This window comes from Triticum aestivum, chromosome 5B, assembly GCF_018294505.1.
Source record: "Triticum aestivum cultivar Chinese Spring chromosome 5B, IWGSC CS RefSeq v2.1, whole genome shotgun sequence".
Taxonomy (NCBI): domain Eukaryota; kingdom Viridiplantae; phylum Streptophyta; class Magnoliopsida; order Poales; family Poaceae; genus Triticum; species Triticum aestivum.
In genome coordinates this window covers 383,723,853-383,868,031 of record NC_057807.1, presented here as the reverse complement: position 1 = coordinate 383,868,031, position 144,179 = coordinate 383,723,853, and the positions used below count along the sequence as shown (strand labels likewise).

The 144,179-nt window shown below is 43.7% G+C and overlaps 1 protein-coding gene across 1 annotated transcript; it reads left to right on the top strand.

The window, feature by feature from the left end:
• Positions 1-35,229: 35,229 nt before the first annotated feature.
• LOC123111972 (uncharacterized) lies at positions 35,230-39,564 on the top strand. The gene is made up of 10 exons (XM_044532854.1): positions 35,230-35,822; positions 35,950-36,041; positions 36,180-36,282; positions 36,376-36,638; positions 36,959-37,090; positions 37,198-37,314; positions 38,024-38,167; positions 38,549-38,766; positions 38,839-38,992; positions 39,106-39,564. Exons 1-10 carry the CDS (start codon positions 35,621-35,623, stop codon positions 39,325-39,327), a joined length of 1,647 nt encoding a protein of 548 aa, XP_044388789.1. The 5' UTR covers positions 35,230-35,620; the 3' UTR covers positions 39,328-39,564.
• Positions 39,565-144,179: the final 104,615 nt, after the last annotated feature.

The window sequence follows — 144,179 nt, the reverse complement described above, 5'->3', positions numbered from 1 at the left end:
CTATTCAGCCAATCTCATCAATAAGGAGCTCAAAGAGGAAGGTTGAACCTACACATAATGTGAAGAAGAAAAAGAAAAGAAGGAGAAACAAAGGTAGAAAGGTATCCCTCCCAAATGATGTTGCTCCTACTACTCATTGTGATGATGATAATTGCTATACTATTGGTGCTATCCATATTTTTAATGATGAGAGTGATTATGCTTATGATATGAAAGGGCCCAAGCTTGGGGAAGCTATGTTTGATGAGTATGAAATATTTGAGAATATATTTTCTGAAATTAATGTTTGTCCCAAGCTTGGGGATGCTATGTTTAATGAAGATGATATTTTTAGCATGCCAAGTTTTGATATGCAAAGTTGTTATGATGATAGCATGCCTCCTACCTATGATGATTATATTGATGAAAGTGGGTTCGGAAGAGTGTCAACTTTAGGAAGTAGTGATCCCACTATTTTGGAGGATGTTGAATCTATTTGTGATGAATATGAAAGTGGATTTGGAAGCGTGTCAACTTTATTTAGTGATTCCACTATCTTGGGAGAGGTTTCAATCGATTATGATGAGAACGAAGTTGCTACTTATGATGATTATTGTGATAAAAATTATGCTATAAAAAGTAGTGATGATTATATCTATAAAACTTGTCATGATTATGATTACCCTTTCTCTGAACATTACTCTTTTAATGTGGAAACAATTTTTAGTGTTCAAGTCTCTTATGATACTCCCACCATTCCGAATGAGAAGAATTTTGCTTATGTGGAGAGTAGTAAATTTTCCATGCTTGTAGGTCATGAAAAGAATGCTTTAGGTGATGGTTATATTGTTGAATTAATTCATGATTCTACAGAAAATTATTATGAGGGAGGAACATATGCTTGTAGGAATTGCAATAATATCAAGTTTCCTCCCTATGTGCTTAAATTCTTAAAGCTATGCTGTGTTACCTTCCTATGCTAGTTGATTATTGTTATCATAAGTTGTTTGCTCACAAAATCCCTATGCATAGGAAGTGGGTTAGACTTAAATGTGCTAGTCATATTCTTCATGATGCTCCCGTTATGTTTCAATTCTTATCTTTTATGTGAGCATCATTGTCATCATCATGCCGAGCTAGAAAGGCATTAAAGAAAAGCGCTTGTTGGGAGACAACCCAATATTTACCCTTACTGTTTTTGTGTGTCCACATGATTATGCTACTGTAGTAATCATGTTTTATAGCTTTTGTTTCAATAAAGTGCCAAGTAGAACCTCTGGGAAGACTTGGGTGAAGTTTATGTGATCTTGCTGTGAAAAACAGAAACTTTAGCGCTCACGAGATCAGCTGCCATTTTTTACTGGAGAGTGCTTTTAGGTTGATTCTTTTTGCAGATGATAAACAGACAAATTTATCAGGTCCAGAAATTTATTTAATAATTTTTGGGGTTCCATAAGTATACTTCTGATACAGATTACTACAGACTGTTCTGTTTTTGACAGATTCTGTTTTCATTGTGTTGTTTGCTTATTTTGATGCATCTATGGCTAGTATTAAGTGGTATGAACCATAAATATGTTAGAATACAGTAAATATTACACCAATATGAATTAAGAATGAGTTCATTACAGTACCTAAGTGGTGGTTTTATTTTCTTATACTAACAGAGCTTACGAGTTTTGTGTTGAGTTTTGTGTGGTTGAAGTTTTAAAGTTTTGGGTAAAGATTCGATGGACTATGGAATAAGGAGTGGAAAGAGCCTAAGCTTGGGGATTCCCAAGGCACCCCAAGGTAATATCCAACGACAACCAAGAGCCTAAGCTTGGGGATGCCCCGGAAGGCATCCCCTCTTTCGTCTTTGTTCATCGGTAACTTTACTTGGAGCTATATTTTCATTCACCACGTGATATGTGTTTTGCTTGGAGCGTCATTTTATTTTGTTAGTGTTTTCTTGCTGTTAGTTAGAATAATGTTTTGCATCTTTAGTTTAAATAAAAAAGTCAAGGATAGCCTTTGCCATGCTTATTTTGCTAGTATACATGTTTCTGTTTGAAAACAGAAAGTTTACCGCTGTTGCAAAAATTCCCCAGAAAAGTTAGAGAATGGTATAACGTTGAATCTTTTTGCATATGAAGCTCTGATAAATTTATTACAGTGGGAATTTTAGTTCATAATTTTTGGAGTCAGGTAAGTATTGTTACTCTTGCATTCTTTACAGACTGTACTGTTTTGGCAGATTGCTGTTATGGTTGCATTATTTGCATATGTTTGCTTGTTTAATGATTCTATTTGAGTATAGGAGTATTAAATATACAGAGAAATTTAGTATTTAATGTTGAATAATAATGTTAGTGATTTGTTACAGTAGAATATGATAAGGTTTTGCATTGGTTTATACTAACCTATCTCACGAGTTCTTGTTGAGTTTGTTGTGAATGAAGCTTTTGATAAGAAATAAAGAAACCATGATATGAGAGGAATTAAGGAGACACAAAAGATCAATCTTGGGGATGCCCCGGTAGGCATCCCACCTTTCTTCTTCAACAACTATCGGTTAGTATCGGTTGAGCCTAAGTTTTTGCTTCTTCACATGAGTTGTGCTATCCTTGCATTGTCATTTTGTTTTGCTTTGCTTGCTGTTTGAATAAAGTATCAAGATCTGAAATTCTTTTATGAGAGAGAGTCTTCACATAGTTACATAATTATTTAGCTACTCATTGATCTTCACTTATATCTTTCGGAGTAGTTTGTCATTTGCTCTAGTACTTCACTTATATCTTTTAGAGCACGTTGGTGGATTTGTTTTATAGAAACTATTGATCTCTCATGCTTCACTTAGATTATTTTGAGAGTCTTAAATAGCATGGTAATTTGCTTAATATTAATATGCTTGGTATTCAAGATATGTGAAACTTTCTTTTGAGTGCGTCGAATACTAAGATAAGTTTGACGCTTGATAATTGTTTTGAGATATGGAGGTGATAATATCAAAGTGATGCTAGTTGGGTGATTATGAATTTAAAGAATGCTTGTGTTGAAGTTTGTGATTCCCGTAGCATGCACGTATGGTGAACCGCTTTGTGATGAAGTCAGAGCACAATTTTATTTATTGATTGTCTTCCTTATGAGTGGCAGTCGGGGACGAGCGATGGTCTTTTCCTACCAATCTATCCCCCTAGGAGTATGCGCGTAGTGCTTTGGTTTTTGATGACTTCTAAATTTTTGCAACAAGTGCATGAGTTCTTATGACTAATGTTGAGTCCATGGAGTATACGCACTCTCATCCTTCCACCATTGCTAGCCTTTCTAATACCGCGCACTTTTCGCCGGTATCATACACCCACCATATACCTTCCTCAAAACAGCCACCATACCTACCTATCATGGCATTTCCATAGCCATTCCGAGATATATTGCCATGCAACTTTCCACCATTTTGTTCATATGACACACATTACTTTTTTCATATTGCTTTTTGCATGAACATGTAGTTGACATTGTATTTGTGGCAAGGCCACCTTCATAATTTTCATACATGTCGCTCTTGATTCATTGCATATCCTGGTACACCGCTAGAGGCATTCATATAGAGTCATATTTTGTTCTAAGTATCGAGTTGTAATTGTTGAGTTGTAAGAAAAATAAAAGTGTGATGATCATCATTATTAGAGCATTGTCCCAGTGAGGAAAGGATGATGGAGACTGTGATTCCCCCATAAGTCGGGATGAGACTCCGGACGAAATATAAAAAAATGGAGTGGCCATAAAAACAAGAGAAAAGGCCCAAATAAAAAAAATATGAGAGAAAAAGAGAGAAGGGACAATGCTACTATCCTTTTACCACACTTGTGCTTCAAAGTAGCACCATGATCTTCATGATAGAGATTCTCATATGTTGTCACTTTCATATACTAGTGGGAATTTTTCATTATAGAACTTAGCTTGTATATTCCAATGATGGGCTTCCTCAAAAGTGCCCTAGGTCTTCGTGAGCAAGCAAGTTGGATGCACACCCACTTAGTTTCTTTTGTTGAGCTTTCATATACTTATAGCTCTAGTGCATCCGTTGCATGGCAATCCCTACTCACTCACATTGATATCTATTAATGGGCATCTCCATAGCCCGTTGATAAGCCTAGTCGATGTGAGACTATCTTCTCCTTTTTTGTCTTCTCCACAACCACCTTTTTATTCCACCTATAGTGCTATGTCCATGGCTCACGCTCATGTATTGCGTGAAAGTTGAAAAAGTTTGAGATTACTAAAGTATGGAACAATTGCTTGGCTCGTCATCGGGGTTGTGCATGATTAAATACTTTGTGTGATGAAGATAGAGCATAGCCAGACTATATGATTTTGTAGGGATAACTTTCTTTGGCCATGCTATTTTGAGAAGACATGATTGCTTTGATTAGTATGCTTGAAGTATTATTACTTTTATGTCAATATGAACTTTTGTCTTGAATCTTTCGGATCTGAATATTCATACCACAATTAAGAAGATTTACATTGAAATTATGCCAAAGTATCACTCCGCATCAAAAATTCTTTTTTATCATTTACCTACTCGAGGACGAGCAGGAATTAAGCTCGGGGATGCTTGATACGTCTCCAACGTATCTATAATTTTTGATTGCTCCATGCTACTTTATCTACTGTTTTAGGCAATATTGGGCTTTACTATCCACTTTTATATTATTTTTGGGACTAACCTATTAACCGGAGGTCTAGCCTAGATTTGCTGTTTTATGCCTATTTCAGTGTTTCGAGGAAAAGGAATATCAGACGGAGTCAAAACGGAACGAAATCAACTGGAGAAGTTAATTTTGGAAGGAAACCCACCTGATGGACTTGGAGTGCACGTCAGGGGAGTCCCGGGCTGCCCACGAGGGTGGGGGGCGCCCCCCTGGGCATGCCCCCCTGCCTCGTGAGCACCCCGGAGGTCCATCGACGTACCCCTTGCACCCATATATACCTACGTACCCTAAAACTTCCAAAACAGAAGATAGATCAGGAGTTCCGCCACCGAAAGCCTCCAGAGCCACGAAAAACCAATCGGGACCCTATTCCGGCACCCTGCCGGAGGGGGATCCCATCACCGGAGGCCATCTTCATCATCCCGGCACTATCCATGACGAGGAGGGAGTAGTTCACCCTCGGGGCTGAGGGTATGTACCAGTAGCTATGTGTTTGATCTCTCTCCCTCGTGTTCTTTCTCGTGTTCCCTCTATGGCACGATCTTGATGTATCCCGAGCTTTGCTATTGTAGTTGGATCTTATGATGTTTCTCCCCCTCTACTCTCTTGTGATGAATTGAGTTCTCCTTTGAAGTTATCTTATCGGATTGAGTCTTTTATGAGAACACTTGACGTATGTCTTGGTGATCAACTTGCGGGTTTCGTGACATTGGGAACCTATGCATAGGGGTTGGCACACGTTCTTGACTCTCCGGTAGTAGCTTTGGGGCACTCTTTGAAGTACTTTTATGTTGGTTGGATGAATCTGAGATTGTGTGACACATATCGTATAATCATGCCCACGGATACTTGAGGTGACAATGGAGTATCTAGGTGACATTAGGGTTTTGGTTGATTTGTGTCTTAAGGTGTTATTCTAGTATGAACTCTTTTATAGATTGATCCGAAAGAATAACTTTGAGGTGGTTTCGTACCCTACCATAATCTCTACGTTTGTTCTCCGCTATTAGTAGCTTTGGAGTGACTCTTTGTTGCATGTTGAGGGCTTGTTATATGATCTATCTATGTTATTATTGTTGAGAGAACTTGCACTAGTGAAAGTATGAACCCTAGGCCTTGTTTCCTACCATTGCAATACCGTTTACGCTCACTTTTATCGCTTGCTACCTTGCTGTTTTTATAATTTCAGATTACAAATACCTTTATCTACTATCTATTTTGCACTTGTATCACCATCTCTTCGCCGAACTAGTGCACCTATACAATTTACCATTGTGTTGGGTGTGTTGGGGACACAAGAGACTCTTTGTTATTTGGTTGCAGGGTTGTTTGAGAGAGACCATCTTCATCCTACGCCTCCTACGGATTGATAAACCTTAGGTCATCCACTTGAGGGAAATTTGCTACTGTCCTACAAACCTGTGCACTTGCAGGCCCAACAACGCCTACAAGAAGAAGGTTGTGTAGTAGACATCAGTCCTCCTTGACCCCGAGCACCGCGGCGGCCACAACCACGTCCTGCCGCTCCGCCCTGTGCGCTGGACTCTGCCCTCACATCTCCAGCGGGAGCAGGGAGGCGGTGCCTGGAGGAGATCCTCATCACCACTGCTGGAGGATGCAAGAAGAAGGAGAAGAAGGAGATGTGTGTGAGTGAGTGCCTCGCCCACGCTTCCCTTTTATAGGCGGACGTGGCCGGGGGCTAGCTCCTTGCCCAGGAGGCAACCACCCCACTCCGCAATCCAACTCCTCCGCGTCACTGGCGATTTACGAAATCAAGACCGCCCTCTCGCGCCTATCCACGGTGCCTAGCTTCTGCCATGGCACTCATTCTCGTGCCCTACGTATGTGTCCGCCACCAACCCTGCACAATGCATGCACCATACATGGCGGAAATGGTAGGGATCGTGGGGCAAGTAAAATGGTAGTTACCTCCCCGTGAACGTGGGCAACCCATGATCCACGAGGTGGGCTACCACTCGGCGTCCCGCATGACTTGCGGGGAAATCGGAAACCAATCCAACCTCAAGGTATGGTCTGGCATACTTCTGCGACCTACGCGACATGCTTGCCTGTGTATTCTTGGGGCCTACCCCAACGATGCCCAGCGGCACGTATGGGCAGGCCCAGGGGGCTCCTGTTGGTGCAACAAACACTAACGTTCGCCGACCGGACTTATACACAAGCATGCTAATAATCATGTGCCGAACACAAGTACAAAGCAAGACCAAAACCAGAGAAGCCGCTCTTCGGGAGATCAAGAAGCGAATCAAGAAGACCAAGCCAACATATAGACAGAAGAAATGCCACCCTGGGAGGCCTCCCTTGCCAGGCAGAAGAGCCTGGCAGGGTTGAGGCCACCCTAGGGGCAAGTTCAAGATCTCCCTAGAAGGCTTGTCGGGGCCACCAAGGCGCCACCGCTCCACCGCACAGCGATGCATCACTTATCGATTGGGTGTCGAGCCCCCAAATGATTAAGTGGTTTCCACTAAGCACGTGGCAACCCGTTGGAAGAAAATTTTTACCCAAGTGACACCCGTCCAGAGGCATGTCAAGATGATAAGCAAAAGGTGATTAAGCGGCACGACAGGCTTGCCGGGCTTCACCCTCAGCATGACACCTAGCAGTGCATTTAATGGACTTTTTCCTAACTGACAGAGTTAAGTATGATAGCATTGTTAGCCATCTAATCAATAGATAAAGACTGCTTTGCCATTGTGGTTACGCCTTGAACAATAAAAGGAGGTCTAAGGCAACCTAACAAAGGATTCAGACCCCCGCACACTTGTACGCGCGTAGCTTCTCTCCCCAAGGCGACCTTGCCGAGCTTGAGCGTTGCGTGCTGCTACTTCTTGAGCTTGCGTTAGTTTTTCCCTTGAAGAGAGAAGGGTGATGCAGCAAAGTAGAGATAAGTATTGCCCTCAGTTAAGAACAAAGTTATAAATCCAATAGAAGATACAAGCAAGTCTCCAATATGTGCATCTACACAAACAATCAAACACTTGCACCCAATGTGATAAAGGGGTTGTCAATCCCTTCACGGTCACTTGCAAAGGTGAGATCTAATAGAGATAGATATAAAAGACTTCTAAAATGTACAACAAAATAAAATAAATAAAAATCAGCGAGGTATTTTTTGGTTTTTTTATAGATCTAAAAATATATGATGGAAAATAGACTCAGGGGCCATAGGTTTCATTAGAGGCTTCTCTCTTGAAAGAAAATAATACGGTGGGTGAACAAATTACCATTGAGCAATTGATAGAAAAGCGCAAAGTTATGATGATATCAATGTGAGTGAGTAGGGATTGCCATGTAACGGATACACTAGAGCTATAAGTGTATGAAAGCTCAAAAGAAAACTAGTGGGTGTGCATCAACTTGCTTGCTCATGAAGACCTAGGGTATTTGAGGAAGCCCATCATTGGAATATACAAGCCAAGTTCTATAACGAAAAATTCCCACTAGTAGTATATGAAAGTGACAAAATAGGAGACTCTGTATCACGAAGAACATGGTGCTACTTTGAAGCACAAGTGTGGAAAAGGATAGTAACATTGTCCCTTCTCTCTTTTTCTCTCTTTTTTTATTTTGGGCTCTTTGGCCTCTCTTTTTTATTTTTCGTTTTTTTATTTTGGGCTCTTTGGCCTCTTTTATTTGGGCTCTTTGGCCTCTTTTATTTATAACCTCACATGGGACAATGTTCTAATAATGATGATCATCACACTTTTATTTACTTACAACTCAATACTAGAACAAAGATATGACTCTATATGAATGCCTCCGGTGGTGTACTGGGATGTGCAATGATCAAGAGTGACATGTATAAAAAATATGAACGGTGGCCAAGCCACAAATACTATGCCAACTACATGATCATGCAAAACAATATGACAATGATGGTATGTGTCATAATAAACGGAGCGGTGGAAGTTGCATGGCAATATATCTCGGAACAGGTATGAAAATGCCATAATAGGTAGGTATGGTGGCTGTTTTGAGGAAGGGTATAAGGTGGGTTTAATGCACCGGCGAAAGCTGCATGGTACTAGAGTGGCTAGCAAAGGTGGAAGGGTGAGAGTGCGTATAATCCATGGACTCAACGTTAGTCATAAAGAACTCGCATATACTTATTGCAAAAAATCTATTAGCCCTCGAAGCAAAGTTCTACTATGCTGCTCCTAGGGAAGAAGTTTGTAGGAGTTAACCATCGCGCGCTCCCGACTTTCACACAAAGTAAGACAATCAAGAATAAATTGCGCTCCAACTTCATCACATAACTAGAAGACCATACGTGCATGCTACGGGAATCACAAACCTTAACGCAATGATTTCTTTGACTCCACGATTTACTACTAGCATGACTCTAATATCACCATCTTCATATGTTAAAACAAACGCAAGGAATCAAACTTTTCATATATTCAATGTTCTTTATGAAAGATTTTATTATATCTCCTTTGGATGCCTATCATATTAGGACTAAATTCACAACCTAAGCAAATTATCATGCTGTTTAAGAGACTCTCAAAATAATATAAGTGAAGCATGAGAGTTCATCAATTTCTATAAAATAAAGCCACCGCCGTGCTCTAAAAAGATATAAGTGAATCATTAGAGCAAAAACTGCCCAACTCAAAAGATATAAGTGAAGCACATAGAGTATTCTAATAAATTCGCGATTCACGCGTGTCCCTCTGAAAAGGTGTGTACAGAAAGGATGATTGTCGCAAACTAAAATGCAAAGACTCATATCATAGAAGACGCTCCAAGCAAAACACATATCATGTGGTGAATAAAAATATAGCCTCAAGTAAATTTACCGATGGATTGAATCCAAAAGAGGGGATGTCATCTGGGGCATCCCCAAGCTTAGATTCTTGGTTGTACTTTAATATTACCTTGGGGTGCCTTGGGCATACCCAAGATTAGGCTCTCTCCACTCTTTATTCCATAGTCCATCAAATCTTTACCCAAAACTTGAAAACTTCACAACAGAAAACTGAACAGAAAACTCATGAGATCCGTTAGTATAAGAAAATAAATCACCACTTTTTGGTACAATTGTGAACTCATTCTTTATTTATATTAGTGTAATATCTAATGTATTCTAACTTCTCCATGCTTCATACCCCCCGATACTACCCATAGATTCATCAAAGTAAGCAAACAACACAATGAAAACAGAATCTGTCTAAAACTGAACAGACTGTAGTAATCAGGAAACTTCGTATACTTCTGTAACTCCAAAAATTCTAAAATATTAGGAAAACCTGGGTAATTTGTATATAAATCTTTTAAAAAAATCAGATCAAAAGCACGCTTTTTTGATTTTTGGAAATTTTTCTACTGGGTGCAAAAGTTTCTGTTTTTCAACAAGATCAAATCAATTATCACCACAGGTCATCCCAAAGGTCTTACTTGGCTTAAACACTAACTAAAAAATGAAAACACATCTAACCAGAGGCTAGATGATATATTTATTCAAAAACAGGAACAAAAAAGCAACAACAAAAATAAAATTGGGTTGCCTCCCAACAAGCGCTATCGTTTAATGCCCCTAGCTAGGCATAAAGCATAGATCTAGGTATTGTCATCTTTGGTATGCAATCCATAAGTAGCTCTCATAATAGATTCATATGGCAACTTAATTTTCTTTCTAGTAAAGTGTTACATGCCCTTCCTTAACGGAAATTGAAATCTTATGTTTGCTTCTTTCATATCAATAATTGCACCAATCATTCTAAGGAAAGGTCTACCAACAATAATAGGACATGTAGGATTGCAATCTATATCAAGCACAATAAAATCTATGGCAAATAATTCGTATTTTCAACAATAAGAACATCATTAATCCTTCACATAGGTTTTTTAATAGTGGAATCCACAAAATGCAAATTTAAAGAACAATCATCAAATTCACGGAAACCTTGCACATCACATAAAGTTTTTGGAATCGTGGAAACTCTAGCACCCAAATCACAAACCATGACACTCATAATATTTAATTTTTATCTTAATTGTAGGTTCCCACTCATCATAAAGCTTTCTAGGGATAGAAACTTCCAACTCAACTTTTTCTTCAAAAGATTTCATCATAGCATCAACGATATGTTTAGTAAAAGCTTTATTTTTATTATAAGCACTATGATAGATTGTATTTCCTTGTTGCAATCCATGTTGAATTCTCCTCATGTTTATAATCAAAACAAAGCTTTTACTAAACATATTGTTGATGCTATGATGCAATCTTTTGAAGAAAAGCTTGAATTGGAAGTTTCTATCCTTACAAAACTTTGTGATGAGTGGGAACCTACTATTAAGATTAAGATTAAAGATTATGAGTGCCATGCTTTGTGCGATTTGGGTGCTAGCGTTTCCACGTTTCCAAAACTCTTCTATTATGTGATGTGTCGGGTTTCCGTGAATTTGATGATTGTTCTTTAAATTTTCATCTGCAGATTCCACTATTAAGAAACCTATGGGAAGGATTAATGATGTTCTTATTGTTGCAAATAGGAATTATGTGCCGTAGATTTCATTGTTCTTTATATAGATTGTAATCCTACATGTCCTATTCTTCTTGGTAGACCTTTCCTTAGAACGATTAGTGCAATTGTTGATATGAAAGAAGGAAATATTATATTTCAATTTCCGTTAATGAAGGGCATCGAGCACTTTTCTAGAAATAAAATTAAGTTGCCATATGAATCTATTATGAAAGCTACTTATAGATTGCAAACCAAAGATGACAATACCTAGATCTATTCGTGTTTTTATGCCTAGCTAAGGGCATTAAACAATAGCGCTTGTTGGGAGGCAACCCAATTTTATTTTTGTTCTTTGCTTTTTGTTCCTGTTTTGCTTTGAATAATTCATCTAGCCTCTGGTTATATATTGTTTTGTGTTTTATTTAGTGTTTGTGCCAAGTAAGACCTTTGGATGGCCTATAGTGATAGTTGTTTTGATCTTGCTGAAAACAGAAACTTTTGCGCCCAGGATAATAATTTTCATAATTCACAGGAGCGTCTTTTTGATTTGATTCTTTTTGCACAAGATAGGTACACAAATTGCCCAGGCTGTCCTAATTTTTCCGAATTTTTGGAGTTACAGAAGTATTCGAAGTTTCCAGATTGCTATAGACTGTTCTCTTTTTGACAGATTCTGTTTTCTTTGTATTGTTTGCTTATTTTGATGAATCTATGGGTAGTATCGGGGGGTACGAACCATGGAAAAGTTGGAATGCAATAGATATTACACCAATATTAATAAAGAATGAGTTCACAACAGTACCATAAAGTGGTGATTTATTTTCTTATACTAACGGAGCTTATGAGATTTTCTGTTGAGTTTTGTGTTGTGAAGTTTTCAAGTTTTGGGTAAGGATTTGATGGACTATGGAATAAGGAGTGGCAAGAGCCTAAGCTTTGCAATGCCCAAGGCACCCCAAGGTAATATTCAAGGACAACCAAGATGCTAAGCTTGGGGATGCCCCGGAAGGCATCCCCTCTTTCCTCTTCGTCTATCGGTAAATTTACTTGAGGCTATATTTTTATTCACCACATCATATGTGTTTTGCTTGGAGCGTCTTGTATGATATAAGTCTATGCTTTTTAGTTTGCCACAATCATCCTTACTGTACAAAAATTTTGATAGGAACACGCATGAATCGGGATTTATTAGAATACTCTATGTGCTTCACTTATATATTTTGAGATAGGCAATTTTGCTCTAGTGCTTCACTTATATCTTTTTAGAGCACGGCGGTGGTTTTATTGAACTCTCATGCTTCACTTATATTATTTTGAGAGTCTTTTTAGACAACATGGTAATTTGCTCTGGTTATAAATTTAGTCTGAATATGATAGGCATCCAAGAGGGATATAATAAAAACTTCCATATGAAGTGCATTGGATACTATGAGAAATTTGATTCCTTATGATTGTTTTGAATATGAAGATGGTGATATTATAGTCATGCTAGTAAGTAATTGTGAATTTGAGAAATACTTGTGTTGAGGTTTGTGATTCTCGTAGCATGCATGTATGGTGAACCGTTATGTAACAAAGTTGGAGCATGAGGTATTTATTGATTGTCTTCCTTATGAGTGGCGGTCGGGGATGAGCGATGGTCTTTCCTACGAATCTATCCCCCTAGGAGCATGCGCGTAGTACTTTGTTTTGATGACTAATAGATTTTTGCAATAAGTATATGAGTTCTTTATGACTAATGTCGAGTCCATGGATTATACACTCTCTCACCCTTCCACCATTGCTAGCCTCTCTTTTGCCGTGCAACTTTCATAGGTACCATACACCCACCATATACCTTCCTCAAAACAGCCACCATACCTACCTATTATGGCATTTCCATAGCCATTCGAGATATATTGCCATGCAAGTTTCCACCGTTGCGTTTATTATGACACACTTCATTATTGTCATATTGCTTTGCATGATCATGTAGTTGACATTGTATTTGTGGCAAAGACACCATTCATAATTCTTTCATACATGACACTCTTGAGCCATTGCTCATCCCGGTACACCGTTGGAGTAATTCATATAGAGTCATATTTTTGTTCTAAGTATCGAGTTGTAATTTTATGAGTTGTAAGTAAATAGAAGTGTGATGGATGATCATCATTATTAGAGCATTGTCCCATGTGAGGAAAAAGAGAGGCCAAAGAAGCCAAACAAAAAAGGGGAAAATGAGAGAAAAAGAGAGAAGGGGCAATGTTACTATCCGTTTTCCACACTTGTGCTTGAAAGTAGCACCATGGCCTTCATGATAGAGAGTCTCCTATTTTGTCAATTTCTATACTAGTGGGACTTTTTCATTATAGAACTTGGCTTGTATATTCCAACAATGGACTTCCTCAAATCGCCCTAGGTCTTCATGAGCAAGGAAGTTGGATGCACACCCACTTAGTTTTTCTTTTTAAGCTTTCGTAAACTTATAGCTCTAGTGCATTATTGCATGGCAATCCCTACTCACTCACATTGATATCTATTGATGGGCATCTCCATAGCCCATTGATATGCCTAGTTGATGTGAGACTATCTCCCTCTTTTTGTCTTCTCCACAACCACCATATTCTATTCCACCTATAGTGCTATGTCCATGGCTCACGCTCATGTATTGCGTGAAAGTTGAAAAGGTTTGAGAAACGCCAAAAGTATGAAACAATTGCTTGGCTTGTCATCGGGGTTGTGCATGATTTGAGTATTTTGTGTGATGAAGATGGAGCATAGCCAGACTATATGATTTTGTAGGGATAACTTTCTTTGGCCATGTTATTTTGATAAGACATAATTGCCTTGTTAGTATGCTTGAAGTATTATTGTTTTTATGTCAATATTAAACTTTTGTTTTGAATCTTATGGATCTGAACATTCATGCTACAATAAAGAAAAATTACATGGATAAATATGTTAGGTAGCATTCCACATCAAAAAATCTGTTTTTATCATTTAACTACTCGAGGACGAGCAAGAATTAAGCTTGGGGATGCTTGATACGTCTCCAACGTATCTATAATTTTTTATTGTTCCATTCTATTATATTATTTGTTTTGGATGTTTTATATGCATTAATATGCTATTTTATATTATTTTTGGGACTAACCTTTAACCTAGAGCCCAGTGCTAGTTTCTGTTTTTCCTTGTTTTTGAGCTTGGCAGAAAAGGAACACCAAATGGAGTCCAAACGGAATAAACCTTCGCGATGATTTTTCTTGGACCAGAAGACACCCAGGAGACTTGGATATCAAGTCGGAAGAGCCACAAGGCAGCGACAAGGGGGGAGGGCGCGCCTAGGGGGTAGGGTGTGCCCCTGCCTTGTGGGCCCCTCGTGACTTCCTTGACCTAATTCTTCGTCCTATATATTCCCAAATATACCCAGAAGCATCCACGAAAACACTTTTTCGGCACTGCAACCTTCCGTATCCGTGAGATCACATCTAGGGGCCTTTTCTGACATCCTGCCGGAGGGGGATTCGATCACGGAGGGCTTCTACATCAACTCAATTGCCCTTCCGATGAAGCGTGAGTAGTTTACCTCAGACCTACGAGTCCATATGTAGTAGCTAGATGGCTTCTTCTCTCTCTGTACTTCCCAATAACATGTTCTCCTCGATGTTCTTGGAGATCTATCCGATGTAATCTTCTTTTGCAGTGTGTTTGTCGAGATCCGATGAATTTTGGATTTTTGATCAGCTTATTGCTACCTCTTGAGCTTGCGTTGGTTTTCCCTTGAAGAGGAAAGGGTGATGCATCACAGTAGCGTAAGTATTTCCCTCGGTTTTGAGAACCAAGGTATCAATCCAATAGGAGACAACGCACAAGTCATCGAATACCTGCACAAACAATCAACAACTTGCACCCAACGCGATAAAGGGGTTGTCAATCCCTTTACGGTCACTTGCAAAAGTGAGATCTAATAGAGATAGATAAATGGTAAAGTAAATATTTTTTTGGTATTTTCGGTTTATAGATTGGAAAGTAAAGATTGCAAAATAGTAGATCGTAAACTAGCAAGATGTAAACGAGATTCAATATAATGGAAAAGAGACCCGGGGGCCATAGGTTTCACTAGTGGCTTCTCTCAAGATAGCAAATATTATGTTGGGTGAACAAATTACTATCGAGCAATTGATAGAAAAGTGCATAGTTATGACGACATCTAAGGCAATGATCATGAATATAGGCATCACGTCCGCGTCAAGTAGACCGACTCCTGCCTACATCTACTACTATTACTCCACACATCGACTGTTATCCAGCATGCATCTAGAGTATTAAGTTCATAAAGAACAAAGTAAAGCATTAAGCAAGATGACATGATGTAGAGGAATTAACTCAAGCAATATGATGAAAACCCCATCTTTTTATCCTCGATGGCAACAATACAATACGTGGCTTGCTGCCCCTACTATCACTAGGAAAGGACACCGCAAGATTGAACCCAAAGCTAAGCACTTCTCCCATTGCAAGAAAGATCAATCTAGTAGGCCAAACTAAACCGATAATTCGAAGAGACTTGCAAAGATATCAAATCATGCATATAAGAATTCATAGAAGAACCAGATAATATTCATAGATAATATTGATCATAAATCCACAATTCATCAGATCTCGGAAAACACACCGCAAAAGAATATTACATCGAATAGATCTCCAAGAACATCGAGGAGAAAATGACATTGAGAATAAAAGAGAGAGAAGAAGCCATCTAGCTAATAACTATGGACCCTAAGGTCTGTAGTAAACTACTCATGCTTCATCGGAGAGGGAATGGTGTTGATGTAGAATCCCTCCATGGTCGAATCCCCCTCCGGCTGGACGCCGGAAAAGGTCCCTAGATGGGATCTCACGGGTACAGAAGGTTGGGCCGGTGTAAAAGTGGTTTCATGGCTCTCTTGGATGTTTTCAGGGTATAAGAGTATATATAGGCGAAGGAACTAGGTCAGGGGAGCCACAAGAGGCCCACGAGGGTTGGGGGTGCACCCTACCCCCCTGGGCGAGCCCTACTGCCTCGTGCCTTCCTCGTTGCGTCTACGACTTCATCTCCAAGTCTTCTGGTTTGCTTTCGGTCGAAGAAAGATCATCGCGAAGGTTTCATTCCGTTTGGACTCCATTTGGTATTCCTTTTCCGCGGAACACTAAAATAGGTAAAAAAACAGAATTTTTGATGTGGAATGCTACCTAACATATTTATCCATGTAATTTTCTTTATTGTGGCATGAATGTTTAGATCTGAAAGATTCAAAACAAAAGTTTAATATTGATATAGAAAATAATAATACTTCATGCATACTAACAAGGCAATTATGTCTTCTCAAAATAACATGGCCAAAGAAAGTTTATCCCTACAAAATCATAAAGTTTGGCTATGCTCCATCTCCATCACACAAAATACTCAAATTATGCACAACCCCGATGACAAGCCAAGCAATTGTTTCATACTTTGATGTTCTCAAACCTTTTAAAATTTCACACAATACATGAGCGTGAGCCATGGATATAGCACTATGGGTGGAATAGAATGGTGGTTGTGGAGTAGACAAAAAGAGGGAGATGGTCTCACATCAACTAGGCGTATCAATGGGCTTTGGAGATGCCCATCAATAGATATCAATGTGAGTGAGTAGGGATTGCCATGCAACAGATGCACCAGAGCTATAAGTGTATGAATGCTCAAAAGGAAACTAAGTGGGTGTGCATCCAACTTGCTTGCTCATGAATACCTAGGGCATTTGAGGAAGCCCATCATTGGAATATAGAAGCCAAGTTCTATAATGAAAAATTCCCACTAGTATATGAAAGTGAAAAAATAAGAGACTCTCTAACATGAAGATCATGGTGCTACTTCAAAGCACAAGTGTGGAAAAAGGATAGTAACATTGCCCCTTCTCTCTTTTTCTCTCTTTTTTTTTGAATGGCTTCTTTGGACTCTTTTTCTTATTTCCTCACATGGGACAATGCTCTAATAATAATGATCATCACACTTCTATTTACTTATAACTCGGAAAATTACAACTCAATGCTTAGAACAAAATATGACTCTATGTTAATGCCTCCGGTGGTGTACCGGGATGTGTAATGAATCAGGAGTGACATGTATGAAAGAATTATGAGAGGTGGCTTTGCCACAAATATGATGTCAACTACATGATCATGCAAAGCAATATGACAATGATGGAGCGTGTCATAATAAACGGAATGGTGGAAAGTTGCATGGCAATATATCTTGGAATGGCTATGTAAATGCCATAATAGGTAAGTATGGTGGCTGTTTTGAGGAAGGTAATGGTGGGTGTATGGTACCGGCGAAAGTGGCGCGGTACAACAGAGGCTAGCAATGGTGGAAGGGTGAGAATGCGTATAATCCATGGACTCAACATTAGTCAAAAAGAACTCACATACTTATTGCAAAAATCTATTAGTCATTGAACAAAGTACTACACGCATGCTCCTAGGGGGATAGATTGGTAGGAAAAGACCATCGCTCGTCCCCGACGGCCACTCATAAGGAAGACAGTCAATGAATACCTCATGCTCCAAATTTGTTACACAACAGTTACCATACGTGCATGCTACGGGACTAACAAACCTCAACACAAGTATTTCTTAAATTCACAATTACTCTACTAGCATGACTCTAATATCACTATCTTCATTCTCAAAACAATCATTAAGAATCAAATTTCTCGTAGTATTCAATGCACTTCATATGAAAGTTTTTATTATATCACTCTTGGATGCCTATCATATTAAGACAAGTTTTATAACCCAAGAAAATTACCATGCTGTTCTAAAAGACTCTCAAAATAATATAAGTGAAGCATGAGAGTTCAAAATTTTCTATAAAATAAAGCCACCGCCGTGCTCTAAAAAGGTATAAGTGAAGCACTAGAGCAATATTGCCTAGCTCAAAAGATATAAGTGAAGCACATAGAGTATTCTTATAAATCATGATTCATGCGTGTCTCCCGCAAAAGGTGCGTACAACAAGGATGATTGTGGTAAACTAAAAATCAAAGACTCAAATTGTACAAGACGCTCCAAGCAAAACACATATCATGTGGTGAATAAAAATATAGCCTCAAGTAAAGTTACCGATAGACGAAGACGAAAGAGGGGATGCCTTCCAGGACATCCCCAAGCTTAGGCTTTTGGTTGTCCTTGAATTTTACCTTGGGGTGCCTTGGGCATCCCAAAAGCTTAGGCTCTTGCCACTGCTTACTCCAAAGTCCATCAAATCCTTACCCAAAACTTGAAAACTTCACAACACAAAACTCGACAGGAAATCTCATGAGCTCCGGTAGTATAAAAAAATAAATCACCACTTTAGAGTACTATTGCAAACTTATTCTTTATTTATATTGGTGTAATATCTACTGTATTCCAACTTCTCCATGGTTCATACCCCCCGATACTATCCATAGATTCATCAAAATAAGCAAACAACACGGGAAAAACAGAACAGTTTGTCGTAATCTGTAACTCCCGAACACTTCTCTAACTCTAAAAATCATACCAAATTAGGAAAACCTGAGAAATATTGTGTAAAAATCCAGAGCATAAAGCATCAGATCAAAATCACGTTTCTGTGAATTTTCAAATCAAAACTAATTTACTAAGCGCAAAAGTTTCTGATTTTCAGCAGGATCAACACAATTATCACCGTAAGCTATCCTAATGGTTTAACTTGGAAAAAACACTAATTAAAACTTAAAACCACATCTAACTAGATAATATATGAATTATTTATTACTAAACAGGAACAAAAAGCAAAGAACAAAAATAAAATTGGGTTGCCTCCCAACAAGCGCTATCGTTTAACGCCCTTAGCTAGGCATTGATAATTTTGATGATGCTCACATGAAAGAGAAGAGTTGTAGCACAAAGAGAGCATCACAAAACATGTGAATAAAACATCTAAGTCTAACATACTTCCTATGCATAGGCATTTTCATAAGCAAACAAATTATCAAGACAAGCAAAAACTAGCATATGCAAGGAAGAAGAAAGAGACGGTAGCAATCTCAACATGAAGAGAGGTAATTTAGTGACAAGAAAATTTCTACGACCATATTTTACTATCTCATAATAATTACATGTAGGATCATAAGCAAATTCAACAAAATAGCTATCACATAACATATTCTCAACATGATCCACATGCATGCGAAGTTGACACTCTTCCAAAATAGTGGGATTAATATTAACTAAAGTCATGACCTCTCCAAACCCACTTTTATCAAAAATTTCATAAGATTGAACATTCTCCAAATATGTGGGATCTAAAGTTGACACTCTTCCAAACCCACTTTCAATAATATTGCAAACACTATTATCAGTCTCATATCCATCATGGGGCTTAAATAAATTTTCAAGATCATAAGAAGAATCACCCCAATCATGATCATTGCAACAAGTAGTAAATATAGCAAAATTAGCATCCCCAAGCTTAGGGTTTTTCATATTATTGGCACAATGGACATCAATAGAATTTATAGCAAAATCATTGCAATCATGCTTTTTATTCAAAGATCTATCGTGAATCACTTCATAAAGTACTTCATCACACTTTTCAAATTCACAAATTTCAAGCAAAACCTCATAAAGATTATCTAGTGCACTCAACTCACTAACAATAGGTTCATCATAATTGGATCTCTTAAAAAGATTAGCAAGTGGATGAGGATCCATAAACTTTTAGCAAGCAAAGATGCAAGCAAAAAGAAGGAACATGGTAACACAAGCGAACAAAAGATCAAACGGAAGAACGGCGAAGAAAAGGAGAAGGTTTTCGAAAATTGTTTTAGAAGTGGGGGAGAGGAAAATGAGAGGCGAATGGCGAATAATGTAATGCAAGGGAGAAGAGTTTATGATGGGTCCTTGGTATGGCTTGACTTGACGTATATCTCCCCGGCAACGGCACCAGAAATCCTTCTTGCTAACTCTTGAGCTTGTGTTGGTTTTCCCTTGAAGAGGAAAGGGTGATGCAGCATAGTAGCGTAAGTATTTCCCTCAGTTTTGAGAACCAAGGTATCAATCCAGTAGGAGACAATTCACAAGTCACTGAATACCTTCACAAACAATCAACAACTTTCACCCAACGCGATAAAGGGTTTGGCAATCCCTTCACGGTCACTTGCAAAAGTGAGATCTGATAGAGATAGATAAACGGTAAAGTAAATATTTTTGGTATTTTTGGTTTATAGATTGAAAAGTAAATATTGCAAAATAGTAGATCAGAAACTAGCAAGATGCAAACGAGATTCAATATAATGGAAAAGAGACCCGTGAGCCATAGGTTTCACTAGTGGCTTCTCTCAAGATAGAAAATATTACAGTGGGTGAACAAATTACTGCTGAGCAATTGATAGAAAAGCGCATAGTTATGATGATATCTAAGACAATGATCATGAAATAGGTGATGTCTGCTAGAGGTACGTCGGTATTTCCCCAAAGAGGAAGGGATGATGTAGTATAGCGATGGTAGGTATTTCCCTCAGTGATGAGACCAAGGTTATCGAGCCAGTAGGAGAACCTCCTCACACCTCGTAAACAACACCTGCACACAAATAACAAATACTCGCAACCCGACGTGTTAAAGGGGTTGTCAATCCCTTCCAGGTACGGCGCCTCGAGATAGGCAAATAACGTGAGGTAAAAGTGGTAGATAGGATAAATAGATCACGGAACAAATAAATTGCAGCAAGGTATTTTGTATTTTTGGTTTAATAGATCTGAAAATAAATGCAAGAGAAAATATATCGCAAAGGCAAATATGATGAAAAGAGACCCGGGGGGCATAGGTTTCACTAGTGTCTTCTCTCGAGAAAATAGCAAACGGTGGGAAAACAATTACTGTTGGGCAATTGATAGAACTTCAAATAATCATGAAGATATCCATGCAATGATCATTATATAGGCATCATGTCCAAGATTAGTAGATCGACTCCTGCCTGCATCTACTACTATTACTCCACAAATCGACCACTATCCAGCATGCATCTAGTGTATTAAGTTCATGAGAAAATGGAGTAATGCAATAAGAATGATGACATGATGTAGACGAGATCCGTTTATCTATTGCGACAGATATAGATCTCATCTTGTTATCCTTAGTAGCAACGATACATACGTGTCGGTTCCCTTTCTATCACTGGGATCAAGCACCGTAAGATCAAACCCACTACAAAGCACCTCTTCCCATTGCAAGATAAATAGATCAAGTTTGCCAAAAAAACAAATATCGGCGAAGAAATACGAGGCTATAAGCAATCATGCATATAAGATATCAAAGAAGACTCAAATAACTTTCATGGATAAAAATATATATCTAATCATAAATTCAAAGTTCATCGGATCCCAACAAACACATCGCCAAAAGACTTACATCATATGGATCTCCAAGAGACCATTGTATTGATAATCAAGAGAGAGAGAGAGAGAGGAAGCCATCTAGCTACTAACTACAGACCCGTAGGTCTACAAAGAACTACTCACGCATCATAGGAGAGGCACCAATGGAAGTGGTGAACCCCTCCATGATGGTGTCTAGATTGGATCTGGTGGTTCTGGACTCTGCGGCGACTGGATCAATATTTCATTGACTCCCCTAGGGTTTCTAGAATATTTGGGTATTCATAGAGCAAAGAGGCGGTTCGAGGGGCACCCGAGGTGGGCACAACCATCCAGGGCGCGCCTGGGCCTCCTGGCACGCCTTGGTGGGTGCTGCTCACCTCGAGCAGCCCCTCGGGTGCTTCATTGGCCCATTGGCTTTCTTCTGGCCCAAAAATTCCTCCAGGAGTTGCATTGTGTTTGGACTCCGTTTGATATTGATTTCTTGCGATGTTAAAAACATGCAGAAAACAACAACTGGCACTGGGCACTATGTCAATAGGTTAGTACCAAAAATGATATAAAATGATTGTAAAATATCCAAGAATGATAATATAACAGCAGGGAACAATCAAAAATTATAGATACTTTGGAGACGTATCAATAGGCATCACGTCCGTGTCAAGTAGACCGACTCCTGCCTGCATCTACTACTATTACTCCACACATCGACTGCTATCCAGCATGCTCTAGAGTATTAAGTTCATAAAGAATGGAGTAATGCATTAAGCAACATGACGTGATGTAGAGGAATTAACTCAAGCATCATATTGCTTGAGTTTATTCCTCTACATCATGTCATCTTACTTAATGCGTTACTCTGTTCTTCATGAACTTAATACTCTAGATGCATATAGGAGTCGGTCGATGTGTGGAGTAATAGTAGTAGAAGCAGGCAGGAGTCGGTCTACTTGACACGGACGTGATGCCTATGGTTCATAATCATTGCCTTAGATATCGTCATAACTTTGCGCTTTTCTATCAATCGCTCGACAGTAATTTGTTCACCCATCGTATTATTTGCTATCTTGAGAGAAGCCACTAGTGAAGCCTATGGCCCCCGAGTCTATTTTCCATGATATAAGTTTCTGATCTACTATTTTGCAATCTTTTACTTTCAGATCTATAAACCAAAACACCCAAAAATATTTTACTTTTTGTTTATCTATCTCTATCAGATCTCACTTTTGCAAGTAACCGTGAAGGGAGGCAACCCCTTTATCACGCTGGGTGCAAGTTGTTTGATTGTTTGTGCAGGTCATGGTGATTTGTGTGTTGTCGCCTACTAGATTGATACCTTGGTTCTCTAACCGAGGGAAATACTTATCTCTACTTTGCTGCATCACCCTTTCCTCTTCAGGGAAAAAACCAATGCAAGCTCAAGAAGTAGCATGCAACATGTTCACGATCAAGTTGCTTAAAATTCATTATATCGTTCCTAAGGGAGATGATCTTAGTGGGAGGAAAATACTTAGAAACAAAAGCAACTTGACACTTATTCCATGAATCAATACTATTTTTAGGCAAAGATGAAAACCAAGTTTTAGCACAATCTCGTTGTGAGAACATAAATTGCTTCAATTTAACAATATCATTATCCACATCTTTCTTATTTTGCATATCACACTACTCAACGAAAGTATTTAGATGGGATGCGACATATTCACCAGGAAGGCCAGAAAATGGTTCTTTCATAACAAGATTCAACAAAGCGGGATTAATTTCATAAGATTCCACACTAGTGGCGGGAGCAATCGAAGTACTAATAAAATCATTATTATTAGTATTGGAAAAATCACACAACTTGGTGCTACCTCTTGAGCTTGCGTTGGTTTTTCCCTTGAAGAGGAAAGGGTGATGCAGCAAAGTAGCGTAAGTATTTCCCTCAGTTTTGAGAACCACGGTATCAATCCAGTAGGATACGACACACTAGTCACCTAGTCCATGCACAAACAATCAAGAACCTTGCAACCAACGCGATAAAGGGGTTGTCAATCCGTTCACGGTCACTCGCAAAAGTGAGATCTGATAGAGATAGTAAAGTAAATATTTTTGGTATTTTTGTTATATAGATTGAAAAGTAAAGATTGCAAAATAGTAAACGAGATGTGATATAATGGAAAAGAAATGTAATATAATAGAAAAGAGACCTGGGGGCATAGGTTTCACTAGTGGCTTCTCTCGAGAAAGAATGTATTACGGTGGGTGAACAAATTACTGTTGAGCAATTGATAGAAAAGCGCATAATTATGAAGACATCTAAGGCAATGATCATGAATATAGGCATCACATCCGTGTCAAGTATACCGAAACGATTCTACATCTACTACTATTACTCCACACATCGACCGCTATCCAGCATGCATCTAGAGTATTAAGTTCATAAGAACGGAGTAACGCATTAAGCAAGATGACATGATGTAGAGGGATAAATTCAAGCAATATGATATAAACCCCATCTTTCTATCCTCGATCGCAACAATACAATACGTGCCTTGATGCCCCTACTGTCACTGGGAAAGGACACCGCAAGATTGAACCCAAAGCTAAGCACTTATCCCATTGCAAGAAAGATCAATCTAGTAGGCCAAACTAAACCGATAATTCTAAGAGACTTGCAAAGATATCAAATCATGCATATAAGAATTCAGAGCAGAACCAAATAATATTCATTGATAATCTTGTTAATAAATCCACAATTCATCGGATCTCGGCAAACACACCGCAAAGAATATTACATCGAATAGATCTCCAAAAACATCGAGGAGAACTTTGTATTGAGAATCAAAGAGAGAGAAGAAGCCATCTACAAATAACTATGGACCCGATCATCTGTGGTAAACTACTCACGCTTCATCGGAGAGGCAATGGTGTTGATGTGGAAGCCCTCCATGATCGATTCCCCCTCCGGCAGATCACCGGAAAAGGCCCCAAGATGGGATCTCACGGGTACAGAAGGTTGCGGCGGTGGAAAAGTGGTTTTGTGGCTCTCCATAATGTTTCTAGTGTATAAGAGTATATATAGGCAAAAGAAGTACGTCGGTGGAGCTACAAGGGGCCCAGAGGGTGGGGGCGAACTACCCCGCTAGGCGTGCCCTCCTACCTCGTGGATGCCTCTTGGCATTTCTGACTTTAACTCCAAGTCTTCTGGTTTGCTTTCGGTCCAAGAAAGATCATCACGAAGGTTTCATTCTGTTTGGACTCCGTTTGGTATTCCTTTTCTGCAAAACTCTAAAATAGGAAAAAAAACAGAAACTGGCACTGGGCCTTCGGTTAATAGGTTAGTCCCAAAAATAATATAAAAGAGCATATTAAAGCCCATTAAACATCCAAAACAGATAATATAATAGCATGGAACAATCAAAAACTATAGATAGGTTGGAGATGTATCAAGCATCCCCAAGCTTAATTCCTGCTCGTCCTCGAGTAGATAAATGATAAAAACGGAATTTTTGATATGGAATGCTACCTAGCATATTTATCAATGTAATTTTCTTTATTGTGGCATGAATGTTCAGATACGAATGGTTCAAGACAAAAGTTTAATCTTGACATAAAAATAATAATACTTCAAGTATACTAACAAAGCAATTATGTCCTCTCAAAATAACATGGCCAAAGAAAGCTATCCCTACAAAATCATATAGTCTGGTTATGCTCTATCTTCATCACACGAAGTATTTAATCATGCACAACCCCGATGAAAAGACAAGCAATTGTTTCATACTTTTGATGTTCTCAAACTTTTTCAATCTTCACGCAATACATGAGCGTGAGCCATGGACATAACACTATAGGTGGAATAGAACGGTGGTTGTGGAGAAGACAAAAAGAAAAGATAGTCTCACATCAACTAGGTGTATCAATGGGCTATGGAGATGCCCATCAATAGATATCAATGTGAATGAGTAGGGATTGCCATGCAATGGATGCACAAGAGCTACAAGTGTATGAAAGCTCAACAAAAGAAACTAAGTGGGTGTGCATCCAACTGCTTGCTCACGAAGACCTAGGGAACTTTTGAGGAAGCCCATCATTGGAATATACAAGCCAAGTTTTATAATGAAAAATTCCCACTAGTATATAAAAGTGGCAACATAGGAGACTCTCTATCATGAAGATCATGGTGCTACTTTGAAGCACAAGTGTGGAAAAAGGATAGTAGCATTGCCCCTTCTCTCTTTTTCTCTCATTTTTTTATTTGGGCCTTTTCTCTTTTTTTATGGCCTCTATTTTTTTTAGTCCGGAGTCTCATCCCGACTTGTGGGGGAGTCATTGTCTCCATCATCCTTTCCTCACTGGGACAATGCTCTAATAATGAAGATCATACACTTTTATTTACTTACAACTCAATACTTAGAACAAAATATGACTCTATGTGAATGCCTCCAATGGTGTACCGGGATGTGCGATGATTCAAGAATGACATGTATGAAAAAAATATGAACGGTGGCTTTGCCACAAATACGATGTCAACTACACGATCATGCAAGGTAATATGATAATGATGGAGCGTTTCATAATAAATGGAACAGTGAAAAGTTGCATGGCAATATATCTCGGAATGGCTATGGAAATGCCATAATAGGTAGGTATGGTGGTTGTTTGAGGAAGGTATATGCTGGGTGTATGGTACCGGCAAAAGTTGCGTGGTACTAGAGAGGCTAGCAATGGTGGAAGGGTGAGAGTGCGTATAATCCATGGACTTAACATTAGTCATAAAGAACTCACATACTTATTGCAAAAATTTATTAGTTATCGAAATGAAGTACTACGCGCATGCTCCTAGGGGGATAGATTGGTAAGAAAATACCATCGCTCATCCCCGACCGCCATTCATAAGGAAGACAATCAATAAATAAATCATGCTCCAACTTCATCACATAACAGTTCACCATACATGCATGCTACGGTAATCACAAACTTTAACACAAGTATTTCTCAAATTCACAACTACTCTACTAGCATGACTCTAATATCACCATCTTCATATCTCAAAACAATCATAAAGAATCAAACATCTCATATTATTTAATGCACTTTATATGAAAGTTTTTATTATACCCATCTTGGATGCCCATCATATTAGGACTAATTTTGTAACCAAAGCAAATTACCATGCTGTTCTAAAAGACTCTCAAAATAATATAAGTGAAGTATGAGAGATCAATAATTTCTATAAAATAAAACCACCACCGTGCTCTAAAAAGATATAAGTGAAGCACTAGAGCAATATTGTCTAGCTCAAAAGATATAACTGAAGCACATAGAGTATTCTAATAAATTCTGATTCATGCGTATCTCTCCCAAAAGGTGTGTACAGCAAGGATGATTGTGGTAAACTAAAAAGCAAAGAATCAAATCATACAAGATGCTCCGAGCAAAACACATATCATGTGGTGAATAAAAATATAGTCTCAAGTAAAGTTACCGACAGACGAAGACGAAAGAGGGGATGCCTTCCGGGGCATCCCTAAACTTAGGCTTTTGGTTGTACTTTAATTTTACCTTGGAGTGACTTGGGAATCCCCAATCTTAGGCTCTTGCCACTCCTTATTCCAAAATCCATCGAATCTTTACCCAAAAACTTGAAAACTTCACAACACAAAACTTCAACAGAAAATCTCATGAGCTCCGTTAGTATACGAAAATAAACCACCAGTTTAAGGTACTGTAATGAACTCATTATTTATTTATATTGGTGTTAAACCTACTGTATTCCAACTTCTCTATGGTTCATACCCCCCGATACTACTCACAGATTCATCAAAATAAGCAAACAACACACGAAAAACAGAATCTGTCAAAAACAGAACAGTCTGTAGCAATCTGTAACTTTCGAATATTTATGTAATTCTAAAAATTATGAAAGAAATTGGTGGACGTGGGTAATTTGTCTATTAATAATCTTCAAAAAGAATCAACCTAAAATGCCTCTTCTGTAAGAAATGACAGCTATTCTCGTGAGCGCAAAAGTTTCTGTTTTTTACAGCAAGACCGCAAAGACTTCACCCAAGTCTTCCCAAAGGTTCTACTTGGAATAAACACTAATTCAAACATAAAATCACATCTAAACATAATCTAGATGAATTATTTATTACTAAACAGGAGTAAAAAGCAAAGAACAAAAATAAAATTGGGTTGCCTCTCAACAAGCGCTATCGTTTAACGCCCCTAGCTAGGCATAAAAACACGAACAGTTCTAGGTATTGCCATCTTTGGTATGCAATCCATAAGTGGCTCTCATAATAGATTCATAAGGCAATTTAATTTTCTTCCTAGGAAAGTGTTCCATGCCCTTCCTTAACGGAAATTGTAATTTAATATTTCCTTTTTTCATATCAATAATTGCACCAATCGTTCTAAGGAAAGGTCTACCAAGAATAATAGGACATGTAGGATTGCAATCTATATGAAGAACAATAAAATCTACGGGCACATAGCTGGCTCGGATCCTTAATAGCCTATCTCAAGCATCTTTCAAAGATTCATCAAGCAAATAACGAAAAATTCCAGGGTCATCTTCATCAAAATTATTCAAACTCTCATCGATAACCCTGGTAGGTCTTTCCATAGCAACATTATTTATGACCTTAGAGAGGACAGAGGGACTATCAATAGTATTAAAACCCGGGAGAAAACTCTTAGCCCCTTTTGGTTCGGCCATGGCGACAGAAAGTCAAACTTCAGCAAACAAGAGAACAACGAGAGAAGGCAAATGTTTTCGAAAATCATTTTAGAAGTGGGGGAGAGGAAAACGAGAGGCGAATGGCAAATAATGTAATGCGAGCGAGAAGAGTTTATGATGGGTACTTGGTATGGCTTGACTTAGCGTAGATCTCCCCGGCAACGGCGCCAGAAATCCTTCTTGCTACCTCTTGAGCTTGCGTTGTTTTTTCCCTTGAAGAGGAAAGGATGATGCAGCAAAGTAGCATAAGTATTTCCCTCAGTTTTGAGAACCAAGGTATCAATCCAGTAGGAGACAACACACAAGTCACCTAGTACCTGCACAAACAATCAAGAACCTTGCAACGAACGCGATAAAGGGGTTGTCAATCCCTTCACGGCACTCGCAAAAGTGAGATCTGATAGAGATAGTAAAGTAAATATTTTTGGTATTTTTGTTGTATAGATTGAAAAGTAAAGATTGCAAACTAGTAAACGAGATGTGATATAATGGAAAAGAGATGTAATATAATAGAAAAGAGACCAGGGGCCATAGGTTTCACTAGTGGCTTCTCTCGAGATCGCATGTATTATGGTGGGTGAACAAATTACTGCCGAGCAATCGATCAAAAAGCGCATAATTATGAAGATAGCTAAGGCAATGATCATGAATATAGGCATCACGTCCGTGTCAAGTAGACCGAAACGATTCTGCATCTACTACTATTACTCCACACATCGACTGCTATCCAGCATGCATCTAGAGTATTAAGTTCATAAGAACGGAGTAACGCATTAAGCAAGATGACATGATGTAGAGGGATAAGCTCAAGCAATATGATATAAACCCCATCTTTTTATCCTCGATGGCAACAATACAATATGTGCCTTGCTGCCCCTACTGTCACTGGGAAAGGACACCGCAAGATTGAACCCAAAGCTAAGCACTTCTCCCATTGCAAGAAAGATCAATCTAGTAGGCCAAACTAAACCGATAATTCGAAGAGACTTGCAAAGATATCAAATCATGCATATAAGAATTCAGAGAAGAACCAAATAATATTCATAGATAATCTTGTTCATAAATCCACAATTCATTGGATGTCGGCACACACACCGCAAAAGAATATTACATCGAATAGATCTCCAAGAACATCGAGGAGAACTTTGTGTTGAGAATCAAAGAGAGAGAAGAAGCCATCGAGCTAATAACTATGGACCCGAAGGTCTGTGGTAAACTACTCACGCTTCATCGGAGAGGCAATGGTGTTGATGTAGAAGCCCTCCGTGATCGATTCCCCCTCCGGCAGATCGCCGGAAAAGGCCCCAAGATGAGATCTCACGGGTACAGAAGGTTGCAGTGGTGGAAAAGTGTTTTCGTGGCTCTCCCTGATGTTTCTAGGGTATAAGAGTATATATAGGCGAAAGAAGTACATCGGTGGAGCTACGAGGGGCCCACGAGGGTGGGGGCAAACCTACCCCCCTGGCCGTGCCCTCCTGCCTCGTGGATGCCTCTTGGCATTTCTGACTTTAACTCCAAGTCTTCTGGTTTGTTTTCGGTCCAAGAAAGATCATCACGAAGGTTTCATTCCGTTTGGACTCCGTTTGGTATTCCTGTTCTGCAAAACTCTAAAATAGGCAAAAAAACAGAAACTGGCACTGGGCCTCCGGTTAATAGGTTAGTCCCAAAAATAATATAAAAGAGCATATTAAAGCCCATTAAACATCCAAAACAGATAATATAATAGCATAGAACAATCAAAACTTATAGATACCTTGGCGACGTATCACTTGGTATTCTCTCGAGTCATCGTGACAAAGCAAGCAATCTAGCACACGAGCAACAAAAAAGCGAACGAAAAGATGAACGGAAGAAGGGCGAATAAAAAGGGAAAATCTTTTTGTAATTTTCTGAAAACGTTTTAGAAGTGGGGGATAGGAAAATGAGAGGCAAACGGCAAATAATGTAATCCAGGGGATGAGAGTTTATAGTGGGTACTTGGTAGGCTTGATGTAGATCTCCCCGGCAACGGCTCTAGAAATTCTTCCTGCTACTTCTTGAACTTGCATTGGTTTTTCTCTTGAAGAGGAAAGGGTGATGCAGCAAAGTAGATATAAGTATTTCCCTCAGTTAAGAACCAAGGTATCAATCCAGTAGGAGATAGAAGCAAGTTTCCAATCTATGCACCTGCACAAACAATCAAACACTTGCACCCAACGCGATAAAGGGGTTGTCAATCCCTTCACGGTCACTTGCAAAGGTGAGATCTGATAGAGATAGATATAAAAGATTTCTAAAATGTAAAACAAAAAAAGTAAATAAAACTCAGCGAGGTATTTTTGGGGTTTTTGTTTAGAGATCTGAAAATATATGAGGAAAATATACCCGGGGGCCATAGGTTTCACTAGAGGCTTCTCTCTAGAAAGAAAATAATACGGTGGGTGAACAAATTACTGTCAAGCATTTGATAGAAAAGCGCAAAGTTATGATGATATCCAAGGGCAATGATTATGAATATAGGCATCACATCCGTGTCAAGTAGGCCGACTCCTACCTGCATCTACTACTATTACTCCGCACATCGACTGACTCCTGTCTGCATCTAGAGTATTAAGTTCAGGAGAATAGAGTAACGCTTTAAGTAAGATGACATGATGTGGAGGGATAGACTCAAGCAATATGATGAAAACCCCATCTTTTTACCCTTGATGGCAACAATACAATACATGCCTCGCTACCCCTACTGTCACTAGGTGAGGACACCTCAAGATTGAACCCAAAACTAAGAACCTCTCCCATTGCAATAAATACCAATCTAGTTGGCCAAACCAAACCAATAAATCGAAGGGAAATACAAAGATATCAAATCATGCATATAAGAATTCAGAGAAAATTCAAATAATATCCATAGATAATCTAATCATAAATCCATAATTCATCGGATCTCGACAAACACACCGCAAAAGAATATTACATGGGATAGAACTCCAAGAACATCGAGGAGAACATTGTATTGAAGATCAAAGAGGAAGAAGAAGCCATCTAGCTACTAGCTATGGACCCATAGGTATGTGGTAAACTATTCACGCTTCATCAGAAAGGCAATAGGGTTGATGTAGAAGCCCTCCGTGATCGGATCCCCCTCCGGTAGAGTACCGGAAAAGGCCTCCAGATGGGATCTCACGAGGTCAGAGACCTGCGGCGGCGGAAAAGTACTTTGGTGGATGCTTCTGATCATTTGGGAATATTTCTGAATTTATAGGCCAAGAATTATGGTTGGAGGAGCTTCGAGGGACCCACAAGCCCTCAGGGCGCCTCCCCTAGGGCTTGCCCCTGAGGCTTGTGGCCGCCTCGGGGCTCCTCTGACTTCATTTCCAAGTCCTCCGTGTGTCTTCTGGTCCAAGAAAAATCATTGTAAAGTTTTCTTTTGTTTGGACTCCATTTGATATTCCTTTTCTGTAAAACTCAAAAACAAGGGAAAACAGAAACTGGCACTGGGCTCTGCGTTAATTAGTTAGTCCGAAAAATAATATAAAATAGCATATTAATGCATATAAAACGTCCAAAATAGATAATATAATAGCGTAGAACAGTCAAAAATTATAGATACATTGGAGACGTATCACGTGCTCGTCGTGTTCCCCCATCCAATCCACTAAAGCAGGAGTAGGGTTTTACTCTTCTCAGTGGCCCGAACCTGGGAAAAAACCACCAGTGTCAACACCGTCGTGTTGTTCCATGACCTCTGCCCTTTGTGCAATGTGATCTTCCCCCTTGTCGAACTACAAGGGGCCGATGGCTCCATAGGTGATCGTGTTCCACCATCACACTTGCGCATATGACGCTCTTTATACACTTTGGTTGGATAGGGGTCGGCCGTGCGTACCCACAATTCAGCATAACCAGCTGCAACGACATATCGCGAAGCTCTGTTTTTGTTGACACCTTGGGCATGTTTGCACCAAGATTTCCAAGGGATCAACACATGCGGAGAAAGCCATGGCGTGATTGAAGGACCTGCAAGTGGCGAAGACGATGTCTTAGATGCGACAAAGACTTGGCTTCACAGGCAGTTGTTCAAACTTGGCTTGCGGGATATGTTCCCTTCCAGATGGGACACGAGTTTCTATGAGTCTGGTGGTATGTGCCTTGCAGTAGTAGCCTCCGCAAGTGGGGGCGACAACATTGTATGACTTCTTTGTTGGTGGTGCTCCTCTGAGTACCTAGTCATGATTTCAAGGGTGAAAATCTGGCCTTTATTGGTTGTGCTTGGCAGTGGCCTTGTTGAAGGCATTGTTTTGCGGACGCGGTCTCTCTCCAGGGTGAAAACCTAAGATCTTTGATCGGGCAACGACAATGCTTGTGCTTTGTTTCCTTCTTGGATGCGTTTCTTTTAGAGAACCTCATTTGTAGTCCGGGTGTTATCTTTGGTGGTGGTTAGAGTGCTGCTACGACGGGTGATTGATCACCGTGGCGAGTCCTTTTTCTCTTTCTTTTTTTGGATGTGTGCATTCTGGATGTTTTTAGACATCTTGTTGTTGCAGAGGCTGGGTGTAATTGGCATATGCTTGATATTAATATATACCCCTTTTCAAAAAATATAATTACAAGTAATAATATCTTCTAGAGAAGGTAACACTTTTCTTATGTGAAAAAGATTCAGACCTTCTTTGGTTCATAGGATAGAAATAGTATAGCAATAAAAATCAAAGGAAGTGAGTTGACATGCATATGAATTTCTATATGGAAAGGGATGTCATTTGATGCATATGATAGGAGTTTCTTCATTGAGTCTAGACTAATATTTTGTTTCTTTGAAATGTAAATGATTGATTCCTATTCTACATAGGAATAGGAATCCCTTCCAACAAACCAAAGGTTTCCAAAGAAACTTTTCCTTCAAAGTTTCTATCCTTTAGAATTCCTATGAACAAAAGGAGGCCTCCGATATTAATATAAAAGTTCATCAGAAATAAAAAGCACCTCAAACATAATAAAAATTACATTCAGAAAGTATTCTCGTGCGTGCCCCAAAGGATTCTCGTCGCTCTCCTACAAGAGCCGGTTTGACCTAGTCGACGACAACCAGAAAGTATTCTCGTGCGTGCCCCAAAGGATCAGTGCCCTGGAACCGCAATCGTCATCATTGAACCCTTGAATAAATCTGAAGCAACTGACACCAAATCTCGCCATCGCGCATACATGACGAGAAACCCTAACCTCGCCGCCCAAGGAGATGGCATGAATCTACGACGGAGCTTCGTTGACTATGTCCAGATGGACAAACTCGAGTACAATTAGAGGGAAAGACAAACTCAAAGAAGATGCGTCGCCATCCGCCTGAGCAGCACACGTGCGAGGACTAAAAAAACCTAACCTAACTGACTAGCCGGAGCGAACGCACTAGGAATTCCCTCCCCGCCACCGGACGTTGGAGCGACAGGCAGAGGGGAGGCAAATCAACGGGCTCACTCGTGAAACCTAAATGGGTGAGTTTGCAACCTCCTGGCCCCCGCATCCCTCTCACAGGCGACACGAAGAAAACCCTAGCTGCTAGTCATCATAGACCCTTCCCCTCCTCACCCCTCGCTTTTGGCAGGGAGGCAACCGAGCTAGGCCCCTGCCATGGATGACGGCAGGAGGGGGGGAGGGAGCTATTGTTGTTCGCGGTGAGGCATTGGATCCAGTCGTCCCTGCTGCCAGTGAAGCGCCTTCATGCCCGGGTGCATGCAGGATGGCGCCACGGTCGTCATTTTCCCTCCTGGCGGCGACCTCGACGGATGTCCTCGCAGCGAGGCATAGGATAGTGTCGCTCTTGATCTGGATTCCTAGGTCTGATGGTTGTGTTCTCCTGGGCCAGCGTGCCTGGTGCGCGGAGGACGTGGGTGGTGGTTTATGCAGGCTAGCCGGCCATGGGTCTGGGAGGCAAAGCTGCCGATGAAAGCTGGGCTAGGATGTGTTCTAGTCCGATGACAACGATGCTTGCATGCACCATTACCTTGATGAAGGTGTCGTCAATGCAGTTCTGGTCACGTTGCCCTTGTTGCTCCGGTGGAAATCACATGTCCGGGTTGTCTCGGATCGGGCAATGGCGGCACTTCTGTCACGGTTTCCTCTTGAGACATCCCTTTGAAGCTAGTCCCGACTAGAGGGGGCCTGGTGGGTGGTGGTGGTCGTCAGCAATTGGTGTGGCAATGGCGATGTGAATGCGTGACGGCCTGGTTGTAGTAGTCGACTCCTCGACGTGTTCACCTGTTCATCGTGGGATGTTTTCTACGATGAAGTCGAAGTTGCGGCGAGGATCGTGCGACAAGATGACATGCGGCGGCGGGCATGCCAGCTTGATGATTCTTCGCGGGGCCAACCCTGCATAGTTCTTTGTCGTGATTTTTTCTCGGCCCCGGAGCTGTCCTGTTATGGCGTATGGCTGATCTTTCACGGCTTTGGTCTTCATGTGGCTCCTCTCGGCCTTTGCGGCGTGGGCTTTGTCGGTGGTTGATTGCGGTGAAGTCGGTGTCGCTTGTCGAGGAGCTAGGATGGCGATGACGCCAATGCACCGTGTCAACAGGGCTCTCTCCTCGTAGCGGTGTGAGGGTAGTGTCTTGTTTGTGTGTGTGATCAGCGGGTTGTGACGGATTTTCCCGCTAATTAACCGGACAACTCTTTCTTCATCTTAATCAACGAAAATCACAACTCTTTTGCCTTATTAACTTGCAAAATCTCATGAACACTGTCAGCCTCCTTGTATTCAATAACGCAACAAACACGGTCACATACCCACCCAAAAGTCCAAACGCATGGACGGTGACACCATTAGGGCACAACATTGTTCACAATCACAGCATGAATACATGATGCAGACAGGCTGTCCACCGAATCCGCACATAAACATTCGGCTCTACCACCGGGTCGTCTCTGCCACTGTTGCCACTGAACTTCCATTAAAAGGGACAGAAAGAAGGGGAACTCGAACCCTCCCCCCAACGGTCACTTCGTCGTCGTCTCATCCCCGCCCGGATCGCCTCCCCTCCGACCAACCCACCCGGCCGCCCCTCATCTCCCTTCCCCTCCCCTCCCCTCCCACACGAGCGGCGACGAACCAAGGAGCAGCGAGGCCGAGGAGGAGGAGTCATCGCCATCAGCATTAACTCCTCGTCTCCCTGCCCTCCCTCGAAAGCGCCACCACACCACCGGATCCAATCCAACCACCTCCCTTGGCGCCCGACTCGAGGCCCTCCCTCTCCTCTCCCCATAGGTTCGATTTCTCCGATCCTCACCGAATCCGCCACGCCCTCTTCCCACCCGCGCCTCGTCCCGCCCCGCTGGGCCATGCCCCTGCCGCCGCCGCCGCAGCAGCAGCCGCGATGGCGCGTTGCGGCGTGGAGTTGATCGCCAGCAGGGGCTGCTCCAGGCTGCTCCTCCCCGGGATGCAGCCCTCCTCCGCCTCCGCCGCCTCCTCCTCCGTCTCGGCCTCCCGCTCCGCCGCGGCCGCTGCCCCTGCCGCCCGGCGTCCGCCCGACGGCCCCTTCGCAGGCCTGGTCGTCTGCGTCACGGGGCTGTCCAAAGGTGAATAGAGTTTGCTTCTCGATTTTGGCCTGGGATTGGGATAGCTTGAAAGGTGGTTTGCTTGCTTCTCGATTTCAGGGGTTTTGATGTGGTTTGGGGAATTTTTGTGTTTGTATGTGTTCTGCAGAGGCGAGGAGTCAGGTGAAGGAGGCTGCCGAGAGGCTCGGAGGCGACTACAGCGGCAGCTTGCACCCCAAATGCACTCACCTTGTGGTGCAGATATCCTTGCCATCGTCTGTTTTTCTTTCCTTTTCAAAATCATTCCACTGTTATGCTTGTTTCTCAAAATTCAGGTTACCAGTTTATCGAAAAAAAATATTCAGGCTGCCATGCTTGTGCTTCCTTAACACGCAGCACAGCTTCGCCGGCCGCAAGTTTGAGCACGCTCTCAAGCATGGTCCCAGGAATGGCCTTTTTGTTGTCACGCTGGGCTGGTTTGTCGATTGTGTTCGAAGGAACAGTAAGACAGGCTCCATCAATACTTCTTCCTGTTCTGTTTCTGCCAAGTTACCAGTGCGTCATCTGACTCTGATTTATGGTGTTTCTACTACAGTGAGGCTGGATGAATCCTTGTACAGTATCAAGAACATTGGGGAGAACGGTCTGCCGCTTGGGGAATCCAACCGGCTTGTTGGACTTCCTGTTAATGAGAAGTCATGCCTTCCACCAATGATTTTTCAAGACAAAGCATGCTCAGACACAACACTTAAGCGCCAGCTTCAGGCTCATAGAGAAGAACCTGAACATGATGTGTTCGTTTTTACGAATGACACAATCTACATTGACCCTGGGATATCTGGTGAGATGAAGAAGAAGGTATGTCCATTTCAGTTGCTGCTTCATTCCATAATGGTTGACGCTCCACCACCCACATGCTTCAGAAAGAAAATTATTATTTTCTGGTTGCTCCTGTTGATAGAGTATAATATTAAATCACCAAATGGATAAGAGAATTACTTAAAGATAGATAGATAGATAGAGAGAGCAATCGGCCAAATGATGCAATGCCTTTTCTCTAAAAAAATCAGTTTACAAGCATCACGAAATTTCCACTCTTTCACTGGAGTCATCTTCACGCGACATCCTTTGTTAAATTGCGCGAATGATTGTTTTACATAAAATGCATTTTGCTGCAGATATCGGATGCTGCTACGAGTGAAGATGCAAAATTATTGGACCACTGGTTTATTGGTTGTCATGCCACATATGTTGTGTGTGAGGATGCTTCTGTCAAGAGATATGTTGGTCACTCAGATAACATTGTAACAGTAAGTAATACTGAACTACTGCAATAATAACCTCTTGTGTTCCGACACTCCTAATTTACTTTAGGACCATTGTGTACTATTTAACACTTTCTGCTTGAATGTTTCAGCCGTTTTGGATCTTGAAAACAGTGAAGGAAAAGAACTTGCAGCGCCTGGTCCATTTGTCTTCAGACCTAGCTAGACATGTCGCAGTGGTTCTAGAAAATTTCCACACATCTCAAGAGGTATTTTATGCCATGTACTCTTGTGGACAAACCTGAATCTAGTCTTTTGTTATCCAAAGTTTTCCTTTCAACAAACTGGGGAAAGACGTCTTTAGTTTTGGTTTCTACAAAGGTAGGGTTAAGATTTTTCACATCAACCTTTTTTACGTGTTTCACCGCGTCTTTTTTTTGGTGTTGAAAAGAAACAGGAAAAGACAAATTGGTATCTGGCATTTTACATTTGCAACTCCTACCTGTCTTTATAAAAGAGAACAACCTTCTAGAAATAAAATAGATTTTTCATTGCGGTTTCTACAAAGCTTGGAGTAAGTTTTGTTATCTTTGTTAGGTGTCTTTTTCCCCCCTGTGTGTTCAAAGGGAAAAGGAAAAACGAAACTAGAATTGTATATGGACGACTACCTAGTCCCTACGTGTCTCCAAAAAATGGAGTACAGCTCGGAATCAGTAACAAACAGCTGAGCTTTGCTACATCTACGGGCTGTCTTATACGGATTGCAATCTACAGGCTGAGCCGCTGAGGTGGCATGAGCTAACTGGCAACTGGGGGCCCCGAAGTTAAAAATCAGAAGGGAGGGGGGGATAGAACAGTTTATGTTTTTTTTCTTATTCCTTAATTTTTTATTTATAATAGGTTTTTTTCTTTAAAAAAAGGTTTATTTTCTATATTTGGACTCTTCATTGGTTAACGTTGGATCTTCTGTTCTTTTAGAATACGAAACTTGGGAGTGTTCCTACTCTTAACTCCAGCGAACTGCCAACCCGAGGGGAGATAGATGAGACTCGTCAGGAAAGGCAAAAATTTGTCGAGGCAGCGAAAAAGGATATTCGAGACCGCCGTGTTCGCCGTATGCAGGTAAGGAATGTTTCACCTATCGCAATATGATCTCCCTTTTCATTGTTAAAATATAAAGAGCCAGAAAATTATTTGTTATGTTTTCTTCCAGCATCAGACTGGTTGTTAAAATATAGAAAAGCTCATCTCCTATGCATCTGGCAGTCACAGTTACCCAATTTCTTGTGAATTCCGACTAGTGTGACAATTATGGGATGTTGGTATACCCTTGCTTGTTAAGAAAAATAAATGCCTGCATGAGAATATGTTTTAGAAAAATAGTTGGAAACAAAGAATTTGCTGATGCCAAAGCTATGTGTTGAATTAGCTACCTTTTTATTCATATTTGTCTCTTCTATATGAAACATTTTGATGAATGTCTACATTATGATTTTAAGCCAGTCATGTGAAGTACCAATCCATCCTCTCACACCTGTCACACTTCTGGATTCAATCTGCTGGACAATATCTGAGCCGGTTTCATCTGCAAGTATTTATATGGATTCTTCATGGTCTGAAGATGCCGATGAGCAGCAAAGCACTACCTATTTTGATGCAGATGGGGATGGAAAGGATCGAGACCAGTCAGCTGATAATTTGTCTCGCCCGCTAAGAGAAAGGTAATAATAACTTCTTGAATCAACCAAAACTCTGTAACCTTTTTCCCTAATAGCTCTGTTTTTTTGTTTCAGTGAGAGAAGCGAGGTGATTTTTAAGAACCATTTCTTTACCATACTCTTCCCTCTCGATCGTTTTGGTGAGCTTGGACCTTTTTCGAGGACATTCTTCAGCAATGGTGGCTTCACACGCGAACAAGTGTTGGATCACATCTATAATTTCTACCAGGTATTTATTGTTTTTTGGTCATAGACCAGAAGCATCCCACAACACACTTCTGGTGTAACCGTGGTTCAGATTTGGTGTGCGAGTTTGTGGTAAAAGATCACCTCTTTGCGCAGGAGAACATGTCAACCGACGAGATAAATGTAGCCCTGCACACAGATTCACGGCATGCCGATCGACTTCGTTCCCTGTATGCAAGCGCTGAATGCGCAGAACGAGGCTTTGTAGTAGCATTCAAAAGAATAGATTTTTTGGGAAGCCGGAGAAGTTTCGAGGCACTAAAGCGCCTTAGCAGAGAGAACAATAGCAATGTATATGAGCTTGTGATTAGGGCATGAACGGCACCCGCACTCAGTGCCATTTAGTAAAATTTGTTTGTTGCTTACAGGATGTACTGTGCCATGTCCATGGTATGCAGAATAAAATTGTAGAGAATAATACACGGCTGAATGAAAAGGGTTATGTTGTAGGATTTTGTGCTTTCTATCCTTGGAAGCTCAAGATCATGTTCGAAGAGATTTCGGAGTGAACATGTATGGCTTCAGAAATTTTCGACCGGCAGTAAAAAACAGTAATCTTGAATGCATTTTAGTCATGTAAGTAGAAATAGGCACCTAGTTGGTGGGACTGTACATCCACTACCCCTACTTATGAGCTAGGCTCACTTCTTATTTCTGCTAAGATCTGGTAACTACTACTCCCTCCGTTCGGAATTACTTGTCGCGAAAATGGATGTATCTAGATGTATTTTAGTTCTAGATACATCCATTTCCAAGACAAGTAATTCCGAACGGAGGGAGTACATACATTTTTCAAACTCCTTTTGTATGTCAGCTATGTACTGTGGCAGCTGACCTCACAATACTGTTGAGAACTTGAGGGGAATCCTTACATATCCATCCTCACCAAAGTGTTCAGCACCTCTCTCATGGAAGGCCTCGACTGGCAAGCCGCCTGCGTGCAGGAAATGGCTAGATCAAGCAAGTCCAGTGCCTTGGCCTGCTCATCTTCAGGCCAGTAGACAATCTCCTCATCCAAGCAGTTCATGGCGGCGGGGCGATGATCTGCCTGCTTCATGCTCGACCTCATCCATGTCACGATGTCAACGCCGTCTCCAAACACGGAGTCCACAGCCATCTTCCTGCACAGGAGCTCGAGCAGCACCACCCCGTAGCTGTACACGTCGCTCTTCTCGGTTAACCTCGTGGAGTATCCATGCTCTGAAAATCAATGGTGGTGACACATGTGCTAAATAAATCCTGAATTTTCAGACACTGTGATCTTACAGAATACAGAGCTAGACATATGATGAGAAGGAAATGGTGGTACCTGGCGCGATGTAGCCGAGGGTGCCAACGATGACGGAAACCGTGGCGTCCGCGTCCTCGTCGCCGACGATCTTCCCCATGCCGAAGTCGGCGAGCTTGGGCACCATGTCGGCGTCCATCAGCACGTTGCTCGACTTGACGTCCCTGTGGACGATCATGGGCACGCAGTCCTGTTGCAGGTAGGAGAGGCCCTGGGCCAGACCAAGGGCGATCTGGTGCCGGGCAGTCCAGTCGAGGGCCACCTGAGGCTTCCTCCCGTGCAGCAGCTCGAAGAGCGTCCCCTCGGGCATGTACTCGTAGAGGATCAGCCCGGCGCCGCCGCGGATGTGGTACCCGGCCATCCTGACGACGTTCCGGTGCCTCACCGTGTTGAGGATCTTCATCTCCACCGGGAACTTGCCGTGGGACAGGTCCACCGTCTTCACCGCCCACTCCCTCCCGAGCTTGCTCTGCGTGCGGTACACCGTGCCGTGCCGGCCTCGCCCGATCACGTACCTCTCGCTCCAGTTGTCGGTCGCCCGGAGGATGTCCTCGTAGGTCAGGTCCTCCGGCAGCTCCTCCGTCGAGTCCATGCTGCGGATCGAGGCGCGCCGGGCCGACCGGCGCCGCGACGACCTCTTGGCGACGTGGTGGAGGAGGAACATGCTGGCGGCCATGATGGCGAGAGTTGGAAGTAGCAATGCAACGATGATCCGTGCATTTCTGGTTCTGTTTTTCAGGGACTGGTTCTTGTTGGAGCAAGGTGCACTGTCAGACTGAATGCACAGCTGAGGGTTCCCTGAGAAGCCTTCAGGCGACTGTGCTGCCAGCTTAGCCCAGCCGGCAGGGAGCTGGCCGGACAGCTCGTTGAGCGACACGTTCACGGCCAGAAGGGAGATCATGTTGCTCAGCTGCGGCGGGATCGGGCCGGACAACGAGTTCTTGGACAGGTCCAGCACTTCCAGGCCCTGAAGGTTGCCGAGGCTGCTTGGGATCTGGCCGCTCAGTCTGTTGCTGCTCATGTTCAGGGTTTTAGAGATGTACTGAAGATTGCCCAAGCTGTGTGGGATGGCTCCTTCAAAATGATTGTCACCAAGCTGCAGCTCAAGGAGGGCCTGCGTCGCGGCGAAGGAATCCGGTACTGCCCCGGTGAGCTTGTTGCCGCCGAGTAGGAGGCTTTGCAGGCTGCCAAGAGCTGTGATCTCCGCCGGCAAACTTCCATTCAGAAGGTTGTTTCCAAGGTCTAAGCAAACAAGCCGTTTGCAGTTTCCTAGTTCATGTGGTATCGATCCTGTCAGCGTGTTCGACGACACTCGCAGGGTCACAAGATTGCTCAGAGCGCCGAGCTCGTGGGGTATTGGACCAGAGAAGGTGTTGCGCGAGAGGTCGATCATGGTGAGGTTGCTCCATGAGCCGATCACGCCTGGTATCCTTCCTTCAAGAAGGTTGTTACTCATGTCGATGTACGACAGCCCTCTGTTCGTGGCCAGGTCTGCAGGTAAGCTCCCACTGATCCTGTTGTTGTTCAGGTTGATCCCATACAGAGACTGGCATTTGGCAATCTCACTGGGAAATCTTCCATGGAATCGGTTGTATCCAAGATCAAGGACGGCGAGCTGGCTTCCTGTGCACAGGCCAGGAGGGACCGCGCCGTGGAAGCGGTTGCCGGTGAGGTCGACGCGGAGGATTCCCGGCGTGGTGTTGAGCCCCAGGGCTTGCGGCAGCTCGCCGGTGAAGTTGTTGCTGTACAAGGTGATCTCTCTCAGGTTCCTCATGCGAGTGATGCCTGGATGTATCTGGCCACCTAGGCTGTTGTTGTTGAGGTACAGCTCCACCATGCCAGCCAGTTGCCACAGTGCTGGAGGAACCGGGCCGTGGAGCATGTCGTTGAACAGATACAGCTTTTGCAGCAGGCTGAGCTCGGCGATCTCCGGCGGTATCGTGCCGGAGAGGCTGTTGTTCTGGAGCTCAAGCTCCACCAGTCCACGGCAGCTCCTGATTTCCGGCGGAATTCTCCCGGTGAGGCTGTTGTCCGCGACAGAAAACTTGTGCAGTAGGCTCAGGTTGCCGATACATGGTGGGATTGAGCCGGTGAAGCAGTTGCCGTTCAAGTAGAGCAGTGTCAAGGACTGGCACTGCCCGATTGTATAGGGGACGGAGCCGGTGAACCAGTTACTCGACACCACCAATTCTTCCAGGTTCAAAAGCTCGCCGATGCTTGCCGGCAATGCGCCGGTGAACGCGTTGTTGCCAAGGTACAGTTTCTGCAAGTTCGGCGTGGAGGCGAAGAAATCGGGCACCTCGCCGCTGATGTTGTTGTTGGGTAGATACAGGACGGTGAGGTTGCAGCAGTTGGCGAGGCTGCGGGGGAGCTCACCGGCGAGCTGGTTCGAGAAGAGGCTGAGGTAGAGCAGCCCGCACGGAGCTGAGAACTCCGGCACTGGGCCGGACAGGTTGTTGCTGCTCAGGTCCAGGTAGGTGAGCTCCGGGAGCGCGGCGAGCTCCGGAGGGATGACGCCGGAGAGTGAGTTGGCGCTGAGGTCGAGGTACACGAGGAGCGAGGAGCCGGAGGGAGCGGCGGGGATCTCCCCGGTGAGCGCGTTGGTGTTGAGGTCGATCGTCCGGAGACGGTGCGAGGAGAGGAGCTCCGCGGGGACGGCGCCCGCGAGGAAGTTGAAGGCGAGGACGAGCGTGGTGACGGCGGAGCACGCGGCGAGCGCGGCGGGAACGGCGCCCGTGAGGTTGTTCCGGCTGAGGTCAAGCGCGGCGAGCGCCGGGAGCGCGCAGAGGCGCGGCGCGGACGCGCCGAGAGCGCCGGAGAGCCCCGTGCTGGAGAGGTTGATCGCGATCACGGCGCCGGCGGCGGAGCACGTGACGCCAAGAAACGCGCAGTGACGGTGGTGGTGGCGCCGGTAGATGGCGAAGGGGGAGGACGAGTTGCCGCCGGTCCGGTGGCGCCGCAGCCATGTCGGACGGAGGACGCGCTGGGCGGCCGGGGGAAGCGCGGCGACGAAGGAGAGTAGAACCGCCGTGGTGGAGCCGGCGCCGGGGGAGGTGTTCGGCGGAAGGGGCTGCGCAATGGAGGCAACCAGGGGGACGAGGAGGAGCAGGAGGAAGGGGCGGCGCGACATGCGAGGGAGGTGCAGCAGCTTCGTGGTCTTTTGGGCGTTCGAGGAGGAGCAGGGTAGCCGCGGGAAGTCAGGGTAGAGACGGTGATACTCTGAAGAGACGATGGAACATTGTCATGGTGGTGGCGGCATCGCCAGTGGGGCCTGGCTGGATGCCGAGATCGGCTGCGGCGGCCGGCGGGGGGCAGAACCATCGTGCTGCGTCCAATGGTTTGAAATAAACCCGGGCATGGGCAGCCCGGCCCGACGACCCGGCCCGAAAAACCCGGGCCGGGCCGGGCCGGGCTTGACGTTCGGGCCGGGCTCGGGCTTAGTTTTGCAGCCCGGAAGATAGTTCGGGCCGGGCTCGGGCTTCATTTTTTATGTATTTCGGGCCGGGCTTTCGGGCTTCGGGCCGGGCTTGCACGTGCATACACTAAAAAACAGCGTTCGGGCCGGGCTTTCGGGCTTCGGGCTTGACTTCGGGCCGGGCTCGGACTTGAAAACAGGGAGTATTTCGGGCTTCGGGCCGGGCTCGGGCTTGGGAAATGAAGGTCGGGCTTTTATAAGCCCGGCTCGAAACCCGGCCCGGCCCGACGTTTGCCCGGGTTTAGTTTGAAAGTATCAGGTACTCCCATCTTGGGTTACTTCCGGTGCTCCAAGTTTAAAAACAAATCTTAAATGTTCCAAAAAAATTCAAGAAAAATGTGAATGTTCGCAAGGTATGTGACTACAACCCCTGAACATTTCAGGCCCAAACTCGAAATGCATATTGATAAAAAAAATCTAGATGTGAATAGCGTCAATGTTGCTTTTGTTTTTTTAACACTATTCATGCTAGATTTTACATTTGTGTTTCTTAATGTTCGTTTTGAGTTTGGAGGTGAAATTTTTAGGGGTTGTAGTCACATTCCTTGTGAACATTCACATTTTTATCCGGAATTTTATGACACATTTATGAATGTCTTTTTTGAACTTGAAGCACCGGGAGTACCTCAAGGATGGGAGTACATGATACTTTCCCCATCCGCTGGAGAGGCAAAAGAGGGTCCAATACAGTCACAAGTTTTTATTTGCGGGAGACCAAAAGGACAACTTACTCTTTAGTTTTTCTATATATGATTTTAATTTGAGTAAAAAAAAGTTTCGATATAAACTCTAGTTTTTGTCATAACCGCCAAGCTAATTTCTTCTTTTAAAAAATTTGCCAATAGAAAGATTCCTAAATTCTGTGCCAGGAATATACTACATGCCAACAGAACAATGACTTGAAATAAGAGCCAACGCGCCAGACATACCTTTATTGTCGTATTAGCAGCAACCACCAAAATGAACTAACTATACCAGCATATCCCTATCTCATCATATTAACAACAATCACTAAGATGAACTGACTATATCAGCATACCTCTGTCCCATCATATTAACAACATCGCCACATAGACTAACTGGTACGTCACATATTTCTTTGCACGAGAACTCATAAACTACACCATATAACTTGACAATTGACACCCGACAATTGAAATAGGCACCACCTCCTATTTACTAGACTTTGTCTACAATGCAGTATCATATTACCTGTTTCAACTCTAAATCTAAGAGGAATAATTAGTACAAGCCAAAGGTGTTGCATTACAGACAATGTATTGTGATATATAATATTGCGGAGAAGGAATGACTAAGTGTAACATTTAATAAGCTGATAATGCTTTGGCAGTCAATAAGGGTATAATGGGCACCGAAGCTCACAGGCCACTAGAGCATGGTGTTCATGGGAAGAGCATTACCCACTGCAGCTTGTTGTCACAGAAGATGTATCCATGCAAGCGGAAGCACGCCATGCTAGTGACCGTTGGATCAAGGAGCACGAGGGTAGTCAATGTCACAGACAGAATGGTCATGTCCCCTTGCTTACCCGAGAGAAATTTGGGAACTAGGAGAAAATAAAATAGTTTTTATACCAAACTTTTATACATATTTTTTTAACTTTTTTATCATACTACAATATTAAGGAGTATACATTTTACTATTTAGCCGGTATAGTTAACCCATAATTTAGTCGGTATAGTTAATCAATGTTCTTTGGCATGGTTGTAATGTATAACGCTGGTCACTTTGTTTATGCTAACCTTAAATTAAGTATGTAACATGAATCATCTTTGAATTATTTTTGTGACAATTCCACAAATTATATAGTGGGCTAGAACATATTTGTATGTATATGCATATGGTCATTTATAATTTACATTCATTAAATATCATGTTAGAGATTTCTAGTGTATTATTAGGTGTGCATATTTATAGAACTTTGTAGAGTCTAAATTTTACCGTTTACAAATATGTCACAAGTTAGAATCAATAATAAGTTTGACATATGCATGTTGCTAAAATATCACCGATGAACATAAACATACCGCCAATTCAGTTATGCATGCACGCATTACATTTCCATGATTATACCAAATCTTAAAATAAGGTTTGGAACTTCAAAGAGAGGAGTTATTTTTACAGAAATGCGTGGCCTCACCTGGCTGATAAGTGGATGCTGTTGGAAATATGCCCTAGAGGTAATAATAAAATGATTATTATTATATTTCCTTGTTCATGATAATTGTCTATTGTTCATGCTATAATTGTATTAACCGGAAACCGTAATACATGTGTGAATACATAGACCACAACATGTCCCTAGTGAGCCTCTAGTTGACTAGCTCGTTGATCAATAGATGGTTATGGTTTCCTGACCATGGACATTGGATGTCATTGATAACGGGATCACATCATTAGGAGAATGATGTGATGGACAAGACCCAATCCTAAGCATAGCACAAGATCGTGTAGTTCGTTTGATAAAGCTTTTCTAATGTCAAGTATCATTTCCTTAGACCATGAGATTGTGTAACTCCCCGATACCGTAGGAGTGCTTTGGGTGTACCAAACTTCACAACGTAATTGGGTGACTATAAAGGTGCACTACAGGTATCTCCGAAAGTGTTTGTTGGGTTGGCACGAATCGAGACTGGGATTTGTCACTCCATATGACGGAGAGGTATCTCTGGGCCCACTCGGTAATGCATCATCATAATGAGCTCAATGTGACCAAGTAGTTAGTCACGGGATCATGCATTACAGAACGAGTAAAGTGACTTGCCGGTAACAAGATTGAACGAGGTATTGAGATACCGAGGATCGAATCTCGGGCAAGTAACATAACGATTGACAAAGGGAATTGCATACGGGATTGCTTGAATCCTTGAGATCGTGGTTCATCGGATGAGATCATCATGGAACATGTGGGAGCCAACATGGGTATCCAGATCCCGCTATTGGTTATTGACCGGAGAACGTCTCGGTCATGTCTGCATGGTTCCCGAACCCGTAGGGTCTACACACTTAAGGTTCAGTGACGCTAGAGTTGTTATGGGAAATAGTATGTGGTTACCGAAGGTTGTTCGGAGTCCCGGATGAGATCTCGGACATGACGAGGAGCTTCGGAATGGTCCGGAGGTGAAGATCGGTATATTGGACGAAGGGTATTGGAGTCCGGAATTGTTCCAAGGGTACCAGGTGATGACCAGCGTGTCCGAAAGGGGTTTCGGAGGCCCCGGCAAGCGTTGGGGGGCCTTATGGGCCAAGGGGAGAGGGCACATCAGCCCACTAAGGGGCTGAGCGCCCCTCCCACCCCATCTCACGTAACCAGGAGAGGTGGGGGCACCACCCCTAGGGCAGCCGCCCCTCCCGGCTTAGGGGGCAAGTTTCCTAGGGGGTGGGGGTGCCCAAACCCATCTAGGGTTTCCCCTGTGGCCGCCGCCCCCCTAGGGAACCCTTGGGCGCCTCCCCCTCCTCCCTTCCCCCTATATATAGTGAGGGAGAGAGATGGCAGCCGCACCCTTCCCCTGGCACAGCCCTCTCCCTCCTCCAACACCTCCTCCTCCTCCGTAGTGCTCGGCGAAGCCCTGCCGGAGAACCACGAGCTCCATCACCACCATGCCGCCGTGTTATCGGAGTTCTCCCTCAACTTCTCCTCTCCCCTTGCTGGATCAAGAAGGAGGAGACGCCCCCGGGCTGTACGTGTGTTGAACGCGGAGGCACCGTTGTTCGGTGCTTAGATCGGATTCGGTCGCGATCTGAATCGCTTCGTGAACGACTCCACCGACCGCGTTCTTGTAACGCTTCCGCTTAGCGATCTTCAAGGGTATGAAGATGCACTCCCTATCTCTCTCGTTGCTAGTCTCTCCATAGATTGATCTTGGTGATGCATAGAAAATTTTGAATTTCTGCTACGTTCCCCAACAGTGGCATCATGAGCTAGGTCTATGAGTAGTTTCTATGCACGAGTAGAACACAAGTTGTTGTGGGCGTTGATTTTGTTCAATATGCTTACTGTTACTAGTCCTATCTTGTTTCGACGGTATTGTGGGATGAAGCGGCCCGGACCAACCTTACACGTACACTTACGTGAGACAGGTTCCACCGACTGACATGCACTTGTTGCATAAGGTGGCTAGCGGGTGTCTGTCTCTCCCACTTTAGTCGGATCGGATTCGATGAAAAGGGTCCTTATGAAGGGTAAATAGCAATTGGCATATCACGTTGTGGTTTTGGCGTAGGTAAGAAGCGTTCTTGCTAGAAACCTATAGCAGCCACATAAAAACTTGCAACAACAATTAGAGGACGTCTAACTTATTTTTGCAGCATATGTCGTGTGATATGATATGGCCAAGAAGGATGTGATGAATGAAATATATGTGATGTATGAGATTGATCATATTCTTGTAATAGGAATCACGACTTGCATGTCGATGAGTATGACAACCGGCAGGTGCCATAGGAGTTGTCTTTATTTATTGTATGACCTGCGTGTCACTGAATAACGCCATGTAATTACTTTACTTCATTGCTAAACCGTTAGCCATAGTAGTAGAAGTAATAGTTGGTGAGACAACTTCATGGAGACACGATGATGGACATCATGATGATGGAGATCATGGTGTCATGCCGGTGACGATGATGATCATGGAGCCCTGAAGATGGAGATCAAAAGGAGCAAAACGATATTGGCCATATCATGTCACTATTTGATTGCATGTGATGTTTATCATGTTTATGCATCTTATTTGCTTAGAACGACGGTAGTAAATAAGATGATCCCTTATAATAATTTCAAGAAAGTGTTCCCCCTAACTGTGCACCGTTGCGAAAGATCGTTGCTTCGAAGCACCACGTGATGATCGGGTGTGATAGATTCTAATGTTCACATATAACGAGTGTAAGCCAGATTTACACACGCGAAACACTTAGGTTGACTTGATGAGCCTAGCATGTACAGACATGGCCTCGGAACACAAGAGATCGAAAGGTCGAACATGAGTCGTATAGTAGATACGATCAACATGAAGATGTTCACCGATGATGACTAGTCCATCTCACGTGATGATCGGACACGACCTAGTTAACTCGGATCATGTATCACTTAGATGACAAAGAGGGATGTCTATCTGAGTGGGAGTTCATTAGATGAACTTAATTATCCTGAACATAGTCAAAAGGTCTTTGCAAATTATGTCGTAGCTCGCGTTTTGGTTCTACTGTTTTAGATATGTTCCTAGAGAAAATGTAGTTGAAAGTTGATAGTAGAAATTATGCGGACTGGGTCCGTAAACTGAGGAATGTCCTCATTGCTGCGTAGAAGGCTTATGTCCTTAATGCACCGCTCGGTGTGCTGAACCTCGAACATCATCTGTGGATGTTGCGAACATCTGACATACACGTTTTGATGACTATGTGATAGTTCAGTAATGGTAAACGGTTTAGAATTAAGGCGCCAAAGACGGTTTTTGAAACGTCACGGAACATATGAGATGTTTCAAGGGCTGAAATTGGGATTTCAGGCTCGTGCCCACATCAAGAGGTATACGACCTTCGACGATTTTCTTAGCCTGCAAGCTAAGGGAGAATAGCTCAATCGTTGAGCATGTGCTCAGATTGTCTGAGTACTACGATCACTTGAATCGAGTGGGAGTTATTCTTCCAGATGAGATAGTGATGTTTCTCCAAAGTCACTAGCACGAAGCTACTAGAGCTTCATGATGAACTATAACATATCAGGGATAGAGATGATGATCCTTGAGCTATTCGCGATGTTTGACACCGCGAAAGTAGACAAGAAGGAGCATCAATTGTTGATGGTTAATGAAACCACTAGTTTCAAGAAGGGCAAGGGCAAGAAGGGATACTTCATGAAACGACAAAACAGTTGCTGCTCTAGTGAAGAAACCCAAGGTTGAACCCAAACCCGAGACTAAGTGCTTCTGTAATGAGGGGAATGGTCACTGAAGCAGAACTACCCTAGAGACTTGGTAGATGAGAAGGCTGGCAAGGTCGACAGAAGTATATTGGATACACATTATATTAATGTGTACTTTACTAGTACTCCTAGTAGCACCAGGGTATTAGATACCGGTTCGGTTGCTAAGTGTTAGTGACTCGAAATAAAAGCTGCGGAAGGGAGACTAGCTAAAGGTGAGATGACGATATGTGTTGAAAGTGTTTCCAAGCTTGATGTGATCAAGCATCGCATACTCCCTCTACCATCGAGATTGGTGTTAAACCTAAATAATTTTTATTTGGTGTTTGCGTTGAGCATAGACATGATTGGATTATGTCTATCGCAATACGGTTTTTTATTTAAGGAGAATAATGGTTACTCTGTTTATTTGAAATAAATACCTTCAATGGTCTTGCACCTAAAATGAATGGTTTATTGAATCTCGCTCGTAGTGATACACATGTTCATGCCAAAAGATATAAGATAGTAATGATAGTACCACCTGCTTGTGGCACTGCCATGTAATTCATATTGGTATAAAACGCATGAAGAAGCTCCATGTTGATGGATCTTTGGACTCACTCGTTTTTGAAAAGTTTGAGACATGCGAACCATGTCTATTGGTATATACGCATGAAGAAACTCCATGCAGATGGATCGTTTGGACTCACCTGATTTTGAATCACTTGAGACATGCAAATCATACCACATGGGCAAGATGACTGAAAGGCCTCGTTTTCAGTGAAATGGAAGAAGAAAGCAACTTGTTGGAAGTAATACATTTTGTTTCGTGCAGTCCAATGAGTGCTGAGGCACGTAGTGGATATCGTTATGTTCTTACTTCACAGATGATTTGAGTAGATACTGAGTATGTTTACTTGATGAAACACAAGTCTGAATTATTGAAAGGTTCAAGTAATTTCAGAATGAAGTTGAAGATCGTCGTGACAAGAGGATAAAATACCTATGATATGATCATAGAGATGAATATCTGAGTTACGTGTTTGGTACACAATTAAGACATTGCGGAAATTGTTTCACAACTAATGCCGCCTGGAACACCATAGTATGATGGTGTGTGCGAACATCATAGCTGCACCCTATTGGATATGGTGCATACCATGATGTATCTTATCGAATTACCACTACCGTTTATGGGTTAGGCATTAGAGACAACCGCATTCACTTCAAATAGGGCACCACGTAATTCCCTTGAGATGACAACATATGAACTATGGTTTAGAGAAACCTAAGCTGTCGTTTCTTGAAAGTTTGGGGTTGCGACGCTTATGTGGAAAAAGTTTCATCCTAATAAGCTCGAACCCAAAGCGGATAAATACATCTTCATAGGACACCCAAAACAGTTGGGTATACCTCCTAATTCAGACTCAGAAGCAAAAGTGATTGTTTCTAGAAGCGGGTCCTTTCTCGAGGAAAAGTTTCTCTTGAAAGAATTGAGTGGGAGGATGGTGGAGACTTGATGAGGTTATTGAACCATCACTTCAACTAGTGTGTAGCAGGGCACAGGAAGTTGTTCCTGTGGCACCTACACCAATTGAAGTGGAAGCTGATGATAGTGATCATGAAACTTCGGATCAAATCACTACCGAACCTCGTAGGTCGACAAGGATGCGTACTGTTTCGAAGTGGTACGGTAATCCTATCTTGGAGGTCATGTTGCTAGACAACAATGAACCTACGAGCTATGGAGAAGCGATGGTGGGCCCGAATTCCGATGAATGGCTCGAGGCCATAAAATCCGAGAGAGGATCCATGTATGAAAACAAAGTGTAGACTTTGGCAGAACTACTTAATGGTCATAAGGTTATTGGGTACAAATGGATTTTAAAAGGAAGACGAACAATGATGGTAAGTGTCACCATTAAGAAAGCTCGAATAGTCGTTAAGATGTTTTCCGACAAGTTCAAGGAGTTGACTGCAATGAGACTTTCTCACTCGTAGCGATGCTAAAGAGTCCGTTGGAATTATATTAGCAGTTACTGCATGATTTATGAAATCTTGCAGATAGGATGTCAAAACATTGTTTCCTCGATGATATTCTTGAGGAAAGGTTGTATGTGATACAACCAAAAGGTTTTGTCAATCCTAAAAGATGCCAACAAGTATGCAAAGCTCCAACAATCCTTCTAAGGACTGGAGTAAGCATCTCGGAGTTGGAATATACACTTTGATGAGATAATCAAAGATTTTGGGTTTATACAAAGTTTATGAGAAACTTGTATTTCCAAAGAAGTGAGTGGGAGCACTATAGAATTTCTGATGAGTATATGTTATTAACATATTGTTTATCAGAAATGATGTAGAATTTCTGGACAGCATATAGGGTTATTTGAAAAATGTTTTTCAAAGGAAAACCTGGATTAAGCTACTTGAACATTGAGCATCAAGATCTATAAGGATAGATCAAAAAAGCTTAATAGTACTTTCAAATAAATACATACCGTGACAAGATTTTGAAGGAGTTCAAAATAGATCGGCAAAGAAGGAGTTCTTGGCTGTGTTATAAGGTGTGAATATTGAGTAAGACTCAAGACATGACCACGGCAGACGAGAGAGAAAGGACGAAGGTCGTCCCCTATGCTTCAGACGTAGGCTCTATAGTATGCTATGCTGTGTACCGCACCTGAAGTGTGCCTTGCCATGAGTCAGTCAAGGAGTACAAGAGTGATCCAGGAATGGATCACAGGACAACGGTCAAACTTATCCTTAGTAACTAGTGGACTAAGGAATTTTCTCGATTATGGAGATGGTAAAAGAGTTCGTCGTAAAGGGTTGCGCCGATGCAAACTTTGACACTAATCCGGATGACTCTGAGTAGTAAACCGGATTTGTATAGTAGAGCAGTTATTTGGAATAGTTCCAAATAGCGCGTGGTAGCTGCATCTAGGAGATGACATAGAGATTTGTAAAGCACACATGGATCTGAAAGATTCAGACCCGTTAACTAATAACCTCTCTCACAAGTGAGATATGATCAAACCTAGTGGGTGTTGGATTCATTACAATCACATAGTGATGTGAACTAGATTATTGACTCTAGTGCAAGTGGGAGACTGTTGGAAATATGCCCTAGAGGCAATAATAAAATGGTTATTATTATATTTCCTTTTTGATGATAATTGTCTATTGCTCATGCTATAATTGTATTAACAGGAAACCGTAATACATGTGTGAATACATAGACCACAACATGTCCCTAGTGAGCCTCTAGTTGACTAGCTCGTTGATCAATAGATGGTTATGGTTTCCTGACCATGGACATTGGATGTCATTGATAACGGGATCACATCATTAGGAGAATGATGTGATGGACAAGACCCAATCCTAAGCACAGCACAAGATCGTGCAGTTCGTTTGCTAAAGCTTTTCTAATGTCAAGTATCATTTCCTTAGACCATGAGATTGTGTAACTCCCTGATACCGTAGGAGTGCTTTGGGTGTACCAAACGTCACAACGTAACTGGGTGACTATAAAAGTGCACTACAGGTATCTCCGAAAGTGTTTGTTGGGTTGGCACGAATCGAGACTGGGATTTGTCACTCCGTATGACGGAGAGGTATCTCTGGGCCCACTCGGTAATGCATCATCAAAATGAGCTCAATGTGACTAAGTAGTTAGTCACGAGATCATGCATTACAGAACGAGTAAAGTGACTTGCCGGTAACGAGATTGAACGAGGTATTGAGATACCGACGATTGAATCTCGGGCAAGTAACATACCGATTGACAAAGGGAATTGCATATGGGATTGCTTGAATCCTTGACATCGTGGTTCATCCGATGAGATCATCGTGGAACATGTGGGAGCCAACATGGGTATCCAGATCCCGCTGTTGGTTATTAACCGGAGAATGTCTCGGTCATGTCTGCATGGTTCCCGAACCCGTAGGGTCTACAAACTTAAGGTTCGGTGACGCTAGAGTTATTATGGGAAATAGTATGTGGTTACCGAAGGTTGTTCGGAGTCCCGGATGAGATCCCGGACATGACGAGGAGCTCCGGAATGGTCCGGAGGTGAAGATCGGTATATTGGACAATGTGTATTGGAGTCCGGAATTGTTCCGGGGGTACCAGGTGATGACCAGCGTGTCCGAAAGGGGTTTTGGAGGCCCCGGCAAGCGTTGGGGGGCCTTATGGGCCAAGGGGAGAGGGAACATCAGCCCACTAAGGGGCTGAGCGCCCCTCCAACCCCATCTCACGTAACCAGTAGAGGTGGGGGCGCCACCCCTAGGGCAGCCGCCCCTCCCGGCTTGGGGGGCAAGTTTCCTAGGGGGTGGGGGCGCCCAAACCCATCTAGGGTTTCCCATGTGGCCGCTGCCCCTCCCCTAGGGAACCCTAGGGCGCCTCCCCCTCCTCCTTTCCCCCTATATATAGTGAGGGAGAGAGAGGGCAGCCGCACCCTTCCCCTGGCGCAGCCCTCTCCCTCCTCCAACACCTCCTCCTCCTCCATAGTGCTTGGCAAAGCCCTACCGGAAAACTATGCCCCTAGGTCTATTCAACGTATTTCCTAAAACCCTAAATACATTGATGCAATTTATTTACTTTTATTCTACTTTGCAATTTATCTATCTACTACTATCATTTTTTTGAATATCTACTACTATCATATTTAATCCTTGCAATTAACGAGTACAAGGAGATTAACAACTCTCTTGCCCTTGTTGTGTGCAAGTATTTGCTCTTGTGTGTGTAGGTACTGTTGACGGCTGTTTGCGTGAATATCCTATTGGTTTGATAAACCTTGGTCCTCTATCGAGGAAAATACTATCCGCTACTACATCGCTTCACCCTTCCTCTTCGGTGAAAATCCCGCCGCAGCTCATAAGTAGCATCAAACCAACATGAGTTCGACTACACAACCAATTATCAACACCTGCACACACCAATACAACACTACCTTGGCCACCAATGAAACTAACGAGGTTTTCAAGATCACTAGTTTTGCTAGTTACAAGGCTTAAAAATACAAGTATGGGAAGATTTAATCGCAGCAAGAAAGTAAAAGCAAGGAATTAAAAGAAATTGTTGATTGGTTTAGTATCTAGGGTTTCTTCTCCTCCAGTCGGTGGGGCCACTTTTCCACCCCGCCTCTGATGTCCTTTTACTATGGAGGTGTGCAGGGACCCCAACCCTTCGCCATCGGGAGGGATCCCGCTTTCGTTCTTGTTTGGTTCAGGGTCTCGATTGGGGTTGTTTGGGGCGGCGAGGACCCTAGTAGGAATAATATGTCCCGCGTTTGATCCCTGTATCGATGGTGCATCTAGCATCGTCGGAGGGCGTGTGGTGTGTGTCTCCATCGGATATCATGAGATTTGCTCGGTGCTGATCTTCAATGGATCCGTTTGGATCCAGTCTTCGGTCGTGTGTCTACATGTTTGATCCTCCTGATCTATGCCTCGTTTCGTCAGTGATGGTTGTTGTTCTGGTGTGCTGGTCCCATGGGGCCTTAGCACGATGACTTCGTGACTGTCTACTACACCAACATTTTCCCGACTCTGACGAGGGAGGGGCGATGACAACATCACACCTTTGGCTTGCTCTAATCTTGTAGTCGTCGCTAGGTGGTCCACAGACCTGGTTGTAATTTTTGTTACTTCTGGTGTACTCTATACTGTCATGAGAGATGATGAATAGATTGAATATTTCTCCCACAAAAAGGTATATGTCATAGTCTTTCTTGTGAAAAGGACCTAGATCTATTATAAAAGTTCACTAGAAGTACAATGCACCCCAAACATAATGAACGAGGTTCCTAGACCATCAAACGACGTCTACCACCGCCAGAACGAGTTGTCGACATGCCGCTATCATCGCTCCCTTACCGGAGCCTGCCTGACCTTATCGTTGACAATTGGAAAGTCTTCGTGCACATGCTCTTGGAACCGGCGCCCTAGAGTCGCAATTGTCGTCGTTGAACCCTTGAACCGATCTGAAGCATGTGGCACTAGATCCTAAGGAGACGACCAAAATTGCCGCACACGCACTGTGAGTAACCCTAACCTCACGGTCCTAAGGAGACGACGGAAATCTACGCTGGATCTCCGTCAACTCCATGCCAATGGACGAACTCAAGGAGGATTGATGCTCAAAAGACCAACATGATGATGAAGCGTAGTCATCCACCTAAGCATCGCCCATGCGACTATTTAAAAAATCCTGGCCTAGACTACTAGCCAAAACCAAAGCACCAGTATCCCCCTCCCCGCCGCTGGAGCGTCAGGCAGAGGAGAGAAGAATTCACAGGCTCACCAGCGGAGGATGTAGGGGAGGAGTATGTCCTAGCGGCCGCTATGCGAGAAGGCATGAGTAGATCATGATGTCTGGGCATATGTCATAGTTGTCATTGAAGGGGGCAAAATCGCACAAAATTATTGTTTTTACAGAATTATATACATAGTGTATCATATTAAAAAATGATGAGAAATATAATCCTTCAGAATTATTATAAATCCGTTTTGAACCAAACAGACCCAAAGGACAAGTCTGAATGCTCCATCGCTCTTGGTGACAACACCATCATCCCACCTTTGGCGCGGTGGCGCTACCAAAATTAAATCAATTTATATAGTAGTACCGCTACATTAGACAATTAATAAAAATAGCTTTTGTAAACAGGCCAAGCTGCCCACTGCATCGAGTGGTGTCGCGCCTACCACGTTGTTTTCCCTTCGAATTCACATTTGCCTACAATGGGATTAGCACTATGGTTAGACATAATGATGGGTCCCCGCAAAAAAAACATAATGATGGATGGATTTGAACATCATCAATTTAACCATGGTCGAAATATTTCCCCGGGAAAAAAACATAGTATAATATTGTGCTCCCTCCGTCTTAAATAAATGTCTCAAGTATAGTATAACTTTATACTAAAGTTAGTACAAACTTGAAACACTTATTTAAACATATTCATGTAGCAGAAGCTGCACCCTGCATGCATCATTAATGTGTAAACGGTAAAAACTTGAACTTGCAAAATAATACAAAATCAGCGAACTCCCTGCAGGAACAATATGAAACTACAGTCAGCAGAGGTTATACATACGTCCTTACGAAAACACAGGATAAAGTTTATTGGAGCACAAGATCATCTTTATGAAAAGCTAAATAAAGCTATTGTGGTGCTCATTTGTATTTCTATCGGTGCTGACATGTGGAAGGTTCGTCAAATCTAATATTTGCACCACAAAGATATGATTCCTGCTTGTAGTGGAGCAGCCAGTGCTAATTCCCAAGTCGGCATGAATTTGTGCTTTCCCAGGATTGCTAATACACCTATCATTTCGTCCATTTTCTAGTGTAGGGAGGGCAACATCCATCATCTCGATTAACTTTTGAGGGCCTCTTTTTTTTTGCGGGGGGAAAGGAAAATCTCATTACTTAAGATGGTGCATCATCTTTGCACAAGTTCACAATTTCGTCTGTACCTCCTCCTAACCACACTGCAGTCCGAGGAGTACAACGCCCGTAGGCAATTAGACTATGACTAACTTTATTTTTGGTACGGCTAATAAGAATAACTGAGATCTCCCTATCAACTTTTAACATCTCCTGAATTTCACTCACAATGGTCATATGCCTCGACCGGTTCCGTTCAGTGGCCTGTTAATTCGAAAAAAAAAACACTTTTGAGGGCCTCTTCATTTGCGGGAACTCTACTGACTGTTTGACACTACAGAAAAACAAAACAAAACACATAGGTTTAAGTGGATGAAAATTTCCTTCAAACTAGAGTACAAAATAGGGCTCCGGCGGCCAGTGGCGGGGAGGGTATTCTTGGTGCCTCGGATTAGATAAGTAGGGTTTTGGTTCTCGCAAGGTCGACGCTCGGACAGATGGCATCGTTTCTTCTTCAAGTCAGTCTTATAGGCTCTGGTCCCCCTCAAGTTTGTTCGTCGGGATGGATTAGATGGAGCTCCGGTGTAGATTCCTGCCAGCTCCTCGGAGCGACGAGGTTATGGTTTCTCGTCATGCGTACACAACAGCGATATTTGGTGTCAGGTTCTTCAGATTGATTCAAGGATTCAATGGCGACGACTGCGGCTCCCGAACGCTGGTCCTTATGAACACGTGCACGAAGACTTTCCGGTTGTCATCACAAGGTCAAGCCGGCTGAGCGGCGACAACCATTGCCGTTGCCAGAACGAGCCGCCAACAAGTGATGTATATGCATATGATAATGTAAACAAATTGGACAGCCCAAAATTTTAGCCGCCAAGTGATGCAAATTTGCATCACCTCTAACGGTTGCCCAAAAACCAAAATGCTGCAACACGAACCCAACCACCATGCTACAACTTCCACGCTGCCTGACCATCGCCGATCCTGGCCGATTCGCACTGCCACCCACATTCCGGCGACCGCCCCCAGTCACGCCACCACCCCGCCGCTTGTTCCTGTCGGCCAAGAAAACCGCAGCGACCCCTACTGATGAGGACATCAATACCATTGTTACACCCACAACCCCTGCTGCTATACATACTGGTCCAATTACTAGAGCTCGCGCACGCCAACTAAATTACCAGGTACTTTCATTTCTTGGTAATGATTCTAATGTTCATGAGAATATGATGCTGCCTAAATTGGATACATTTGTTTTGCTTACAAATGAAGGGCCTAGCTTGGAGAAGGATGAACATTGGAGCAAGAGAAAGCATGGAGATGATGGCATGCGCAAGGGGAACAAGAACAGAGTTACGAGTGATGATTTCAGGTCTTTGAAGCCACCATAACGAGTGCATGAAGCCTTGGACGAAATATACAAGATGCCACTTCATAAATTTCGTCCAGAGGCTATTATAGGTGTTGCGTCACCTTTTTATTGGGCCAGGCCCATGTAATTTCGAAATACATTAGTATAGGCTATTTTTAGAGTCCGTATGTGTGGGGAAACAAGAGATAGGGCTGATTTCGGACCCCTCCACCAAGGGCCACGAAATTCCCCCTCTCTTCCTCCATATATACAGCCCTTAGGGCACCGTTTAGACTTTGGGGTTTTGTTTAGATTAAAGTTCGCCATAGCTGCAACTTCGTGTACTTCGTTTGTGTTCAACGACCAGACAAAGGCGTCACAGAACCCACCTTGATCAATAAAGCTTTCATCTTATATTCACAATATCCAGATTGCAATCTCAGTTTCTTGCTTGTTCTTCGTTTGCTCGCAGGAAACAGACCCTCGTGGTCAGGTTGGTCGTGCTCCGGCGTGGTCAATAACCTCTCGGAGTTGGTTTAGCGATTGCTAAGGCGCGACGTCCACGCACGTTCGTAGTCGGATCGTCAAAGTCGACTTCCACCAAAGCGAAATCCATCATCTCATCGAAATACGGGACACCTTTGCCTCTATCAAGTGGTATCAGATTTCCAGGTTGCTCGGTGAGATTTTACAGTTTTTCGTAGTTTAGATCGAGTCTGTTCTTCATACCTATAGTCCACGAAAAAAGCCACAAAAAAATTAGGGTTAGTTCATCATATCCGAACCAATCTGAGCCTTTGCATAATCTTTTTAGGGTTTTGCTTTGTTGAATTTGCGGTTGCATCGTCGTGTCTAGTTTTTGGTCTTAGCGTCTAGTCTTTTAGAGTTTCGAGTTCTGGTCATAAGTTGTCACGCCGCCACCGCACCATCATCATCGCCCCTGCCACCTACCACCACCGCTCCGAATCCGTATCCATATACCACCACCAATCCGTGTCCATATACCACCACCGATCCATATCCATATACTACCACCGCTACCACCACCGCTGCCATATACCACCACCATATATCCACCACCAATCCGAGTTCCTTGCATATTAGGTTTGTTTTCGAGATCCATCTAGTTTCCGATTCGTGTTTCCTTGCCTGAGTAGGTTTCGCAAAAAAAAGAGTCCGGAAACCACCCTCCGTTTAGGCCCAAAATTTTCCGAAAACGCACTTGTCGAAAAAAATTCTGGCTATCCTATTTTTAGGTGTTTCTAAGCGTATTGAGACAGTCGCCGTTATAGAAAGTTTTTTTGACCCGTTTCCAGTTTTTGGGTCCGGGCAGTCGAAAAAAAAATTGGTCGAAAAAAATTTCGTGCCCATCCTGTCAGTTTGACCTGGGAAGAGTTTTGAGACACTCGCCATTATAGTGATTTTTCGCAAAAAAAAGAGCAGCGCAAAAAAAAGCAGCGCAAAAAAAGAGCGAAAAAATATATTCCAGAGTGTGCTTTTCCCTTGTTTACGTGCAGCGCCGTGATTTTGTTAGTGTTCTAGGCTCGCGTCTCTAGCACGGTCTAGCCTAGGACCAGCACAGTACCGTCGTTGAGCGTTTATTCAACTTTGCATCTCTGAATTGATTATTGCTGACCCTTTTTGCTACCATATTATAAGCCTTCCCAGCTCCACATACATCTACGTCGTGCGTTTGACTCTCCCTGGTAATCGCTCTATCCAAGCTTTGAGAGTTTTGACTACAATGGTTCCCGGTCACCGCCTCCTGCTGGGTAAGAACTCGTAAGAATTTGAGATTTGCTTGACGGATTTGTGACACCCACCACCACCTCTTGTTAGTAGTCTGTAGGATCATATTCTGTGTGTTTCTATTGCTGCTAACCATGCCAGGATCACAAGCCGACGAGACTGACTGGGAGAACATGACGAATAAGGATTTGCATGATAAATTTCAGCAAATGATGAGTGGACAGGTGCAAGATGTGTTAAACAGATTTGAAGAGGCCATGGAGAAGATAGATGGCATGGAGAAGACGTTCGAAACAAAGCTCGATAACAAGTTTAATGAATTGCTCGCGCGTCTTCCACCACCACCACCCGCTGCACCTAACGCACCTCTCCAACAACAACAACAACGACTACCTCCACGTCGCGAAACAGACCTCCGCCGAGCGAGCCGTGTCCCTCTTGCGTTTGGCCAAACTGTTGGTGCTGCTGTTGATACTTCTGTGGCTCCTGCTGCTGATGCGGAGGAGGATGATTATGTGGGAGATTACGAGGATGAGGTTGATCAAAATCAGAACTACGTGCAACCACCTGCACCACAACCACCAGGTCGTCCACATGCAAATATTCGCAATGGTAGGCCTGCACCACCACCTCAGGTACGAGATGATGTCCATATTCCTAAACTGAAATTGAATATTCCACCATTTGAGGGTAGATATGTTCCTGATATATATCTTACTTGGGAGTTAGAAACTGAACAACGATTTACATGTTTACAATATCCTGAGGAGAGACGGGTTGCTGCTGCTGTTTGTGCTTTCACTAGTTTTGCATGTGTATGGTGGTCTGAACATTGTAGATTATATCCTATTCCAACTACTTGGGCTGCTTTGAAAACTGCTATGCGTACGCGTTGGGTTCCACCATATTATCAACGTGAATTGCTTCAAAAATTGCAGCGTTTAAGACAAGGGAAAAATTCTGTAGAAGAATATTATCAGGAATTACAAACTGGCATGATTAGATGTGGTATTGTTGAGGAGAATGAAGCTATGCTTGCACGTTTTCTGGGTGGATTAAATAGAGAGATTCAGACCATTCTAGACTATAAGGAGTATACTAATATCACTCGTTTATTCCATCTTGCTTGTAAAGCTGAACGTGAAGTGCAGGATCGACAAGCATTGGCGCGAACTAACTTTTCTGCAGGCCGACCTTCATCATGGACACCGCGTGCATCTTCTACTTCAACTGCACCAGCACCTCAATCAGGTGCCTCCTCCAGCCGTGATACAAGAAAACAGGCACAACCACCATTATCTGCCAAGAGCGCACCTGCCGGGCCTGCACAGAGTTCTTCTTCTTCCATGGCATCAACAAGGCACACAAGTGATATTATTTGTCGTCGTTGTAAGGGAGGAGGTCATTATGCGAGAGAATGCAAATCTCAGCGTGTGATGATTGCTACCGAGGATGGTGGATATGAGTCCGCTAGTGACTATGATGAGGAGACTTTGGCTCTTATTACACGTGAAGAACATGGTGGAGATGATTCTGATCATGAGACGCAATACATGGCTCCTGAAGACGCTGACAGGTATGAATGTTTAGTTGCTCAACGTGTTTTGAGTGTGCAGGTCACACAAGCTGAGCAAAATCAGAGGCACAATTTGTTCCATACCAAGGGAGTTGTGAAGGAACGTTCTGTGCGCGTCATCATAGACGGAGGTAGCTGCAACAACTTGGCTAGCATGGAGATGGTGGAGAAGCTTTCTCTCACCACAAGACCACATCCACATCCTTACTACATCCAATGGTTCAACAACAGCGGCAAGGTTAAGGTAACACGTACTGTTCGTGTGCATTTTAGTATCTCTACATATGCTGATTATGTTGATTGTGATGTGGTACCTATGCAAGCATGTTCCTTATTACTTGGTAGACCATGGCAATTTGATAAAAATTCTGTACACCATGGTAGAAACAATCAGTATACTCTTGTTCATAAGGATAAAAATATTACTTTGCTTCCTATGACTCCTGATTCTATTTTGAAAGATGATATTAATAGAGCTAATAAAGCAAAACAGGAGAAGAATAAGAGTGAAAATCAGATTGTGGCAAAAGAATTTGAGCAACAAATGAAGCCTAATAATAAACCATCTAGTGTTGCTTCTGAAATTAAATTGAAAAGTGCATGTTTATTTGCCACCAAATCTGATATTGATGAGCTAGATTTCAGCAAATCTGTTTGCTATGCTTTTGTGTGCAAAGAGGCATTATTTTCATTCGAGGACGTGCCTTCCTCTTTGCCTCCTGCTGTCACTAACATTTTGCAGGAGTTCGCTGACGTCTTTCCACAAGACGTGCCACCGGGATTACCGCCTATTCGAGGGATTGAGCATCAGATTGACTTAATTCCCGGTGCTTCACTGCCAAACCGTGCGCCATACCGTACCAATCCAGAGGAGACGAAGGAGATTATGCGTCAAGTACAAGAGCTTCTCGACAAAGGTTATATACGCGAATCCCTTAGTCCTTGTGCTGTTCCTATTATTCTAGTGCCGAAAAAGGATGGTACATCACGTATGTGTGTTGATTGTAGAGGCATTAATAATATTACTATTCGTTATCGTCATCCTATTCCTAGGCTAGATGATATGCTTGATGAATTGAGTGGCTCTACAATATTCTCCAAAGTTGATTTGCGTAGTGGATACCATCAAATTCGTATGAAATTGGGAGATGAATGGAAAACAGCATTTAAAACTAAGTTTGGATTATATGAGTGGTTAGTCATGCCTTTTGGGTTAACTAATGCACCTAGTACTTTCATGAGATTAATGAACGAAGTTTTACGTGCTTTCATTGGACGATTTGTGGTAGTTTACTTTGATGACATATTGATTTATAGCAGATCTTTGGAAGAACATTTGGAACATTTACGTGCTGTTTTTATTGCTCTACGTGATGCACGTTTGTTTGGTAACCTTGGGAAGTGCACCTTTTGCACCGACCGAGTATCTTTTCTTGGCTATGTTGTTACTCCACAGGGAATTGAAGTTGATAAAGCCAAGATTGACGCTATTGAGAGTTGGCCGCAGCCCAAAACGGTCACACAAGTGAGGAGTTTTCTTGGCCTCGCTGGATTCTATAGGCGTTTTGTGAGAGATTTCAGCACCATTGCTGCACCTCTCAATGAGCTTACAAAGAAAGATGTGCCTTTTCTTTGGGGTACCGCACAGGAAGAAGCCTTCACGGTATTGAAAGATAAGTTGACACATGCTCCTTTACTCCAACTTCCTGATTTTAATAAGACTTTTGAGCTTGAATGTGATGCTAGTGGAATTGGATTAGGAGGTGTGTTATTACAAGATGGCAAACCTGTTGCATATTTTTCTGAAAAATTGAGTGGGCCTAGTCTGAATTATTCTACTTATGATAAAGAATTATATGCTCTTGTTCGGACTTTAGAAACATGGCAACATTATTTATGGCCCAAAGAATTTGTTATACATTCTGATCATGAATCTTTGAAACATATTAAAAGTCAAGCTAAACTGAATCATAGACATGCTAAATGGGTTGAATTCATTGAGACTTTCCCTTATGTCATTAAACACAAGAAGGGAAAAGAAAATGTTATTGCTGATGCATTGTCTCGTCGCTATACTATGCTTTCACAACTTGACTTCAAAATATTTGGTTTGGAGACCATCAAAGATCAATATGTGCATGATGCTGATTTTAAAGATGTAATGCAGAATTGTAAAGAAGGAAGAATGTGGAACAAGTTCGTCGTTAACGATGGATTTGTGTTTCGTGCTAACAAGCTATGCATTCCAGCTAGCTCTGTTCGTCTTTTGTTGTTGCAGGAGGCGCATGGAGGAGGATTAATGGGACACTTTGGCGTGAAGAAGACGGAGGACGTACTTGCTACACATTTCTTTTGGCCAAAGATGAGACGGGATGTTGAGCGTTTTATTGCTCGCTGCACTACATGTCAAAAAGCTAAGTCACGACTCAATCCTCATGGTTTATATATGCCTTTGCCTGTACCTAGTGTTCCTTGGGAGGATATATCTATGGACTTTGTTTTAGGTTTACCTCGAACAAAGAAGGGGAGGGATAGCATATTTGTTGTCGTGGATAGATTCTCGAAAATGGCACACTTTATACCATGTCATAAAAGCGATGATGCTGTTAATGTTGCTGATTTGTTCTTTCGTGAAATTATTCGCTTGCATGGTGTGCCAAATACTATTGTTTCAGATCGTGATACTAAATTTCTTAGCCACTTTTGGAGATGTTTATGGGCTAAGTTGGGGACTAAACTGCTTTTTAGTACTACTTGTCACCCCCAAACTGATGGACAAACTGAAGTAGTCAATAGAACATTGTCTACTATGCTTAGGGCTGTTTTGAAGAATAATAAGAAAATGTGGGAGGAATGCTTGCCTCATATTGAATTTGCTTATAATCGTTCATTGCATTCTACTACTAAGATGTGCCCTTTTGAAGTTGTGTATGGTTTCCTACCTCGTGCACCTATTGATTTGTTGCCTCTTCCATCTTCGGAGAAGGTTAATTTTGATGCTAAACAACGTGCTGAATTGATTTTAAAAATGCATGAGTTAACTAAGGAAAACATTGAGCGTATGAATGCTAAATATAAACTTGCTGGAGATAAGGGTAGAAAACATGTTGTGTTTGCACCTGGAGATCTTGTTTGGTTACATTTGCGTAAAGATAGATTTCCTGATTTGCGCAAATCAAAGCTAATGCCACGTGCTGATGGTCCCTTTAAGGTGTTAGAGAAAATAAATGATAATGCATACAAACTTGAGCTGCCTGCAGATTTTGGGGTTAGTCCCACTTTTAACATTGCAGATTTGAAGCCTTATTTGGGTGAGGAAGATGAACTTCCGTCGAGGACGACTTCATTTCAAGAAGGGGAGGATGATGAGGACATCAATACCATTGTTACACCCACAGCCCCTGCTGCTATACATACTGGACCAATTACTAGAGCTCGCGCACGCCAACTAAATTACCAGGTACTTTCGTTTCTTGGTAATGATTCTAATGTTCATGAGAATATGATGCTGCCTAAATTGGATACATTTGTTTTGCTTACAAATGAAGGGCCTAGCTTGGAGAAGGATGAACATTGGAGCAAGAGAAAGCATGGAGATGATGGCATGCGCAAGGGGAACAAGAACGGAGTTACGAGTGATGATTTCAGGTCTTTGAAGCCACCATAACGAGTGCATGAAGCCTTGGACGAAATATACAAGATGCCACTTCATAAATTTCGTCCAGAGGCTATTATAGGTGTTGCACCTTTTTATTGGGCCAGGCCCATGTAATTTCGAAATACATTAGTATAGGCTATTTTTAGAGTCCGTATGTGTGGGGAAACAAGAGATAGGGCTGATTTCGGACCCCTCCACCAAGGGCCACGAAATTCCCCCTCTCTTCCTCCATATATACAACCCTTAGGGCACCGTTTAGACTTTGGGGTTTTGTTTAGATTAAAGTTCGCCATAGCTGCAACTTCGTGTACTTCGTTTGTGTTCAACGACCAGACAAAGGCGTCACAGAACCCCACCTTGATCAATAAAGCTTTCATCTTATATTCGCAATATCCAGATTGCAATCTCAGTTTCTTGCTTGTTCTTCATTTGCTCGTAGGAAACAGACCCTCGTGGTCAGGTTGGTCGTGCTCCGGCGTGGTCAATAACCTCTTGGAGTTGGTTTAGCGATTGCTAAGGCGCGACGTCCACGCACGTTCGTAGTCGGATCGTCAAAGTCGACTTCCACCAAAGCGAAATCCATCATCTCATCGAAAGACGGGACACCTTTGCCTCTATCACCTACCACCGTTGCGGAAGCTTGGAGCGCCGCTATCAATTCCAACCGATTCCGGCCATTCCCTCGCCCCCTCCACTGCCTAAGATGGTCGCCGCCGCACAACCGTCGGCCGCCGAGGTCGATGAGCGGTCGGGCGACCTCCAATTGACCGACCCGACCATCGCCGAGCCACTAGCCCCATTCGAAGCTCTCGTCGCCGAAGTTGGCCACACCCACTCGGGGGGGATCATGGTCCCTTTTGACTCCTGCCCTAGGTTACCCGACGACTATCTCAACCCCCATGACCTTCGTTGGCCGAAATTGAGCTTGGCTCTCGGTGGCCATCAAATTTGCTTCCTGGCCTCCCACTGCTGGATATCATGTTTCAATTGCTTTCCAATTTTACATTACCAAATTATTCATCATCTCGAAAAGCAACATCATCCACGGTGTCCAAAATCTTATATCTCCCACCTAATGAATCCCTTTGGTGATCCGATAACGGATAGCAGAAAGGTTCCTGCCCTTTTTCTCAAGGAGTGACCCTGAGTTATTGAACCCACGAGAGAAAGTGCACTTTTGACAAGGGTTTCTACCAAGCTTTAGCGAGAGTATTAATTTTTAGTTTTTAAACTAGATCATAGTCAAGTTGCTACTGGAACACTTACAATAAAAACAGGCATGGGTACGAGGACTTAATTTGTACAACCATATGTTTGTGATCGGGATCATCACGATCTTAATTTGTGGTATGAAAGGCACCCGTTAAGATGTGCTTGCAACGACTTGAAGTGGGGGATGTGTCCAAATTACGTCTCGACCGGAATGCACCATGCATCAAGTGTCAGTTGTCCAGCCGTAGGCCCTATTCATGGCACGGGGTTACCAAGATAAAACAGACAAAAGCATTGGCATTTAAGGATCCAAGTATGATTACAAAAGGGGACAACCAGAGAGGAGGAGAGGGATTTCAGGAGAGGAGGAGAGCTAACCCTTATCAGGGTCCCTTGGTTTAGATCGTGATCCAACTGGATGCCAAAGTCATCCCCACTAGCCAAAGGCATCAGTGACCTTGCTAGCTGGGGGCGACGACGACCTGGCCTCAATGCGGTCTTCCAATTCGACTAGCAGGAGCAAGTCCATGTTCGAGAAACTACAATGTTTCTTTCATCTTCAATCAGTGTAAATGTCCGAGAAAATAAAGATTGAGATAATTTTTTGAGCTATGGGCCACTTGGTTATGCTTGTGGGTGCATTTATAAACTATTTCGCTACAAATACAATTGAAATGCCATATAATATCTTATTAACTGTATAAAGCTACAGTGTCACCATTCCATTCCATCTCATTAACCAAACACTGAAATGTCATCGTGCCATTCCATCTATCGTCCTCAACCAAACACACGAACGGAACCGACCCATTCTGATGGAATGGAACCATGCCATTACATTCCACTTCATTCCCCAACTAAACACACTCTTACAAACGCACCCCACTGCTAAGGTAGGACCCAATCGTCTTTGGAGTACTTTGTGGATGGGGCTGGGGGCGAGCTGACTTGCGGGTACCACCTGCCAGGTCACCAATGGTAGCTTTATTTTGAATGTTACTCTGCACTTGTGCTGGTTTAGTTTTGACAGTAGTAGCTTCCGCCTGAATATTGTCCTACAGTTGCGCTGGTTCAGTTTCGACAGCTTGCTTCAGCTTACGGTGTTCTGCTTCTGCATGTTTGGCTGCGGCATGAGCTTGATGCTTCTCCAAATGATGTTGCATTCGGGTTGTGACATTCCTCCCCTCTTGATGAGCAGCTTGCCCCCAAGCTGCCGCTCGAGGAAACTTTGCACATAGGTCTGCTGTGTTTTCCCAAGTAGCGAGTTCAGGAGACAAACCTGACCATTGTATCAGCGATTGCTGAATAAGATTGGCACCTCGACGACATGTGCGAGTGTCCAATATAACTTTAGGTGATGGCCCAGCTGCATCTGCAGGTAGCTCGACCAAGACAGAAGGTGGGGCACCCCTAGCTTCCTTCAATTGGAAGACATGGAAAATAGGGTGCATCGTGGATGAAGCCAGTAGCTGCAACTCATACGCCACTGTGCCCATCTTCTGCAAGATCTGGTAGGGACCATAGAAGCGAAATGATGGCTTATGATTTGCACGAGTGGCGATTGACCATTGAATATAGGGTTGTAGCTTAAGATACACCCAATCTCCAACTTGAAATTGTCTCTCTAGTCTCTTGCGACCAGCTTGATTCTTCATTTGTGCACGAAGCAGAGTTTGTTGGAGCTGAGCTCGCATCTGATTGCGCTCCTGCAACCATTCTTCCACCTCAGGCACATCACAATCCACCATAGGATCAATTCCGAGTTGTCGAGGTGACTGCCCATATAGTGTCTCAAAAGGGGATCGTCCGAGAGTTGGGTGCTTGCGAGTATTGTACCAATATTCTGCAAGGTAAATCCAAGAAGCCCATTTGCTAGGACACCCATGCACAAAATACCAAAGATAGGCTTCAACGCATTGATTGACACTCTCTGTTTGGCCATCAGTTTGGGGATGATTTGTTGTACTGAAATTCAGCTTAGTCCCTTCCCATTTGCAGAGCTCCTTCCAAAAATTGCTAGTAAATACTGATAACCCACAAGTATATTAGATCGAAACAGTTTTTGAGGGTAGAGTATTCAACCAAAATTTATAGATTCTACACAAGGGGAGCCAAAGAATATTTGCAAGTATTAGCAGCTGAGTTGTTAATTCAACCACACCTGGAGATTAATTATTTGCAGCAAAGTGATCAGTAGCATAGTAATATGATAGTTTTGATAGTGGTAGCAGCAGCAACAGTAACGGTAACAGTGATAGCAGTAGTTTTGTAGCAAGTGCAATAGTGATAGTAGCAATAGTAACTTAACATGAACAATATGTAGGAAAATCGCAGGCATTGGATCGGTGATTCACTGGATGATATTCATCATGAGACAGTCATAACCTAGGGTGATATGACACTAGCTCCAGTTCATAAATATAATGTAGTCATGTATTTCGTAAATAGTCATACATGCTTATAGAAAGAACTTGCATGGCATCTTTTATCCTACCCTCCCATGGCAGCGGGGTCCTATTGGAAACTAAGGGATATTAAGGCCTCCTTTTAATAGAGAACCGGAATAGAGCATTAGCACACGATGAATACATGAACTCCTCAAACTATGGTTATCACCGGGAGTGGTCCCGACTATTGTCACTCTGGGGTTGTCGGATCATAACTCGTAGTAGGTGACTATAACTTGCAAGATCGGATCTAGAACATGGATATAATGGTGATAGCATAAACAGTTTAGATCTGAAATCATGGCACCCGGGCCCAAAGTGACAAGCATTAAGCATGGCAAAGTCATAGCAACATCAATCTCAGAGGATACTAGGGATCAGGCCCTAACAAAATTAACTCGATTACATGATGAATCTCATCCAACTCCTCACCGAGCAGTGAGCCTACGAAGGAATTACTCACTCCATGTGGGGAGCATCATGGAGTTGGTGATGGAGAAGTGTTGGTGATGACGAAGATCGAATATCCCCCTCTCCGGAGCCCCAAACGGACTCCAGATCTGGCCTCCCGATGAAGCACATGAGACGGCGGCGGCTCCATCTCGTGAAACGTGATAATTCTTTCTCTCTGACTTTTTTCTGGAAAATAGGATTTTATAGTGTTGGTTTCAGGGTCTGCGGGGCCACCAGGTGGGGACAACCCACCTGGGCGCGCCTGGAGGGGGTGGCATGCCCTGGTGGGTTGTGCCCACCCAGATGCCCCCCTCCGGTGGTTCTTGGCTCCAAAAATTCTATTTTATTGTATAAAAAATCCTCGCAAAGTTTCGTTCCATTACGAGAACTTTTATTTCTGCACAAAAACAACACCATGGTAGTTCTACTGAAAACAACGTCAGTCCAGGTTAGTTTCATTCAAATCATGCAAATTAGAGTCCAAAACAAGAGGAAAAGTGTAGGAAAAGTAGATACGACGGAGGCGTATCAACTCCCCAAGCTTAAACCTTTGCTTGTCCTCAAGCAATAGAGTTGATAAACTGAAAGTGAAAAAGAAAAACTTTTACAAACTCTTCTGCTCTTGTTTCCATAAGTAAGCTTAAACAACACCTAGGTTTTCAGCAAAGATTATAACTAACCATGTCGACAATAACTCTTAAAGATTATATTAACTCATATCGATGGCATAATCAACTAGCGAGCAATAATACGATATCTCAAACAGCAACACGTTGTCAAAACAACCATGATACAATATGACCATAGTGGTATCTCGCTAGCTCTTTCTAAGACCGCAAAACATAAATGCAGAGCACCCCCAAAGTTCAAGCAGCGACTAAACATTGTAATTCATGCTAGAAAAGATCCAGTCATGCCCCCACTACAAGAAATATGTCAACTTGTGACCTTGACTATTGGTCACTGAAAGGTCACTGCTTTCCATTTGTGACCTTTTTGTGACCAAAAATAGAAGGTCAAAAGATGGCCGTCGTAAACTGACATTCACGACCTTCTCTGTGAGAAGGTCATAGACGTTTACGACCAAAATATGCCTACTGTCTTGTTTTGGTCACTAGCAACCTCCCCAGGTCACGTAGGCATCCAACGTGGCAAGCTGATGTGGCACAAGAATCAGCCCGGTCCAATTCGGTGTTTATATGGGCTGAGCCCATTAATTCAGCCCATTTATGTTTTTTTTCAATTTTCATGAGCTGCATGGGCTAGGCCCATCAATTCAGCCTATTTATATTTTATATATCACTTTTTGTCAGCTACATGGGCATAGCCCAACATTTTAGCCTTTTTATTTTTGGGCCATGGCCTTCGTTTTCTTTTTTTTCAGATTCTGGTAAGTGGGTCCGAAATGTCAGGTTCTGTTTTGTGGGTCCCTCATGTCAAGGTCATGTTCTCCAGATTTCAATATGCGAGTGGATAAATAACAAATATTTAAATTCAAACAGACAGAAAACACATGTAATACTTCAAATAACAACAGCCAGAATTAGTATGGAGCTCTTGCTCTACCAATAACACGTAATACAATTGGAATCACAATATTACAAGCTCTACAAGTGTGATAGCTGGCTACAGTAATTTACAACTCCACAATTGTCTTCAATCTTCTTCAGAATGGAGCTCCTGTCATATTAGTATCTAGAAACATACTCCATTCAGACGATTAGGATAAGAAAATTTGGGAGTTTTGAAAAAATCTGCATCATCTCTCATGGGCCATCCAAGCCGAAGTAGTCAACTTTCCTAAAAAGCAACACAAGAATAAATTGATGACTTCAATAAAAATCAGGGGTGCAATATATTTAAGGCAACAACTAAATATGACTGCTACTTACCAAAAGTACTCATTTAGATCATCATAGTTCCTGTGAGCTTCCTGCAGAATTTCAGAATTTAATAATCATGCTTGAAATGGAAATTAGAAAAAAAATGATCCGAATACAAATGTACAACTATACCTCCTCTATAACCCTGTATATTGGAGTCACAACTTTGATCAAGAATGCCTCTTCATCACCGCCATAAGCTGGTTTAACATTTTCACCCGTCATTGGGCTCATGTTTCCAGCCAACATACCATAGAGTTCAAAAGCCATCTATATGAAGATCAGAAACAGAATTGTTACCAATAAATATGATGGCACCAGAAAATACAACGTACAGACTTGAGCATTGTACTAACACAAAAACATCCCATGATTAGCATTTTTTCAAACAACATTTTTCTCCATTGTCATGAATATGAATTCTACAATAGCTAAGCTCACAATGTGCAGTTATCAATAAATATATCACAGGAATACAGTATGTCATATCCTTGCTACCATGAGTAGTCATTTGGACATATGTAGGCTAACTGTGAGTATTACGATCAATGAAATTCCACACAAAAAACTGATTTTGAATTGTAGTATTCAACATCAAATTCTTAGACCAATTGATCAGGTATCATGTTTGAAGAATTAATAGGACAATGGCCGAACATATACAAAAATATATGACAATATGAACCATATGCCATACTCATATGAACCATAGTCAGGATTAGGCTGTGACCTTCATTACAAACAACAATATGAACTTCCATCCCTTCCATGGTCACCCTGTCAAGGATTGGTGCTGACTCGCATTAAAGAAGATATAAAAAAGATTCCATACGGACTAGCATTCTAGAAACTAACTAGTCAAGGATCACATATATTGTTGTAAAGGCATTCCATACTATTAAGATGGACCAAATTCATGAAGATACAAAAGGGCCAGGAAGCTTACCATTGCACAATGGATTTATCAACAAAAGGGCCAGGAAGATGGCGAGACCAACACATATTATCCATCCCTGGGTCCTCCAGCTTCCAACGTGTTGCCTCCTCCTTGCCCTTCCTTCAAGAAAAATAACTTCCTTCAAGAAAAACAACACATGGTCAGCGCTACCCTAATATAGCAATCAAGAGTGCTCTAACTTTTGACATGGTTGGCTTCTATTTTTGTGGACATTTGGATCAACATACATCCAAAACTAGCTAAATATGAGCACAAGCTTGACTCATGTAACCAACAATTTATTGATGAAAATCATTAATCAAGAACTAAATATAACATTTCAACAATCAACAAATGTTTGGTAAAATGAGAACTTAAGAAGAAAATAGGCACTCAAGCTAGTTCAGTTTCAGAAATGCACCCCATTCATGAGACCAGCAGCAAAGAACGTAACCCAACCAATGAAGCACTTGAGATAGCCTCGGTTCACGACGGGATGGAGAACTTGGCGGGCAACACCAACAGTAAGTCTTTGCTCCATTTGTGCTTGCACAGGTATGCCTGGCCAAGGGAGTAGTCCAGCGCTCGTTCCACGGGGACTGCCACCGCACTGCCGGACTCACATATACCTGCCAACATCATGATACTGTAAGATAATTATAATCAGGAAAAATCAAATTGATTCAAGCATATTACTTGCTGGGGGTACCATACAACATCATTATGTGGCTACAATTTTTTGCTATGGTATTTATCACAACTTTGAAAAGTAACTAAATAGTGCAATGGTATAATATTTGATACGACAACGAGGAAGTGGTATAATACAAATGCTGATTAAACAAATTACAAAAGAGTTCCCAAACATTTGGTGCTCACAGGTAGAACTTAAGAATCATTGGTTGTGATACTCCCATCTTCAGTATATGCATGTTGTGATACTCCCATCTTATGCAATTTGACTCACAGAACAAGAAACCACAACAAAACTGATTTTGAACATTCGATGCAAAATACGATAAACGTCTTGTATCTACTCCTTGGCTACTGTTATTTCAACTATAAATTTAGCCAGCAATCATCATCAGCAAGTATGGACTTTGTTATAGTTACAGAAACTGAAACAACACACACATCATGGAATTTCATATCATAGCCAACAAATATTTTACCAGAACACAGGGTGTTCTTCTCTGTATTTTAGAAACATGCAAACAAAGGTTTCAGTACAGTCAAACAAGTGGAGTAGACAAATTTCATAACAGAATGTGTTCGCACCGTTTGGTTTATTTGCTTGGTTTATTTAAACAAAAGTTTCTGTACAAATTGACAAGTGGAGTAGCATGTGTTTACTTTGCATGCTCAAGGTACACTAGTCTGATGAAAACAATATGCTCGAGGTACATTAACAAGCAAACTAGTAGATCTTGGAGGTTGAAGCACTAAGATTAAGGAGTAACTTAATCAGAAGGGCCTAGCAAGCTAGCACAAGCATCAACAACCGTTTTAATCAATCAGAAGGGCAGGAGTAGCTTAATCAATACCCTTATCCATGAATTACAGGTAGGATCAATCTTGGAGGTTGGCTTTGGGCTCTTGGTGGCGCGGCCAGCCTGCCGCCTTCCCTTGGCGCTTGAGTAGGCCGTCAACTCCTTGTAGTACACCATCCTCGCGTTCATACTCATAGCAAGGGCGGCAGACCAGGATGGCGCACTCATTGCAGGCAACAAAGACAACGCTAGTGGTCGAAATGCCAACAGTGTCACCACATATATGGCAGGCCTGACCACCTGCGCCGTTCAACTCCTTACCCTGCATCAGCAAGATCAAAACAAGGTCAGTACACACCCCTACGAAATTAACACAACTTGCTAGGAGACACAGCAATTCCTCATGTAGCATAGTCGGTCAATCAACATTTGATCATCTGCTTGGCTTAAAGTTGAGACTATGATCATCAATGAATACTAAACAAGGTCCCAATATATCAGTGAGGTCTGGAACAGAAAAATCTCTTAATTGATCCACCACTCGTCAATTAACAGAGAAGGAAAATGCGCCAAATCAACGAATCCAGCTTGCAACTACGCAACCCCCGCAGATTCATACGTAATCAGGGGGATTGGAGCTGTTACCCCTAACCTCGCAACCTAGCCTGAGTTGTGTAATTCACTAGACGAAATAGCAACCTGGGCATGCCGGCCTACCAGTTCTCGAATGTAATTCACTACTTTCTACTGTATGTTTACATGAGTGACTGGATATGATGCAATTTACATGAGGTTGAGCTTCTGTGTGCCCTTAGAACAATTATGCACAGTGAAATCTGAAGGCGTAGACTAGCAGGTAGCGTACAAATCAGAATGCGAAGCTAGCGGCGCTGCTGATCCTGCGATTAGCGCTTTCCTGATTGACGACCCTAGGAATGGGTCCAGGATGGGCCAGGAAAGGCCTCGAGGAAGAGGGATTTGGTCAGATTTGACCGATTCGCGGCGAAGAAACGTAACGGCAGTAACCCCGAACAAAGCAGAGCAAAGATAGGGCTTCCTTACCCATGCAGAAGAAGCCGCACCCGACCTGGGTGTCAGTGCGGCGGAGGGGAGGGGAGGAGGGCGCCAGATCCACCGATGCACGCACCGCATGAAGGAGCTGTGACGAGCAGAGATGACACCAAAATATTAAGGCGTCGAGGTAGGCAAGAAGGGTGAGAGAGGGGGAGACAGACGTACATCATGGTCGGAGATCCACGGTCACCATGGTCGTAGATGGATGAATGCCAGCGCGTGTGGTGGAGGTCGACGAAGAACATCGTGGTTGAAGTAGTAGATGACAGTGTCGTGGTTGAAGCAGTAGATGATGCAGGACACTCTGGGACCCACTGAGAGAAGGTGGGTGTGGATCCACCGTCGCCGCCCCGTCCCCATCCATCCATGGGCGATGGGTGGGTTTCGGCCGCTTTTGCCACATCCGTAGATCTCAGGAGGGAGGGAGGGAGGTTGCCGGTGGGGGTGGTAGTGGAGAGGAATTGAGTGGATCTCCAGCCAGGGAGGGGAGGGGAGGTGCAGGCCGTGGTTGTGGTTGCCGACGGTGTTGAAATGGTGAGCGCCGCCACGGGAGAGAGAGAGGGGACGCTGGAGAGAGAGAGAGAGATGGATGGGTGGGGGTTGGTTGAGAGGTCGCCGCCAGCCAGTGGGATCGGGGGAGACGAGGCGGAGGGAGGGGTCAGAGAAGAGGATTGGATCGAATGGTGGGAGGTAGGAAAGAAAGGAGGCGCGCGGGGGTGGGGGGGGGGGGTGGGGGGTGGATGGAAAATGACCAGAGGACAGAGCTAGGGTTTCGGGGTTGGTGTGAAAGGGTTGAGGACGGCTGTTGGATCTGCAAGCATCTGACGGTGTATGATGCACGATCCGCGTGAGACGTCCACGGACCAATCACAATGCAGTGTGATATTATGACCATCTAAATAGGTCATAGTTGCCTAAAAATAATGTGTTAAAATCATGTCAGCTATTTTTTGTGAAGGACCTACCATATAATTGTTGCAAAATTGGACCAAATTAATTTTATAAAATACTAGGCCATATCTAATGCACATTAACCAAATGGTTGGGTGTCAAAAGATTTTATCCACATCTGGTAAAAAAGACAAATTTTCGCTGATCCAGTTGGAAGCGGGTCAAATTTGAACTGTAGCTGCCTCATAGTTTGCTATTTATTTTTTTCAAAAATCGTTTCTAGGTACATAAGTATCTATTTTATCAGAGAAACACCAAAAGTTTTCCAAGATTCAACCACTAGCTAGGAACGGTCAAGCCCGCCATTTTGACTGCATTTTGAAACGTGCATAACAAATTCAAAACAAATCAAAAAATTGGAAAACCTTCGCATTGTGTCATCATATGTGACCAAGTTTCCAGGAAAAATAATAAACTTGTAATACGGAAATTATTTTAAAAAGGTGTTCTAAAAAACGAGCTATCATGTGTGAAGATTCATGGCTTTCAAGCCAAATGATCAATCTTATGGCCACATTCATGGCATAGTTTGTTCAAATGATCTCATATTGTGCATAAGGGTGCATCTTGGAATTCCAAACAATGTTGCCTAAGGGAGTTTTCATTTTCTTTACACGGAAAATTCATTTTTCCATTTTTCGAGTGCGCGAAATGAGGTTTTTTTGTGAAGGAACTACCAAATAATTATTGCAAAAATGGACCAAATCAATTTTATAAAAAACTAGCCCATATTTAATGCACAGATGACCAAATGGTTGGGTGTCAAAAGCTTTGGTCCATCTCTAGTGAAAAAGACAAATTTTCGCCGACTAAGTAGGAAGCGGGTCAAATTTGAACTGTAGCTGCCTCATAGTTTGCTCTTTATTTTTTCCAAAAATCATTTCTAGGTACATAAGTATCTATTTAATCAAAGAAACATCAAAAGTTTTCCAAGATTCAACCACTAGCTAGGAACGGTCATTCCCGCCGTTTTGACCGCATTTTTAAACGGGCATAAAAATTTCAAACAAAATCAAAAAATTGGAAAACCTTCGCATTGTGTCATTATATGTGACCAAGTTTCCAGGAAAAATAATAAACTTGTAATACGGAAATTATTTTTAAAAAGTGTTCTAAAAAACGAGCTATCATGCGTGAAGATTCATGGCTTTCAGGCCAAATGATCAATCTTATGGCCACATTCATGGCATAGTTTGTTCAAATGATCTCATATTGTGCACAAGGGGGCATATTGGAATGACAAACAGTGTTGCCTAAGGAAGTTTTCATTTTATTTGCACGGAAAATTCATTTTCCATTTTTCGAGTGCCTGAAATGAGTTTTTTGTGAAGGACGTACCATATATTTGTTGCAAAATTGGACCAAGTCAATTTTATAAAATACTAGGCCATATTTAATGCAAAATTAACAAAATTGTTGAGTGTCAAAAGTTTTGATCCACCTCTGGTGAAAAAGACAAATTCACGTCGATTCAGTTGGAAGCGGGTCAAATTTGAACTGCAGATGCCTCATAGTTTGCTATTTATTTTTTCCAAAAATCATTTCTAGTTACAGAAGTATCTATTTAATCAGAGAAACACCAAAAAATTCCAAGATTCAACCACTAGCTAGGAATGGTCAAGCCCGCCGTTTTGACCGCATTTTGAAACAGGCATAAAAAATTCAAAAAAAATAAAAAAATTGGAAAACCTTCACATTGTGTCATCATATGTGACCAAGTTTCCAGGAAAAATAATAAACTTGTAATACAGAAATTATTTTAAAAAAGTGTTCTCAGAAACAAGCTATCATGCGTGAAGATTCATGGCTTTCAAGCCAAATGATCAATCTTATGGCCACATTCATGGCATAGTTTGTTCAAATGATCTCATATTGTGCACAAGGGGGCATCTTGGAATTCCAAACAATGATGCCTAAGGGAGTCTTCATATTCTTTGCACGGAAAATTCATTTTCCATTTTTGGAGTGCCTGAAATAAGTTTTTTTTGTGAAGGACCTACCATATATTTGTTGCAAAATTGGACCAAATCAATTTTATAAAATACTAGGCCATATGTAATGCACAATTGACAAAATGGTTGGGTGTCAAAAGTTTTGATCCACCTCTGGTGAAAAAGACAAATTCACGTTGATTCAGCTAGAAGCGGGTCAAATTTGAACTGCAGGTGCCTCATAGTTTGCTCTTTATTTTTTCCAAAAATCATTTCTAGGTAAATAAGTATCTATTTAATCAGAAATACATGGTTTGATGGCGAGACATCAAGGTTTGGACTGTAGCCGAGGGCCCTAACTCTAGAGCGCATAAGCTCGCATGCCCGCCGCATGGTCGCCGTGTGACCGTGGCATTGCCATGAGTTCTGGGTGGCCTAGGCATGTCTAGTGGGTTGGGCACTCCCCAGGTAGGTGCTAGGAAGAAAATTATAATATAAGATTCTCATGAGGAGACCGAACTATGCTCAAACATGAATTAGCAGCCAAGTGTTTGATTAGCGGTACGGGAAATGCACATGGCCAATGGGCGTGAGTTTTGGCCGAGGATGATCATATACTAAGAAGAGTGTCTTCACAATTTTTTAGGGAAATCAAGAAATATATAAATAACACTTCCTTCACAAAGTGCTGCTCTGAACAGAATAGGAAAATGAATATTGTTGAGTTATTTTTGAACTAGGCAAGGAAGGTTTTTGACATATTTGATGAAGATATGATCCAAACAATTTATGAGAATTTTTTGGGAATTTTTGGAATAGCAGAAACATAGTTTGCTTCACAACCTAGGGCAAAAATTGACACATGGACATGACACATAGGCAAAATTGATGAGATGGCGCCTAGTCATCACAACCCACCATAATCTACAAGGTTATTACCATCTATATTGGTCGTTAACAACCAGAAATAAGGCAGCGGACCAACACTGTTTGCTTTATGACCATTTTGTGTAAGGAAATTACGACCTTTCTAACCAAAATGGTCGAAATGGTTTAGGGTTTGGAGCCCCCCGAACAGCTTTTGACCAATTGGTCTGAAATGGTCATAGATCTATGACCAATTCTTCCAGGCTCACTGACAGAAGGTCACTAGTTGAGATATTTCTTGTAGTGCCCAACATTAGCTACACACAATGCATCAGCATGAAAGCAGTTCTCTCAGATTCTGACGCTTATTTCAGAAGGTGATGACACAACATAGAAGTAAATAGATAGTCCCTTTGCAGAGGGAAGCAATGATTTGCAGAGGTGCCAGAGCTCAAGTTTTTAAAACAGAGGTAACTCAAATTTTGAGACATACACCCTTCTTGTTTACTTCGCGACCATCAGTTATCAATATCTTCCTTGCTAAAAAAATTAGTAGCGGTTCCCAAGCGGTAAAGTAAAGGTTTTTGCTCCATAAGAGTTTTTGTTTGATTATTGATAAATTCTTTTTGCAATTTGGGACTGGAGATCCCTATTACCGTTCTTTTCTCGTCCAATGGTGAGTAAATAAACACCCAACCTGAGAATAACCCGCTTAGCATGGAAGATACCAACTACCTCATGTCTCTCTATGAATAATCCATGCACACAAAAAGGATATTTATTTGAAGTTTTTAGAGGTGGCACATGCAAATTACTTAGGACGGCAGGGTAATACCGCATATAGGTAGGTATGGTGGACTCATCTAGAGTAACTTGGGTTTCATGTTTTTGATGTACAAGCAGAGTTCCCACTTAGTACAGGCAAAGGCTAGCAAATATGTTGAGAAGCGGCCAGCTAGAGAGCAACAACGGTCATGAACATGCATTATGCATAAGTAACATTAGATACTAGCATGAGTAGGATATGAAGACCATGAACATAATCTCATAGAGGCTATGTTGGTTTTGATTCAACTACATGCATGAACATGTGCCAAGTCAAGCCACTCAAACATTCAGAGGAGGATACAATATCATCATACTACATCACAATCATTTTAACGCAATGTTGACATCCAAGATAAATCACTATCCACTCCTAGCTACTTATGCATGGCATGAGAACTATAATCTGTAATTGTCATTGCAAACATGTTTGATCATAATAGGCTGAATCATGGATACTAGGTTAAACATATTTACAAAAACAGAACAAGTCAAGTTCATACCCGTTTCTCTCTGCCGCGAGTTCATTGAATATTGTCATTATTACCTTTCACTTGCATGACCGAACGATTTGAAAATAATAATAATGCAAGAGTGCCGTGGACTAAGCTGGAATCTGCAAACATTTTATTCAACAAGAGAAGACAAGGTAATATGGGCTCTTTGTGAGATCAACAATAATGCAAATGGGAGCCACTCAACATTTTCATCGTGGTCTTCTCCTTGGTATGACTCAAAAAGAAATTTGGAGAAACACACCGAAATATTTTTGGAGTTTTTGGATTTTCGTAAACAAGCAAAAAAAGAGAAAAGCAAAAACGAGAAAACCTATTTACACGAGAAAGCTCCCAACAAGCAAAAAGAAGAACAAGGAAATCTTTTTGGGTTTTCTTTTTAGTGCTACAACAATTTAAACTAGGAAGAAAAATAAAAAATAAGCAAGAAACATATTTTTAGATTTTCTCAAAGTTTTTGAAACACACAAGAAGAAAGCGAGAAAATAAATTTAACATGGATAATACAATGAAAAAGTATGAACACCGACGACTGGAATGAAATGTGTGAACATGAATGTAATGTCGGTGGGAACACGTACTCCCCCAAGCTTAGGCTTTTGGCCTAACTTGGTAATCAGTCAGTAGCCTGCGTAATGGTCGGAGTGGTAGCTCACGAAGGCTCCCGGTGCGGATGCCTCAGCCCATCGTGCAGCCACAACCGCTGCGTTATGATCTCGGGCCTCTCTCTCAAGAACATAATATCTTCCCCCGTTGTGATAATTAAAGAGAGCAGGTGCAGACAAATATGTTTCCACCACGGAGTCCTTGTTAAACATCAATTTATAAGTGAAATTATGGGGATCTCCTTTAAGGATCTTATGATGTTTCATAGCATCAAAGTCTAGGTACTGCATGGTTAAAATAGGATCATAGGGCAAAGGTGAAACACCCAGCTCCCTCGCTAATCGTGTGGCATAAATTCTGCCATAAAAATATCTACTACCAGCATTGTGTTGCAACCTACATGCAACAATCGCTCCAAAATTATAACTTCTGTCACCATTGAGAGCGGTGTGTATTAAGACTCAAATTCGGAGCACAAAGTGTACTACAATCTTGCTTGCCTACAATACATTTTCCATTAAATAACGCAAAGTACTGGATTGTGGAAAATGAATGCTCTTTATTCTACCTTGCGTCACTCCCCTAGTCCCACCATAGCAAAGATTAGTCAAGAATATCTCAAACTCAGACCTTGGCAGTTCATCGAGCGAACCCTGGAATGGAATTTTGCAGTGGTGAGCGAATCTCTCTAAATATATGGTAAATGGGTTTTCATACAAACTAAATGACACCCTAGATTCATGGGGATGGAATTTAAATCCTTTGACAAATTATTCAGTGAGGATGAGGTGTTGGTCACACTTATCTGAAATGTGGGGACCGAGATCGGCATTGTGAACATATTGCTCAAATTCCTCATTAATGCCCACACTCATCATATAATCGTTGCATGGCCATAAGCATGTTTTGGTGGCAGCATCTCGAATGGACTTTTCACTCGGTTCAACATAAGACCGACGAATGGAGCTGCTACTAGAGGATGCCTCCGAGGATCTCCTCATCGAAGAACTCCTTCCAAAGAAGTTCATAATGTTCGCGTACAATTTTTTGAAAATTTTGGGTCACAAAAATTTGATAACAGAACTTCATAAGAATGATAGTAACTACACATAGGGATGTATAGAGGCCATAGCAAGCATTCAAACTACTTAGAACTCTAAGAATTCAACATGCAAGCTCATCTACAGCAGCACCAAGAGTAGCTAATTATTCAAAATATAAACCACTAAAACAAAAAATAATTGGACACATGGAGGAGTCACATACCAAGCAACAATTCCCCATAACAGTTTTGGAAACAGAGCTTCGAGCAAAGAGATCGAAATCCGCGGTTTTGGGAGCAAAAACAGAGAGATAGATAGATAGATAGATAGAGAGAGAGAGAGAGCAATGGTAATTTTTTTGTGGAGGAATGTGGTGATGTGGGAAGAAGAAGTAAGTGAGGGGGGCCACATGGGGACCACAACCCACCAGGGCGCGCTTGGGGGTCCTGGCGCGCCCAGGTGGGTTGTGCCCACCTGGTTCACCTCCCTCTGATATTATTTGCACCAGAAATTCATAAATATTCAGAAAAAATCATATTAAATTTGTAGAGCATTCTGAGAATTTTTATTTTTGGGTCATTTTTTATTGCACGGAGATCTCAGAAAATAGACAAAGCATGGCATTTTATTTTGTTTAACTAAGAAAAACAGAAAATAAAAGGTAGGGACAGAAGTAGTGTTGACTAAATTCATCAACTTCATACCTCTAAAAAATAATCCATCAATAAGATTGATCAAGTCTTATTAACAATATTAATATGAAACCGAAGAACTTTCGTAAATCACTAAGTTACCTCAACGGGAATATGAATGTCCCCAACAATAAGCATTTCATATTTCTTTTTAACAGTAGGTAGAGGTAGTTGAAAACTTCTAATAGTGATTGTCGGAGATTTTTCAATAACATTAATACCATTCACTTGGAATTATTTCTTCCGAAAATGCACCGTATGCTCATTACCATTGATATGAAAAGTGACCTTGCTTTTATTGCAATCAATAACAACGCCTGCAATATTTAAGAAGGGTCTACCAAGGATAATCAACATGTTGTCGTCCTCGAGCATCTCAAGTATAACAAAGTCAGTCAAAATATTAACATTAGCAACAACAACGGGCACATCCTCACAAATACCAATAGCTATGGCAGTTGATTTGTCAGCCATTTGCAAAGATATTTCAGTAGGTGTGAGTTTATTCAAATCAAGTCTTTTATATAAAGAGAAAGGCATAACACTAACACCAGCTCCCAAATCACATAAAGTAGTTTTAACATAGTTTCTTTTAATGGAGCAAGGTATAGTTGGTATTCTCGGATCTCCAAGTTTTTTAGGTAGTCCATCTTTAAAAGTATAATTATCAAGCATGGTGGAGATTTCAGCTTCCGGTATTTTTCTTTTATTGGTGATGATGTCTTTCATGTACTTTGCATAAGGAGGCATTTTTTAAGATATCAGTCACACGAGTAAGCAAAAAGACCGGCCTCAACATTTCAGCAAAGTGTTCAAATTCTTCATCATCTTTCTTTTTAGTTGACTTAGGTGGAAAAGACATAGGTTTTTGAACCGATGGTTCTTTTTCCTTACCGTGTTTTCTAGCAACAAAATCTCTTTTATCCTATCTTTTATTCTCGGTTTGTGGGTTATCAAGATCAACAACTGGTTCCATCTCAACATGATTGTCTGGTTCTTTATTATTAGGTTGAGTGTCTTCATGAACCTCATCACTATCTTTTTCATTATTAGAAGGTGAGTGTTCTCTACCGGTTTGAGTTTCAGCATCAGAGATAGAAACTTCATAATCATTATCAGGAGGTTTTTCTACTTCATGTTCACTAGAGGCAGGCAAAGTCCTATTATTTTTCTTCTTATTTTTCTTTTTAGAAGGACTAGGTGCATCAGTGTTAATTCTTTGAGAGTCTTGTTCAATTCTCTTTCACTACAAAAAAAAGACACATCGTGACATTTTGGGCTGAACGAATTTTTTTCTGTCATACTTATGACACTTCTATGACCATAATTGTGACAAAACCCGGTATCATCATAGATGTGGTGGGCTCCTACTTCTATGACAAAAAATCATGACAGAAAATGGGCTTTTCATCCTGGGCGGGCCGGAGATGCAGCTGCATGACATTCTTTGGGCCGTCCATGATGGGAAAACCATGGTAGAAGTGAGGGCGAGGAAAATTTCGGGGAGTTCCCGGTTATGGTGGGTGGTCGGGGGCCGAGCGATGCGCGTTTCTCTCATACACGTATGTGCGTGTGTGCGAGGCATTGGGCTCTAACTGAACCCGAGCGAGGCGTTGGGATCTAACTGAACCTGAGCGATTGCACTAGCTATGTTACTGAACCCGAGGTACCCTTCGCTACTGCTGCTAACAGGAGCCGATCGAACCCTGTTGTCTCCTTCCCTTGATGAACAGTGGGCGTTGTTGGGGGGGGGCGGGTGGATGAACAGGACCCCGTGGTGTGCCTCTGGATGAACAGGACCCCGATCGAGGTGGTTGGGGCTGGATGAACAGGGCCCCGTGGAGGGCTGGATGAACAGGACGACCAGTGGAGGGCTGGTTGAATAGTAGCCGGTGGAGGGCTGGATGAAGAGTAGCCCATGGAGGGGTGGTTGAATAGGAACCCATGGAGAGGGCTGGTTGAACAGTAGCCGGTGGAGGAGCGCTCGGTGGAGGCTGGATGAACAGGAGCCCGTGGATGAACAGTCGCAGGTGGAGGCTGGAGGAGGTCGATGGTGGATGAACAGTAGCCCGTGGAGGCTGGAGGAGGTCGACGGTGGAGATGAATAGTATCCCGTGGAGTCCCTTTTTGCGGTACGCCACACCCCTCCTGATGAACAGGACCCCCGTGTCGACCGTAGCGCTCCAACACAAATCTGTTTCCTCTGTTTTGAGGTACGCCACACCCCTCCCGATCAACAAGACCCCGTTTCGACCGTAGGAGGTCAGAAGTTTGTTTCCTCCATTTTGCGGTAAGCCAGACCCCTCCCGATGAACAAGATCCCGTTTCGACCGTGGCTGGTCGAACACAAGGCTGTTTCCTCCGTTCTGCGGTACGCCAGGCCTTGTTTCCATCGGCTGTTCCGTCCAAGCCCTCCCGATGAACACGACGGCGCATTCCGTTCCGACCCAGCCGGTTGGCTCCCCATGAACATGACGATGACGCAGTTTCTCCATTTCGACCCAGCCATGTACATGAGCCCTGGCCGTACGTATGCATGAGTAGGCGTTCGAGACCCCGCCCGTATGTACGTACGTGGCCGTATTTACTTTCTTGCACCCTAGCCGCTGTAGGTGTATATGCTATGTGTGCGCCTCTACTACGACCAGTATGTACGTACATGTTTGCGACCAGAATGACAATGCTACGTACGCTTCGACCAGGTGGGTCCCGACTGTCAGGCACTTCCTTGCATGCAAAGATGTAGCTGGTGGGTCCCAGTGGTCAGGGGGACGAATCGTTTTTTTCCCGTAATATGGATGCACTTCCTTGCGTGCGAAGATTTAGTTGGTGGGTCCCAACAGTCAGGGGGAAACATTTTTTCGTGAAATATGGTGGCCCGTCCGGTGGATCCCTGCTCTCAGGTGGAGGAATAATTATTTTGCACGTAATAAGGAGGCACTTCCTTGCGGCCGCCATGGACCCAGCTGTCAGCCTCTCCACGTACAGTACTCTTCCGATGGAAGTCGTTCCTTGACCATGTTGACCATGCCGCGCCGAGAGCACCAGGGCGGTGGATGACGGCGAGGCGTAGAAAGGGGACGACGCGGCGCCGGGGAAGACGCGATAGTGGAAGCCCGCGCGAAGAGGAGTACGAGGGTTCATTGGTTCAGCTGCGGTGTGAGGCTTCCATCGCCGCAGAATAACAGGGGGTGTGGGTGAGTAGAGGGATGCCCTGGCCATCGGTGGGAGTAGTAGGGGGCGATGAGGCCTGCACGGCAGCACAACCGGCCACGGGAGGCGGGAGCAGGCGGTCCCGCCAGTGCTGGATTTGGCGGCTGGAGCAAGAAGATCAGATATTGAAGAAACACGACGACGGTTGGATTGACATCCAACGGTTACGTCTGCTAGAATCATTTGTTGAAGTATATAATAACTAAAAAAATCTTGCATATGCGTCAACTTAATAGGCCCACAAGTCAGACCATTAGCTTTTTTTAAATAATTTATATATAGCTCATTGCAACTTCTTATGTAATTTATTGCAGACCGTTTTTTTGTTGGCCAGGGCGAGGATTGAAAATTTAAACGAAATTTTGCACATTTCTGTGGGTTCCAAACTATTTTTAATACCAAAATGTCGAGCCAGATTTAAAGTACTTTGAAGATATATTTAAATTAGGTTAAAGCCCAGTGAAATAGGAATCTGAAAATGTGAAAAAATTCAAAAATTATAAAGTAATTGCCAATTTGTCATCTGTTTTTGTATTTACAACCCATTTCATGTTACTTTCAAGATTTGCAGGCGTCTTGAAAGAGTTGCAGCCCATCAGGGCGTAGAAAAATAAGTAGGCCTGGATTGGGTATTCTTTAGAAAAAATAAACTCGGATCATTTTCACGAAGAAAAAATAGCTGGTCTGGTCATGTGGTGAACATAAAATATAAGCCTTGGCTAGACGGGCCACATCCCAGTTGAAACCCTACTCCGTCTCAACAATACCAAAAAAAATATTGCTCGAGCAGCTACGTCCCAGGTGTCAGCCGATCTTGTGTTATTCTCTTGTCTATTGATTATATGCTCACAATGTCATGGGTCCCAGATGTCAGGAAACCACTAGGAGGAAGCATTTTCTTTTTCCATACGCTGACATGGTGGGCCCCAACTATCATCCTCTACATGTACTTTTGTCGATTCCTGTTGTTTGTTGACCATGTTGACAACGCGAGAGGGCGGCGCCGCGGCGAGCGCACCAAAGCGCGCGGAGGACGACGGTGAGGCCTCGGACATCAGCGTTAACGATTCAGGAGACGGTGGGGCAGCGATGCATGCGCTGAGGCTTAGCCAGCCGTGGGAGGCGGAAGTAGGCAGCCCCACCGATGCTGGTTTGGTTTTGGTGGCTGGAGGAAGACATGACTGAAGAAACACGACATACTATAAAAGCAGCAGGAGTACTTAACAACCTTAACTGAAACCAGCAGGGGCACTTAACAACCATAGCTGAAAGGAGTATGAGTACTTATACAGGTTCAACCGTACAAAGCACGCCTCGAACAATGCTACTTTTCCTACAGTTAACCAAGGGTCAGGCCGCCAAGCCCCAGGACAAGGCCCAGGCACCAGCCCGCGCATCCACAACCTTCTAAAAGCGGCTTCATCTCGCAATGTGGTCAATAAACAGGATATTCACTTTAGAGCCATGGAAAAGCAGGAACATAATCTTCTGTCCTATTCTCCAAGATGGACGGGCCTTCATTATTGGAGACCACCCATGAATAAGTATCTTTTCACCTCCAAGGGGAATGGAGTTGGTCGACATAAACATCATGTTGTGACCAAGCGCAAGTCTGACCCGACCATGGTCAGGCATTTGTATAGGAACAATAGAACTGGGCAGTTTTTGTTTCAAGAAGATCACAGCTGTAAAACTGTGTATAAGCAATAGTTTATGAACAACATATATAACAGAAAACAACTCGTACCATAAGTTTCTTGGCACAGTTGGACGTGTTCAACGAGTGCAGCAGTGGCACACATATCCCACATGGACTCCCACCACTGAAACGCCCCACAAGGACCTCAAGACGATCAATAAAGTGTAGGAACTTGTGGATGTCGTCCCAGTCAACTTCAATGCCATCAGTAATAGCCGAGTTCTTACAAAATAACGAGCAGCCTGCTTAACTCTTAAAAAACCTACACGTGCCACCAATTATAAGAAAATATTAGTTAGAAGTAGCATCTTTGTGAGAGATTCATTGCTATTTCTAAAGTTAAATTGTGATTACTTAGACAGAATAGGTGGATTAAGAAGTAATTGAGGCAACAAGCAAGAACTAGATACGAAACTAACATGGATGAACAATTGGAACAACGTCGGTGTGGAAAATCGCAGTGAAGATGAGACCAGGTTCTGCTATTTCCATCAACATTCGTGCGCCAACTTTCAGTCAGTAACACTTGAGAAAGATTATCCAAGTTCGGCCATAAAAAAGCAGCGATCTTCTTGGTTCATGAACCCAACTCGTAACTTATATCCATGGCTTGTCTTCACTGTGACCATTAAACTGGTGTATTCAGTTATGGCAAGGCCGAGCATCTTGAGTACATGTGTTCTGGCAGAGCAAATAATGCACTGCAGGAAAAATAATATGAGAACACAATGTATTCCCTATCCAAATCTAGAAATAATTTCCTCCTTCACGTCAGTGTTGACCATCATACTAGTACCTTTTATCCAAATATAGCAATCCAAATTTCCAAATTAGTTGACATCATGTTCAAAAAACCCCATCCTCCCGGATAGAAAAGAGGATTCTAGGAACATATTGTGCGCGTTTTAAAATCATGTGTTAGGATGAGAAGGAACAAGTGTGGCGTCTTCCCGAGGGCGCAAAAACCTGTAGGGTCCTCGCACTTTTGGCACTGCAAATGAAACACTAGATTCAGTAGGAAGAAAAATGCATCAACGGCGGCGGCTGCCATCCTAGGATTACCCGCGACCAAGGGACTTGGATTTATCGGGGATGGATGAAGAATTCGTACCTGGTTCTCCACGAGAAAACCCTATGCAATCACCGAGAGGGGTTTTTCTCTGAACAAGCAGACGAGGGAGAAGGGGATTCAGGCCCAGTGAAATATTGTCGCTTCATCCGTCCAGCTTACTACTAAAGCTAGAAAGGTGGGGGGTTTTGTGATTTGACGGCTCATTGGGCATTACTGCGGCGCTATGACTGGGGTGTGTCTACCATGCAGTTGTGCACACTAATTTGGTGTATATGGAACATGGACCCCGTTGCCGGATGCCCCACATATCAGCGAAAGGAAGTAGAAAGATAGGAGTAACTAGTTACACATAAATATATTTTTGACGGAGAGATACTCCCTCTGTAAAGAAATATAAAAATCTTTTATATGACACCTTTATACATAACAAAATCAAGGGGAATATATATAACATATATAATTATAAAAAGCAGAGTTTTTTTAATATTAACACATTATAGACGAGTTGGTGATGATGGTGTGCCTGCCATCCTGCAATATAGGCCATCCGATTTATATCTGACGGATAGGAAGGAAACTATGGCAATTTTGCAAAAAGGTACCCACACACCTCTCCACATTTGCAAATAAGGCCTTCCCTCGTTCATCCTTTTCTCTCACAAGATAAAATACTCATACAAATACATTTTGATGTTACATGCAATGCACGGGCATTATGAGGGTTCAGCTAAGAATATAATACTCAGACAGGCTCACGGTTCTGGACTTTGGGCCACAGGCCTACCCTGCATGTTTGGGGGTCCATGTGTTCTACCTCAGGGCTTTTCATATTGCAAGCGATCGGTACGGCACTGGTTTTAGATGCTGCCGCAAGGCAAATACACAAAATTGAATAAAGCACGACAACTGTTGGAATGAAATCGAACGACAATTCCTAACCAGCAATGAGAGATGCAATTCTATCAACTATATACCATGTGATCAATAATACTGTCGTACTACTTATACACATAGGACACTTGTTTGACCATGCCAGATTATTACATCAAAATCTCTCGGAGGATAGATCAGTTCGGCAGTTGCGTGCTGCTAGTGAAGAATTTCAAAGTTGATTTGGACCAGCTCTCCTTGCCGAGAAATTTCGATTTTGACATCATCCCCTACTGCAAGATATGATTTAGATTTGAACCTTGACCATCCTTTAGCATCAATCATCATGCGATCATCCTTTGTACTTATGGTATATTGAGCAGGTTCATTCACACCAAGGCTACACATGGTAAGAGAAACTTGGCCACGGTTGCCCGGATTGTTGAACGATTCCCTTGTTGCTCTAGGAATTCTCTATTTGCAAACAAGAAGACATACACAAACAATTAGACCAACACAGTGAATCATGTGAGATAACATGGAAAGAAAAAAGAACGAAGCACTTGGGCGGCCAATGCTTACCAAGAAGGTGGACATGTCAGTTTTTGTAAGGACTTTGGTATATGAAGTGTGAACTACAACCCAGTCTGTTGCCGGTGCAACTACTCATTTGGTTGCCGCTGCACGGGCTGGAGCAGATGCAAGTGCAAGTGTTGGTGCAGGTGTCGAATCCATTGCTGGTGCCCATGCCAGTGCGACTGGTAGTGCCACTGCTGCTACCGGAGATGGTGCTCCTTGTAGAGCTGGTGCCGGTGTCGAAGCAGGTGCCGGTGCTGACGCCCGATCCTCCGGCAGATCAGCCTGATCCGCTGACACAGTCGGTGCCCAATCCCTGATAACCCACAAGTATAGGGGATCACAACAGTTTTCGAGGGTAGAGTATTCAACCCAAATTTATTGATTCAGCACAAGGGGAGCCAAAGAATATTCTCAAGTATTAGCAGTTGAGTTGTCAATTCGACCACACCTGGATAACTTAATATCTGCAGCAAAGTAGTATGGGAGTAACGGTAAAAGTGGCAAAAGTAATAGTAGCAGTTTTGTAGTAATTGTAAGAGTGGCAACGGTAAAGTAACTAAGCAAAGAGCAATATGTGAAAAGCTCGTAGGCATTGGATCAGTGATGGATAATTATGTCGGATGCGATTCCTCATGTAATAGTTATAACATAGGGTGACACAGAACTAGCTGCAGTTCATCAATGTAATGTAGGCATGTATTCCGAATATAGTCATACGTGCTTATGGAAAAGAACTTGCATGCCATCTTTTGTCCTATCCTCCTGTGGCAGCGGGGTCCTATTGGAAAGTAAGGGATATTAAGGCCTCCTTTTAATAGAGTACCGGACGAAAGCATTAACACTTAGTGAATACATGAACTCCTCAAACTATGGTCATTACCGAGAGTGGACCCGATTGTTGTCACTTCGGGGTTGTCGGATCATAACACATAATAGGTGACTATAGACTTGCAAGATAGGATCAAGAACTCGCATATATTCATGAACACATAATAGGTTCAGATCTGAAATCATAGCACTCGGGCCCTAGTGACAAGCATTAAGCATAGCAAAGTCATAGCAACATCAATCTCAGAACATAGTGGATACTAGGGATCAAACCCTAACAAAACTAACTCGATTACATGGTAAATCTCATCCAACCCATCACCGTCCAGTAAGCCTACGGTGTAATTACTCACGCACAGCGGTGAGCATCATGAAATTGGTGATGGAGGAAGGTTGATGATGACGATGGCGATGAATTGCCCTCTCCGGAACCCCGAACGGATTCCAGATCAGCCCCCCCCCCCGAGAGAGTTTAGGGCTTGGCGGTGGCTCCGTATCGTAAAACGCGATGAATTCTTCTCTATGATTTTTTCTCCCCAAACGTGAATATATGGAGTTGGAGTTGAGGTCGGTAGAGCTCCAGGGGGCCCACGAGGCAGGGGGCACGCCCAGGGGGGTAGGGTACGCCCCCACCCTCGTGGACAGGGTGTGGGCCCCTGGTCTCAATTCTTTCGCCAGTATTTTTTATTAATTCCAAAAAGTTGCTCCTTGGATTTTCAGGTTATTCCGAGAACTTCTATTTCTGCACAAAAATAACACCATGGCAGTTCTGCTGAAAACAGCGTCAGCCCGGATTAGTTCCATTCAAATCATGCAAGTTAGAGTCCAAAACAAGGGCAAAAGTGTTTGGAAAAGTAGATACGATGGAGACGTATCAACTCCCCCAAGCTTCAACCTTTGCTTGTCCTCAAGCAATTCAGTTGACAAACTGAAAGTGATAAAGAAAAACTTTTACAAACTCTGTTTGATCTTGTTGTTGCAAATATGTAAAGCCAGCATTCAAGTTTCTAGCAAAGATTATGAACTAACCATATTCACAATAACACTTAGGTCTCATGTTTACTCATATCAATGGCATAATCAACTAGCAAGCAATAATAATAAATCTCGGATGACAACACTTTCTCAAAACAATCATAATATGATATAACAAGATGGTATCTCACTAGCCCTTTCTGAGACCGCAAAACATAAATGGAGAGCACCTCTAAAGATCAAGGACTGACTAAACATTATAATTCATGGTAAAAGAGATCCATTCATACTCGATATAAATTAATAGTAATGCATGCAAATGACAGCGGTGCTCTCTAACTGGTGCTTCTTAATAAGAGGAGGATGACTCAACATAAAAGTAAATAGATAGGCCCTTCGCAGAGGGAAGCAGGGATCTGTAGAGGTGCCAGAGCTCAATATTGAAATAGAGATAAATAATATTTTGAGCGGTATACTTTCATTGTCAACATAACAACCAAGAGATCTTGACATCTTCCATGCCACACACATTATAGGCAGTTCCCAAACAGAATGGTAAAGTTTATACTCCCCCACCACCAACAAGCATCAGTCCATGGCTTGCCCGAAACAACGGGTGCCTCCAACTAACAACAATCCTGGGGGAGTTTTGCTTGCAATTATTTTGATTTGATTTGAGCATGGGACTGGGCATCCCGGTTACCGGCCATTTTCTCGCGAGTGAGTAGCGGAGTCCACTCCCCTTGAGAATAATAAGATACAGACTGTCCTCACAAAAAATATGATTTGGATACTTCAAAATATACAGATTGAATTGAGTGGGCAGACATTAACATAGACTGTTCTCAGGACTCACCACACACCAAAAGCAGCAGTACTAAACAATACAAGGTTCACAAACACAAATCAAGTATTGAACAATAGTACTTACTACAAACAAGCAAAGTTGCACTAATTAAACTCTACAGACTATTTCTTGCCACCGACCTACGGGATGATCCCCGCATAACTGACTAGGCCATGGACTTCGCGAGAGGTGTCTACCTGCACCATCACCATCTCGTCAACCTTGGAGAACCTAATAGAGTGGTCTTTCCACTCATGAACATGATGATGAAGACATGCCACATCAGATTTGTCGAGAAGTTTTACAAGAACCGCACCCTTCATATCAAAGGCACAACCAGGAAATTGTTGGGTCCAAGTACAGCCTCGAGAACATGCCTAACAACAATGCTATAGGAAAAAACTAGTTCAGGACACGTGGCGACAAGGACACATCAGCTGGATAGTTTAGCAGTAGAACTCATCCTCAGGTATTCCAGTTCACACACATGACTTTGGGAACTTCATCTCCACCATGGACCTGGTTCTAATTCAAACAGAAACCATATTTTATTACTACCTCCGTTCAGAAATATAAGATGATTTTCGATATTATACTCCATATATGACTACATATATGCACATAAATGAGTGAACAAAGACACTAGAACATGTCTTCAAAGGCATGAGAGCAGAGGGATTACTTGCAATATCCATAACACAAGTTACTGAGGCAAATATACCCTCTTCAAAGGAAGCATTGATGTATCTAATACTAAAATGTGAGTTGATACATCCGTATCTAGACAAATATAAGACAATAATTTTGGGACGGAGGGAGTAGTTGAAAGTAATCTATAAGAAATCAGTGTCAACCTCTCGCATGTTTTTGTCAAAAGAGGAATTTAGAACCGTCATTTGGCACACAAAAATCACATGCAAGATCACCCAGAAAGTTGTACTACTAGTACTAGTACTGCGTGTTAGATGAAAAAACACGATCAAGATCGAGAAAAAGATCATCAAGAAGAGATATTACCTGGACTTGCTTAATGAGGGATCCCGGAGAGGGGGGCTTGGACAGGGCGATGGCTTTGAGCTTGTCTGCGGTTGTCTCGGCGGGGTCCTTGCGCTTCTTCATACCATGAGCCTCAACGGTTTTGGCCAGAGCCATAGACATCACATCGGCCGGTGCTCCGACGTCCATCCAAGAGAGGAAGCTGAGAGAGAAGAGTGAAATGAGTAATGAGATGAGGGAGAAGCGAAGCGAGTGGGGGTTTTGTTCAAGAGAGGAAGCTGAGAGACAAGAGTGAAATGATGCTTGCTTCCTCCGTCCAACTTACTACTAGAAAGGAGGGGGTTTTGTGATTTGACGGCTCATTGGGCATTACTGTGATGCTTCGATCAGGGCAGTCTATTGTCACTCTACTACGGAATAATTTAGTGCATGGCTGGTGGACCCCGATGCTGGCTGTCCAACACATCGGCGAAAGTGAGTAATTTAGTGCATGGCTAGAGGAGGATCCACACGGTAGAGCGTGTCCACTATTTTCTGAAGAAAAAAATGATTACATCAAGTGTTTCCACTCTTACGACGGAGGAGTGCGAAACACAACAGCCACTTGAACATACATAGTGCTTCTACTACTAGGCATGTGCAGTGGTTCATACGTCAGTACTACATAATCTTGTTGCTAGTGTAGTAAGATATGATGATAACAAATGATGTTGTGCGCATGTCAACTATATGAACAGTAATGTAGTAACATAGTACCGCCTTTTTGACTGTCCGGTCAAGAATGAACGGTGAGATTAATGTTAACAGAACTAGGTCTACAATGCACAGAAAGTATGGTGCTACAGTACTCCACGAAACATGAACCATATGAAGCACAAATCAGTGTTAGGCAGGGTGTATGAAGGGTGCACGGGATGGGAGCAAAAGTTCCCTTCTCGACCCACTTTTGGGTGTTTGACAGAGTGCATGAAGGGTGCATGAGTCCACACTAGTAGGTTAACACAAATACATGAAGAGGGAACAACTATATTGAGATGAGAATGCAACCAAACACACCCACACGCTTTGTGCTACAGTGACTGATCTGCACTGTCTGAGTTTGATCCAATGGTCGTGTTGCGCCGAGACATGGACATGCTCATGCAGAGGGCGCCTAAACACCACCAAAGTCCCTCTGCTTCTCGAGGTGCACGACGTTGGTGATGCCGGGTGCAACCGCCCATAGAGCCCGCTCTCGGTCGACAGGAGCCAGCTCATCAAAGACGGCGTCCAATGGCACAAATGGATTTCGGTGACGGCGTCCTAGAAGGATTCGCCCGGCAACGGCGACGGCAGCCTGCAACCCCTCCTTGTCCAGCTCCACCCCCACCATTGCGCAGAGATGGCTCAGCTCCTCAGAGATATAGGTGAAGAAGGAGACCAGGTCAGGAAGCCGCAGCTCGTTGAAGTCGACGGGGTGGTCGAAAGGGTTTAGCCCGACGACCGGCATGGTCGCGCTGGCATGATTGTAGGCATCGCGCAGCCGCAACACGTGCATGGCAACTTGGTCCACCAAGTGGCTGAGGCGATCTTGGACCTCGTCACGATCAGCCCGCTCGCGCTCCACCTGGCTCTCCTGACAGCCTATCGTATCTCCCGCTTTCTGCAGCAACACCGCTGACGCCTCAAGCATCTTTGTGGTGGACGCCTGCCGCTTTTGAAGCTCAGTGAACTCCCGCACATAACGGAGGAGCATGTGACTCCTCTCCTCCTTGAGCTCACGGAGCTCCACGTCCTTGGCCCTGAGCTCCGCATCCTTGGCCTAGAGCTCCTATGTCATGCGCCTCACCTCGGACTCAATGATCTGCTGCGCCGCCATGGCACCAGGTAGAAGCAATGGGGAGAGGAAGCAAAGGGGGCGAAACGACTGAAAGGCAATGCAATCTACGGGAAGGAGGAGGGAGCCAGCCGAGGAATAGGGAATCTTTTGGTTTTCACCATGGGAAAACACCAGTCGACGACTTCTCACATCAGGGAGCAGTGGGTTTTACAGGCGGAGTCATCTCGTGACTAATTGTTGCCGCGCTTGCTCCCGTCAATCAAGAAATGTAAAATCCTGCCGCACCTGCTCTCGTCAATCAAAAAATTAAAAATCCCGTCGCACCCAAACACCAGAGCAATGCCGCGGTGGATATTTAAATTTACCTGCCGGCAAGGAGATAAAAAAGGGGTGAAAAAACAAATGTGGCGGCGGCCTAGCTAATCGGTCTAACTAGCCCAACTAGCTAGCCACCGTGCTTCACTGATGTACTCGGCGGGAAAGGTGGTCTTTTGTGATTTGATGACTCATTTACTTGCTTCAGCGCTATGACCGACGAGGACCCAGAAAATGCACGGTAGGCTGTCCCACGTCTCGGCAAGGAAGAATATATGTGTGCACCACCCAGGAGGACCCCGAAACCGCGTGGTAGGGTCTGCCATGTCTCGGAACGGAGGAAAAATGTGCATGTAAAAATATACTCTATCAGACGTACTACCTATGGTTCGACCTCGGGACCCAGCCAGTCGGTCGAAAACACCCCACTAGCCACACAGCTTCATCATACTAAAGTGGCACGGAGGATAGGTGTGGTTAGCTCCGTCTCGACCAGCCACAACGTCTCTTGTTCTAGGTGATTCTTCTATTTTCCAAGCTTTTTTTAGTTATAATAACACCAGGGAAAGCTAGTGCCGCTCTTTGTATGTGCATGTGCAAAGGTTAGACAATGGAGAGGAGAGAAAGATCGCAGACCTGGGACCCACCAGTATGTGAGTCAACGGTCATGCACGTGTTGACGAGGCACTCCCTCTACTCTACTCAATGTAATACTGTATAAAATCAAGTTATGGGACAAAGCCAACAACCGTTGTTGTTTCAGGCTATCGACTTACACTTTGTAGTCCAGGTTGCCAGTTCGAATCTCGTCTTTCAGATTTGTTAGTTTTAGGTCCAAATTTGATTAATGACAAGTGGGACCCCTGTGTGTTGTTCCGATATTTCAGTGTAGGATGGTTTGAACAAACACTTTGCGTGGTTAGACAAGTAACGGCACGATTTACACGTATTTTGTAAGCTTGCAAACAAAAATGACAGCGGCATAGAATATCACATCCACCCCATAGCTTAGATGCTATGGTGATATGAGTTTTTACATCGTTGGAAATGATATCCAATGTCTTGGGAGTAGTCTTTGTAATTATGCGCAATTTCCAAACTCTCCAAAGTTTTTTTGCAAATAAAATATTCAGGCCTCCTGTGTGCTGGTGCATCTTGGATCCAACGGCTCCTCGTTGCTCATATTAGGTGCTCCCCATAGCTTAACTACCCGCTAAGATGATACGAGCATCTAGGTCATATGTTCAGTGATCAAATGGCACATGTGTAGTACTTGTACTTTCTGCGCAATTCCCAAACTCTCTCAGCCGTATATTGCAAAAACATTCAAACCTCCTATTGTGGGCCATTAGATCTCTGTGAACTCGTATCACCATAGAATCTATGGTGCGGGAGCACCTCATATTCTCTCATGCGAGAAAACATAAGGGGCTCTCGCAGCTTGGATGCTACGGTGATACGAGCTTCGAGGTCGTTTGATCTGAGATCCAATGGCATCTGAGCAGTCTTTGTGCTTGTAAGTAGTGGCCGAACTCTTTGGGTGCTTTTCTACAAAAAACCATTCAAACAACCGAGGAGTTGTTGGGTCACAAATCCAACGGCTCCAAAGAGCTTGTATCACCAAAGCATCTAAGGTGTGGTAGCACATGATATTCTTACATACAGGAGAATATGATGTCCTCCTTCATCTTAGATGCTACGGTGATACGAGCTTCAAGGTTGTTGGATATGGGATGCAAGGACATCTGAGTAGTTTTTGTACAAATTGTGTGCAATTCTCAAACTCATCAAGGTTTCCTGTAAAAATATTAAGACATCATGTGAGCTTCTATATCACAGATCTACAAGCTCCAAGCAACTCGTATCGGCATAGAACATCTAAGGTATGGGGGCGCATGATATTCTCCCACGGAGGAGGGGTGGGGGGTGCACAACCAATCGGTGTCTGGGAGGGTGGGGACAAATATAATCTAAACAACCCTAAACAGAGCTTCACAATTTTATCTAAGGTCGAGGGGTTAACCCCCGACAATCTACATAGCTCCACCTAAACACAACATTTGCATGTACTGTAGTACTAGACATAATATTCATGTTTCAGTTTCTTGTTCATTTTAAATATTGAATTGAGGACCATGCATGTCTTACATTTTACTCCCTTCGTTCCTAAATATTAGTCTTTTATAGATTTCAAATGGACTAGCACATACGGATGTATATAGACATATTTTAGAGTGTAGATTCACTCATTTTGCTCCGTATGTAGTCACTTGTTGAAATCTCTAAAAGACCAATAATTAGGAACAAAAGGAGTATTTTTGAATTCGTGTCATACATGCATGGTTTGGAAAAATAGATGCACTATACTTATTGGATTGTTGTTGTGTTCGTGTGTGTGTGTGTGTGTGTGTGTGGTCATATGCTTGATACATACAAAGTTTTCTCACCACCATATTGTTCATCTTTTCAATCCGAATTTGCAATAAAAACTTACTAGGGATACCATGAAATGTGAAATCCACGTTGAGATCAGTATATCACAAACTCACTCTAATTAAAGAACTCGTCATAAATCAATTACCACGTTGATATTAGTATTTGCAAGGAAAATACGGGCATTGTAATACACATAGATTCGTTCAGCAATTTAAAAGTTTCCTTTCGTATTCTCGAATGGTAGGACCCAACAGCATACCAGCCAGACCTTGGCTCATGTTGATCCTAAAAAAACCGGGCTCGTGTCCTTCTGGTGGCGTGCGTGGTATGTACATTAGGCAACCCCAACTAGTCGAGCCTTCGCATTTCGAGTTGAAATATCTGGTGGCCAGAATTCCAGTACTAGGAAATTCCCCTCATGTCCCCGGTCCATAATGACTACCGATGAACAATGGAGGGATGCTTTAGTAACTAGACAATGTAACCTACCATGTCGAGCACGGTTCAATTCCCTCGGTCGCCGCTCCCCAAGGTCACCCGTCAACTGCATTGCCTAGTACTACTACTACACCAGGATGAGCATAGAATTTAGCCCGTTTGTTCGTGCCTAGTACTTGAGTTAATATATCAGGCAATGCACTCGTACGGAGGGATTATCCTTTTACTACGCATATATAACTTGTCTGAAGTCTAACTAAGCAAAATGTTTGACCAAATCCTTTCTTAAGAAATACAACAGGACATATGTATGGCTTGAAAATTTATTGCATGATGCAGGTTATGATATTGTTTCGAATCCTGGATTTTAAATTTTAGAAAATCCAAAAGTGACCAGAAATTTATGAAACTAAGCACGGTCATGTGATATGGCACAAATATTCCTTCATAATTTTTTCGTCAATTTGAGACAAGCTGCTTATGAGAAGTTGCACAAATGAAGAGCCAAGGTATTTTGGAACAAAGGCCTGTCATGTTAAGGCGAACACTTTCACTATTGAAACCGTGGGCATTTACGTGCCGCCACGAGTCTTGCTTCTCATTGGCAGGTGCCGTCCGAGCAAGCGTGTGAGTCGACGGGAGGCGTGCGAGCAGACCACTGCGCCGGTTGACAGGGAGGCGTGCGAGTAGACCACTATGCAGGCTCACCAGGAGGCGAGCCCTTTGACCAGGCTCCGCCGCCCACCTTCGTACCAACTACTCCCACTTTTATGTCGCCCGCGCTGCAGTTTAAAATCAACCCCGCACTACCCGATATCGCTACAATATTCTCTCCTCCTCTCCGATTCTCCTGTCCTATACCTCCAACCAGCCTGACCTAAATGTACACCATGCCGCATCACGATGGTCTGCCCTTAGTCTTCCTGTTTCCTGAGGAAGACACCCAGCCGAAGTCTCAAGAACATAAGGCACTTTGGGATGAGCTTGAACCGGCCTTGCAGGAAGACGCCGCGCCCGTCCTCGCTCCCGTTCTGGCTCCCGTCACCCCGACTGCGCCATCGCCCATCCCCGTGGCATTGATGGGCTGGGAGCCGCACATTGTCGCCGAGCTTGATGCCACGGGGTTCCACAAGGCCCCCGCCAACTTTCATGCGCCCGTGCACCTGCCAGCGCATGCGCCTACGCGTGCACTAACACGCATGCCCGTGCCGGTGCCCGTGCACCTGCCAGCGCCTGCGCCTGCGCGTGCACTGATGTGCACGCCCGTGCTGGTGCCCATGCACATGAATGTCTCCGCCGCGCCATTGGCAGCGCTTGTCCCCGCGCGGGTGCCAGTGCCCCCCTCAGCGGCATGGATGGCTGCCATCAACCGCTTCCTTGCACCAACACCAGTCGCCTCCTCCCGCCAGTTGACTCGCTCCTGGAGACTGAAGTCCAGAACATTATGGCCTTCCTTGAAGCTAGGGCCAACGTCCAGGAGTACACCAACAACGGCGCGAGACGCCGCCTTTGCCGTTGGTCAGTGGCCCGACGACACACAAAGCACGACAGAGGAGCCGCTTCCCACGGCAAGACGCCGCCGCCACCGCCGCGTAATCTAAATTTGCCATGAAAAACATTCGGATTGCCATGCTTAAAATCTGAATGTTTATCATTTACATTTATTTTAGATTGATCGTCATATGAATGTGAAGTCGGAGTCAGACTGAATGAAATCTATGGTTTGATCGATTGAATGTTCTGCTAGAGCCATATCAAATTAAATATAAAATGTCATCAAGCCACATGTATTCCTTCTCATCCAACGAGCTAGACTGCTTCAATGTCGAGCCCTCAACACGTTTAGCGTGCAGTTAATTTCATGCCAAAAATTAGTGCTAATCACATAATAACACGCAAATAATATCCTACTTAATATCCGCATGCACTTAATATACTTCCAAATTAACGTGCATTGCATGTACACATTGACTAGTGCTACTAGTACGTGAAACTGGTGCTGTAACTTGTGAACACGTCCAGATATGGTCAATGGCAACATCGCCTGCGAGTTCTTCGTGTTTGCCCGTGCGTCTAAACGCAGAAGGGGAAGAGAGAGAGAGAGAGAGAGAGAGAGAGAGAGAGAGAGAGAGAGAGAGCACACATGGAACCCACCAATAAGTGAAGGCGAATAGTACGTGCTAATGAGCCGGTCCCAATAATGTACTAAAAATAATATTACATGTTATCCATTAAATAGGCCGTGGTAATATAAAAACATCATATGAACAAAGGGGGGTACAACAAACATTGTTGTTCTACGTATGTTGCCTATTGACGTGCGGCTTGAAGGCCCTGGTCGCATGTTCGATCCTCGTCCTTTATTTTTAAATTTGTATATGGGTCCAAATTTGTTTCAGGACAGGTGAGCCCTTTGGTGTGTAGTTTGTAGCACTTTCATTTGTGGGTCGAAATTTGTCCCATTCCAAGTGGACTATTGTTGTGTAGTTTTGTAGCTTATTTATAATAATTAAAGAGAACAACCGAGATTTTTGCAATAATACCATGGTGCGACGTTGAAGGAGAGAAAGGACGTGCGAGAGAGCGATGATCGAGCTAGTGGGAAAACAACTGGGGGAGGTGCGGGGGTTGCAATAGTGTTTGGAGTAGTAGTGGGACAAATGCTACGAAAATATAATCTAAACCCACCGGAATAAATGCCTACACAAATTAATCCAAGGTTGGAGTCCCCCTTGCAAAGTAAATAGCTCCGGTTTTGCGAGGGATGGAGAGGTAGCTTCAATGTCTGGAAGATACGGCATGAGAAAGCAAGGTCAATCGAGAGACATATAGATAGAGAGACAAAGTGGGTGTGGTACGACATTCATTGAACAGATATATATGCTCTGGAGAGATATTGTTCGATTGAGCTTTTGGCAAGTGTGAGGGCTGTAAGATAGAGCTTGAGAGATGATCCAGTCACATACATGTAAATATATTTTGTGCGTGGGAGGAAGAAACACTACAAAAAATTACAGTTCCGTGATGATATGTGTTTGTCACAGTAGGTCGCATTTTTTGTCATGCATGTACATCCATGACGATTTTATGACAGAATCAATACAGTCATACCCATGCTGTCATAGAAGTGTTCCATGACATTACCAAAATTATCATCACAGAAGTGTCCACTTCCATGACGATAAATCGCGCGTCACAGAAGTGCTTTCGTCAAGGGTGACCGACATGTGGCATCCACCATAACGGAACGCCATTGATCTATCGGGTCCGGTTTTGGATCCGATAACCTGTTAATAGCCCAGACCAATGGGGATTTTCCACGTGTAAAATCATCATTGGCCGTAGGAAACACGTGTTGCCTCACCGATGGGACAGATGTCATCCACTCATTGTACAGGAGGCGCCGATGATATGTAGACACGTGGCACGGCCTAACAGTGGCCCATTTCGGTGAAAAAGGCTGGCCCAGTAAAAATTAGCAGGCCGGCCCATATAAGTCCTACTTGTGTCAGGTCCATTTAAGCCCACGGCCCATACGAGATGTGCCAATTCGGCCCGTCAACGGCCCGTTAAAGATTTGACACAACTGCAGCCCATCGTCAGTTCGAGCCCGTTGACAGCCCGCTATATATTTGGGCTCAATATTGGCCCGATGAGATTTCGGCCTGTTAACAGCCCATTCAATGGATGGGCCATTTTTTCAGGATGTAGATCTTTCGGCCATTTAGCAACCCATTTAAATGTTGGGCTAATTTCCGGCCCGGTGTGACTTTCAGCCTGTTGACGGCCCATAAATCAGATGTGCCATTTGTAGTCGAACCTGAGTTTTGGCCTTTTAGCGGCCCATTTAAGTGTTGGGCCAATTTCCGGCCCAGTGTCTCTTTGAGCCTATTGACGGCCCATACATCAGTTGGGCCATTTGTAGTCGGACCTGAGTTTTGGCCTTTTAGTGACCCATTTAAGTGTTGGGCCAATTCCCAGCCCTGTGTGCCTTTCGGCCTGTTAACGGACCATAATGAGTTGGGCCATTTGTAGTCAGACCTTAGTTTTGGCCTTTTAACGGCCCATGCCCTTCATGGTCCAATACCAGCCCGGTTTCTCTTTCGGCCTGCTAAAGGCCCACAACACAGTTGGGCCACTTACAATACGACATGACTTTCGACCTCTTAGCGGCCCATGCTCTTCATGGTCCAGTACAAGCCCGCTGTCTCTTTCGGCCTGCTAAAGGCCTATAGTATAGTTGGGCCATATGTAGCCCAAACTTAGTAACGGCCTGTTAACGGCCCGTGGAATCAATTGGGCCCACCTGTTGCCCGCTTCGATGTTGCCCTGTTAACGACCCAGGAGGTAAGAGGGCTGACCATTAACTTTCGGCCTAGTAACGGCCTGTTAACTTAATGGGCCCACTAAAGTTCATACATGTCTTTAGGCCAAATTAGATAATTTGAGCCCATTACGACGAGCAATTATGCACAGGACCAAAACCGATCAAGCAAAGGTACGACATACATGGAATAACGTTGCACATCCAGCATATATTACAGGAAATTATATCCACTGGGCAATCAAAGGTTGATGCCAGTGCAAATAAATGAGCAGAACCTAACCATCTACAATGTCACAATCTGCAACCTCAGCACAAATGACGCCCATAAGCATATGGGAAAGTTCTTGCTGCTTTGCTACACTGTCTCTGAAAACATTGATCAGTTGTTGTGTCGCACGACTCTGCACCTCTGATTCATCCACCATTTCCATCATTGCTTCAGCCGTTAATTGGTTCACAAACATACATGTATTCCGTTGCATTCGAGACAGAGGATACTGAACAGATTCAGATGGCGATTTTGGCAGGCTTGTATTATTGATAGTGGAGAGTGTCTCGACCACTACATCATAACATAAATTAGGAGGGGAACCAAATAGATTAATCATGAGTTAATGCCATATTACCTGCCCTAGATTTATTGGAAAAAACAATGGGGTTGCCTTGCTGTTTTCAGAGTTTGTCTTCTTATCTTCAGCAGCCTGCACCAAATTAACACACTAGCATTGCTATCATTAGTCAAGTCAGATAATTGGAAAGCAGCATTGACACAACGAACGTTTGGGCAACTAGCCTACACCAAATTAACACAATATGGCACAGCTATCATCAGCCAGGTATGGTAATACGAAAGCAACATTGACACAATGAATGAATGGGCAACCAGAGAAGCACTACAATTCAGTAATGTGCATGATATGAGATAGTACACTCATGCAGCTCAGTATGCAAAACTACCAGGCAGTTTTCCTTACAAAAATCAACATTAGCACCTTTAACATTTTGCTACAACTAATTTTAGATCAGATAAAGGTTAGATTCACACCGATTAACAAAATACATCCTGATGTAAAAATATAGTGATATACAATAGGTACTTACATCAGCATTGGAGCACAAAGAATTCCCGCCAGATATTTTCCTCGAATACAATCCCAATGGAGGAAGTCTTCTATCGTTTAACCTTATTTTCTAAAAGAGAGATGGGTAAGAAACATGTAGAAAATATGATCAGAATGCTATAAAATTTCATGATGCGAGGATACGCACATGCTTCTTAGAATGGAGTTGACATTCTTTTGCTGGACTGGAGCGGACTAGTTCTTTGGCCACTGGAATCTACTTATTATCAATGGGAGTTGGATTTCTCTGTGCTGGAGCAGTATCTATGAAAAATGGAGTTGGTTTATTATCTCCTGGCGTTTGGATCTTTTGCAAAGACCTGGTTTGTAACCCTTCAGATTCTAACATAGCCGTCTTTCCCTTGCATGTGTTATATAGAAGAATGGTGCTTCAGTTATAAAACATGCTACAACAGAGATGGAATAGGTACTGAAGAATAGAAAGGCATGACATATTGACATGTATTCCATCCATCCGGAAATAAATGGATGGGTCTAGGCGTATTTCAGTTCTAGATACATCCAGTTTTATCCATTTCTGTGACATGTAATCCAGACAGAGGGAGTACGATGTAAGAGCTAGGGATACGCCAGGACAACACAGTAAAAAACACTGAAAACCCACTGCAGAACCAAAGTATTCAGACCCACTGATATGAGATAGTACACTCATGCAGCTCAGGGTGCAAAACTACCTGGCAGTTTTCCTTACAAAAATCAACATTGTGGCCTTTAATCATACATTTTGCTACAACTAAATTTAGATCAGATAAAGGTTGGATTCACGCCGATTAACAAAATACATGCTGATGTAAAAATATAGTGATATACAACAGGTACTTACATCTGCAGTGGAGCATAGAGAATTCCTGCAAGAATCTTTCCTCACATACGATACCAGTGCAGAAATTCTTCTATCTATTAAGCTTAGTTTCTAAAAGAGAGATGGGTAAGAAACATGTAGAAAATATGATCAGCATGCTATAAAATTTCATGATGCAAGGATACGCACACGCTTCTTAGAATGGAGTTGACATATTTTTGCTGGACTGGAGCGGACTAGTTCTTTGGCCACTGGAATCTGCTTATTATCAGTAGGAGTTGGGTTTCTCTGTGCTGGAGCAGTATCTATAAAAACTGGAGTTGGTTTATTATTGTCGGTGTCAAAACCGGCGGATCTCGGGTAGGGGGTCCCGATCTATGCGTCTTAGGCTGATGGTAACAGGAAGCAAGAGACACAATGTTTACCCAGGTTCGGGCCCTCTCAATGGAGGTAAAACCCTACTTCCTGCTTGATTAATATTGAAGATATGAGTAGTACAAGAGTAGATCTACCACGAGATCGTAGAGGCTAAACCCTAAGAGCTAGCCTGTGATGGTATGATTGTAATTGTGATTGGCCTTCTAAGGACCATCCTCTCCGGTTTATATAGACACCGGAGAGAGCTAGGGTTTACATGGAGTCGGTTATAAGGAAGGAAACATAATATCCGGATCGCCAAGCTTGTCTCCCACGCAAAGGAGAGTCCCATCCGGACACGGGCCGGAGTCTTGTGTCTTGTATCTTCACGCTTCAATAGTCCGGAAGATGTATATAGTCCGGCTATCCGGACACCCCCTAATCCAGGACTCCCTCAGTAGCCCCTGAACCAGGCTTCAATGATGATGAGTCCAGCGCGCAGTCTTGTCTTCGGCATTGCAAGGCGGGTTCCTTCTCCGAATACTCCAAGGTAATTATCGAACACGTAGACCGTGTCCGAATCTGCAAAATGATCTTCACATACCACTGTAGAGAGAATGATACTTCAGCTGACAACTTCTTAGACGACGTGATATGTCATTACGGTCAGGTCATTATTCGAACCGTTTTCCCACAACCAGCCATAGCGCGTATTGCTAGGCGGTTTCCTTGACACGTCTTGTCAAAGCAGAGATCATGTCCCCTTATCATAGGATTCTCATCAATACGGGTATGGGTAATCCAACCGCACCGCTAATCACGGTGAGTGGGAGATGAGCGGGTTCCACCAGGCAAGTGGGGAGGCACAAAAAGCTTTTACCACCTCTTATAAAGAGATGAGGTCTCTTCCTCTTTACCCACGCCTTCTCCTTCCGCTAACTCATTCCCCTCTGCTCGAGCCCTAACGCCCAAGCACTCTTCTTTTCCATCAAAGAGAGGTTTTCCAAAGAAGTCCGGATCCGGAGCAGGAGGCAGATGGATGGCCTCTACCATCCGGGAGAAGGATATCAAGAAGCTCCGGGAAGCCGGGTATCTGGCCAAGAAGATTGGCCACCATCTCCCACCGGCGGGACAAGTTGTCCCTACTCCGGAGCCTTACGAGAGAGTCGTGTTCCTTCCCCATTTTGTCCGCGGGCTCGGGTTTCCCCTCCACCCATTTGTTCTAGGAGTCATGTATTACTATGGGATTGATTTTCATGATCTTTCCCCCAACTCTTTTCTCAATATCTCGACGTTCATCGTCGTGTGCGAGGCCTTTCTCCGGATTCCGCCTCACTTCGGCCTGTGGCTGAAGATTTTCAATGTGAAGCCCAAGGTGGTGAGTGGCGAACACGCCGAGTGCGGCGGTGCCATGGTGAGAAAGATGCCCAAGGTCGTTTGGCCGAAGGGCACTTTCAACGACTCCGTCAAGGAGTGGCAGCAGCAGTGGTTTTATATCACCGAACCACGCGGCAAAAAGTGGGCTACAGCTCCTGAGTTCAGATCCGGAGCCCCACTGCGGCTCACGTCCTGGCCCAAGAAGGGCCCGAACTAGTCCTCGTCCGATGAGTTGTCACTGCTCCAGACGCGTGTTCAGAGCGTGGTTGGCAAGGATGTCACACTCGTCGACGTAGTCCAGGTGATGCTAGTTCGCCTGGTTCTCACTTGCCAGCATCGAGCCTGCACTTTGTGGGAGTTCGACCCAACCGAGGACCAAACCCTTCGAGAGCTCTATGATTCCTCCCACAAGGATATCTGGAAGGTGCTCTTCAAGTCCGGCAAATCGTGGCCGGACTCCGCCGAGGACCGGGGGTATCAATTATCCCATTCTGCAAGCCCCTTAAGTTACTGCCACGCCATGTCCATCCATGCTTCAGCTGGCATGTCATGAGGGAGACATTTTAATCGTGTTTCATCGTGACCTCAGGGATGGATAAAGAAGGTGGAGCGGATGCATTGTCCGGCCCCGCTGCCAAAGGAACCGGTCGGACCTCTTCTAACGAAGATGCTGGTCCCAGCGCCTTACGAGGTGCCAAAGAAGGAGGCCTCCAAGAAGGTCAAGAAGACCCGGAGTGGCCTCCTTTGCCGCGAGGCTTCGGATGCCAAATCCGAAGGCTCCAGCGACGCTCCTTCTTCCGAAGACGAAGAGGAGGAAGCAGAGGAGGACGAGCCTCGCTCTGAAGGCGGGAAGAAGCGTGCGTCTTCCCCATCCCTGGAGGCTGAATCGTCCAAGAGGGGGAGAGGTTCCCATCTAGAGGCATCCACCTCGGCTGCCGATAACAGCCCAGAGTGGGATCCCAAGGCCCAGCCCCTGGAAAAATCGTAAGTAACCAAAATCCGAATGCGCCTATGCATCCAGGGTCGTTTGGGTACAGTAGTTTTAACTATCGCCACATCTCATACAGCCCGGCGAGGTCTCCTGCCGGACAGTCCTCATCGGAGGATTCGTTGAGCTTGGATGATGTGGCGAGCGAGACGCCTCCAGGGGCTCCTTTTGAAGTCCAGGCGCGACACCGAGGCGTCATCTCAAAGTGACCCAGAGCAGGGGGGCATGTCGCTGGAGCCGTACACATGGGGGCGGCGGCCCCATGACGTGTCGACAATGGGGGAAATTTCGGGTTTGGACCACAGCCGGATAAAGTCGTGGAGGCCTCTAAGGCTCCAGGATCGGGCGAGCGGCCATCCTCAATGGAGGGAGGTTTGCCTACTCCGCCGGTAACCTTTGTCTATGCAGAGCTGCCGGGCGGTCTATCGACATCGTTAAAGAACGCGTCTATCATCGATGAACATCGGACCCTCATGGGTGCGGTGGTTGGAAAGATTCAGTCTGCCGAAAGCGGGCTGAATGAGTCCTGCCTTGGCCTTATAAAGGCTTTTGAGGTATGGTTTCTAAGAAACCTTTGAGGAATCATCATAATATGAGTAGTAGCCCCTGATACACTGTCCTACAAAAGAGAGCCGGGCAGGGGATCAAACCCTTTTTTGTAGTGGGAACCTTTGTTAATGATGTATACCTCTTTGTTTGAAAACAGGCGTCTGCGGAGAAGACGGCCTCTCATGATGCGGAAGTGTCCGAACTGAAGCAAAGCCTGGAACGGTCCAAGGAAGAACTTGGTCGTGTGAAGAAGCAATTAGAGGAGAAGCAAGGTATGTTTAAACATTGTCTTGCATTGGGCACGAATGAATAATTGTGCCTATTGAAAAGTATTTGTGTTGTACGCCCTAGGAGCGAGTGCCGAATATGAGGCGATGAAGAAGGCTGTGGCTGATGCCAATGAGAAGGCTGCCACCGAACAGGCGCTTCGTGAAAAACACAAGGTCAGGGTCATCACAGCTGAACGGAAGCTCCAGGAGGCTGTGACGAAAAGCGAGAGCTTGGAGCAGAGTCTAGTAGGGAAAGAATCCGAACTCGCCCAATCTCTCCAAGCCGCGGAAGATGCTCGGGAAGAAGCCCGAGGTGCTGTACGGGACATTCAGGAGGCCCGGAAAGTTGCGGCTGGTAAGGCCTGTTGTATCTATGGCCATTATTACGTGATAGTGGGGAGAACTCTAAGCGACGAGCTGAATTCTTGATTTTACAGGGGCGTTTGCAGATCTGCCTCACAACATATCAGATGCCGCCCAATTTTACCGGACCAAGGAGAGGAAGTCTGCAGAGAGGAACTTCTGGTCGCAGTATTTGGCGCCAAACTATCCAGTGCCTTTTATCGATCAGCTGAAGCAGCTTATCAAACTGCACTAGGTGGCCGAATTGGCCATGAAGGACTTGATTGTCCGGCTGTGGCCTGTGGAGCCAACTCCAAGCAGTTACTTCGGACTCGTGAAGAGGATTGTGGGCGCCTGTCCTCGGATTGATGCTATCAAGCGATCAGTATGTATAGAAGGTGCACGCATGGCATTCGCCCGTGCAAAAGTGCATTGGGGGAAGCTAGATGCGGAGAAGCTAATGACTGAGGGGCCACCGGAGGGTAAGGAGCACCGCAAGCCCGAACTGTACTATGAAGGTGCACTGAAGGGGGCTCGCCTGGTGGCGGATAAGTGCACCAAAGACATTATATTTCCCTGAGGGCATTCTTGCCGATATTTGTAATATGGGATAATGGCACTTTTATTATATATTGCCTGTTTTGTTTGAACATATGTTCTTCTTGTGCGGCTGTTTATTGTATGTAAATTCTGAGAGTTGGCCAGTCGTCGGCTTCAGCCCCCACGTGAGAAATACGGGGGTGTTCGAGATATATCTGAACACTCTTTATCCCATGGTTGGGTCCTTGTGAGGAGGTGTTTCTCACCACGAACCAGGCAATCGGACTATAGGGCTTTACTACTCTCACTTAGCCATAGGAATTCGAGTATGGTCGGCGCAGCCCCTAGTGTTTGGAAGGCCGAACTGGGGGCTCAATTGGCGCCTGATCGGAAGACCAATCCGTCGCAGTTTGCATTTATGATGGTGTTATGCGGAATAAATCTTTAAGGATTTTACAACCTCTCGAACAGCTGACCAGCTCTCGCTGCATCATGACAGTCGGTTTTCGGGACCGGGACACAATCGCAGTAGTTCTCCCAGCGCTACCTTAGCCGACGGAACGGAACGTAAGGTACCAAAACATGGGAGCCGGGCAAACCCAACCAATGACCCAAGACATGATTCGGAGCTGATGCATATAGTGCTATAAGTTCGGGGTGCCGAGCGACCAAAAAGGTGGTCGGACTTTGTTGCCGTACTGTGAAGCCCCTAGCATAACCGGGCGTAACACGAAGCGTGGATGCCGTTTAGTGGCAAAGAGGCGTCGATGATAAACGACGGCCGGTACATGTTATTGAAGTCTACGCATTATAGCAGGATAATATGGCTATGCATATGAGTGCGATTTATGATTATGAAAAGAGATGGTTTTTGGTGAAACCTGTGATGGCCGGACTGTAGGGGGCTATGAGTGGATCGAAAGTAAATCCGGACTGCCTTCTACCTGCATGGTCCTGTCTTTGTGTGTCCGGACCAATTCCACGCCACCAATCCTGTTCTGCATAAAGGTTAGTTTGTGAAGGTAAATGCTCGGAGGCAGCCGAACGTCCTCCTGTGGTTGGTCTAAAGGTTCCTGATCGGACCCTGGTGACCCCAGCCTCTATACCATGAAGCAGCACGGACTCCTCAGCTGGTGTCCGAATAGTTGGCTGTCATATCAAAATTTTGACAGGCATGCACGACTTGCTACTCCGGCAGCTGTATGATTTCCGCTCTAGGGGAGGGGTTCGGCCTTGTACGTAGGCGTGAGTATATCACCGGTGTTGGCCTAATGGTTTACCACATGGAATCTAGTCAACGTGGTTTATCCCGTTAGCAGACGGTGGGTTATCATATGAGGGGAATGCACCGATGACGTGGCATTTTTTGGTTATCTGAAAACAACCGTTAGAGCGGTGGGCCAATGAACTTGACTCTTGCCCCTGACATCTTGTAGAAGGTGTTATTCGTGGTTTTGTACCAGCGAGGGCTTTTCCCGGACTACTAGGTCTAGGGGTACGACAATTGAATTGCTGTGGTTTGTATGATAGGGGGCGATTGGCCGTACTGTTGTGCTCTGGGGGGGGGGGTCTCTTGACTAGACACCTCCCTTCATTGTTTCTGGCACACGACTGGTCGCTTTGTTTTTAGGATCCGGCATTATCTATTGGTATGCTTTGCCGTCCTTCTAGGAGGACCGTGAATTTCACATGGTTGATCAAGTATGTGGCTCGGGCCGGATAGGCTTGAGCTGCTCTTTGTCCGTTGACCGGACTGGGAGTTGTTGGGCTTGGCACCAGCTTCCTTGGCTTGACGTTTATGACCACTGCGCCGAGGCTTTAGGATGCCTCTTCGTGTATCCCTTTTACTGTCTTGGACCGTAGTGGTGTGTGGACATTGGGTTGTGTGCCTTTGGTTCTCTTGCTTAGGCTAAGGTAGCCGGTTGTGCCGTGTATGCCCTCTGTTAGGGTGGTCGAGTCTGTACTTTGTGGTGGCTAGGATCTTGGTCCACCTATCCACTAGCAAATCTTGGTCAGCTTTAAGATGCTATTGCTTCCTTTGCAGGCTCCTTGCCGTGGCCATGAGCCATCGCTTGAAGCGGACTTGTTCCACTGGATCTTCAGGCACGCCGAATTCGTCATTGCCGAGGCTTACCTCGTCTTCGGAGGGGGATGTATAGTTGTCCCTCTCCAAGTATCCCACCGTGGCCGGTCTGGACTGCTTGAAGGTGGGCTGATCAGGGATGTATTCCTCTTCGGCACCATCCGGATTGCTTTCATCTCCAGGGCCGGTATTGATGTGGCGGGGCTTCGAGCGGCACCAAAGACGCCCATGCTTTGCTTTTCCCCCTGAGGGGTTATCCTCCGTTGCCTCGTCGCCATTAGTTTCCTTCAGAGTGTCCACCATGTATACATCGTATGAGGAGGTGGCCGTCCACCGCCCTATGAGCGGTGGCTCTTGTACTTCTCCTGCATCGTCGTCCATACCGTCGATGTCTTCGGAGTTGAAGTCAAGCACATCGGTTAAATCGTCGACCATGGCAATGAAGTGGGTGGTGGGTGGGCAACGAATTCCTTCATCGCCTGCGTCCCTCTCAAGCCGGACACAGTTCGGCCCAGAGCCTCCTGACAACGAGAGAGACTTTAATGAGTTCAGCATGTCGCCAAAGGGCGAGTGCTAGAAGATATCCGCAACGGTAAACTCCATAACCGGAGCCCAACCTGGCTCGACTGGCTCGAGGGTGTGCGGACAGGAACCAACAATCGGATACGAGTCCGGGGGCCTGGGGTTACACGCTTCCACAGAGGTGAGACCTGTATTCGGCTCCAACGCCGATGAGTGTGCGGCCTATGGGGCGGGGTCCACCCCTCCGTCCTTAAGCAATGCAACCTGCTCTAGATTTAGATCCGAGGCTTTTACTGAAAGGGTGATATCCCGAGCATCATCCGACGACAGGTCTAAGCCGTGCCCATCGTGACTGTTCGGTGCTCCTGGCGCAGGCCCAAATCCGTCGAAGATCAAGTTTCCGTGAATATCCGCCGTGTAGTTCAAGTTTCCGAACCTGACCTGGTGGCCAGGGGCGTAGCTATCGATTTGCTCCAGATGGCCAAGCGAATCGGCCCGCAGTGCGAAGCCGCCGAACACGAAGATCTGTCTGGGGAGAAAAGTCTCCTCCTGTATCGTGCTGTTAACGATTGAAGGCGCGATCAAGCCTCAAAGCGACGACACAAAGGAATTTTCAATGAAAGAACCAATGTCGGTGTCAAAACCGGCGGATTTCGGGTAGGGGGTCCCGATCTATGCGTCTTAGGCTGATGGTAACAGGAAGCAAGGGACACAATGTTTACCCAGGTTTGGGCCCTCTCGATGGAGGTAAAACCCTACTTTCTGCTTGATTAATATTGAAGATATGAGTAGTACAAGAGTAGATCTACCACGAGATCATAGAGGCTAAACCCTAAGAGCTAGCCTATGATGGTATGATTGTAATTGTGACCGGCCTTCTAAGGACCATCCTCTCCGGTTTACATAGACACCGGAGAGAGCTAGGGTTTACATGGATTCGATTACAAGGAAGGAAATATAATATCCGGATCGCCAAGCTTGTCTCCCACGCAAAGGAGAGTCCCATCCAGACACGAGCCGGAGTCTTGTGTCTTGTATCTTCATGCTTCAATAGTCCGGACGATGTATATAGTCCACCTGTCCGGACACCGCCTAATCCAGGACTCCCTCAATTATCTCCTGGCGTTTGGATCTTTTGCAAAGGCCTTGTTTGTAACCATTCAGATTCTAACATAGTTGTAGGACCTTGAGAAGAACTAAGTAAGTCTAGAGGGGGTGATTAGACTACTTGGTCAATTAAAAATTATGCCTTTTCCCAATTTTAGTCTTTGGCAGATTTTAGCAATCTTAGCACAAGTCAAATTATCTCCTTGCCCTTACAAACTCCTTGGTTCAACTCCACAATCTTGTTGGAGGCTCCCAAGTGACACCTAGCCAATCTAGGAGACACCACTCTCCAAGAAGTAACAAATGGTGTGTTGATGATGAACTCCTTGCTCTTGTGCTTCAAATGATAGTCTCCCCAACACTCAACTCTCTCTCACAGGATTTGGATCTGGTGGAAAGAAGATTTGAGTGGAAAGCAACTTGGGGAAGGCTAGAGATCAAGATTCATATGGTAGGAATGACATATATTGGCCTCAACACATGAGTAGGTAGTTCTCTCTCAAAAATGGTGAGTTGGAAGTGTAGGTTTGTTCTGATGGCTCTCTCCACGAATGAAGAGGAGGTGGAGGGGTATATATAGCCTCCACACAAAATCTAACCGTTACACATAATTTACCAATCTCGGTGGGACCGAATCAACAAACTCGGTCAGACCGATTTAGTAAACAATGTGACCGTTAGGATTTTCGGTGGGACCGAAATGCAACTCGGTGGGACCGATATGGTTAGGGTTAGGGCATAACGTAATCTCGATGAGACCGATTACACAACCTCGGTGAGACCGATTTTGGTAATAAGCTAACCAGAGAGTTGGTCAGGCAAACTCGGTGGGACCGATTACTCAAACTCAGTGGGACCGACTTGGGTAATAAGTTAACCAGAGAGTTTACATTGTAATCTCGATAGTACCGATTGCTCAAACTCGGTGAGACCGATTTTGATAATGGACATACACAAAGAGATTACAATCCCATCTCGGTGAGACCGAGATCCCTGTCGGTGAGACCGATTTGCCTAGGGTTTGTGGCAATGGCTATGACATCTGAACTCGGTGGCGCCGGATAGAAAGAATCGGTGGGGTCGAGTTGGACTTTAGGTTTAGGTCATATGTGGATGTGAGAAAGTAGTTGAGGGTTTTTGGAGCATATCACTAAGCACTGTGGAGCAAGAAACTCATTAAGCGACACCTCATCCCTTCTTGATAGTATTGGCTTTTCCTATAGACTCAATGTGATCTTGGATCACTAAAATGTAAAATGAATAGTCTTGAGCTTGAAGCTTGAGCCAATCCTTTGTCCTTAGCATCTTGAAGGGGTTCCACATCCTTTAGTCCATGCCACTCCATTGTTGAACTTGTCTGAAATATACTAGATAAAAGTGTTAGTCCAACAAGAGATATGTTAACATTAATTACCAAAACCACCTAGGGAGCACTTGTGCTTTCAATCTCCCCCTTTTTGGTAATTGATGGCAACATACATCAAAGCTTTAGTTAAAGATATAGAGAATAGCAAGTAAAGCTTTGGAAAGACATGTAACAAGCATAGGCTCCCCCTACATGTATGCAATCATGTGAATATGGAATATAGAAGCATGTGAGTGCATGAACATGACAGAGTAAGCAATGTGTTACATGTATCTTGGCCATATGCATCAGACCAAAGAATATTAAAGAAAATACCTTCATGCTCATGAGTCCTTCTTGCAAACAGTATGTACATCAGCAAGAATTCCTCATACACATGATTGTGATGCATATACTTACCTTGTGGTCTTGAGTTGGCTTAGGATGGAGTGAACCTGCGTAAACAAGGTTAGACAACACAGATACACCTACTAGCCAGAGCAAACAAAAGAAACCACAAGAATACCAAGACTGGGATGACATGTAGAGAGTGAGTACTAAGTACCACATTGGATTAGACATGTCCCCAAAGGTAAAGATATGCAATGCATTTAAGTGATTTATTTCCCTTAGATGTCTTGCTCCCCCTGAATCTAGCATGGGATACTGGGAGAAGATAGGAAACAGAAAATCAGAGCTAAAAGATACACATGAACAGAGCTAATGCAAATAAGCACATATGAACATGTCTTTCCCCTCAAGAAGACATGTGGCATCTCTCCTCTTGAACACCAAGCATCTGGGATCCTTGAGGATTACTCTCTCTTCTTGAGTATTCTCTCCCCTGGAGATCTCTTTCTCCCCCTGCGGAAGTGATAATCTCTCTCTCCCTTTGGAAGTGATAAGCTTTGATGTGATCTCTCCCTCCCCCCTTTGACATCAATTTCCAAGAAGGGGCCTTCTGGAATTTGTCGTGAATGGGTTTGATCCTTGAGTCACAGTACAAAGCACTTGATAAAAATGTGATGCTTGTAGAGGACAAGATTCATTGAGTGGAGTTGGATCAAAAGAAAGGTCGAATAAGTGGCAAAATGCTTTTCCTGTTGTGAAATCGGTGGCACCGAGTGGTATGCTTTGGTTGCACCGAGAGGATTCGGTTGGACCGAAAATAACAAACCGGTGAGACCGAGTTCATCACATAGAAAACACTTGTCACCTCAGCTCACTAGACTAGTAAGATCTCACAAAGATTTGCAAGGAATTAACTAAATGATATGCAATGAATTGGATGCTGGAAATGCAGAGCAAACAGAAAATAAATAAATCTAGATGAAGTTTTTTTTGAAAGGGGAAACAAACATGCATGAGAAAAATGCAAGAGCACAGAAAATAACATAAGAGAACTTCATCTAGAGATGGTCGGCGACAAAGTCACCTATGTTAGAGTATATTGACTTAGGAGTCAAGTGAGATCACTTGATCATAGGTCATACTCATCGTTTAAGCTCAAAATGGGGTTACCATTTTTCGTTTAAGCATCTTGATGTATTCTCATCTTGTTGAGTTGCTTTAACTCATGTCTCGGAGTAAAGCTTCTCTAAGATGGAATAACATACCTTGGGTGGTGGTGTTGGTCATGTAGTTGAACTTGTGTGGGTTTCTCAAGGTTGATGTAGTTCATCAAGAGTTGGGAGCACCACTTGGAATTTGAGTTCATCTTCCTACATAGGTTAGTTCTTGCAAGGAAGAGCACTTGTGTATCCAAAATAACAATTATGAATTTCAACATAGAATTTGTCAAAGGATATGTTTGAATGGTTCCAAGCTTCCTTGTAGTCAACCACCATAGTGTAGAGACTTGGTGATGTAGAGATTGCTCAAGATATGAGTAGGTTACAATCTCATGGAATTTGATTCAACCAAGTACCTGCATGGGTTAGATAACATGCAAGATGCAAATATATCCAAGACATAAGATTTTCATCATAAGAGAAATATCAAGGATTAGTCATAAGCTCATGTCTTGCATGTATCCAATGGAGTTTCTACTCCAAGTTTGAAGCATCAATGATATTCAGTTCTCCTCTCAACCTGCAAAACACTTTCTCATCAAGAGGTTTGGTGAAAATATCTGCTAATTGCTTTTTCGTGCGAACATGCTTAAGATCAATGTCATCCTTAGCAACATGATCTCGAATGAAATGATGACGAACTTCAATATGCTTAGTTCGAGAATGTTGCACAGGATTATGACCAATTTTGATAGCACTTTCATTGTCACAAAGCAATGGAACATGTTTCACATATATCCCATAATATTTTAGAGTTTGGTTCATCCAAAGTAATTGAGCACAACATGAACCAACGGCAATGTATTCCACTTTGGCGGTAGATAAGGATACCGAGTTTTGTTGCTTGGAAGACCAAGACACAAGAGATCTACCAAGAAATTGACAAGTACCCGAAGTGGACTTTCTATCAACCTTGTCTACGGCATAGTCCAAGTCGGAGTAGCCAACAAGATCAAAAGAGGCCCTCTTAGGATACCGAATGCCAAAATTTGGCGTATGAATTAAGTATCTCAGTATCCTTTTCACGGCCTTAATATGACATTCTTTAGGTGCAGCTTGATATATTGCACACATGCACACACTTAGCATAATATCGGGACGTGAAGCACATAGATATAACAATGAACCAATCATAGAGCGATAAACCTTTTGATCAACCGGTTCACCATCTTTGGTCAAATCAAGATGTCCACTAGTAGGCATGGGTGTAGACATACCTTTGCATTCTTGCATATTGAACTTCTTGAATAAGTCCTTAGTGTACTTCGTTTGAGAGACAAAAGTACCTTCCTTAGTTTGCTTGATTTGCAACCCAAGGAAGAATTTGAGTTCACTCATCATTGACATCTCAAACTTCTCCGGCATTAGCTTTCCAAACTTCTCACTAAAATGAGGGTTAGTTGATCCAAATATAATATCATCAACATAAATTTGGCATACAAATAATTCTCCATTAACCCTTTTAGTAAAAAGTGTAGAATCAATTTTTCCAATTTCAAATCCCTTTTGAATAAGGAACTTGGTTAAGCATTTATACCAAGCTCTAGGAGCTTGTTTAAGACCATAAAGAGCATTGCGAAGTTTGTAGACATGATTGGGTTTCTTAGGATTGATAAAACCGGGAGGTTGTTTAACATAAACTTCCTCCTCTATTTCACCATTTAGAAAAGCACTTTTAATGTCCATTTGGTACAAGGTGATATCATGGTGATTAGCATAGGCACGTAAGATGCGAATGGACTCAAGTCTAGCAACGGGAGCATAAGTCTCACCATAGTCCATACCTTCAACTTGTGTGTAGCCTTGGGTAACGAGACATGCTTTGTTGCGAACTACTTGTCCATCTTCATCTTGCTTGTTGCGAAACACCCATTTGGTACCGATGATGTTGTGGTTGTTGTCGGGCTTCTCAACCAATGTCCAAAGTTGATTTCTCTCAAAGTTGTGTAGCTCTTCATGCATAGCATTTGTCCAATCGGGATCTTCCAATGCTTCTTCGACCTTCATAGGTTCAATGCTAGAGATGAATGAATAGTTTTCACAAAAGTTAGCTAAACGAGTTTTAGAGCGAGTGATTCTCCCGGTTTGAATATCATTGTAGATTTGCTCGACGGGATGGTCTTTAGCAATTCTTGCTCGAACTCGTGAAAGCTTTTGCTTGGGTCTTGGTTGAACATCTTCTTCATCTTGTTCTTCTTCTTGGCCTTCTTCATTATTGGTGTTGTCGTTCTATTGTCGTGGTGGAGAAGGAGGTTGTTGACATTCTTGATGTACTTCCTCGTTTTCTTCATCTTGGTGTGTCCCACTTGTGGATGCTTCCATATCAACTCTTGGTTCACCTTGTCGTGAAGTAGAAGCTTCCACTTGAACGGATGAGGTACTCTCCTTCACCTCCGTTGGACGAATCTTGCCAATAGACAAGTCTTGGATTGCTTCCGAGGGGTCTTTGTCTCCTACATCAATTGGCAATTGCTCTACTTGCGAGCCGTTAGGTTCATCAAACTTCACATCTACCATTTCTTCAACCTTTCAGGTGAAATTGTTGTAGACACGGTATGTGTGAGAGTTTGACCCATAACCAAGTAGGAAACCTTCATGAGACTTAGGAGCAAATTTAGAACGATGATGCTTATCAAGAATGTAGCACTTTGAGCCGAATACTCGAAAGTATCCAACTTGGGGTTTGTTACCGGTGATGAGCTCGTATCCCGTATTGTCGAGTAGCTTGTGAAGATACAAGAGATTTGTTGCATGACAAGCTGTCTCAACCGCTTCTGCCCAAAAGTGCTTCGGTGTCTTGTACTCATCAAGCATCGTTCTCGCCATTTCGATGAGTGTCCGGTTCTTCCTCTGAACAACTCCATTTTGTTGAGGTGTGTACATAGACGAGAACTCGTGTGAAATCCCTTCTTCATCAAGAAAGGTGTCCACATTTGCATTCTTGAACTTTGTTCCGTTGTCGCTGCGAACCTTCTTGATCTTCACTTCAAACTGATTTTGAGCCTTCCTGGCGAAGTTTTTGAAGATCTTTTGGACCTGCAATTTCTCATCAAGAAAGAACACCCATGTAAATCTTGAAAAATCATCAATTATAACTAGACCAAAAGAATTTCCACCGAGACTTTTGTAAGCGTTGGGACCAAAAAGATCCATGTGAAGTAGCTCAAGTGGCCTCCTTGTGGTCATGATGTTCTTCACGGGATGCCTTCCTCCAACCTGTTTACCTGCTTGACAATCACTGCAAAGTCCATCCTTATCAAATATGACATCGTTAACACCAAGGATATGATTCCCTTTAATAAGCTTGTCAAGGTTTCTCATGCCAACGTGACCTAGTCGTCTATGCCATAACCAACCTTTAGAGGATTTAGCAATGAAGCAAGTTCTAGGTTGGGCCTTTTTAGAGAAATCAACAATGTAAAGATCACCTCTACGTATACCGGTAAAGACCATTTTATGATTGTCTCTACGAAACACTTGGCAATCTACTTCAGTAAATAGGACATTGAAACCGAAATCAGCAAGTCTAGATACTGAAAGTAAGTTGTAGCCAAGGGATTCAACGAGCATAACATTCTGAATGGAGTTGTCATGTGAGATGGCCACCTTACCAAGGCCAACCACCTTACCCTTTGAATTGTCACCGAAAGTGACATACTTTCGAGGACTATCATTTTCAGCAAGCTCATGAAACATGTCTTTATCTCCGGTCATGTGATCGGTGTCGTGGTTCTAAGTCTGACAGTAGTGTAGGGGGGTACTAATGGAGAGGCAAGATCCTAGCTATGGAGTAGTTGTACACACAAGAGTTTCACGAGTTCAGGCCCTTCTCGGAGGAAGTAACAGCCCTACGTCTCGGAGCCCGGAGGCGGTCGACTGGATTATATGCATATGAGTTACAGGGGTGCGAACCCTTTACACTGAGGAGGGGGTGGCTTATATAGAGTCTGCCAGACCCCTCCGGCCCTCAGTTATGCAGGGTTTAAGATACATTAAGGTTGGACGTTACTGGTAACGTCATACATAAAGTGTTGTGATGACCATAAAATCTACTTAATGACCGACCGTTAGCGTGCAGAGTGACTTTAGGCCTTCTGGCTATCGAGTGGTTGGCTTCATGGTCGAGTGTCCTCGAGTCCGTCGAGTGGAACACTTCTGAGTCGATTTACAGGTGGTTTCTTCTAGAGATGTCCTTGGGTGGGGTAGTTTGGACAGGTCCATGACCCTACCCTAGGTACATAGCTTCATCAATCGGTACATCCACTATCAAGAACCCATTAGTTTCCTCCTGCCATATATCCCCGAAGGTTTGCCATAAGACCAAAGTGTCTCATTGCATCATCAAGATCAAAGTCATCATCATCATCCTCATCATAGAATCCATGTTCAACATCGTCATGTGGTGGATCAATTCCTAGTGAGAATGATTCATTAGTATGAGTTTGACAATAATCTCCTCTATGAAGTCTAGTAGCTTCGGAAATAATATCGCTAATAATTCCAACATTTCCTTTGGCATGCATAAGATTTGTAAGTTCAAATAGACAATTACCAAACATAGGATCATTGGAATTCATCTTAGTCAAGGCAATAGACTTATGAAGAATTTCATCCAAATTTTTCAAGGAATAATTAGGAAATCGTTCCTCAAGAAATTTCCATATAGTGTAGGCACACTCAAGAGTAGGCAGCTTTCCAATCAAGTTTCTAGTCAAGCCTCTAGTGATAAGATTAACAGTTCTAACATTCCTAATCATGTCAATCGACTCATCAAGGGTAGGATGCATAGGATCAACATAAGGTGCACAAGGACTAGCAATGTACTTGTTCAAATGATATTGATTGAAAATTTCAAGCATCTCATTTTTCCACTCATGAAAATACTCTCCGTCAAGTATAGGCACTCTATGTCTAAGACTCCCCAAAGTAGACTCATCCATCTTCCTCCAATGGTAATTAAGCCAAAGCAATGGAGACCAATGCTCTGATACCACTTGTAGGACCTTGAGAAGAAGTAAGTAAGTCTAGAGGGGGGTGATTAGACTACTTGACCAATTAAAAATTATGCCTTTTCCCAATTTTAGTCTTTGGCAGATTTTAGCAATCTTAGCACAAGTCAAGTAATCTTCACACAATTCAAGCAAGCATGCAAAGGTGTATATGAGCAGTGGAAAGTAAAGCATGCAACTTGCAAGAATGTAAAGGGAAGGGTTTGAAGATTTCAAACGCAATTTGGAGACATGGTGATTTTTGAGCCATGGTTCCGATAGGTAGTGCTATCGTACATCCACGTTGATGGAGACTTCAACCCACGAAGGGTAACGGTTGCACGAGTCCACGAAGGGCTCCACCCAAGAAGGGTGCACGAAGAAGCAACCTTGTCTATCCCACCATGGCCATCACCCACGAAGGACTTGCCTCACTAGCGGTAGATCTTCACGAAGTAGGCGATCTCCTTGCCCTTATAAACTCCTTGGTTCAACTCCACAATCTTGTGGGAGGCTCCCAAGTGACACCTAGCCAATCCAGGAGACACCACTCTCCAAGAAGTAACAAATGGTGTGTTGATGATGAACTCCTTGCTCTTGTGCTTCAAATGATAGTCTCCCCAACACTCAACTCTCTCTCACAGGATTTGGATCTGATGGAAAGAAGATTTGAGTGGAAAGCAACTTGGGGAAGGCTAGAGATCAAGATTCATATGGTAGGAATGGAATATCTTGGCCTCAACACATGAGTAGGTAGTTCTCTCTCAGAAATGGTAAGTTGGAAGTGTAGGTTTGTTCTGATGGCTATCTCCACGAATGAAGAGGAGGTGGAGGGGTATATATAGCCTCCACACAAAATCTAACCGTTACACATAATTTACCAATCTCGGTGGGACCGAATCAACAAACTCGGTCAGACCGATTTAGTAAACAGTGTGACTGTTAGGATTTTCGGTGGGACCGAAATGCAACTCGGTGGGACCGATATGGTTAGGGTTAGGCGATAACGTAATCTCGGTGAGACCGATTACACAAACTCGGTGAGACCGATTTTGGTAATAAGCTAACCAGAGAGTTGGTCAGGCAAACTCGGTGGGACCGATTACTCAAACTCGGTGGGACCGACTTGGGTAATAATTTAACCAGAGAGTTTGCATTGTAATCTCGGTAGTACCAATTTCATACTCGGTGAGACCGATTTTGATAATGGACATACACAGAGAGATTACAATCCCATCTCGATGAGACCGAGATCCCTATCGGTGAGACTGATTTGCCTAGGGTTTGTGGCAGTGGCTATGACATCTGAACTCGGTGGCACCGGATATAAATAATCGGTGGGGCCGAGTTGTACTTTAGGTTTAGGTCATATGTGGATGTGAGAAAGTAGTTGTGGGTTTTTGGAGCATATCACTAAGCACTGTGGAGCAAGATACTCATTAAGCAACACCTCATCCCTTCTTGATAGTATTGGCTTTTCCTATAGACTCAATGTGATCTTGGATCACTAAAATGTAAAATGAAGAGTCTTGAGCTTGAAGCTTGAGCTAATCCTTTGTCCTTAGCATCTTGAAGGGGTTCCACATCCTTTAGTCCATGCCACTCCATTGTTGAACTTGTCTGAAATATACTAGATAAAAGTGTTAGTCCAACAAGAGATATGTTGACATTAATTACCAAAACCACCTAGGGAGCACTTGTGCTTTCAATAGTCATCTTCCCCTTGCATGCCTTTTATAGAATAATGGTGCTTTAATTATAAAACATGCTACAACAGAGAGATGGAATAGGTACTGAATAATAGAAAGGCATGACATATTAACATGTATTCCCTCCATCCGGAAAAAATGGATGGGTCTAGGCATATTTCAGTTCTAGATACATCCTTTTTATCCATTTCGGCAACATGTAATCCGTACAGAGGGGTATGGTGTAAGAGCTAGGGATACGACAGGACAACACAGCAAAAAAAACACTAATTGAATGTAAAACTATATGCTAGCGGAATACGTACAAAAAGAACTATGGCAACATACACGTGTATGATTGGGAAACTAAGATGGCATTGCAACAGAGCACTAGAACAACACTTCAATGTAAAAAAACATGGTATGGTAGACAAATGAAGTACATACTAATGAATAACGATGCATAAGATATTCAGAAGCATGATGCCCAAATTAAGAAGACGACATTGCGATAGAGTAGAATGACACTACTTGAATTTGGAAACATGTTATCATGAATGGAATAGGTACTGAAAAACAGGAAGGCATGACATATTTACATGCATGATCAACATGCTAAGCACATGGCATTGCAACAGAGTAGATACACTCCAGGACATTATATGCATGTTGTACCCATATCACAGGCCAAGTTAGAGGAAGGACCTTGTGGGGTGAATGTTGGAAATATGCCCTAGAGGCAATAATAAGATGGTTATTATTGTATTTCCTTGTTCATGATAATTGTCTATTGTTCATGCTATAATTGTATTGATCGAAAACCGCAATACATGTGTGAATACATAGACCACAACATGTCCCTAGTGAGCCTCTAGTTGACTAGCTCGTTGATCAACAGATGGTCATGGTTTCCTAACCATGGACATTGGATGTCATTGATAACGAGATCACATCATTAGGAGAATGATGTGATGGACGAGACCCAATCCTAAGCATAGCACAAGATCGTGTAGTTCGTTTGCTAAGAGCTTTTCTAATGTCAAGTATCATTTCCTTAGACCATGAGATTGTGCAACTCCCGGATACCGTAGGAATGCTTTGGGTGTACCAAATGCCACAACATAACTGGGTGGCTATAAAGGTGCACTACAGGTATCTCCGAAAGTGTCTGTTGGGTTGGCACAAATCAAGACTGGGATTTGTCACTCCGTATGACGGAGAGGTATCTCTGGGCCCACTCAGTGATGCATCATCATAATGAGCTCAATGTGACTAAGTAGTTAGTCATGGGATCATGCATTACGGAACGAGTAAAGTGACTTGCCGGTAACAAGATTGAACGAGGTATTGGGATACCGACGATCGAATCTCGGGCAAGTAACGTACCAATTGACAAAGGGAATTGCATACAAGATTGCTTGAATCCTTGACATCTTGGTTCATCCGATGAGATCATCGTGGAACATGTGGGTGCCAACATGGGTATCCAGATCCCGCTGTTGGTTATTGGCCAGAGAGTTGTCTCGGTCATGTCTGCATGATTCCAGAACCCGTAGGGTCTACACACTTAAGGTTCGATGACACTAGGGTTATAAGGGAAGTTTGTATGTGGTTACCGAATGTTGTTCGGAGTCCCGGATGAGATCCCGGACGTCACGAGGAGTTCCAGAATGGTCCAGAGGTAAAGAATAATATATAGGAAGTGAGGTTTTGGCCACCGGAAGTATTTCGGGGGTCACCGGTAATGTACCGGGACCACCAGAAGGGTTCTGGGGGTCCACCGGGAGGGGCCACCAGCCCCGGAGGCTTGCATGGGCCTAGAGTGGAAAGGGACCAGCCCTAGAGTGGGCTGGTGTGCCCAAGGTGCAGCTATGAGGGGAGAGGGGAAACCCTAGGCGCAGATGGGCCTAAAGGCCCACCCTAGGGCACACCCCCTCTCTCCCCCTCTTGTCCGCCCCCCTCTATCCCATCTAGGGCTGCCGCCCCCCCTAGGGGTGGGAACCCTAGAGGGGGCGCACCCTCCTTCCCTCCTCCTATAAATAGTGGGGGTTTTGGGGCTGCCATACACATGAGTTTCCATCTCTCCTGGCGCAGCCCTACCCCTCTCCCTCCTCGTCTCTCATAGTGCTTGGCGAAGCCCTGCAGGAGTGCCACGCTCCTCCATCACCACCACGCTGTTGTGCTATTGCTGGACGGAGTCTTCCCCAACCTCTCCCTCTCTTCTTGCTGGATCAAGGCACAGGAGACGTCACTGGGCTGCACGTGTGTTGAACGCGGAGGCACCATTCTTTGGTGCTTAGATCGGATTCGGCCGGGATCTAAATCGCTTCGTGAATGGCTCCACCGACCACGTTCTTGTAACGCTTCCGCATCGCGATCTTCAAGTGTATGAAGATACACTCCCCTCTCTCTTGTTGCTAGAATCTCCATAGATTGATCTTGGTGATGCGTACAAAATTTTGAATTTCTGCTACGTTCCCCAACAGTGGCATCATGAGCTAGGTCGATTGCGTAGATTCTATGCACGAGTAGAACACAAGTAGTTGTGGGCATTGTTTTTGTTCAATATGCTTACTGTTACTAGTCCTATCTTGTTTCGACGGTATTGTGGGATGAAGCGGCCCGGACCGACCTTACACGTACACTTACGTGAGACAGGTTCCACCGACTGACATGCACTTGTTGCATAAGGTGGCTAGCGGGTGACAGTCTCTCCCACTTTAGTCGGATCAGATTCGATGAAAAGGGTCCTTATGAAGGGTAAATAGCAATTGGTATATCACGTTGTGGTTTTGGTGTAGGTAAGAAACGTTCTTGCTAGAAACCTATAGCATCCACGAAAAAAACTTGCAACAACAATTAGAGGACGTCTAACTTGTTTTTGAAGCATATGCCGTGTGATGTGATATGGCCAAGAAGGATGTGATGAATGAAATATATGTGATGTATGAGATTGATCATATTCTTGTAATAGGAATCACGACTTGCATGTCGATGAGTATGACAACCGGCAGGAGCCATATGAGTTGTCTTTATTTATTGTATGACCCGCGTGTCACTGAATAACGCCATGTAGTTACTTTACTTCATTGCTAAACCGTTAGCTATAGTAGTAGAAGTAATTAGTTGGCGAGACAACTTCATGGAGACACGATGATGGAGATCATGATGATGGAGATCATGGTGTCATGCCGGTGACGATGATGATCATGGAGCCCCGAAGATGGATATCAAAAGGAGCAAAATGATATTTGCCATATCATGTCACTATTTGATTGCATGTGATGTTTATCATGTTTATGCATCTTATTTGCTTAGAACGACGGTAGTAAATAAGATAATTCCTCATAATAATTTCAAGAAAGTGTTCCCCCTAACTGTGCACCGCTGTGAAAGATCGTTGTTTCGAAGCACCACATGATGATCGGGTGTGATAGATTCTAACGTTCGCATACAATGGGTGTAAGACAGATTTACACACGCAAAACACTTAGGTTGACTTGACGAGCCTAGCATGTACATACATGGCCTCCAAACACAAGAGACCGAAAGGTCGAACATGAGTCGTATAGTAGATACAATCAACATGAAGAGGTTCACCGATGATGACTAGTCCGTCTCACGTGATGATCGGACACGGCCTAGTTGACTCGGATCATGTAGCACTTAGATGACTAGAGGGATGTCTATCTGAGTGGGAGTTCATTAGATGAACTTAATTATCCTGAACATAGTCAAAAGGTCTTTGCAAATTATGTCGTAGCTCGCGCTTTAGTTCTACTGTTTAGATATGTTCCTAGAGAAAATATAGTTGAAAGTTGATAGTAGCAATTATGCGGACTGGGTCCGTAAACTGAGAATTGTTCTCATTGCTGCGCAGAAGGCTTATGTCCTTAATGCACCGCTCGGTGTGCTGAACCTCAAACGTCGTCTAAGGATGTTGCGAACATCTGACATACACGTTTTTATGACTACATGATAGTTCACTAATGTTAAACGGTTTAGAATTGTGGCGCCGAAGACGTTTTTGAAACGTCGCGGAACATATGAGATGTTCCGAGGGATGAAATTGGGATTTCAGGCTCGTGCCCACATCAAGAGGTATGAGACCTCCGACAAGTTTCTTAGCCTACAAACTAATTAAGAAAAGCTTAATTGTTGAGCTTGTACTCAGATTGTCTGGGTACAACAATCACTTGAATCGAGTGGGAGTTAATCTTCCTGATGAGATAGTGATGTTTCTCCAAAGTCATCGCCACCAAGCTACTAGAGCTTCGTGATGAACTATAACCTATCAGGGATAGATATGATTATCCTTGAAATATTCGCAATGTTCGACACCGCCAAAGTAGAAATCAAGTAGGAACATCAATTGTTGATGGTTAATAAAACCACTAGTTTCAAGAAGGGCAAGAAGGGATACTTCATGGAACGGCAAATCAGTTGCTGCTCTAGTGAAGAAACCCAAGGTTGAACCCAAACCTGAGACTAAGTGCTTCTGTAATGAGGGGAACTGTCACTGAAGCAGAACTACCCTAGATACTTGGTAGATGAGAAGACTGGCAAGGTCGATAGAAGTATATTGGATATGTGTTATATTAATGTGTACTTTACTAGTACTCCTAGTAGCACCAAGGTATTAGATACCGGTTCGGTTGCTAAGTGTTAGTAACTCGAAATAAAAGCTGCGGAATAAACGGAGACTAGCTAAAGGTGAGATGACGATTCGTGTTGGAAGTGTTTCCAAGGTTGATGTGATCAAGCATCACATGCTCCCTCTACCATCGAGATTAGTGTTAAACCTAAATAATAGTTATTTGGTGTTTGCGTTGAGCATAGACATGATTGGAATATGTTTATCACAATACAGTTATTCATTTAAGGATAATAATGGTTACTCTGTTTATTTGAATAAAACCTTGAATGGTCTTGCACCTAAAATAAATGGTTTATTGAATCTCGATCGTAGTGATACACATGTTCATGCCAAAAGATATAAGATAGTAATGATAGTACCACCTACTTGTGGCACTGCCATTTGAGTCATATTTGTATAAAACGCATGAAGAAGCTCCATGTTGATGGATCTTTGGACTCACTCATTTTTGAAAAGTTTGAGACATGTGAACCATGTCTATTGGTATGTGCGCATGAAGAAACTCCATGCAGATGGATCGTTTGGACTCACTTGATTCTAAATCACTTGAGACATGCAAATCATACCACATGGGCAAGATGACTGAAAAGCCTCATTTTCAGTAAGATGGAACAAGAGAGCAACTTGTTGGAAGTAATACATTTTGATGTGTGCTGTCCAATGAGTGTTGAGGCACGTAGTGGATATTGTTATGTTCTTACTTCACAGATGATTTGATTAGATACTGAGTATATTTACTTGATGAAACACAAGTCTGAATTATTGAATGGTTCAAGTAATTTCAGAGTGAAGTTGAAGATCGTCGTGACAAGAGGATAAAATGTCTATGATATGATCATAGAGATGAATATCTGAGTTACGTGTTTGGTACACAATTAAGACATTGTGGAAATTTTTTCACAACTAATACCGCCTGGAACACCATAGTGTGATGGTGTGTCCGAACATCATAGATGCACCCTATTGGATATGGGGCATACCATGATGTCTCTTAGCGAATTACCACTATCATTTATGGGTTAGGCCTTAGAGACAACCGCATTCACTTTAATAGGGAACCACATAATTCCGTTGAGATGACACCGTATGAACTATGGTTTAGAGAAACCTAAGCTGTTGTTTCTTGAAAGTTTGGGGCTGCGACGCTTATATGAAAAAGTTTCATCCTGATGAGCTCGAACCCAAAGCGGATAAATACATCTTCATAGGACACCCAAAACAGTTGGGTATACCTCCTATTTCAGATCCGGAAGCAAAAGTGATTGTTTCTAGAAACGGGTCCTTTCTCGAGGAAAAATTCTCTCGAAAGAATTGAGTGGGAGGATGGTGGAGACTTGATATGGTTATTGAACCGTCACTACAACTAGTGTGTAGCAGGGCACAGGAAGTTGTTCCTGTGGCACCTACACCAATTGAAGTGGAAGCTGATGATAGTGATCATGAAGCTTCGAATCAAGTCGGTACCAAACCTCGTAGGACGACAAGGACGCGTACTGCTTCAGAGTGGTACGGTAATCCTGTCTTGGAGGTCATGTTGCTAGACAACAATGAACCTACGAGCTATGGAGAAGCGATGGTGAGCCCAGATTCTGACAAATGGCTCGAGGCCATAAAATCCGAGAGAAGATCCATGTATAAAACAAAGTGTAGACTTTGGAAGAACTACTTGATGGTCATAAGGCTGTTGGGTATAGATGGATTTTAAAAGGGAAGACAGACAATGATGGTAAGTGTCACCATTAACAAAGCTCGACTTGTCGCTAAGATGTTTTCCGACAAGTTCAAGGAGTTGACTACGATGAGACTTTCTCACTCTTAGCGATGCTAAGAGTCTGTTAGAATTAGATTAGCAGCTACTCCATTATTTATGAAATCTTGCAGATAGGATGTCAAAATATAGTTTCCTCGACGATTTTCTTCAGGAAAGGTTGTATCTGATACAACCATAAGGTTTTGACAATCCTAAAAGATGCTAACAAGTATGCAAAGCTCCAGCAATCCTTCTAAGGACTAGAGTAAGCATCTCGGAGTTGGAATATACGCTTTGATGAGATGATCAAAGATTTTGGATTTATACAAAGTTTATGAGAAACTTGCATTTCCAAAGAAGTGAGTGGGAGCACTATAGAATTTCTGATGAGTATATGTTGTTGACGTATTGTTGAACAGAAATGATATAGAATTTCTAGAAAGCATATAGGGTATTTCAAAAGTGTTTTTCAATGGAAAACCTGGATTAAGCTACTTGAACATTGAGCATCAAGATCTATAAGGTTAGATAAAAAACGCTTAATAGTACTTTTAAATAAATACATACCGTGACAAGATTTTGAAGGAGTTCAAAATAGATCGACAAAGAAGGAGTTCTTGTCTTTGTTATAAGGTGTGAGTATTGAGTAAGACTCAAGACTTGACCATGGCATAAGAGAGAGAATGGACGAAGGTCGTCCCCTATGCTTCAGACATAGGCTCTACAGTATGCTATGTTATGTACCGCACCTGAAGTGTGCCTTGCCACGAGCCAGTCAAGGGGCACAAGAATGATCCAGGAATGGATCACAAGACAGCGGTCAAACATATCCTTAGTAACTAGTGGACTAAGGAATTTTCTCGATTATGGAGGTGGTAAAAGAGTTCGTCGTAAAGGGTTACGCTGATGCAAACTTTGACACTAATCCGGATTATTCTGAGTAGTAAACTGGATTCGTATAGTAGAATAGTTATTTGGAATAGCTCCAAATAGAGTGTGGTAGTTGTATCTAGGAGATGACATAGAGATTTGTAAAGCCCACACGGATTTGAAAGATTCAGACCCGTTGACTGATAACCTCTCTCACAAGCGAGATATGATCAAACCCAATGGGTGTTGGACTCGTTACAATCACATAGTGATGTGAACTAGATTATTGACTCTAGTGCAAGTGGGAGACTATTGGAAATATGCCCTAGAGGCAATAATAAAATGGTTATTATTGTATTTCCTTGTTCATGATAATTGTCTATTGTTCATGCTATAATTGTATTGACCGGAAACCGCAATACATGTGTGAATATATAGACCACAACATGTCCCTAGTGAGCCTCTAGTTGACTAACTCGTTGATCAACAGATGGTCATGGTTTCCTGACCATGGACATTGGATGTCATTGATAACGGGATCACATCATTAGGAGAATGATGTGATGGACGAGACCCAATCCTAAGCATATCACAAGATCGTGTAGTTCGTTTGCTAAGAGCTTTTCTAATGTCAAGTATCATTTCCTTAGACCATGAGATTGTGCAACTCCCGGATACCGTAGGAATGCTTTGGGTGTACCAAACACCACAACGTAACTGGGTGGCTATAAAGGTACACTACAGGTATCTCCGAAAGTGTCTGTTGGGTTGGCACGATTCGAGACTGGGATTTGTCACTCCGTATGATGGAGAGGTATCTCTAGGCCCACTCGGTGATGCATCATCACAATGAACTCAATGTGACTAAGTAGTTAGTCACGGGATCATGCATTACGGAACGAGTAAAGTGACTTGCCGGTAACGAGATTGAACGAGGTATTGTGATACCGACGATCGAATCTCGGGCAAGTAATGTACTGATTGACAAAGGGAATTGCATACGCGATTGCTTGAATCCTTGAAATCGTGGTTCATCCCATGAGACCATCGTGGAACATGTGGGAGCCAACATGGGTATCCAGATCCCACTGTTGATTATTGGCCAGAGAGCTATCTCGGTCATGTCTGCATGATTCCCAAAACCATAGGGTCTACACACTTAAGGTTCGATGACGCTAGGGTTATAAGGGAAGTTTGTATGTGGTTACCGAATGTTGTTAGGAGTCCTGGATGAGATCCCGGACGTCACGAGGAGTTCCGGAATGGTCTGGAGGTAAAGAATAATATATAGGAAGTGAGGTTTTGGCCACCGGAAGTATTCCGGGGGTCACCAGTAATTTACCGGGACCATCGGAAGGGTTCCGGGGGTCCACCGGGAGGGGCCACCAGCCCCGGAGGCTTGCATGGGCCTAAAGTGGAAAGGGACCAGCCCCAGAGTGGGCTGGTGCGCCTCCCACCAAGGCCCAAGGCGCAGCTATGAGGGGAGAGGGGAAACACTAGGCGCAGATGGGCCTAAAGGCCCACCCTAGGGCGCACCCCCCCTCCCCCTCTTGGCTGCCCCCCTCTATCCCATCTAGGGCTGCCGCCCCCTAGGGGTGGGAACCCTAGAGGGGGGCACCCTCCTCCCCTCCTCCTATAAATAGTGTGGGTTTTGGGGCTGCCATACACATGAGTTTCCATCTCTCCTGGCGCAGCCCTACCCCTCTCCCTCCTCGTCTCTCATAGTGCTTGGCGAAGCCCTATAGGAGTGCCATGCTCCTCCATCACCACCATGCCGTTGTGCTGCTGCTGGACGGAGTCTTCCCCAACCTCTCCCTCTCTTCTTGTTGGATCAAGGCACGGGAGACATCACCGGGCTGTACGTGTGTTGAACGCGGAGGCACCGTTCTTCGGTGCTTAGATCGGATTCGGCCGCGATCTAAATCGCTTCGTGAACGACTCCACCAACCGCGTTCTTGTAACGCTTCCGCATCGCGATCTTCAAGGGTATGAAGATACACTCCCCTCTCTCTTGTTGCTGGAATCTCCATAGATTGATCTTGGTGATGCGTAGAAAATTTTGAATTTCTGCTACGTTCCCCAACAGTGAAGAGGATTCATCATCTTTCTACAAGTCTTCTGAAGAACTGCCTTTACATGTTCCATCATATTGGGTATCATTGACATCAAGTTTATTGGCCTTTACATTGCTCCGTGAGGTTCTTGTGGATATATTAGTGTGTGCAATTATATCTGACATGCATGGAAGACAACTAGTGTAGGATCGGAAGTAGGTCTAGAGGGGGGGTGATTAGACTACTTGACCAAATAAAAACTTAACCTTTTCCCAATTTTAGTTCTTGGCAGATTTTAGCTAACTTAGCACAAGTCAAGCAATCATAACACAATTCAAGCAAGCATGCAAAGAGTATATGAGCAGCGTAAAGTAAAGCATGCAACTTGCAAGAATGTAAAGGGAAGGGTTTGGAGAAATCAAACGCAATTTGGGGACACGGTGATTTTTGAGCCGTGGTTCCGATAGGTGGTGCTATCGTACATCCACGTTGATGGAGACTTCAACCCACGAAGGGTAACGGCTGCGCGAGTCCATGGAGGGCTCCACCCAAAAAGGGTTCACGAAGAAGCAACCTTGTCTATCCCACCATGGTCGTCGCCCACGAAGGACTTGCCTCACTAGCGGTAGATCTTCACGAAGTAGGCAATCTCCTTGCCCTTTCAAACTCCTTGGTTCAACTCCACAATCTTGTCGGAGGCTCCCAAGTGACACCTAGCCAATCTAGGAGACACCACTCTCCAAGAAGTAACAAATGGTGTGTTGATGATGAACTCCTTGCTCTTGTGCTTCAAATGATAGTCTCCCCAACACTCAACTCTCTCTCACAGGATTTGGATTTGGTGGAAAGAAGATTTGAGTGGAAAGCAACTTGCGGAAGGCTAGAGATCAAGATTCATATGGTAGGAATGGAATATCTTGGTCTCAACACATGAGTAGGTGGTTCTCTCTCAAAAAAAGTAAGTTGGAAGTGTAGGTTTTTTCTGATGGCTCTCTCCACAAATGAAGAGGTGGTGGAGGGGTATATATAGCCCCCACACAAAATCTAACTGTTACACACAATTTACCAATCTCGGTGGGACCGAATTAAGAAACTTGGTCAGACCGATTCAGTAAACCTAGTGACCGTTAGGGTTTTCGGTGGGACCGACATGCAACTCGGTAGGACCGATATGGTTAGGGTTAGGGCATAACGTAATCTCGGTGAGACCGATTACACAAACTCGGTGAGATCAATTTTGGTAATAATCCAACCAGAGAGTTGGTCAGGTAAACTCGATGGGACCGGTTCGCTCATCTCGGTGGGACCGAAATGTTACGAAAGGGAAACAGAGAGTTTACATTGTAATCTCGGTAGGACCGATTAATCAAACTCGGTGGGACCGATTTTGGTAATGGGCATACATAGAGAGATTGCAATCCCATCTCGGTGAGACCGAGATCCCTATCGGTGAGACCGATTTGCCTAGGGTTTGTGGCAGTGGCTATGACATCTGAACTCGGTGGCACCGGATAGAAAGAATCGGTGGGGCCGAGTTAGACTTTTGGTTTAGGTCATATGTGGATGTGAGAAAGTAGTTGAGGGTTTTGGAGCATATCACTAAGCACTTTGAAGCAAGAACCTCATTAAGAAACACCTCATCCCTCCTTGATAGTATTGGCTTTTCCTATAGACTCAATGTGATCTTGGATCACTAAAATATAAAATGTAGAGTCTTGAGCTTTGAGCTTGAACCAATCCTTTTATCCTTGGCATTTTGAGGGGTCCACTTTTCTCATCCATGCCATGCCATTCATTGAGCTTTTCCTGAAATATTTATCTTGAAATAGTGTTAGCTCAATGAGCTATATGTTGTTAGGAATTACCAAAACCACCTAGGGATAATTGTAGTTTCAACTAGTAGTTAGATTTATGTAATGAGTGCCTGTAGGAGACGACATGAATAGTAGGACTGGGGTTAACTAGCAGCAACAGGTCTCATAAACTAAAGGGAGAACACATATGAAAGCTACAGAATATGTATCGTTTGTACTCAAGATTAACTAGATGGCACACAAAAGTATTAAAGAACAACATAGGTAATACTAGAAGTGGTATTTTAATACTATAATCACCAGCCTGTGGGATAGCATTGGCTGATGGATGATAACTATGGAACAACATTACTTAAAGAACAAGTATCTTAGTTGAACTATGGAACAACGTTAACTCCTGAACAAGACCCGTAAGAGATCAGCATGAATATACAGTGAAATGTGATAATCTATTTTCCATGCTTAGATGAATAACAAAGCCATAAATGTTGCACACAAGTAAGATGAGGGTAAAACCTATCTGGCCGCCATCGATAGGAGTGAGAATCATGTGCTGACTTGTTGATGGCCCTGCAGTTGTTGTGGCTGTCCATGTCAGGCACGCGCATTCAATGCAGGGAACTGTTGAGTGGGGACTATAGCTCCCTTCTGGTGTATGCTTCCCTTATGGGAGCAGCTGCGGTGAGTCGGAAGACGGTTTGTCTGAAGATGCAAATAACTCATAATGTTAAGAACGACATATCTCTTTGATCTGAAGAAATACACTAAGAGATCAACAGCAAGGTACGAGAGTGGTCACACGTATGTTGACTAAAGACTAAATTGGGGTCACACGATTTTATTTTATTTTGGTACTGTCCGATCTACGCCGGATGGCTTGATGGTCGTCTTGTGCCTCCTGACTGACACTGTTCGGAATCTTCCTCGAAGAGCCAGCGACCAATTGTAGAGCAGCCTGCCTCCGCCGTCCGTGGCCCCAGCCAAAACCCCACTCCCCGCCCCACCGCACTGTCGTGGTTGCGCCGCCCCCGGGCCAATCCACAAAGACTCCCCGTCATCCAGATCCGGTGGCGGCAGTACCTTCAACCCATGCAACTCTAAGATAGCCATCTAAGCACTGCTTCTGTGGTGAACTTGCGGCCACGCACCCTTACGTTAGACACCAGCCAACCGGCAGCCTAGGAGCTCCACCGCCTCGACGGGTGCTGCTTCCCATTGGGAAGATTGGCCCAGGATAAAAATTCAGACAACTAACACCTAAATAAAGTGATTTGAGATGAGGGTGCGACCTATCTGGCGGCATGGTGAAGTAGGCAGGTCCAGCTACCGAGTCGGTGAGGCCGGCGCGGTTGCAGTGGCGACCGGCGGTAGGAAAACAACGATGTCGCGATGGTCGAGGGCTATGGGGAAGCAACGCCGGGACTCTGGACGGATCCAAAGTTGGAGCCGCTCCGGCGCCGTGAAGAACAGCGGGGGTGAATCGGCTCTGGTACGGTTCACACAGCCGTCGTCGAGGCAGCTCCAGTAGCACAGAGTAAGAGGCACACGGCCCAGTGCACGATGGCAAATGGACAGCGTCTCCAGCATTAGGTAGGAGGGCGAATGTGAAATTGGTGTGGTGGGGGGCGCCATGGAGGAGGGGCTGAGGTTTTGCGGCTCGAGAGAAGGGAGCTTCCCAGGGAGAAGGTGATTTGGCGCCCACGAGGTATGACTTGGGGGGGATTGGGACGGGAGTGGAACCATGTCTTATGGACGCATTTGTCTGAAATGTGAGGGGGGGTTACAGTTCTACCCCTGCCTTTAGGCTTCTCGGCTTGGGTCTGTGTACTAAGGGTCGGGGATAGTAGAGTAACTTCGCTTCTCCCCAAATAGTGGGCGGGAGCGATTTCGGGCGAGGAGGGCGTGTTTTGAAATATAGTGGGCACGAGCAATTTCGGGCGTGTTTTGAAATAGTGGGCGCGAGCTATTTCGGGCGAGGAGAGCGTGTTTTGCCGACCATGGTTTATGAATTATTCGGCACATGTCATTTCGGCCGAGGAGAAGGCGCGCTTGGATGAAGTTATGAACCTACCCTCGATGTACAACGGGCCAATTGATGTGTGTCCCACATAGGACGGTAATTTCGCGTCTCCCATTTATTTGCTCAGGCGAATTCCACCAAGTGGAGGATGTTTAATGGTTCGTTCAAATTTTGGGAGAACGAGCATCCATGTCTACCTTACCAAGTCGATTGGAATCAAATTTTGAAATATTAGCTTGCCACTTCTTTTTTAGATGGAGAGATGATGTTCGGGAGTAATGTGTTTTTAAATGCTCGTTGCTAGAGATTTACTATATGACAAATAGTTGACCCACTCAAAAACGCGAATCAAACCCAACATGAAATATCTCGATTCAATGAAATAGCTCGTTCACTAGGTCAAAATAGTGAACTAAATCCAAAATTGAACACCTCAATCGAGTAACATGTTGTACAGTATTATAGTACTCCATGAACGTGTTGAAAGTAAAATTAATGAACTTGTTTGATGTACGCATATATCCGTTCATGTGTGGATTGCAGACAACATGTTCTCCAATTTAAATATTTGAATGCAAGTTTATATCGAAACATGGTTTATATCAGTCTTTGATGCATAAAACGCGACCTCCCCCTCTCCCGGACTCCTGTTCTCTCTCTCTCTCTCTCTCTCTCTCTCTCTCTCTCTCTCTCTCTCTCTCTCTCTCTCTCTTTCTCTCTCTCTCTCTCTCTCGCCGACAATCTTCAATTCTGTCGCATGCATCCGACACAAAAACCTTGTTGGTCCCTCTCCCTTTCTTTCCATCTCTCTCTCTTTTTGTGTGTGTGTGGGGGGGGGGTCTTTCTAGTTCGCATGCATATATACTCAATCTATAGGTCTCTCTCGCACACTATGTATGATACTCTAGCTAGTCCAAGCTAGATATCTTGGGTGCACTCATCGTACGCATACAAATTCCTTGGCTCGTTGCCCGTAACTCTCCCATGCACCACTCTGTCGTCTCGGAGCTCTTCCCCCTCTCTCTCAAACTCTCCATCTACCTGGGTCACACATACACATGCATATCTCACTCGCACTCGATAGGCCCATCTAAAACTCTATCTCTCTCCCTCGTTATCTCTCCATCTCACACGCACACACACACAATCTCATGCCTAGCTAGCCAAGTATGATGGTCTCTCACTCAATTGTAGGCACACGCAGTCCCCCCGGCCCCTATATGTATATGACTAGCTAATCTTAGTATCCATCACAAACATGTGCATGGTCTATCTCGATTTCTCTCGGGGCATCTTTCTATCGCGCACGCACCTCCCTCGATCTTAGTCCCCTCACGAACTCGAGGGGATCTCTCTATCACAAACACACCCTCTCTCCCTCCCCATGCGTCCACTCCTCCATGTGCCCCTCTCGACCTTTGTTCCTTGTTGGCCAGACCTCTATTGGACATGTCCTACAGGGCTGTCTCTCTCTGTTGCAAACAATCACACAGTAGCTATCTTTGTCTATTGGACATCGCCTCGCTTTTCTATCTCGGAGATGCATGCGTGATATGTTCGCATAAGAAACGAAAACACACACACTCTCTCTCTAATTTATCGTTTGTTGTCACTTTCTCTTTCACACACATACTCCTTTTGCACACTTACTCATTCTCCTTCACATGCACTTGATCTGTCTTGACTTAGGCACTCTCCTCGGTCCATAGCATATAGATTTATTGAAAAGTCAAACATCACAAAGTTTGACCATGTACGTGGAGAAAAACAATTACATCTAAAACGGCAAACATATACCATTAGATTCACCATGAGATGTAGTTTTGTATGATGTATCTTTGGTATTGTAGATATAAATAACATTTGTGTAAACCTGATCAAGGTTTCCAAAGTTTGACTTCTAAAAAGTTTACATGCACTGCATTATCGAGCGGATGGAATATCTCTTTCCCCCTCTCAGCTATCTGACGCACCACTCAGCCTTATCTGGGCTCCTCAATCTCTCTCAAACTTTATTGGTTATTTTGGTTTGTGACCTGACCCTCATGCCTTGATGGCCAGTACTGCTTGGTGTGGATGTGAGATGTAAAATATTTCTGCCTGGCCAGGCTTGTGTGGTGCTAAAGCGTTTGGTTCATGCCTAGGCCAAGCAAAGCATCAACGTCCCATCAATCAATCCATGCAACAATTATTTAATGCTAATATCCATCCAGGTTGTTGTTAGCCTCATGGCCGCACGACCAGGCATTCGAAATCGGTCGCCTGGGCCAGGCTACTTGCAGTGTGTGGAGTCCAGCCTGGCTAATTAAAGTGCAAGGGTATCCAGGCCAGGCGGGCTTTATTTTTCACAGGGTAGCAACCAAACAAGCGTGCATGAAATCCAGCCACAACCCCAGGCTAGGCAAAAGATGCTCAGGACGCAAGCCAAACTGACCTTATATCTCCCTGGTTCACACATACACATGTTTTGCTCACGCTATACATATAGACCCATCCAACACTTTCCGCCCTTGTTCTCTCTCCATGTGACACGCACCCCCCTAAGTACCATAATCCCTCACTCCATCATAGGTGCAAGAACTCCCCCTCCTAAGTATGATTATCTCTTACTAGCCATCAAGAACACACGTATTGTCTCTTTCCATCCATACGTCTATCTCGATATCTCTCGGGGCATCTTCTATCGCGAACACAACTTGTCGCTCAATCTCCCACCCATGTAGTCCCATCACGATCTCCAGGGGATCTCTCTATGACAAACATACACTCTCTCCTCCCCATGTCTACATTTTCTCCGTACGTCTCTCTCGACCTCTCTCCCTTGTTTGTCAGACCCATCTTGGCCACGTGCTAGGGGTCTTGCTCTCTCGGTTCCAAACAACCACACACTATCTCCTCACCTTGCCTCCATTGTCGAATATGCATGTGTGATTTGTTTGCATAAGACACACATGCTTTTTCTCTACTTTTATCGTATGTTGTCCATGTCTCTTTCACATAGCACACAAACTTTTTTCACTCTTTTTATTTCTCTCTCTCTAGTTAGGGACTCTGTCACGTCCATAAGCATATGAATGTTTTGAAAAGTCAAACCTCAGAAAAGTTTGACCAGGTATATGTGGAGAAAAACGTTTACATCTGGAATGATCATTAGATTCATCACAACATGTACTTACTTCATACTATCATTTATCTTTGGTATTGTAGATATAAGTAATTTCTTTATAAACTTGGTCAAAGTTTCAAAAGTTTGACTTTATAAAATGTTGGAACTACATTATCGAACAGAGGGAGTAGCTCTTTCTCTCTCTCTGCTACCTTTCACGGGCCTCCCCTCTCACTCGAACTCTTTATACCGATGGATTATATGCTCATTGTGTCAGCGTATAGCTCCGTATATTGTTTAGTTGACCGGTCAACCAGTCCACATGCTGCCTTGTCAGCTCGTGTTCTGTATCTTCGTGTGCTGGCCCATGTGGCAGTGCGGAAAATAAGTAAATTAGAGGCCCATCTGACACGCGGTGAAGTAAACAAAGTTGAAACCACTCGGGGTAGCACCCCGCACACTAGTAAATTGAGGGCGCATTGAGAACACACTTCTTGTGCGTGAAGGACGCACTCATGCACAATTCACCACTACGCGGCGGCATGCATAGAAGGACGCACTCGCGCACACCCAGCACACAACACACACAAGCACACGTGTACACTGGCGTCGCCGCCGGTTGAGATGGATGGCGAGGTAGCCAACAAGCGGAGGCGGCTCGAGCCAAAACCACATCCGGGGAGCCTGGACTTCATCAGCAGCCTCCCCGATGACATGCTGCTCGTCATCATCGGCCTCCTCCACCAAATCTGTCGTGTGGACCGCCCTGCTCTCCCGGCGGTGGCGCCCCCTCTGGCGCCACATCCCCTTCAACCTCACCGTCGACAGTTGCCTCTGCAACGGTGATTGCAAACGCATGGCCGCAGTCTCCAAGATCCTTTCGTCGCACCCTGGGCCAGCCAGACGCCTTGACATCCGCATGTTCAGTATCAACTGCAAGGTCCAACCCAAGTTCGACGAGTGGTTCTTATCCCCGCCCTAGATCAGCTCGAGGAGCTGAGCTTTGAAGCTGGACGATGTCACCCTCTGCCGCCGTCCGCGCTCCGCCTCACGCCAACGCTGCGCCGCACCAGCTTCAGCTCCAACTATCTTCCCCAGATTAATGCCGCGCCCGCCCTTCTTCTCCCTCAACTCAAGCAGCTCGGCCTCTTCGACGTTTTCATCTCGAAGAAGGCTATGGAGCACCTGCTTCGCAGCTGTACTGCGCTCGAGTACCTTCGTCTTGAGCAGATCCACGGGTTCATTAGCCTCCACATCGCCTCGACGAATCTCCGATGGATTTATGTGTCTTGCTGGCCCTACAACAAGACATCAATTGGGAAGAGATCACTCCAGCTATTCCACGTTATGGTCATTGAGAATGCGCCTTTCCTTGAGAGATTGCTTGTATCGAATCTAGAAGGTCCAACAAAAATCAGGGTCATCGACACATCGAAATTGACAGCGTTGGTGTACTCGTCTGCCAATTTCTCCGAACTCTTTATTGGATCCGTAATCGTTCAGGTACAGCACTCATCTTCTTCTCCATCTTCCTGAAATTCACATTTTTAAATTTCTTCTTGATGTATTTACAACCGTCTTCCAGAAAATGATTCCCACAAGCTTGACCCAGTCCATGCGCACAGTGAAGATCTTGGCACTAAAATCTATTGGCCCCAATCTGGATCAAGTTGTTGGATTCCTTACATGCTTTTCGTGCACGGAGAAGCTACTCATCGAGGTGAAACTTCTTTCCTATTAGTAAACCGTAATCACAACGTAGCTCAATTTTTTCGTAATTTTCCCAAATTACGATGACAAGTGTAGTGTTCAAAACAGCATCTACGCACTGCATCGAAAGAAATGTTTGTAGTATTTTTTTTCTCACGTGATCACCTGCATCATTTTTATGATGTACTACTATAGTAGCCTAGGCTAGTCATAGTGGAAAGTAACTTAGACTACTCTAGTAACTCTATGGTTACCCTAAGAGCAAGTACTACCTCCGTCCTGGTTTACTCTTCCAATTTTGTAGTATCAAAATTTGACCATAGATTTAACTGACAAAATGTTAATGCATGTCACTAAGAACTATATCATCGGATTCGTATTTGAACATAATTTCAAATGGTGTAATTTTTAGTGACATGCATTAGCATTTTCTTAGGTAAATCTATGGTCAAAATTTTATACTAAATACGAGGTAGTACTCCCTCCGTCCCAAAATTCTTTTCTTACATTTGTTTAGATACGGATGTTTCTAACACTAAAATGTAACTAGATACATCCATATTTAGACAAATTTAAGACAAGAATTTTGGGACGGGGGGAGTACAAAAGTGGGCTATGTAGGCTAAAACACGTGCCAAATTCACTTGTGATGCATTTGGCATCGATGCCCCTCCATTGCTCACCTGGTGCCCCAATCTGGATCACCTACTTTGCTCCGGTGCCAAATTAACTCACGCAATGAAAAAACAATGCGTGGGAGAGAGAGAGGACTGAGGCAATAAAAAAACACTTGTTGGGAGAGTGAGAGGATGGTGTAGTTGGTTTGATTGATTTGTTTATACATGTGGGTCTGTGTGCACAATGGTGCCAACTCTCTCACATCATGGGAGCGGTGCAAAAATCTTTTGATTTGACATCGATGCATATTATGTGGCATACTTTTGCGAAATATGGCATCAGCCACATAGTGGAAGGAAACAAATGCCCAAGATCTTCACGTGCTCCTAGTTAAATGATAGGAAACAGAAAGAGAGAGAGAGAGTGAAAAAATATCACTAGCCAGCCAACCGTATCGTATGAGCGAATGATATTGGTACATCTTGATGACACGGCAATCTTATACAACCAGCTGCTCTAATATGTTCTCTTAGTGAAAAATGTGCTGCACTATAACAATCTCATCGAATGCCTTGATCTCCATCTTATAGAAATTGATTTGATCGACTATCGAGGCAGCACATCTAAGATTAAATTGGCCAGGTTCTTTGTTCTGGAGGCAAGTGTGCTCAAGGTAATGAGGTTTGGCATTCTCTGGCACAACAATGAATGGCGTGCCGATCACCGCAAGCGTCTAAGCCTAAATGACAAAGTCTCCGCAGAAGCTGAATCTGTTTTTGAAACATCAAGAGGTCAGAGACTCGAAAACTTATTTGCCCATTAGTGACTTGTCAGTGCGGTGGATTTTAGTTTGTACGATAATGCTGCATCCACCTAAAGTAACGAAAGTTCTTACGTAAACTTCCTAGTAATTCCCTCTTCGTAGGTGCAGCATTACTCCTAACATTTGTAATATCAATTTGAAACTTGTAATATTGCCATGTCCTATTCCTGCGTTTTCAAAATCATGCGAATCAAACAGGTCCTGAGTTGGTGATGATGTTGTGCCTCCCATCTTTCACCAATAGCCGTCGAATCTAGATCTGACGCATACAAACCAAACTTCTCGATTTTTGCAAAAAGATGCCCGCACTTGTTCCCTATTTACAAACAACTCCTTCTCTCTCACAATCAGCCTTATCTCCTCCCCACCACATCTAGAAGGCCGTGGAAAAATCCGGCGCAATGGCCGCTGCCGGCGCTGTCCACCCCCATCTTGGTGTTTCTTGCAATGCACAGGCATCTACGCACAGGAAATTATGTCAAACAGGGCTAGTTGTAAGCAGGCTAGCTCTACAGCCATGATGATAGTGACTGCAGACGGTGAGGCTGACTATGGTATGCCGAACATGGCGCCTATACTCAGGTGTCATCTCTGGCGCAGGGTCTTGTCACTTCACTGTGAGGAGCAGCACGTAATAATTTGACCAACGGGTAGTACAGTGCTAGTACTCCTACTATGTTGGTAGTACTACTACTAGTACTAGTAGCACCACCATCTGGATTTAGGAGTACTACCACATCCATCTGGATTTTAGTATTTGACTAGCAATATCTAGTAATGCATGTCACAAAAAATGTACTACTCCCTCTGTAAATAAATACATGGTGTATTGTTTTATTCCTATCAGCGATAGAACTTAATGTCTTTTTGCTAACTAATAGGATTACATGCAATTAACTAAACACTGCATGTCATGTTTGGTAGTCTCAAGTCATTATAAGCATGCATGGCCGACATCTCTCATTGGTTTATATGTCACAAAATAAGAAATGATGAGGGAGTTAATGTACCGTGCCTAAGTGTTTTGGGATTATTTGGTTTTCGTAAGGTGACTTACACAACATTTTTGTTTACATGCATTAACATTTTATTAGTTAAATCAAAGGTCAAAACTTGGCGCAAAATGCAAAGGGGACCAATAAACCAGTAAACATCAAACTTCTCTCGTTTGGCCCCAACTAGAGGTCCGGTGAGATGACTATATACTGCACCAGCACAGAGGGGGACGCAGCTTCATTGACTTACTGCAACTGCCTTTGGGTGAATGACACGTGGGCCCAACAGGTGGCTGCCCCACCTATCATACATCCAAAGGCAGGTGCAGTAGAGGGCCGAGGAGTAGTACAAAATCCTACACACCTACGGACGCTAACCAAGGGCAAGAGTGATCACTCGAATCGCAAGATCAGTTGACTAGAAGCTAAGCTAGACCCATGGAGGCGATGAGCGCGAGCATCAGCCGCCTGTGCCAGATAGTCCACGACACCGACCGATGGCCCGGCACCGAGGAACGTCTTCAGGTATTGCTTGAGGCCGCCAGGCCGAGGGGCCGCTTGGACGACAACTTCGTCTCCTTGTTCGACGAGGTCCTTGTCGGTTTCCTCGACAAGTTCACCGTCGTCAAGAAGCTTGTGGACGACTTTGACGTACGCCTCCAGCCGATGCGCCCAGGCTCTGTGATGGCCGCCACCCTCAACGGCCACTATGGTGACAACCTCTTCGATGCACCGGTGGCCCTGCGACTGCTCGTCGTCGCGCCAAAGAATGTCCACCTCGAGGTCGCGCTCGCCACGCAGCGCCTGGCGCAGAAAGACACCATCGACATAATCACCCACGTCTACGCGCAAATCGTCCACAAGGACTACTACATGCAAGAGGAGGATGATAGGACGCTGGCCTTCTTAGACCGCAGGGCAACCTTGGACGGGATTGTTCAGAAGCATGTTGAGCTCGCCGCCAACGCCGATGCTCCTCACACATCGGTTGGTGACCCGGGCACTAGTGCATGAGGATGTTGTTGATGGATCCGTATGTATTTTTATCTTTCCGTCAAATCCATGTAGTAGTATGTGGTACTACTAGTAATTATCTTACCTTTCGCATCAACTTCATAATTTTCGTACGTACTCCATGCATGAACGGCACCAGAACCAAACTTCTCATTACTCTAGGCAAAATCGTTATTTTCTATCTATCGGTCGCACCATGGAGCAGAACCAAATTTTACAAGTTACAAGTTCAAAAGGAAAAGGCTGCCGTGTTCGCGTCGCACCCCCACACGGTTGGTCCGGCACGCCGCTCAAGGGGTAATGCGTG

Bases quoted from the DNA above. Each gene is read 5' to 3' on its own strand.
- LOC123111972 (XM_044532854.1), top strand. From the start codon at position 35,621: ATGGCGCGTTGCGGCGTGGAGTTGATCGCCAGCAGGGGCTGCTCCAGG. The intron at 36,042-36,179 runs ATATCCTTGCCA...AACACGCAGCAC, and splicing joins GCACTCACCTTGTGGTGCAG to AGCTTCGCCGGCCGCAAGTT. The intron at 38,993-39,105 runs GTATTTATTGTT...CTCTTTGCGCAG, and splicing joins ACATCTATAATTTCTACCAG to GAGAACATGTCAACCGACGA.